The sequence below is a fragment of the Anoplolepis gracilipes genome, chromosome 5, assembly GCF_047496725.1.
Source record: "Anoplolepis gracilipes chromosome 5, ASM4749672v1, whole genome shotgun sequence".
In the NCBI taxonomy this organism is placed as follows: Eukaryota; Metazoa; Arthropoda; class Insecta; order Hymenoptera; family Formicidae; genus Anoplolepis; species Anoplolepis gracilipes.
The window spans coordinates 784,983-915,000 of NC_132974.1; the positions used below are offsets into that span (position 1 = coordinate 784,983).

Consider the following 130,018-nt stretch of genomic DNA (forward strand, 5'->3'; position numbering starts at 1 on the left):
CGGGATAAACTGCAAGTCTCCGCATACCAACGGCGAGTCGCCTATTCGCCACCGCCGTCGCCGCTTCAATTGCGTCTAATTAGCCGCTTGGCCGCGCGCGGAATTGAATTTCAATCGTTGTAATTCGCCGATTCGCTCCGTGCGTGCGTGCGTGCGTGCGTGCAACGCGCGCCACACAAAAGTACCGCGCGCGGAGCAAGAGATAAGGAAGGAAGGATGAAGGAAGGACGGAGAAGAAGCGATGATTCTCGTCATCGTTGCCTCGCCGGCCTTTTACGGTTCCCCCTTCGGCATGGTGGGTCGTTAGAGTCGCGATTGCGATTGCGCCGCGGGACAGCAAGCAGAGGCTTGCGAGCGAGCGCGCCCCGGCCCGGCCCGTAATCGCGAGCTTCGCTTAATTAAACGTCGACGAGCGATTGTTAACGATCCGCCGCGCCTCGTCGTTAAAAGATCGCGCTGCAATCCTTTGGTAGCGTGTCACGGCTGCCACGCCGTCGCGACGTCCGACCCACACGTTTTCAAGCACCCTCGTAACCGCGTGCGCCATATATTATATTATGCGCTAAACGCGCCAAAATTGCAATGTGATATTAATTCGATGCGGATATGACCTTGTTGTATGTCACGAGATTTCGAAATTGATAAAAAAAAAGCAGCTTGAGGGGGATGCTGGAGAACACAGGTCGCCGGACCGGACGACGCGCGTGGAACGCAAACCTAATCTCGGTAACAACAGTAACAGAGACAACAAAGGGCAACGCAGAGGCCAGGGATAGATGGTCCCGGCGACGCAACGAGTTCGTGGATGGATTTATTTAAGGGCGTGTATTCAGCGGAAGATACAATAGCGAAACGACACGACATTGTATGTAGAGGGAAAGGCCAAAGGGATGATGAGATAGAGAGAGAGAGAGAGAGGTAGGGGAGGGGGTAGGAAACTACGTGTACAAGGGGACGGTGGAGCATTGGATCGTGTCCGTGCGTGAAGGTTTATAGCCGACATCTGCGGCCAGTTTTGACCCCCCGTTGGCGTGACGAAACGCCGAACGGCACAGAGTAAGGGCGATTTAAGGGCACTAACTGGCTGTGGGGTGAGCGTCGCGCTGTCGCCGTCGCCCTTAGCTGCTGCTGAAGAGTTGGAGAGGATACAGCAGTGGCGTGGCGACCCACACGGGAGAGCTACGCGGCAAATCGACCGTTAAAAACCTTCCATCTCCGAGTATAATTCTGTTAGTCGTTCAACTCCCTTCTCCCTGCTTCGTTCAGCCGCAGCGCGACGACCGTGACGATCGTGACTGCCGTGACGAAATCGCCCTCTTCGCCGTCACCACGTCGTCGTTCTCGTCGTCGTCGTCGTCGTCGTCGTCGTCGTCGTCGTCGTCGTCGTCGTCGTCGTCGTCGTCGTGCTCGCTTGTTTCTTTCGACTCGAGTGTGTATATAAACGACCCGACTGCCCATTTGTTTTCCGCGCGAAACCAGACTTCCTCTCTGGTAACATAACTAACTTAGCTTTCAGTGTACATTGAAATTTTGAGGATATACGCAAAGTTCTCTAGTTGACAAGTTTTCTAAGGATGTCTACTCAATCTCATGTAAAAAAATTCCTCCAAAGTTCTCTAATCTGCCAGATATTTTTGTACAAAATTCCAGGTAGAAAGAATATTTCTCTAAAATAAATATTTTTAAATTGTACGCATTTTTTTATGTTTTTTATTCATACGAAAAAAAATCAGAACCTGTTAAATATTGAAAAACTGAATAATAATAATATCTTTCATAAGATAAGTATTTTTCACTTGAATAAAATTTGCATTTTTTTATCATTAAAAATTACAAAGAATATGCACCTACTGTATATTCAATATTTTTTTAAGACATTAAATATATTATAAATATATATATATATATATATATTTATAATATATTTTAAACGCATAATTTGCTTGGCTTATTTATTGATTGTTTACAATAATATGAGATACAAAATTATTAAAGAGAGAATTTTTTTAAATCCCCTGAATCTCAATAAATTTTAATGACACTTTCTTGATATTTCCAGGTGCAAAAGAAATCCCTAAGAATATCAAGTTTTCGAAAACAACGATTTGTTTGAATAATTTGTTTGGATTTATTTATTTCATTCAAACAACATTATGTCATATGAAACATTATTTTTATTAACTGAAAAAAAGTATTATTTCGTCGAATTAAGCAATATTATATGATACACGTTATTTTAAAAATCCAATAATCTTATTAGTTTCTTGAAATAAATAGCTCTTTTCGACTATTTCAAGCATAAATTTTATTAAATCTAACGAAATTTTTCTCTCTGTGTGCTTGTGTAAAAATATCTTAAATTCAATGAATCCATAAATATAAGTTGATTTGTCAGAAATAGCTCGATATCCCTGAAGCTATCAATAATCATATTTGATACAATAAGAGCGTTGCAACATTGACATTAATGTTAGAAACTGATTGTGAGACACTATTCGCGGAAAAATCGATTGCTACTGTTTAACAATGTACAGTAAACTCGATATAGCAGCTTATGTATCTTAGCGGAGAATCTTAAATTATCTCTCGGCACTAATATCTCGTTAGTTAATTTAACCTCTCGCAACTGACCTAAAATCGAATTTCAAGCCAAGCCGCGACGTCCATTTTAATTAATTAAGTTTCGCTCCAATTTAAACGAGTTCTATTACGTGTTTAGCCACGGACGCCTCAGTCGCGGCTATAATGATGCTTTTTTCGCGCTGACATTAATATCGCGCTCTGTAATTTCTTCTTCCTGCCGCTATTAAAGTTAAAATGACGACGAAATTTTTATTTTTCTGCTCCTTTTCCTTTTGCTTTCTCCCTCTCTTTTTTATACGGTTACCGAGGACACACTTTGTTCCTCTAGAAAAGGTTTCAATTAAAGAAGTTACTCGGCGCGGTGAAAAATGTCTAGTCGCGGTTGCGCGTGCAGCTTTACAAATGTGCATTACGCGTGGTACGCGGCTGCACTCCGCGAGTGCATGGCAAATGCACACCGGCGATGCACACTGAGACCACTATATTCGAGCACGCGTTACACGCTGCGAGTACACGTGTATCACGTCCTGTACGCGGTGGGATGTGGGCCAATGGCGTCGGGCACAAGGGCGATGTTATTTGATTATCGCGCCCTCGGCGTTGCCCGCTCCGCGCCATACTCGGCGCTAAACAAAGGACACGAGGAGAACGACGAGAAATCATTACCGAGAACAAACTCATGTCCAAGGTAGCCGTCCTTGTAACGCCGAAGTAAAATGCATTCCCGGCGCGTCGCGCGCGCGCGTTGCAAAGTGCACGACGTTTGCATCGGCAAGCAACCTTCCGTCCGCGTATTGAATTTCTCACCGCGAAGAAGAGGAAATAAAAACGCGATCGATAGCTCATTGGATCATATTAGACGTCCCAAGTTCTATTACGTGAACCTATTATGGCCTCGATCAAGAATGAAAATTAATGGGCCAAGTTTGCTCGGCAAATTTCGCCGCTTCTTGAGGTAATCGAGCAAAGAAGAGACATTCCCACGCCAGTGCGCCGAGCGCTGTAAAGCAGGTAATAATGCCTGGCTTGTCCAGTCTCATTAATTAATCCTCCACCATGGAGGAGGAAAAAGAAACATCGACGAGAGGCGAGGCGAACAGACGGAGGGAAAAGAGCGAGAAAAAGAGAGAGAGAGAACGATCTGCCTGCTTCCTCGGGATATCTGGTCGGGCCTGATCCATAAATACACTTCGCCGTGTTAATTCCGTGTGCCGACCAAGGGGCCGAGCAACTACCGGTATTAACCGAGTCCACGACACGCGGTTACCCCACGAAGAGTAGTTGGAAGATGCGCGGTGGCGGCCGGGGGGAAACAGCGGTGAGAGAGGGGGAGGGGGGGATAATCTCGAGCTCGGTCGTCCCACGTTGGCTGCAATTTGTCTTCGGGCGTTGGATAAAACGTCAACGGCGGTGTGTTATTTGTAATTTGGATAACGGTACACCGCGCTGCCAGAATCGCGGAAGGCATTTGTCAGCCGCAGCTAGAGTCGCAGCTTCGAGGCGAGACACACACACACACACATACACACACACACACACACACACACACACACATACATACATACACGCACGAAATCTAATATTTCGCCAAAAACGCCGCCGCTGTCGACTCGTCCCTTCCACTTTTTTGCCATCCGTGAGGTATTAATCAAAGGTTGCTCGCTTCTGCTTCTATATCGACCGTGTTAACGCCACTTGATGGAGTTGGCGAGAGTCGCTTAACAATTCGATTAAGGAATATAATAACGTAGCTTTTCACTATCTTGTGCGAGAAACGACAAGGCGGGAGGGAGGAGGGGAGGGGAGGGGGGAGGAAATATTATATATTTGAGTCGTGACATTGAGGGGGAACTATCTCGCCATCTCGAGAGAAAATGATTGCAGCAGAGACACGCGTGACAAATTTTTTTTACATTTCAACATAGCATATTGATAATTTCGGTAATCAATTAAGTATACAGTAATGATTCATTGGTTTTTATGTAAATTTTTTTTTTTTTTTTTTTAATATCAACATATACGATCTGTTAATTATTCCGTTGCAACGATAATTAAAATTGATTCTTGGATGTGTATCGCGGAGAGAAGTAGTTGTTTGGTACATTTGAATAATGGAAAAGTGTCCGAGCAATAAAATTCCACATTCCATTTAAGCTTCGTATGCGTGAGCGCGGTTAGTAGCGATGGTGATTCGGCATTTAGTTATTTTCAATCTGGCCGTGTGTGCGCGCGCGCGCGCGTGCGTGCTCGCCGACGTCCAAGAGTAAAAATATTAACGAGAGTGCTCTCACACAGAACGCCCCGTCATCCTTGCAAATCTCTACGTTGGCAAGACTCGTAAGTCTCGTTCTCGCGCACAAGTCGTCTCGCGGGCTTTCTTTCAGTCTCTTTATCCTCCCTCTCTCTCTCTCTCTCTCTCTTCCGGGACGAATAAAACAGACGCTGATCGCGAAGAGGCTCTCGGCCGATAACGATTAATTAAAGTAACATCCGTGCGGCGCGTATAATGGTAAGTGATGATGCTTGCTTGGTGGAGATGGCTATGTTGGCGCGAATTATCTCTGGCCCGATGTGCGAGAGAAGAAACTCGAGCGGAGAAATGATCTGGTTTTTATCCTGGCGGATTCGACAGATTTTCGCGCAGATGTAAAGCGAAAGGTTGGGAAGGAGGGAATTCTCGTGATGAGCGTAATTTGGCGAATCTATCGGGCCGTTTTGAAAAGGGATATACAGGAAGCCGGTATAGCTAGCTGCTGTGGCTCTGTGACCGTCGCGGTCGCCGCGGGTTGAGAGCACCGGCGCGGTTAACCGCGGCAACCGCAGCGACCGGTTCGGAGCCGCCTGCCGGCGCAGCGCGGCGCGGCGCGGCGCGGCACGACGTGGCGTCTCGCTCGTCGGCGCTTTTCGCGGTATATCTGCCTCTCCCTCTCGCGCCGCTCGCATTCCTACGTCTCTGTCGCTCTCTCGCTCGCGTATAAAGCGTAGCTCTATGCTCTCTCATCGCGTTTCCTTCCTTCCAATTCTCTCGCCGGGGCCGTTCGGTGAGCACCGAAGCCGAGCCGGGCCGGGGCCGGGGCCGGGGCCGGGGCCGGGGCCGGAGCCGGGGCCGGGGCAAAGCGGCGTCGAGGACACGTACAAGTATCCACGTTGCGAGCGAACACGCAAACCGCCGGACTGGCGAAGCGAGACGAGGGGAGACAAGGAGGCGGGCGGGGGGAGGGGGAGGGGGAGGCGAGGCAGGTTCGCGTAAACCGCAACCGACCAAGCGCGACCGACAGCTTCGCCAACACTCCGCGGCACTGCCTTATATTCCTTCTCGCCCCGTGAAAACAAGATAAAGAGCTGGCCGGCGAGCTGACGGTATACGAAAGAGCGCGCGATCGTAGAGAAGCGAGGGGAGATTTACAGAGTCGCCCCGCGCGTACCCGTGTACTCGCCCCGCGTGTACCGCGTTGAATCGCGCAAAAAGCGTACGGTCAACGCTTGCGATAAAACGGAACCCGCGATCGTGACGTACGTGCGCGTGCGCGCGCTTCATCGGGTATTTATTATATTTCATTAGGGGAATCTATCTCTCTTTCCCCCTCTCTCTCTCTCTCTCTCTCTCTCTCTCTCTCTCTCTCTCTCTCTCTCTGGCCCTTTCTCGTACGCGCCAGAGGCAACGGAGGGATGGAACGTCGCGCATACGCGTACGTGTATTATCCATCCCGCGTCCCGCGAAGCATGACAATGGGCTTTTCTAATCCTCCTTTGGATTAAGGGTCGAAAGTGGGTTGCGTTGCACGGTTGTGGGAGAGACGAGGGAGACGAGAAAGAAAGACAGATAGACAGGCAGGCAGGCAGGCAGGCAGAAAAGAGAGGGAGAGAACTCCAGATAATGGGATCGACGTTTCGTTATGTTACTTTTCCATTCTCATCCTCGGCCTCTATACTCTAGTCCTCCCGGCCTCCTTTCCCGACTCATCCCACGCAACCCCGACTGCACCCAGCCTTCGGTGTCTCGGTTCGTAGGATCCATCCTACAGCGCCCTCAACCTCTTCCTCCTTCCTCCTTCCTCCTTCCTCCTTCCTCTTTCCTCCTTCCTCCCTCGGGTCCGTGTTTTTCCTCGTGTGGCCCCCTATTTTTCATGTTTCGCTGCGGCTTCGCGTAGCACCTTTATTCAGTATAGGTACGTTCTCGTGAGGCTCGGGGACGAGCGACGAGCGACGAGCGACGAGCGACGAGCGAGCGAGCGACTCCGCGCGGACTCGACGCGCGCCCGTCATCTGAAAAAGTCACCGCGCCATTGGCCGAGGTCGCGCTTTCATTCGACTCTTTGCCGTCGCCGAGTCGATCGGGCGCGCCAGACGCGCCGCGATTGGCCAAGTGTCGGCTGGCGCGACGCGGATTGGTCGAGGCGCGCGGCGCGGTCCGCGTGGAGTAAGCGCCTTTACGAGGCGAGCGGACGATAGCGGCAATCAAGTAGGAAACTGCTTGGGACTGTGTGCCGCGCGATATTCACATAGGGGCACCCCCTTAGCACACACAATCGCGCGTACAGGATGGTACTCGCTATACACTTGCATACACAAGCGCACGCACGGATATGTATCTCGCCTGTATACATGTACACATGTATACATGTATGTATATGTCGTACGTGTGCGCAAGCACGTACGTATGTAGGTGTTGGTGTATATCCTCCCCCTCTCTCGCTCGCTCTGTCGCTTTATGCAGCTACGTTGTATAGGGGTTGGGAAAACGGGTGGAGGCGCCATATTTGTGGTAGTGTGGGAAGTGAGGGAAATCACGAGTGGCGAGAGAGGCAGTCGGTCGACAAGCGGGGAAACGAGGCACGGGGAAAAGCGAGGCGTGGGGAGGGGGAGGGGAGGGCGAGGGCGAGGGGGAGTTTACGCGGACATCCGTGTCAGCCCGGTGACGGCCATTTTGCGAAAAACTTTCGATTTGTTTGCACACGCCGTAGCGAACCCGGAGGAACGACTAATACCGACGCGTATGCCCGGCATGCCTCATCTTCCTCTCTCTCTTTCTCTCCTCTCGCGGAAGTCCATCCTCGTTCGTTTTCTACCGTCCGTCGTATTCGTCAACGAGCGAAAACTTTTCGGTATCCGATGGACCGGAGCGTTTCTCCGACTCTCGAGACTCGCAAAAATTTCAACCCGAGTTGGAACACGACGAAAGTACTCGTATACCAGCGCGAATAATGACGCGGCGAGCTGTAAGTTTTTAGAGTTACCGTCTCTCTTTTTCTCTCTCTCTCTCTTTCTCTCTCTCTCTCTCTCTCTCTCTGCCTTGAGATTGATACGCGAAATTGTTCAAATTCCAAAGAGGATCGAGCGCAAATATTATTTGCACGCAATTTTGTTGTTTGACGCTGTTTGTCACTGTCGGTATCGAGGCGATAATGCCTTCGGCGTAATGGAAAAAAACGGACGGTAATCAACGTCGATAAACTGCTGATGAGCGAGAGAGAAAGAATGTCGAGTCACTTTTTTTACGTATATACTTATATTACTCGCGCAAAGGACAAATCGGGAGCACGACGTTGCGTTTCGTAACGTAACGTCGTTGTAAAGTCAAAGTGCCGTCGCGCGAAATGTCGGTCAGCGAGACGATAAAATCGAGACGCCCGGCCGCTTAATGACGATATAATTTCCATTTTGTCGGAATTGCCATTCATCGCGGGTGAGCCAGCGACGCGTAAAGTCGATCGTAAAGACGTGCGTAGACGATCGAAAATCATGACGGACATATCTCGTTGCGAGTTGCGAGGCTCGATAAAACGCATCGAGCGTACGTAACAATAGTGGTAGACGAGTGAAAGAGAAAGAGAGATAGAGCGAGAGAGAGAGAGAGAGAGAGAGAGAGAGAGAGAGAGAGAGAGAGAGAGAGAGGTGGATTTGGTAAGAGGAACACGTAGAGCAACGTTTTAACGAGCCGTGATTTTCGTGCTCGCCTTTTCAAGATCCTTACGTAACGCGACTTAATTGCGAAGGAGCTATCGCGCCGGTTAATACGAGCGTGGAGGAGACGAGAGACATTCGAGGGGGATGCTTGGCGGCTTTAAACGCAGAGTAGCGGGTAGCGGGGCCGCGAGCGACGAGGGGAACGATGACGAGAGAGAGGTAGAGGGGCGAGAGGGGGGAAGCAGTATTGGAGAAGGGACCGGCGCAGCGCGGCGCGCGGCGGCAAGGGGGCGCAGAGAGAGGGGATCCCGCGATCTCTCCCCTCCAACAGTTTATCCGTCCGCCGTCCGTCGTTCGCCAGTCGCTTCGTAGCCGCTGTCGCGGCTGGTTCGTATGTCCGTTTGCCGTCTGCGCGTGCGTTTCGCGACGCTCGTCAAATTTCTCGCGTTACCGTTCGCAAAACTCTCCGTCTAGTGAAATCGACCTGCCGCCGTAGTTTTCGTTCGAGGTATAAAAAGGACCGTATTTATTAAACGCACGCGAGCGTCCGTCTCGAGCATTTTCGGAGCGACTTGGAAACCATCTGCGCGCGCGCGCGCGCGCGCCGTCTCGCGTTTTGAGTAAACAACGAAGAGTGTGTACAGTGTGCCAGTGTGACGTATCCCCCCCCCCCCCCAATCTGCCCCAGTGTGTTCGCGACACCACCGAGAGGAAGCTACGAGTTTGAAGTAAATATAGATCGTAATAAAGCGGAGGAACGTGTGTGCTCGCGCCGGCGGAGAAGTGGGTAGAAAATAATCTCGGCCGGTGATTTTCCGGCACGAGAAGAGCTATCTACGAGTATATATCTCTACGTGAACGCGGCGACGGTGGCGGTCGCAATTTTTCCTGCCTTACCGACCGAAAAAAAAGGGCACGCCGGCGTCGCTCTCACGGACACAAAGAGACGCGACGAAGGCCGAAGGCCGTCGACAAGATCGTTGCTCCTCGTCGCGTCCCGTCGCGTCCCGTCGCTCATCGTGCGCGTCGTGCGTGACTACCCGAATGAGCGCCGTAACGGCCACCCGCGTCTAACCCGACGACCCGGGAGATCATCCTCGATTATCCGCGCGTGAGGATAGCTGCGCACGTTCGAGAGAGCGACCGATGGGACGGTAGTGACGAATGGATTGGATACCGCCGATGGATTTTCGGCGAAGAGGAAACCGGGTGTTGCCGATCACGTTCACGATCGCGTCGCGCCGGAACGCACGTCGCGGCACGACACGTCATCGCCGGTCGGCCTCGTAGCGGCCACAATCCCCCGGCTGTAATCCGACAGTTTTTCCCGTCATCGTCATTTTTTTCTGTTACCGGTTGTTACTGTTGTGTTGTTTGTTATTGTTGTTGTTGTTGAGAGAGAGAGAGAGAGAGGCGTATCACGCACTCGTCGCGACATAGGAAATAGTGTATCGCGTGACATGACGCGTCTTCGCGCGTTTTGAAAAGTGGGCGCACATCGCCCCGCAGTGTGTGTGATATATATATATATATATATATACATATTTATTACATAGAGATATATACATATAAAAAGTTGTTTCCGTGAAAAAGCGGGAAATCACGCAGGAAGGATGTATCCTAGCGCCGGAATCAACGCAGCCGCCGTGGCCGCCGCTGCTGCCAGGCATCCGGTGAGTAGTGATTGCTCAATTATCAATAACAATAATAATAGCCTGTTTATTTATTCCCCGGTATCAACAATGGCATTCGGCGGATAAACTGCGTAACCGCAGTTGTGTGTGTGCGTAACCATTAAACAGCTATATCGAATTTAATCGACGTGAATTTTCAGATGCAATAAATAATATTACATCGCGTCGCGTCCCTCTCCGTCGAATGTGACTGATAACGTGTGTCGATGACGAGGCGGATATTTCGCGGAGCGATTGGCGATCGTATCTTGCACGCCAGCGACGCGCTCGCCTCGATTTTGACCAGAGTTGTAAAGTTTACGCGACGTCGAGATATCGCGGACGTTGATGTATACCTAGTGGCTCAAACTCGTCCAACGCTTTTGTTCGCTCCGCGAAATGGCCGCTTCGATCACGCGGCATTCTTCCTCTTTTTCTTTCTTTTTTTTTCTATTTTTCTTCTTTTTTTTCAAGACCTACGAACCTCCGGTCTATTTTACAGCACGTTGCATACTTAATGTACCGCTGCGTCGCGACGCGCCTGCGCGTCAGAGCCGCGCGCGCGACGATCTGATTTACGTTCGTAATTTACATCGTTGTTAACCCTGTTTAACCTCGTCCTTGATCGCGCGCCGCGTTTCCGATGTAGGCCCTGCCGGTCGTGTGAATCGTTATTTTTTTTTTTTTTTTTTTTTTACTTTTTCAAGACAAAAAATAATTACGTTTGTAACGATGACGTGCTTGCGCTTAAGCAAGGATGCTTTTTCCCCGCAAACTCGGGAGAGCGGACGAGTTTTTTCGACGCGCTGTCTCGCGCTTCATTGCTCTCCCGTTACTCGCAACCAAGGCGATTTGCACCTCGTAACACGATCCGTCGTCGACTCTTCGGTCGAAACTTCTCGAGTTTCCGTTTGTCGAGGACGCGTTAATATGCGATTCCGATCAGCAGAAACGCTCGCCTGTATCGGATTTCGCGCGCTAAAATTTCATCGATGCATCGTGCGAAGAAAATTGTCACGTCGCATCTGCGGTAATACGGCCACGTGCATCGCGGTCGCACGTGTTTACCAGACGCTTTTGCGACATTGAGCTATCAATAAGTAAAAGTACCGTAAAAGTATCGGGTTGGCCAAAAAGTAATGTCGGATTTCTACAGTAGACGTTTTGTGTTTTTAAATCAGGATGTTTATTCCCTGGAAAAGCATTGAAAACTTGGAATTTCTCCCAGGGATTTCTTTTGTACTTGGAAAAATAAAAAAAAAAGGATCCTTATGGAATTTTAATGGGATTCGAGGAATTTTTTTTAAATTTTATATTTTTCGAATGTGCAATGTATACATAGATACATACATTGTACATGTTCAAGCACGCATACTAATTTTAGAGACGATTTTAACGAACGTGAGTTCAAGTTGTCAGGATGGCCGAGCGGTCTAAGGCGCCAGACTCAAGGTTCACACCTTCTCGGTCAAGACCGAGTTTTTACGGGCTTTCTGGTCCTCTCTGAGGGCGTGGGTTCGAATCCCACTTCTGACAAATTTTTTTGCACGTACCAATATTACAAATAAATCAGTGTTAATAATTTTTGATCATTTTGCTCGTTTATTGTAAACAATTAGCAAGCCAAGCAAATTGTGCGTTTAAAATATAAATATGTATCTATTTTTGTTTATAGATTCAATGTTTTAATAAAATATTGAATATATGCAGTGCACATTCTTTGTAATTTTTAATGATAAAAATATGAAAATTTTTATGCAATTGAAAAATGCTTATTTTATGAAAGTTATTCAGTTTTTTTCCAGAATATTTATAAGTCTTGCACTTGAAACTCGAGAGGCTTAGAATTTTTCTTTCATCTAACAATAAGTGAAAAACATTTAGAAAACACACGTAATAAAGAAATTTGTTTTAGAGAGACAAAGTTGTATCAAAAAATCTTGAAAAGATTTTTTTGAAAAATGTTCTCCTTATCTGGAATTTTGAAGAAAAATACCTAGAAGATTAGAAAATTTTCGAGAAATTTTTTACAAGATTGAAATAGATACTCAATACAAGGCGTATTATTTCCGTAAACTATTATAGAATATATTTTGAAAGAGAGAGAAAGCCACTATATGCGTGTTTAAAAAAAAAAAAAAAAATAATTACGTTTAGTTAAAATTTCTTGAATTGACCTTGTTTTAAAAATGAATAACGAGAAGGTGTACTTTCGAGCAATTATGCTTTTTTTATTTCCGCAAAGAAAAAAACGTACTACAAACAATGAAAAATATTTTCTACCGCGATTTATATTGTGTTTTTTTTCTTTGCAGAAACAAAAGAGCATAATTGCTCGAAAGTACACCATTTCATTACTCATTTCCAGAGTTATGCTCAATGCAAGAAAATTTAATGAACCGTAATAATTTTGTTTAAACCACGCATTGAAATCAGTCAACTTTCAGAATATGTATCTATTTTATAGTTTAGGAACGATGCTCTCTTTGGTGTTGAAAACCGTGAAAACATCATCTATTGCAGAAATTCGATACTCTTTTTTTGGTCAAGCCAATATTTTGCATTTGCACATTAAACGTAATGAATAACGCGCTTCGCGTGGCTTCGCGAAAATCCACGAAAATCCACGAAAAATTCGAAATTTGGCCATACGACGGCGCGGAACAATCGCATTTGCCATCGTCCGACATTAGCTTTGCGGCCGTGCGAGAAGGCATTTCGCCACGGTATGTCGGAGTCGTTGATCCATGAATCGAGCGAGAGCAAAGCTGTCCGGACTTGGCGTTCGCGTCTGCATTTAATGGCCTGGTCGAGATAATGGCGACTTAGTCGTCGGTCGCGCACGACTCATCATCCACCGCGAGACTCTGTCGGCAATCGTTGCGTAGTCCCGTCACGTTCGCCGTTTCTCGGTTCTCTTTCTCACTCTCTCCACTCTGTCGAATAACGTTTCGCCGACCATTACACAAGATATTAACGCCTTTTTTTTTCCATCCCGCGACGCGATTCTCTCGTGCTGAAAACTCGTAACGACGCCCGGCACAGAGAATGCCACGGACAAACAATTTTTTCGCCACTCGCGCGCTAATCGAGCCGAGTTACGAACGCTCGCGAAACGTGGCTCGTAGAAAAAGAAACGTCGTATTTATCGGTCATTGTAAGCGATAATCGCGCTGTGACGTGCGACAGCAAAAGTCAAACGTCGTCTTATTCGGTGTCGTTAGACCAACAACAAGCTCAACTCTGGCAAAATATAAGAGCTCCAAAGAAAGAACTCAACGCTGAACCCCCTAATAATAATAATATTAATAATCGTTTCCCCCGGATGTGGTCAGGTAGCTTGGTAGCACGTGAAAGAAAGACCCAAAAATGGAAAAGCCTCTGAAAAGATCGCCTACAGTCTGTCATGCTTATGCGGAGTGTCCTGTAATTATATTTAACACGTACGGTACATATTGACATTTTTCTTTAGATTAATTTCTCCATGTATACATTTTAAATTGATAAACTTTGACACTGACGTCGATTATGCTTCTCGCGTATATTCAAATCACGCGTATTTAATTTTATGTATTTTACTAAACATTTATACTCACATTGTAATTTTCACAAGTTTTTCTTTTTTTCTATTCCACATTTTGGAAATTTGGATCTATTTTTAAGATAATTCGCGCAATGTAGGGTGTACTTTCTAGAAAAACACGATGAAAAACTTGAAATTATTAAGCAATTACTTTGAAATTTTATTTTTAGACGCAGGGAAAAATTTTTTTGATAATTTTGCTCTTATATATATATATATCTTTATTTATATATTCAATGTCTTGACAAAATATTGAATATGCAATACATATTCTTTATTTTAATTTTTAGCGATAAAAAATAAAAATTGCAGGAAAAATTAAAAGTTGAAAATTTGTATCTTAATTATTTATTCAATTTTTTAAATACACTTGTAAATCTAGCACTTGAAACTTAAGTGACTTTGTGTTTTTCCTTCGTATGAGTGAAAAGTACTAGAAAATGTGTACGATAAAAAATTGATTTTCGAAAATTGAGTAAAAATAGTTGGAAGGTGAGGGAATTTTGCAGGAAATTTTTTTTACAGGATAGGAGTAGACACCCTGTAATCTGCAATATTATAAGGGTTAAGAGTAAGTAGGTATAGGAACGATGGGGCGATACGTAACTAGCGGGAAAGGACGGACGGTGCGAAGCGCTGACGTTAGTTAGTAGGGTACACGTTGCGAATGTCAACGGGCGGGTGAACGGCGCGGCGTTACACGCGTACACACGCGCGCATTAGACCGAACCTCGTCGTCCGTCGGGTTTACTACCTCCTGTAAACTGCACGGCGCACGTTTGCGCAGGACCCCCGATTCGGTAAATATTGATACTTTTAATCGGTCTGTTTGCTCCGACACGCTGTTCAAATGCGTCTGAATGTGCGCAGCTGAAAAAACTCGCCTGTGCGCTCGCGTCAGCCCGTAAACCGGTCGTAGACTCGCTCCTTCTTTGCATCTTCCTCATTTTTTTTTTTTTTTTTTTTTTTTTTAATTTATTCTCTCGTACGACGTGACGCGCCGATATATACTGCTTAATTAGTGATATGTTAATCTTGGATTGTGCACAGGCTGGCGGTGCTTCTATCTCACGGCACGTATGAAGAGAAGACGTGTGTAATACAGGAAGCTCTAGTATTCCTCGTCTAACGATCGTGCTACTCGTGTTGGCCAGATGCTCGAAAAATTCCCAAAGTGCTAAGAGTCACGCGCGCAATTTTAAATACCATCTCTCGTGAAAAATTCAGATTCTTCCTCGCTGTACCGTGACGGAGTTAATTGAATTGGAATCCCGGCGTATATCGGCGATATCCGGTGATATATGCAATGTTGAAATTCGACTCGGCGAAATTACAGGCCGAAACCGCGCGCGATAAATGCACGGATGCGATACGAATATTCGATGGGACGGGACGGGACGGGGGATCTCGGGGGCGATCCGGTCCATCCTGTATACACCGTCCCGTCTCGGTAATTGCCCGTATTAAAATCCGAGATCTAAACTGACGCGGACGCATATATACATATATATATATATATATATACACACGCGGTGCTAGATGGTCGCGTTACGCTTCGGTGCGTCAAACGCGCGCGCTCGCTCGCTCGCGGAGCGCTCGGAAATATGGAATCACGGTGATATCTTGAGCGTCACGTCGTCCATTATGCCGATGCGGCCAGTAAATTTCACGCATTATACTCCCATTATACGTTTCCTGGCCGAGCCGGATCGCGATCTCGTGCTCTCGCCCGACGTAATTACACGGTGCCGCGCCGCCGAATGGATGGAGAGGAACTCTGCGGCGGGATGTACGTACGTGCGCGTTCCTATGTCCCCTTACGTCAGTGTACGTGTGTGTGTGTGTGTGTGTGTGTGTGTAGGTGTGTAATGGTATGTGTAAGTGGTGCGGTGAGCAGCGACGGTTTTAATTTCCACTTTCCTTACCCTGCGCGCTTTCTCTTTTCCCGCTGTGGCGGTCTTATCGCGCAATAGCGGCGCATCTGCCGATGCTAACGCGTAACGCGCGTTACGAGGCGTTTACCGATTTTATCGCCTTTACCGATTTTATCGCGCGTCTGTATTTACCTTTAGATACAATTACACGTTAATGTGCGGTGACCGCGTAGGAAGCGGTTTCGCGTGATACACGCAATCGATGATAGGCCGGGCGTGATGCCTGCCTTTCTCCCTCCCCCTCCTTTCTTTCTCTCTCTCTCGCCGCGATCAACACGCTCGATACGACGAACGAATTATCCCATGTCGCACCGTCTCTTTGCTCAACGACACGCTTTACGACGTAATAAATAATAATCGCTGATGCGCGATCGGAAAAAGAAGGAAAAATACACGCGTCATGATGATTAAATATTTCGTTAGACCATGTAATTATTCAATCGCCGGTTGTTGTTACCGTCGTTAGGAAATTTTAAGCGCGATTATTTCGCAGGTAAACACGTAAAGGAATGAATGAATGATCTCTCTTTCCTTCCTGCCTGTCGAAATAATCTCCCTAATACTTACTACAACAGTCAGACTCGAGAGAGTTCTCGAGTTTCTAAGATTTTTCCTGAAACTCTCAAGGTCAAATTAGTCTACTGAAAGACCGTAATATAGGAGGATCCGGTTAAGAGTTTTAACCGATTGACCGTCGTGATATTTCTGATTTAGTTTTCCTGCTGGCTACCTTTTTTCCTGAATACGGTTAGATAGTTTTTTACCCAAGCTCAAAATCCAGGTCTTGTCTCCTTGTTGTATTTTCTCATGAAGATATCATTTTACACCTAATTATCGTGACTTTTTTTTTTTTTTTTTTTTTTTTTCGAAACTGAAAACGTATCATAAAAGGTTCTTGTTAAAGAAAAGTCAATGTCACATTTGTCACCATGAAACAGTGCCTATTGCGGTTTTGCGGATATCCTGTATACGCATAAAGCAGTAAATACGACTCTGGGCGTATCTGTAGGTAGTAGAAGGTGAAAAGAAGTCTGAGAGAAGCTAACCTTGTCGAGAGGTCCCTTCGGACCTCTTGGACCCATTCGTACGAGGGAATGGCACTAATTGGCCTTAGACTTGGCAGTTTGTCGTGTTTTTCCCTCATCTCATCTCTTTCTTTTCCCGTCTCCCGCTGTTTTTTTTTTTTTTTTTTTTTTTTTTTTTTTTTACGTTGTATAGCATATCGATGAGTGTCTCGTGTTCAAGATTTTGTGACCACATGCTTCTCTTTTTTTCTTTCTTGTCTTCATTGGTGATGAAAAAAATTGGCTCCACTAGTTTTAGATTTGATTGTTGACTGAAAGATTAGATAATGGAGTCTTACAATTAGTAGACTTTATATATTTAGTAATTGAGAATTAATGTACGAGTACTAATCTATATTAAACAATATCTATTTCTTTTTTTTTTTTTTTTTAATATCACTCTTGTATTATATCATGGCCTTGTGACTATGTTGGCATAATTAATACACATTAAATAGTGTTGTAAAAATGTAAACTAGAGTCTTTTACATCGATACTTTATGTAAATTGTCGATTTACGTTTGGATATTTGTAATTTTAAATCTACTTTTTCTCAAGACATTCATCGACGAAAGTTATCATTTATGCAATTTTTAAATTTTCAACGATAATACATTTTCTATAAATAAGTCTTGAATTCAAATTTTATCACGAGCAAAATCTACTTGAGATTAACTAAAAAATATAATTTCATTTATTTGTTTTTCTAAGTTTAATTTTCAAAAATCCTCTATTTTTATAATTGTTTATAATTAAAGAGCTACAAGTGTCCCGAGGCATGATTTTGCAGAGAAAATTTGGACTCGGAATTAATCAAAGAATCCGCAGGAATAAAAGGAGGGGAAAGGATACCCTGTACAGAGAGACTGACGCGTTCTATCGACAGCTATTGCAGTTATTCCATGTTATCCACTACCGTGTGTCTTTTGATCTCTCGGTTCGATTTTTCAACGAGCGGGAATATAAGAGCGAGCAAGAGGGAGCGGAAGAGGTCGTGACCGTGCGACGACACCGTCCCCTCTGCCCTGCGGCCAATCATCTTACAGTCCAGACGAATGGGGAATTGACACGTAAACGCCAACGGAATTATTCACCGCTAATGGGAAGATGAATGCTATAGATAAATTTGCGACCGAGTATTACTACCCGACCATTAGACGCTTGCTATGGATTATGTCGGAATAATCGAATTTGTTAGTAGCGTATCTCTCTCTCTCTCTCTCTCTCTCTCTGTCTCTCTGTTTCTTTTTCTTTCTCTATATATCTCTACTTAACTATCTATCGATCGTTGTCGACGCAACACTTTTTTGATTCGAACCACATCGAATGGTGGAGGGAATTGAAAACTGTCAACTGGGAAAGAATTTTATTGGCTAGAAATAAATGGTAGAATTTTTAAATACTGTTTGCGATTCTAAAAGTTTAAAATTGAAAAACAAACTAGCGTCGAGTCGTAGTGGTTTCATGCGGGAAATTAGCGGCACCGGGGGACGTTAACGCGAAACTCGCACGAAAAGGCGCAAATTGCATCGAGCGTATAACGTTAGAAACATTTATATCCCACCAACAGTCGAGCGACCCTTACGTTTCTGCTCGTGTCTCTTCTCCCCAGTATCGTAACACACACGAGTGGACAAACATCCCTATTATTTTCCACGAGATCGTCCGTGACCACCCCAGTCGTCGTAGACTCCCTCTTCGTGATCGTCTGTAATTTTTCGGCCAGGCGAGACGAAGCGAGACGCTCGTCTCGTCCCCTCGAGGGCTTCTGGGCGTTAAGCCGAATTAACATAAGAGAGTGTGTGCAAACACGGAGAGTCGGTAGAGCGAGGTGGAAGGTAGCGGGAGAGACATATACCGGGTGAGAAGACAGAGAGGAGGAGAGGTGGGAGCGAGAGACAAACGGAAGGAGAAGGAGAGGGAACACGATGGGAACACGTGTCCCACACGGAGATAGTTAATTACTCGTTTGTGCTGCGCCGAGTCGGAGTCATCTGCAAGCGAGACGGGGCGAGTATCGCGTGGGACGGACAGAGATGCAAGATATATCGAGGGAAACGCGCGCGCACGAGAGTAGGAGAGCGAGACGCGACGCGGGTGAGAGAGCAAGACGGCACATTCCTGTTTCATCGGACCCGTTGAGACCCATGCTTGTCACGAAGGTAGGGTGGGGGTGGTCGCGGGGACTGTGTGCGCGCGCGCGCACGAAAGAGAGAGAGAGAGAGAGAGACGAAAAACGAGGATGAGGATGAGGTTAATGATATACACGCCGGCTACCGTATACTACCGTCTCGAGCTCGTCCGCGGCTACCATCCAGCATCCTTTCGTCGTTTCCTTTTTTTCTCTCTCGTCGTCCTCGCGCCTTCTCCGTTATTCGCTTTCTCCATTTAGTTTCTCACAGATATTCCACGAATTTTTCTATTTTTTATTTATATCTTGTATTTTATGTAGACAATGCTATATATGTATATAGCACAAACATTTTTGAATAAAAAAAAAAAAAAAAAAAGGATAGATACTGCGCATAGTTTCGTATAGTGTGAAAGTTGTTCCCTGTTTTTATAAAGTAAAGCATTCTTCTTGCTGTAAAGAGATTGACTTTTTCCTTTGAAATACGAGAAGCTACAAAATGGAGGAAGCGGTATCCTTGTGTAGAGTTCTGTTCCAGGTATTACGAAGTTGGCCCGCGGGTATGTAGTGATAGAAATAAAAAAAAAAAAGAGGGATAAAGTTGAGTCGCACAGTCGGGATCTACATTAGCTATAGCTTGTTCGCAGATAAAGGTCGACTACGCTCTTAAAAACGCTCAGTCGACCGTCGAGAGATAGCTTCGATAATGGCTCGACAACCCGGAGACATCAGGGAGACATTCTTTTCTTCTCCCTCCGCTCCATCGCTCCGCGTTCGTTTCGTTTTTCGACTTGTATTCTCTCTTTCTCTCCTTCCTTCGCTAAGCTGGCCTGATTGTGTGAGCACAGAAAAACGATTAATGCGAAAACGAAGCTTTCGGAGCGCATCGAATTGAACGCAGTTGACTCGTGTGAGTTGGGGCCCCGTCGCGTGATGGACAAAAAATTATTTTACTTCTTACGATCGTGATGCGACATATGGTCTTGTAGCTCTCTTCTTGCGTCTTTATTTTTTTTTTTTTTTTTTCCTAATTTAATAGAATGTATATAAATGTATCGCTGTAAAATTCTCTTTTTTCGCTCTCTTCTTTCTTTATTAATTTTTTTTTCTCTTACGCCTAATCGAGAGTACTTTCAAGAACGCCTTTTTTTTTTTTTTTCCTTTTCTTTCGTTGAGAATCATCGATTGTCATTTTCAATTCGACCGGGGTGCGCGTTATGACTCAGCGTGATCGCGCATTTATGATGTACGATACACAGACAGTTGGGGGTGCTGCTCGCAAGAGCGGCGATTAGAATCGCAATTTAGATGCTCTCGAGAGATGTGGCCGCGTGCTCGGATTTCATTGCCTCGACGTACACACTCCCTCGTCGCACGAGGGTGACAGACAACAACAAGGAGGGGTGCCGTTCGCCCTTCATCCTCGGTTGTCGGCGTGGGTAACGAGATTATCGTGAAAAGGGAGCGGTAAGAGAGTTGGCGGTCGTCCTCGTCCTTAGAAATTTCATTTTGACGTTACTGGCTGCGATGCGCGGGATGTCGTAAAAAAGAGAGGGGAAAAAGAGCCGGTAGTATCGGACCCCGGGAGATTGGAAAGGGGGGGGGGCAGCATTGTCGCAAGTGTCGAAAGCGAAAGAGGGTGGGTAGGTAGGTAGATACGATCCCATCTTCCCCTTCCTCTCTTTTCTCGCCTGACTCCTGCTCCGGCGTTCAGTTTGGCGGTAATTATAACATATTCCCGCGATCTCTCCCCTCGGTCCCGAGGGAGACGACCCTCGTGTTACAGATTCCCCGTCGAGTATCCGCGCGACGCCCTCAAGGACCGTTGATATTACGAGAGGCGCGATGCTCTATCGAAAGAGGGAAAAAAAAAAAAAAGAACATCGTTTGACTATCGTGAAATATTAAAAATTCACACAACAGCTGCGGCGCCAAGTTTGATGTTAATTCGATTTATTCGCGCGCGCATCTATAAGATGACTGTTTCGTTGACAATGCGGAATGAATGCCCCGCCGATAGAATCAATCTGCAAAAAAATTCTGGAACGCGCGAGAGAAAGAGAGAGAGAGAGAGAGAGAGAGAGAGAGAGAGAGAGAGAGAGAGAGAGAGAGAGAGAGAGAGAATGACGAGCGTTTTACGTAAGGGTGAATCGTTCTCGGGGAGAGCAGCTCGTAAAAGGGCGGTACCGGAACGGGCAGGGGATAGAGAGGAGGGCGAGAACGGGGTTTATGACTGTAACAGATTAGGTGGCCGAACTGCCAGGGTGGCTCCCGCCGTGCTTCCTATTATCGCCGGAGCTTTTGTAGCGCCGTCGCTTTTGTCAAAGTCCCCTTCCCTTCCCTTTCTTCTTCTCCTCCTGCTCACGTTCCTACCGGCAACCGAGCGTACCAGACGATGAAAGGGAGACGAGGAGAGCAAACGGTTGTTCCGGAGAGTTGGGAGAGGAGGCAACAGCAGCAGCAGCAGCAGCAGCGGGGCACGACAGTTGGCCGATATTTGAGCTCCCTTTGTGTCGTTAAAGTACCACGCGCGGCTCATTCGCGCAGTCCGACGGAGTTTTCTCGTGGCGCTTTTATCTACCGTCGTAGTTTTTCTTCTCTCACCCGGGAGAGAGTCTTGTCTCTCTTTCTCTCCATTTCTGTCTCATTCTCTCGCCTTCAACGAGGTCGAGAGAGCCGGTCGAGGATGGGAAGCGCGCGCGCGGAGGAAAAAGACTCTCTCCCCGAGGTTCAACTAGTAATTACCTGGTCTACTCAGAACGGCCGAATCATAGCTCTCGGGTCCTTTGTTTGCCCGCGGCTTCTGTTCGCTTAATCTTTATTCCTCCCTTTTTTCGTATGCTCTTTTTTTTCCCCACCTTCCCCTCCCCCCTCCCTCCGCGGTTGTTCCCGGCTCTCTCTCGCTCTGTTATCTCGTGTTTCACCTCGAGTCTGTCACGTTTAACATTTCCTTTTACGGCGCGCCCGATGTAATATCCGCAAAATACAACAGGATACAACAAAAAGGGGTTCGTAACCTTTTGATTTCTGTATTATATATATCTTCATTATCACGTTGACAAATCCACGTAAGGGTATAATGACTTTGATAATTTCTTTTTCTATTTCCGCAGATTTTTACTCTTTTTTTTTTTTTTTCTCTCTCTTTCGTCGAAATGCATAAAATAATTTTTGGCGCAATCGTGTTTTCAAAGGAGAATGTCAGGTTCGATAGAGAGCAGTCATGCCAACATTTGCCAACGGCAAAACGGAGTGTATAAACGTCAGCATCCGTGTGTTATTAAGTTAAGTCTCCTGTGCAACGATCTCTGGCGTGCACAGCTGGTTGTCATCGTTGTCGTCGTCGTGGTCGTGGTTGTCGCGTCGTGCGCACGCGAGACGCCATGCAAAGCATTCGAGTGTAAATACATGAGCGTTTGAGAGAGAAAGAGAGAGAGAGAGAGAGAGAGAGGGGGGGGGGAGAAGAGAGAGGGTGGCACTTATTCACGTATCCAGCGCCGTGTCGGTGTGACGTTATTTCGCGAGAGCGCCGATCGTATCGTCTTAATTGCTCGGCGGGTTAAACTACCGCGGTCGCCTCTTATCGAGCGATCTGCACGAGTGCCTACCCATGTCGGGACAGAGAATCGCGCGTATGTATATTCGCGTCAGGTGTTTGCAACTCGCTTGGCGTCATCGCGGGCTACGCGACCGGTTAGATTGACGCATGTAAAAGAACGTATTATAGATACATTGCTGGCACAGATTACCGCCTTCTCCCGTGAAATAGCATCTTGCGCCACAATGCTTTTATTAACCACGCTCTGTATACGCCGACTCTGTACCCCCTGCGCTTCTCGTAAATTTAAGTAGAGACGGTTTAGCGAGAATTATGCGGGACTGCACGAGTCTCAATTTAACAATAGAAACGCTCGTTTCTTCTTCAGATTTTCCTTATTTTTATTTCTCTCTTCTGATACGTTAATCCCCTTCAATGTGAGAGCTTATTCATAAAAAATATGCAGGATAAACTGTTTTACAAATTTACAAAATAATGGCACGTTATAGTTTTTGAGGATACTAGATAAAAAATTGTAGTCAAATTTTCCAAATTTTAAATGGTAGTACATCTTATATAATTTTCAAAAATGTTGAATAAGAAATTGTATTAAATTTTTAAAGTTTAAAAATAGTAGATTCAATACAGCGAACAAAAAAGTAAAAAGTATATGAAAAAATGAAGTTTTGGTTTATTTCTCCTTTGAGAATAAGAATTTCTTATCGTATTTTCCAAATTCAAAATAGGTAATTAAGTAAAAATCAACATTGATAGCGTTGTTGCCCTGTCGACAGTTGGCTGATAAAATAATTTTATAAAATATTATACGATCCCGAAAATATAATAAAAATACAATTTTATTAATGACGCATGCATGCGTCAACTATGCAGAAAAAAAGACCATTCTAAGAATATTTTTATTCTGATATTTGAATCTTGAAATAAAATGATATAGCGTTAAACGAGTATACAAATTGCTAGTTCAAAGACATTTAATATAATTCTACCAAGAAAAATATATTCTTATTATGCAAGAATAATTTTGAATAGAGAAAAGAAAAGTATTGGATTGACAAATAGTATATTGAAAGAAAAAAATTATTATAAAATTAAAATAATAATATTATATTCTTAAGACAATTACAATATTACGATATTCAAATAAATTGTAATGCAATATTGTTTATAGACAGAGAAAAAGTAAGTGTCAAATCAAAACTTATATATTTATATGAACGCGTTCACTGTTTCATATATACGCAACAATTTATAATCTTCTTGAGAGAATTTAAAAATCTTAAATTTTAACAATATTATTATCTTATTTCAATACTATAATTGTCATTTCAAGAATAAAATAATTATTTTAACTCTAAGAAAATTATAATCTTTGATTTAAACATATGTGTTATTTTCTATCCAACATTTTTCTTGATTGAACTAAATAAAATGTCTTGATCCAAGCAAATTTTCTTTGTTTAACGCAATATAATCTCATTTCAAGATTTACATTTTCAAACTAAAGATATTGTCAAAATAAGAACATTCTTTTTTTCACTGTGTACATATATTCCCGAAAGAATGATCGCTAAAGTATACGAGTTTTAATTTGATACTAATGTGTGTTTTTTTCCGCGCACGCTGAAAGCCCATCTTCCTCGTGACGCATGTACGCGTCAACTACACTGAAAATAAAATTAAGATTTTTTTTTCCCTTTTTTTTTTTTATACACTTGAGAAATTTCGATTCGCATTTTTGCGCGGTGGAGCGCGTACGGCGAGATTTATCGCGACGCGCGCGTGTACGAAGATTGCGCGAATCACATGACGGGTGACGGGATATATAGCGCGCGCCGGTAATGGTTAACGAGAGTAGAACGAAATGCATGCGCCGCGGCACCGGCGGCGCACCGCAATTTCAGCATACCGAAGAATTACGTGCGCGAAAATCGTCTCGTTTCGCGATAGAGACTCGCTTTCGCGCGCGATGCGGGATGCGCGTCGCGTCGCGCCGCGTCGCGCCGCGCCGCGCGCTATCATTATTCTATGCATTATTTATGTCATTCCCCGTGTGCCGAGTACAATGTGGGTCTACGAATCAAAATGCATTGCTTATGCAAATAGCGGTCGTGCCCCGCAGTCTCGGGGCGAATTCGCAGTCTGCTACGGGGAATAATCATAATGATCAATAAGATACAACCGCTCGGTACGTCCGTCGCCCCTCGCCCCTCGCTTCTCGCTTCTCGCCCCTCGCCTCAACCCCGCTCTTCTCGTGTATTCTCACTCCGCACCTCATGCAAATCTTGAGGCGTATTGTCTGACGATATTACAGGAATTGTTATCGCGTTGCATAATTTCAGTGTTCGATCGTGCTCGGGTTTGCCGAGCTCTCTCGCGCGCTTGCCTGGCAATCGATTTGTATGTAGAGCCAGCGTTTCGATTTCCCTATCGTTTTTCGGTCAATTTTATATCGCGGAAATTGTAAAAATTATCTAAATTAGAGCTCATTATAATATCGTGGATTGCGGTTGATTATGTTGCGCGCGATAGCTCAGATTATTGCCAGGAAATTCAGATTACGGTACTTAAACCGTTACGATGAGATGAAGCTTGTGTTGTATCGCGATATCTAGTCTACGCTGTGCGCGCGTTATTTCGACGATATTTCGCGACCAGTGGCTCTCTCACGGAATAACGGAAGGTGGTAGAGGGAGAGGAGGTTCGCTTATAGGGCGAACGCGGTCGGTTCTGGTCGCCGGGGTGGTTTTGGAATCCGCGCCACGAGTCGGTGGTTTTGCGGTACGGCGGAAACCGCCGACCCTCTCGAAGCTCTTCCCGTCCGTTCTCCCTGTGTTTGCGTCGTCCTTTTGCGTAATCCCGCCATGGCTTAGCGAGTTTCTCACGAGAGAGTCTCTAAGTAAAGCGGGCGGACGAGTACACCCGGCCACCAACTCTCAGGACTACCATCTCTTTGATTAGCGTGGTACATCAGATACTGCCGGTGATACAAATGGCTGCTTCTCTCGAATCTTACACACGTTGTAAAATTAACTAATCAAATTCTTCATTATCTTCTTTTAGAAATAAATTACAGTGACGCATTGTTAACAGTAGCTTTTTGTGTGTATACAGTTTGACGTATAATTTTTTCAATAAAACAAGAGTCGATATACATATAAATTGAATATTTAGAAATCTATATAGAGAGATTTTTCATATTCTACATTACAAATGGGCCCCATGACAAGAGGAAATTTCAACATTTCAAATAATAGACACATGTTCTGATTAATCCAGCAGCGTTTCAATTTGCATTAGACATACTAATGCAAGTCCGTTTAGCGTACCTCGAGATGAGCAAATGTTCTTGGCACTTGAGCGCGCGCGCGTGCCTGGTGTTTGGTTACGGATTTGATCTCACAGGCGGGGGACACCGTAGAGAGCAGTTAACCTGTCCGATAATACGTGCCGATAATCAAGCATCTAGTGGATGACGGACGGCGCGATCGATGGAGGTAACGTAATTAGACGCGGCGATACGCGCCACTTAAGCGTACTTGAGTGGCTGCAAACGCAACCGATTGGGTCTAGTTGCTATTAGCGTGGCTCTCTCTCTCTCTCTCTTTGTATGTGTCGCCGGTTGCCGGTCGCCGGTCGCAGGGGCAGCCGCGGTGTCCATAAACGGCGACGTCGCCCGTCGTCGGCTTTAACCAACGTCCATTGAACGGCCTCCTCGCTCCATTGAGCCGTTCGCGATAATATATTGCGAAACGGCAATCCCCGCTATCATGTCCAGCCCTCGATGTATTAAATGTCGCGCAAGACTGGAAAACCAATAAAAGCGCGATCGTTGCGCTTTAATGCCAATTCTTGTTCGCCCGTTTATCCGGACCGGGCTATCGTTTTCACGCTCTTGTCACGACGATAACGTGCGCGCGCGCGCGCGCGCGCGCTCGCGTCGGCTCTTGATATCGCGCGAAAGATAAAAAAAAAAAAAAAAAATACGCGGCGCGTGTGGGAAGAGGGACGGGAATGATGATGCGAGAGGGAGGAGGCTATCGGATAATTAAATCGGCCGCGACACGTAAAGGACACTGATTGACGTGCGCGACGGCTACGTTCTCTCATTATTCGTCGAAACGACATAATTCGCGCGCTTCGCTTTTCGACGGACGCTAAACCGCGCCGGTGTTGCTTTCCCTCGTCCCGTGCGCGAAAGGCCATCGGTCGCTAGCCTCATTCGATTAAAACGTATAAAAACGATAAATGTTTCACAAACAATTCCCGAGAAAGAGAGAGAGAGAGAGAGAGAGAGAGAAATATCTCCTTTTTTTGTCTCTGTCAACAAGCCATCTCGTTGCTCTTTCGACATTTGTATACATTATAATATTAAAGATATTACTTTTTTATTATACGTGTTGCCATTTAACAAGGCTTGATTTATAAGAATTATTTAAAAGAATATAATTAATTGACAAATTTTTATTTTACAATTTTCAACGTATGTGATATATTTGGCTCCTCCTCATTATAAAAATGATTCTACAGTTCTCTATCAATTTTAGAAATAGCTTCATCGTTTGAAGCACCGAAAGTAGCGGTATGTTGAAGGCGGTATAACTTTTTTTAGAAATCTTGGAGGGACGGCAATCAGAACTCTAATAATTTCTTAAAATTTTTGATAATGGAAAAACTTAACTTTACGACACACGTCGATTCTTAATATTCTGACAGAGTTACATTCTTGTCGTATCGATCTGTTAACGAGCTGTACCGGAAAATGACAAACAGCACTTGGTAATCTGACGCCCGTTTCTCCGTTCCGCAAGAGCGAAAGCTGATAAATTAATTGGATTGACCGTCGTGACTTGTCGCATACAAATTGGATCAATGATTTAGCTCTGTGCGATCAGCTGTTCGCCAATTCGCATTAACTTTGCTCTTGCGTTCGTTAACGTTCGATAAATGAGAGAGAATTTCTGCTCTTGTGATGTTGCGTTTATAAAAGTCGCTTACGGAGAACATGTACCAACGTGCGTGCGTGCGTTCGCAAGCAGACACGCACGTAAGCGTATGAGCTGCACAATATTGTCTGCTACGGCTTCACCCATTCCGGGTTTGAGCCGTTTAAAGATATTGCACGCCTGCCGCGCAAATCCTCGGCCTAATTAGAACGTACATGTACGATAATGCACAAGTCGAGAGAAGCCCGACTTGAAGCCGTGAAGATTAATAAAACACGTTGCGGTGACTATAGATGTACAAGTAGCAAGAGGTATACACGACCTTCTCTAAAAGGGCTACTATACATTAAGATACGTCGACGATACGCGTACGATTTTACGTCGTACCATTTCTACTGGCTTTTTAATAAGTATAGAAACAGAAGAAAGAAAGAAATACTATACACAGAAATTAAAAATGTTTGTGTAATAGAAGATAATGCGTATAATAAATCATTTTTTACGTATATAGTAAAAGTAATGCGAGAGAAATTTATAACACGTATACGTAAACAAGAAGAATATCGATTTGTTGAACATTTATATTTATTTCTATTATTATGTTGGGACTATATCGCGTGAACTGACCGATGTCACGTACAAGTCATTAGCGCAATAATGCGTCCAAGAGTTGATTTTTATTTTACGAGTTTTGGCACGATTTTCATTACGCGGTCGCGATCGTCGGCGAATCGTTAGCGAGTTCCTGCACGAAACACCGCGATTCCGGCATTCTTTGGCCGCCGTGGAATCTAGATCGTGTGACGCGGGAGAACGATCGGGCGAGGGAAAGGGAGAAAGGGAGAGGGGGAACTATTCCGGCTTTTACGAGGCCATAGTGGCGTATCCGTTTTGCGGGGCACGACGTGCAAAACGATCGATAACACGCTCGTAACGTTATTACTAACAGGTATACGGAGGTGGGTAGCACCGGTAATAATGTGGCTTTTACGCTCGTGGGCGCTGATACAGCAGCCACCAAAGTCAGTTGACATTTGCTACAGCATACTCTGTGACAGAAAGAGATAACACATCTTGCAATATTGTTTTATAATTGAGATAAATATAAATAATTAACTTTGTGAAACATACACTTTAATACGGGTGGGAAACGTCAGAGAAAGTTTAAAATTGCTGCTGTATTCCGTGATTAATTCTAGTATTCCAAATTCTTTTTTTTATTGCTTATTTAAAACTAATATATATTTAAATATTTTTTTTTTAAATAATGTGATGAACCAATCTGTGCCAAGCCGTAACAATTATCAAAGTGTAAGATTAAAAAATAATATTTATGATATGACATGCTGCGTTTAAATAATTACTAAGCTAGCTTTTTATTCAGATCGTAATTGAGCACAAGTCTAATTTCTACATTCAAACGTAAATAATAGCAAAGTCGTTGGTTTGTATAATAGTTTTAAAAGTTTTCCTCCCTTTCAGAAATCATTGAGCTCTAACAATAAGAAACAAGTTTTACGTTATCGCTACATTTATGTTGTAAATACACAATGCGATATATAAAGAATAATTATGTACAAATAGAAACGTAGTGTAAATAAGATACAAAAAGTATCGCTCGAAAAATTACCAGAGAAATTAAGATTTATAATATATGAAATTGGTAATATTATGTATTAAAGTTTTTCTACGAAAAATATCCAAAGTTATTGTCTGGCAAAAATCTGCAAACATCAATTCTGTTAATACCAGAACAGAAATAGCGATAGCGACACAATAAAAATAAAAAAAAAAAAAAATGTATTATAGATTAAAATTAAAGAAAAAAAAGAAAGTATTAATTCTTTTTGGGATACTGTTTTTTTTTTTTTTTTTTTTTTTATCGAAACATACGTCCAAGTGGCAACATTTTTTTTACCCGACCCAGTATATCGATTTCAAGTTACCTGGGAGTCCTCGGGACACTAAAGTCTCTCAGATAAATCTTGGGGTATTATGGGCTTTAATGGCATTAAGGGAATGCGGTACACTGATACATTTAATGATGTTTTTGTGTTGCAGGGTCCACCGCAGCCTGGGCAGCCGTTCAAATTTTCTGTCGGCGAGTCCTGCGATCGTATCAAGGAGGAGTTTAATTTCTTGCAGGCTCAATACCATAGGTATCCCTCTTTTCTTAATATTCACAATTTTGTAAACTCAATACAATTAATCTCGGGGATGTACGTAATATTTCAACTTTATTTAAAAATAAAACGAGATAAAGCTAATTTATTACAAACTACTCAATTTTTATAATTCTTATTCAATATGATAATAATAAACGTACGTCTCCGTTATCTGGAACAGTCTTTACCGACGTAAATTTTCCTACAATTTTTTTCTTACATATAGATTACGCGACGATATATATTTTATTGCGATTAATTGATTGATGTAACAATTGCGATACTTTAGAGTCGAGATATCGACGCAACTTTTATCTTAAAATTTACGCCGGTCTTATTTTTAAGTAAAATTTCCGGACTTCCCGTTTTCTCAGCGAAACTACACATTTTCCCAACGGATAATTGAGCGCGATGTATACTCTGCCCGGTGGTTAGTAGTTTGTCGAACGGAGCAAACGGGTTCGCGCCCATAGACATCGCGCAGGGCCGTATCCATTAGACGTGCGTGCAAATACCGCGTGGGCGCACACGCGAAACGTACGGACCGACGGACCGACGTACGGACGACGGACGACGGGCGTAGGCAGATAATTGTTTGTCCGACCGGAAGCTGTGTACATCAAAGTATGTGCACGGCCTGGAGAAGGACCGCGTTTGGATAGTGCGCCTGTGTACTGTGCAAGCGTGCACGTGTCTGCAATCGCAGAACGGCAATGGTTTCCTCGTGAAACGTCGCGTCATTGCTCTTTAGTAGATTTGCCCAAAGCTCGTTACATAATTATAATTCCTTCGATCGTTGAATTTTCGCTTCTAATCATTGGTGCAGTCGAGTCAGGGTGTCTACGCCCTGGAAAAACACGCAAAACCTGGAATTTTCAAGGATTTCTTGGAAAAATCTGAAAATTCATGTGAAATTTTATTGGGATTCTTAGGTAATTAAAAAAAAAAAAAAATTCTCTGATTTTACTCTATCGTAAACGAGCCATGCAACTATGCGTTTAAAATATTATTATAAACATATATTTATTTTTACTTATATTCAATGTTTTGACAAAATATATTGAATACATATCTTTTGTAATTTTTAATAATAAAAAAATTAAAATTTCAAGCAAGCTAAAAATGTTTTTTTCCACTAGGTACATTTAAAAACCTAGCACAATAATATTTACAAATTATTTCAAGATATGTTAATGCCTTTATATGAGTCAAAAACATTAAAAAACGTATAATAAAAAAAATGTATTTTAAAAAGTTGTATAAAAAAATCTTTAAAGAAATATTCTTTTTACTTAGAATTTTGAATAAAAATATTTGGAAGTTGAAGGAATTTCAGAGAATTTTTTACAACATTTGAGTAGACACCCTGCGTGTATATCGAGAAAAAAAATTGATTTCCATTTTACGAAGATTGAATGTGTAAAGTGTCTAAAATGGAAAAAGAAAAATCATTAAAATAGTGCTATTAGTAGTTTGTCTAAATTGCAATAAATTTTCTATGTACTGCGGGAATAATATACATAAATTTCGCAGATTGCGATATTAATCACAGAAAGGTAAAAAAAAACGTGTCCGACTGCGTGAAACTGCGAAAGCCTATCTCGGTCGTGCGTAGTAATCGCGCGTTTAAGCGCGCAACGCGATTCCCGATAAATCGTCCCGTAAATCGTTGGTATGGTGTCAATCTGAAATAATTAATTGACTCTCCGACTGTGCGAGTATTGCTGCTTGCGTAACGATAGTTGCCGCTCGCAAGCACGATCGTTAATATTGTGCTAATTTATCGCCTTATAAATGAGATTGCGTCGCGTGTAGCGTACTTTGATTCGGCTTTATATACGAATATATTAAACAAGCGTCCGTTCTATTTTTTCTTTGAATTAAATTAAATGACCTCGCATCCGGTATTACGTGGCTTCTGAATTTTTTCCTACAAGAGAAAAAAAAAAATTAAAAGAATTTTTTTTAACATTATTAAATTTTTGCATCGACTTGGTAATGAAATCGGTAAAAACTATCTTTATTCCGTTTTTTCTTTCTTTTCTCGCCGAACCTTTTATGCAGCTGTTATTGTAAGACCTCCTTTTTTTGCGATACATATACGGCGTGTTATTAAAAAAAAGGCGCGTTTTTAACTTAATGTCGCGATGAAGAATGACGCACGGAGAGACAATGGCTCCGACGATTTCGAGGGCTGCTGGATATTAATGCTCTATTCTTGTTCTTCTTACACAGCCTTAAATTGGAGTGCGAGAAACTGGCCAGTGAAAAAATAGAGATACAGAGGCATTACGTGATGGTAAGCCGGGAGAAGGATGAAAGAACGTAGAAAGGGGCAGCGCGTTAACACACATACATACATACGCAACACACATACCCATAGAATCATATAAATCACCTTGCCGTTGTTCCCGGATTAAAATGCATTCGTTTTCGTCGCGCGTGAATTTGAAAACGATATCGCTCGGTCGCGGTCGAGCTATTTCAATTTTCGCAAACCAATTGCAAAGAAGCTAAAAGACAGGCGAAATTATAAAAATAAAACCGATTTGACTTTGCCAGAATTAATTTTCCGATAGTATAATGGGAGCGTATACTTTTGTAACGTTTTTTTTTTTTTTTTTTTTTTTATCGTACTTGGAGCGCAATTGGGATAAAAATGACATGGATCCGCAAAATAATGTTAGAGGGGTTATATAATTCCGGGGGTGCGGGGGTATAGAGAGAAGCAAAACGCGAAAACCGGTAAAATTATCATCGCGACCCGAGCGCGCCGAAAATACTGGGAACACGGAGGGCAACATGGATCATACAGAGGATGACGCACCCACACTCGCGTTATCGTTAGGTATATATATATATATATATATATATATATATATATATATATATATATATATATATATATATATACAGTCACGGAGCAGCAGCAGCAACATCAGCAGCAGCACCAGCAGCAGCAGCGACTACGGCAGTAGCAGTAGCCCGATGCACTCGAGCGTTACAGGCACATACGAACGCATTCATTTGCCGCGGTACACAAGCGGTTTTGTCGGCCGTCGTCACCGCGAGATTATTTCCCTTGCACCGGAATGCCGGGCTAAACAAAAATACGGCGCGGGCTTGTCGTCGTTAAAAAAGTTATCGCCAGCACCGCGGACGGGGTCTTTGTCTGCCGCTGCGATGTCGCCGGGTAACGTGGTGGTCTCGACCAAGTGAATATTAATATGCGCTTTAACGCGTCGGAGAAAAGCGCGACGCGACGCGACGCGACGCGACGAGACGAGACGAAACGAGGATTAACTTCTTAATGAACCTGCGCACTGTCGATTCTCGTATTGATTTCGTATTAACTTTCTTAACTCTCCGGACGGGAGAAGTGAATTAAGTGGGCGAATTTTTTCTCGCGATTACATCTCTTTCGCAAAATTATTAATTACCGCTCGACGGGGATAATATTTTCGTCGTAACAAAACAACTATCTAGCGCGCGCGCGCGCGCGTTTGTATTTACATACGGCTTCGTTGTTAATCGAACGCGATGTAAATTCGACGAATGCGTTTTTATGAATTATTCGCTCGCAATCGCGACGCTTGCAATATTTTCCACGATCAACTTTGATAAACATGAAATTCAAACATATTCAAACACACACACACACACACACACACACACACACACACACACACGCATATAATATATAAATATATATAAATACACACACACAAAACATGTATACACAATGGCCAGTATATAACAATTATAATCAATGTTTGTTGCGGCTGCACTAATTGTGTGTTTTTAATGGCTTGGCTGTGCACCACCCCTTCGCAATATCCCTCAATTTGGGGGCGTGGAAGGAACAAATCGGTTCGGAAGGTTTAAAAGAAACACGTGCGAAAAAATCTGGGGCAGATTAAATCGTTGTATCATCGAACAACGCGTTTCAAACATGATATCGGGTCCCTCATTCGCCACGGAACCCAAGTCAGACCCTCGACTCGTTGATGTCACGATAATCCCTCGTTTAATTCGACATTATATTTCTCTATTGTGGCCGAAATGTGCCACAAGACTCCCCCGATGCAAAGCGAAAGATATAGAGGCTCCCCTATGCTCTCCTTTATTTTGCCTCCACAGCTTTTGAATGTCGCCTGCACTTACTAATGTTTAGCTTACACGTGTGATTTCCTGCTTGTTCTGTCCAGTATTAAGTTGGAGCTGGAGAAACTCGCCCAGGAGAAGACGGAGATGCAGCGCCACTACGTCATGGTGAGTCCACAAGCTTACAGAACCTATCGCAGAAACAAAGCGACAGTAAATCGTATTTGTTGCAAAAAAAGAAAAAAAAAAAAGAAAAAAAAGGATTGAACGGCGCGATGTTTTATTCTCGTTTCACGCCTCGAGATGAATCCTTAGAAAGCCTATTTTATCTCTTGGGTGAAACAAACTACGAATTATAGGAAATATTCTATATCTAGCTTGCTCGTTAAATTTGTGCCACGATGCGATACTGCAATATATCAAAACGTAATTGTTATATAGATTTATATTTATCCGGAGTGTCTCTCTTACTCTTTGGAAAAACATAAAAAACATTCTCATTCTTCACTTTCTTTGGTATTTGGAAAAATCAGAAAAATCTCAAACAAGTTTAATTAGGATTCAGAGAATTTTTTTGAAAATTCTTGTTTGATAATTTTGCTATCATATTGTAAATTGAACAAGTTAAGCAAGCTATGTGTTTATAAAATATGTATTATAAATATATCTCTATTTTTGTTTATATATTTTTAACAAAATATTGAATAGTACACTCTTTGTAATTTGTAAATGAAAATTTTATGCAAATGAAAAATGTTTACTTTATGAAAGTTATTATATTCAGTATATCTATACAAATCTAGCACTTAAGAGGCTCTGCGTTCTTCCTTTGTATGAGTGAAAAAACATGAAAAAATGCACGCGATAAAAAATTTATTTGCCAAAGTAGATAAGTAGAAATCTTTAAAATGTTTTCTCTCTTTGGAATTTTGAACGCAAAAATATCTGCAGGATCAATTTGTTTATAAGATTTAAATTAGAGATTGTAGACATCCTGCTCTCTCTTTTTTTAAATACTTGAACATATTTAAATTACACGCCTGAAAAACTTGATACATATGTATACATATGTATATCTTTCAATATTTAATTCGTGATTAAAAAAATATTTATCCCGCGGTATAAGACAAGTAATTTAGGGATTACATCGTGCGCGTGCCACGTTGTTTCTTCGCCATCGTGGCTCTTCTTCTGGCTTTGTTTTTCGGCTTTGTCCCGCGAGGGTATATACATATACACACGTAGACGCCGGTAGAATCGCGGCTTGCTTTCGCTCGTAGATCTTCGTTATCGCGATACACCGTCGCCGTGTATGCGTCTTCATTAGCTGCGTGAAGCGTGAAGAGGTGCGCCACTTTCTTCGCGGGAGGTCGAAGAGTACCGCTTTTAATTTCACGCCAGTTGTGCCGACATCCTCGCGGCATCTACATTTTTTTCCCATCTATCATTTGGGAAAAGAAAAATTTACAGATGTGCATTCACAGTGTGTTTATCTTGATATGTACTTTGTATAACGCCTCGTATAATATTCAAGTTATATCGCTTAATGTCCACGGGACAGCACAAATCTAGATCTTTTCTAAAGATTAAAATATAACATATATATATATATATAGATAGATAGATAGATAGATAGATAGATATAGATTTTTTGGTCAACTTATAATGAAAACATTTATCGTTTCGGTCGATTGTTTTCTCCGGAGAAATAATGATGGAAGCACGCATCTGTTCGCGGTCGCAACCCAAGTTTACGATCCGGAATTTGTTGGCCAAAGCTCGCGAAGCGTGCATTATAGCTGAGCGATAATTTATAGGCCGTAGTGTACGCGCGTTCCATGCAAATAACTTCATATAAAATGCGCGGCGCTCGCTCTCGCGTGGACGTGGCACTTCCGCCGATTCACGCCGACACGAAGATTAATCGTGCGATCGTCTCACGTACGTACATACGTAGCGTGTACGTCGTATAAGAGCTGCGTTACCCAGGTATGCGCTCTCGCTTCCCCCATCGATCGATCCATCTTCAACGTCCTCTCAGTACATAGGATCCTTTTATCCCGCGCCTATCGATCGATCGAATCCCGCGATTCACACGCGCGAGCGTGACAGCCTTTAAATGTATACATATCACACTTTATCCCACTTTCGTTCATACACACACACATATATATATATATATATATATATATATATATATATATATATAGCGCGCACGCTTATTGTTCTGTTCACCGCGTGGTAACGAACGTCGACGCGAAACATAGCGAAACCACGGAATGCACTTAATCAAATTTCGATTGACGAGCACACGAAAGCATATTTATTGCGCTATCGTTCTATCGCGCCGTTTTATCATTGATGATTGATTACCGACGTAGCAAGAATTTATCGTAGTATCGAGTTTAGGGCCGGCGTTAACTAGCAACAGGTATGTACGTACATACGTACGTACTCGCGTCAGTCGCGGCTAAACGGCTTTGCGTCGCGCGAATCATCGATTCCTGCGGGTACAATCGTAGCGCGTCCGTCGTCGACCATCGCCGACATTCGGTCAAAGTATCGCGTATTTGCTTTCGGTGCATCGAGCATGTAAGAGAAAGAAAACAAAATAAACTGTCCTTTCGCTCGTTAAACATTACGATGATTTTTCTCAATCATTATCTCGCGTATAAAGTAGCGATGGGCGATCTCGATTCGATTTTCAGAAAATTCATCTTTCTCCTCAAAAAATCGATTTTTTGAAATCGATTCTTTTTGTAGAAAATCGAATTTCGATCTGTTGATATGCCAATTGATTTAAAACATTATCTTAATCAGCCAATTATTGGGTTACACGAGGATCCAATTGGTTTATTGGCTTCACGGGGAGACACTGTATCCATCTCTTCATCTTATTGCAAGGAAATATTTATCAATCGTTGCTACGTCCGTACCAGCTGACCGTTTGTTCTCTAAGACTGAGAATATTATTACTGAGAAAAGAAACAAATTATCTCCTCAACATTTACAATGTATATTATTTTTAAATTCCCTATCTGCGCACGAATGGAAAATTGAATAAATATATTAAAAAAAAGAAATATTTTAAAATATTTTTGAGTGTCTCCGAAACTAATGTGAAATAATTTTATAAATCAAATTATTTTAAAGTAAAACATAATTTACTATAATTATACAAATATAATCCATCTGACAAAATTTTGACTTTTTAATTTTTGTTGTGTAATTTTGATTTTTTAGATCAATTTTTAGGAAATCGATCTCAGTTACTTCGATTCAAGATCAATTACAAAATCGATTCTTTGTAAAAAAAATCGCCCATCACTAGTGTAAAGCCATTCTCCCCTCGAATTTTTCTCGCGACGTCGCGACGCGCGTTTTCAGCCGCGACCAGCGGCTGCGTGCGAGACGAAGGATGCTCTTCGGTTACCTACACACCGAGTCGTTACACAATACCTAGGACGGCAACAGAGAGCATTACGCCTTTACGACTCTTTCATGTAATTGTCGAGCTCGTGGACTTTTACGAGCACGCGAATCGCGAGCGCGACGGGAGGCCGCCGGCCACGAAGCACTTTGCCCGACGGCGCTCTCGCTCGATACCACCCGATACATTAGTATGAGTACGTCCTTCGTTTCGTGTTTCCGCTCGCCAAGTGCAAGCACTAACCGCGCCAGTCGCCAGTCGAGTGACTCTCTGAGCGTCTCCATTAGATATAAAAATAACATTAGGTATATACGAAAAGAATACCGTGCGTGTGCTGAGGCTGAGAGAGGATTAAAAGCCCTCTGCGATGCGTCCTGTTGAATTGATCGAATCGTTTCGTAGTAGCATGAATACGCGAGCGTAAACAGTTATCGTGCCCGCGTGTATATATATATATATATATATATATATATATATATATATATATATATATATAGGTATATATACGTGGTACGCCATGTTTTTCTTGATTAAATCAAAGCTTCGAATCGACGGCGGAATCGGGGTTACATCGAGGACGAAATTTGCAAGTCGTATGCGGTCAGAGTCAGATGTCGGCATCGGCTAAAGTGTGTTGGTAACAGGAACGATTTCCATCGAGGGACAACGGAGAACACGGTATAAAGATCTCTCTTCGCTAGAGGGATCGGTAGATACCGATCGTGATCGATATCGTTTGGATGCCCAAGAATTGAAAAGATATCGCGGGAATCGTTTTTTCGCAATCAAATCGGAAACGAGTACCAATCGAGTAAGTTTTCAGCTATAATAATGGAATCTTTTCTCAATACACCGCTTTCTGAGTGGAAGAGAATTCAGCGGATGAAAATTCAGTTGAATGTGAAGGCTCGATTTATCTTCAACTTTAAGAGCAGAGATGAAAAGACACCCCGGGAATAAAAAAAAAAAAAAAAAAAAAAAAAATACACCGAGATGCTTTCCTCTCGACTGCTGGCATAAAAAAAGATTGCGCGATGAAATGCATATAAATGTCGAGAATATCGATAATATCTACTTCGGTAAATATTTCTAGTTGCCGTTATCGAGTTTATACGTCTTCACAACTTCCATTATCGTAGCTGACTGTCGCTGTTTACGCTGTTCCTCTACTCGTGTTAGATGTCTCTACCGCGGAAATAACGTTTCCAGTCTCGTGATAATTAAGATCCTGACCTTCCCACAGTTGCGTCTCCTCGGCGAAGTCTATTAATTAAAAGCCAATTACTTCATTGGAACAGACTGGTTGCGAGACAATCTCCGTGCAACTCTGCACTTTTTTATCACTTTTTCCCCTCTCTCTCTCTCTCTCTCTCTCTCTCTCTCTCTCTCTCTCTCTCTCTCTCTTTCTGTAAATCCGCCAAAATGCGGAACACAAGAAAGAGAAAAGCCAAGTTATATAATTTCAGACATTAAGTACGAAAAAAACAATTTATTAAAAAAAAAAAAAAAAAAAAAAAATACAAGATTTCCTTAATGCATAACGCAGAACAATGCAATGACGAGAAACAGAAATATTGTTAGTAGTAGATTTTTTAATCGCTTTTCCCTTTTATTTGTCCTCGCGGCATTTTAACAAAATCGCGATAAATTTAAATATATAATTACGTTATACTATAGCGTATACGCTAACGTAGGTTACAAGCTTTTAGTGAAATTATTATTTTCGCAAGAACAGGACCGATTGAAATATACATTTCGCAATTTATTGATAATGCTTGTGAGCGCGAATGGAATAAAAATATGGGCGAATTAATTTATATTTAAAAGCAAAGCGTACACGCGGCCAAATTTCTCTCTACATTTGTATTTTCTATATATACAATGTAGCGCTCACAATTTACAAAATAATCGTAATTTCGAAGATAAACCGCGTCGAATGAATATCGAATTATTAAAACAAACGGGTTTAATTAATCGCAGCCCCCTGTCCGAAGCAGGCTCGTAAAATATTCATTCAGACGAATTTGCTCACGTTTAAAGTATTAACGATAACTCCACCGCACTTGCGCGAAATAGATATATTACCGGTGTCGCTAAAATCGTAACGTCGACAACATTTGCGTTCTCGATATAGCGTGAGACCGTCTTCGACCGCGTTTATTACATTTACCCGAGTTTCCTCCCCCTCCCCCTCCCCCTACCCCTCCCCCCACCCTCGTGTACCTCCGCGAGAAAAACTCTAAACCGACTGTGTCGTGTAGCTCTAGCCGATATATTAAAACGCGGTTTAGTGCGCTCTTTACGACCCCGCGGGCAATAAAGTCCGTTTCACAACGGTCGTTGATTCTGCCGGGAATAATGCGGCGACTATATTCAAGACGCGCTCGTTAAAATCGGGGAGGGGGAGGAGGGGGGCGGGGGGTTGGCGCGCAAACTGCCGGATTTTTTTCCTTTCCTCCTCCACGACGATTGTCGTTACACACGCCTTCCCCCCTCCCCCTCTGGCGCGTGACCGCATCGATGTAGGACGATACGCGTTCGCGAAGAGTACCAACGACAAAATAATTAGGTACCGCTAAGTACGCGTGAACCGTCGCGTTGTTCCGTCGCGTCGCGCGAATCTTTACGATCGGAAATGTCATGCGTGCGAAATGAGAACCGCTGCGCACGGTGAGCGAATTAGTTAAAGCCAGCCCCGGCTGAGTCTTGTACACACGATGTAGAAACGATGTTACGAGAAACCGGTCTTTGCTCGACACTCACACGCACACGTGTACTCTGCGCGCGCGCGCGCATACAAGGCTTCTCTCTCTCTCGCTCTCTTTCTCTCTCTCTCTCTCTCTCTCTCGAGGAGAAGAAGGCGGCGAGAGAGCTGCTCCTTTCTCGTCTTCCTTTTTCTCATTTTCTCTCGACGCGCTTATCCCTCTTACCGACTGGCTGCGGTCTCGCATTACGGCTCAATTTGGTCCGCTTTTCGTAATCTCGTAATCTCATTTGATCAATATAATCTCAACCCTGCAATCGCAAAGGGGCTCTTAAAGGATCCTCGGCGAGGCGTTCTTCCCGCGGCCGTCATTATGGATTCAAGCAACATCTTGGTGTACGAAACTCGATAATCCGATTAATCATACGGAGAGAGCGGCTTTTTATTTTATGTATATTTATACAATATTTATTCGTTAATTTTGACAATTATTTGCATCCGAATCGCGCTACAGATATAGCGATTACGTGCGGAATAGAATGGTAGTAAATGTAAAATAAAAGGAAAAAAAACAATATTTGTCATTTTCATTCTATGCGTACGTACAGTATATCTATGACGTTGCAAAGATTCGTGGCATAAATTTATTCGAATATTCTTGGCTGATTAACGGAAAATTTGCGTACAATCGGTTTCATAAAGGATAAAGTGACAAAGCTATAATATATAAATGCGTGAAATGGGTTCCGTGTAAGCAACCTTCCGGCAAAGTTCAGCTTTTGCATGAAAAGACCGCGTTACGCAGTTTATGCACGCATCACCTTACGCTTAACGTCGACGTCGCTTTAACGAAACGCATATAACGTTGTATTCAGCTACACAATTATGCTTATACTAATTACGTGTAATATCGATATAACTTGTGTAATTATCTTCTAATCTCTTTGTTTCGTTTACTTTTGCAGTATTACGAGATGTCGTACGGGCTTAATGTGGAGATGCACAAACAGGTAAGAGGTTCAATTACCCTCACATTATTTTAAGTATCATGTTTTATTGAAATCAAGAAGAATTATATCGTCAATGATCGATATGGGCTCGCGGTGATTTATTAATCGCTCAGTTGGCACATTGTGCGCACAGGCTTTAATCCGAAATTAAAAGGTCGAGTGAAGAGAAAGGTCCGATTACAGGGTATTTGCTCCCCTCTGGGATCTTGGCTATTGAATAAATATGTAAACAAGGTAATAACATGCAAATAGCGCGACCGAGGTTCCCGGGGTTGCTTCTTGCGCAATGAAAAGAAGAAAACAACTAGATTTACAGAAGGAACTTTTATTAGAAACTATTGAGATTACCGTGTTTTCGCGAAACACTCGAAGTGAATCGTGGAGTTTTTTACATTGCCCGATCAAATCAAGGTTTTTGTTGCCGTTTTTTTTTTTTTTTTTTTTTTTTTTTTTTTTTTTTTTTTTTTTTTGCATACAGACTGGCGTCAAATTCTATGTATTATTCTTGAGTAAAGATTCATTTCGAAAATCTGCATTACAAAGATTTCGTAGTCAAGTTCCTTTTGCATTGTATCCATATTCATTCTACCGAACGGCCGATTTGAATTTTTTATTTTCTCGCACGTATGTATTCGTTGACGACAACCACCGCGAAACGTTGATTTCATCTTCTTTCGAAGCGGATCCTGCTTCTCTCTCTTTTTTTTTTTTTTTTTCGGCGACGAGAGAAAGGTGGTGCTCAATGGAATAATTTAAAGTCGAGGCGGCTCGCGAAGGCAAAAGAAGAAACGCGTTAATCGATCGGCAAGGAGATTCAATCTCTTAATTATAGGACACGTCGGTTTCGAAGTCAAATGGCTCGGAGCAAGAATATCGGCTCCGTAATCTTCAATTAATTATATACATAAATCTTGTAAACAAGTTGCACATTTTTTTTTTTTTTTTTTTTTTTTTTGTAATTGTTAATAGCTTTTTGATTCGTCGTGGGCGAGAGAGATTTGAGAGGTACGTATCTGGTTTTGAAGCCGACGTAGAAATGGATTCATCGAATTATCGACAAGCCAGCAATATCGACGGCGTAGCTTCCGAGTGTCCTAGAGAAGGCATTCTGTACACGCTATTGAACAAGAATCTCGATTACGTAGAATGAATGGTGATCCTTCTTCTCTTCGTCTGCTTTGATATTCTCTCGCCCCCTCATCTACGTCTCCTTCATAATCTATCTTTGGCGTAGGCGTGCAGCGACGTGTAATGCTCACGTTTATTGAATATTTAGCAGCTGTGTGAGCCCGTTATTTTCTCCGCTCCCGTCGCGGCACGTCCGCTTTGTGCCTCGCCCATTCTTTTCATCTCCTCTCCTTTTTTCCGGCAGGATGCGTCCCTCAAATCATGAATAAGACCTCACGACAGGTCTAAACAAAACTAGCAGTAGCGACGCAAGTCAGGTAGCAGGTTGCTTATCTCTTCTCCTCCACGAGAACATGCTCGAGCGACGTGAATGACGCGGCATCGACGCGTTCACGCAAATATCTGAGATAGATTGAACGGTGTGATTGAAAAATGTGTCTAAATTATTGGCTCGATAAAATGTACATATCGTAACATTTATATATTTCGAAATTAGATAATAAAGAAGGGCAATGGTGTATGGAAAAATATTAGTATAAAAATATATATTGAAGGAGAAAAAGGGGAGAATAATATTTTCGCCGAGAAGGAATGGCAATTTTTTTACATCTATGGTCGAGACGCGCGGATTTCCGCTAGTAAGTCTACTGCGTCGCAGTAAAAGTTACATACATATTAAGGTTGAATGAGGAGCATAACTCTTTCAGGACTTTCTCCACGCGAGTATTCGTATACGTTACGTGGAGCAGGTTACAAGATATATATCGTGTGAAATGTGGTATCGGAGCGATGGAATATAAATTCCGATAGGAAATCGCAATACGCTCGCTCGCGATCGTGTCGTATTCGTCGTTTTATGCCCCTGATATCTTCGAGGTAAGCACTCGAGACGACGCTCTATGAAATACGATGCTGATGGTGTCACGTATTTTCCTGAATTGGGAGAGACGATGATTATTATCGCCGTTATAATTTTAATTCGGTTGGGATTTATCGCTTCTGCTAGAGAGCCGCGGACGGACGGAGATTTATTATTATCAGACGATATTATCGCGTGTGCGCGCGCGATTTACAAGCTCGTGTATACGATATCTTTCTCTCTCTCTCTCTCTCTCTCTCTCTCGCTGTGTGCGCGCGTGTGTATCCGGTCTCATATTTATAAAATCGAAATGCCGTACCGTCGCCTCGTCGACACGCTCGCTCCTGCCACGCGGTGCCGCGATTAATAGCCCGCGCGTTTATGACGAGGCCGGGCGTTGTCGTTCGCGGGCGCGCGATGAAAATAAAACAAAAAAAAAAAAAAAAAAAGGGACGAGAGAGAGAGAGAGAGAGAACGGGCGGGAATGAATAACGGATCCGACGATGCGAAAGAGCAAAATAACGCGGGCGCGCTGGGGATTTATCGGGGTGTTACATTAACGCGCCGAACCAGCCCGGTAAGTGTCCGCGCATCGAGCAAACGCGTCCGTGTTCTCTTTCTCTCTCTCTCTCTCTCTCTCTCTCTCTCTCTCTCTCTCTCTTCCACCCGCCTGGAGGGGGTTATTAACGTCGCTAATTCTCGGCAATTACTGTCATCATCGTCAGCCGTCTGACCGCAACCGAGCTGTTACGTTTTCCTGTTACACCTGTACGATAATCATTGTCAGCCGGAATCACACGATTGCCGGATAGTTTATGGATACGTGCATGCATGTACAACGCACATCTGCGTTGATCGGTCAAGTTTTTCGATCGGTTGTAGTGCGATTATTAAAAAAAAAAAAATCGGTCTTACATATCGGGGGAAAAAAATTCTTACATGTAAAATATTTACAATACAAATGTCGAGGAAATTATTACGACTATTTCGAAATTGATCGAAAGAGAGAGAGAGAGAGAGAGAGAGAGAGAACAGGTAACGCAATTACTTTCGTGTAATATTGGACATTATGAATATCGACTATGGTGATTGTTGAAAAATTGATGCGAAAAATATTTATGCGACGGAAAAATAAAATATCAATGCCTTATCCGCGTATCTATCTTTTTTTTTTTTTTATTTTTATCTTTTTTTTTTCCCCGCATCGATGGAGAATCGAAAATGTCGCGTCATAGGATGGATATCGTTTGATTTTGACCCGTTTCGTCGTGTGTCATCGGCCGATGATGATGACCACGCGGTCGCGCTTTGTTGCGCTGGATGGCGATCACGCGCGCCGCCCCACGTTTTTATTTGCAGGAAGCGATGCGTATTGTAAACGCTTTCAGGCATTACTCTCGATTTTACTAACGCTATTACCGGCGATTCCGCAGCTGCAGTACGTGTCGGGGCAGTTGGAAAATTCACGCATGAAAAGTACGGGCGGCCACCACGAGTGATTCGATTTCGTTGTTTTGTTCGATTCGCTGCTTCACGTCCCTCACCCTCGTTTACCCCTTCCTGCCCGCGCTTCCCTTTCTCTATCGCGTGCGTTTCTCCCCTCCCCCCCCGCCTCCCCTGCCGTCGCTTGTCCCCCCGCTCCCCCTCCCCCTTCCCACGGTTGTCTCTCCATATCCATCCCATATACAGTGCGCTCATTATTCATTTATCGGTTTAACGAGCATGTCCGCGATAAAGCGTCGCGAAATATCGATATCGGGATGGTCAATACCCGTTCGGCTCGCGGTCCCTTGTTGGCGCGTGCTCCATCTTTCGCTCGGGGGGTGGGAAAAAAAAAAAAAAAAAAAAAAATCGACCGATCACAATTTCGCGCGCGATGTATGTATGTATATCCGAAACGAATTTTCGATACTCGTCATTGAGATGAACGGCGTGGAATATATAAGCAATGAAACGTGAAGGAAATCGTCGAGCGATTTCGAGATTGGTCGAATGAACGAGCCCGTAAAACCGTGTACGATTCGATATTTTTTATCGAGAGTGTTGGGCGTCGCGTCTGGAAAAGGGAGGAAAAAAAAATACGCGACGCTCGAGGAATCTCGTCGGCGCTTCATGAATAACTTCTCAAAAGCGTCCGGTATCCCGTCATCCCTTATTCGCGAGAGAGATAGAGAATAACTGCGCGAAATGTGTGCGCAGCCGCCGATTTTTTTCCCGTTTTTATTGTGTCTGCAGTGCCACTGGTTTGATCGGTCGGGCCGCGCCAGGTGGAGGCGGAGGAGCAGATGGTGATTGAGAGGAAAGCGGGTGGGACGGGGAAAGGGGGGGAGGGGAGGACCGAAGAGAGAGGTAAAGGGAGAAGGCCGCGCGGCGGGGGCGCGATCGTGGGCAGAAGGGAGAAAAAAGAGGGCGAGTCTGGGCCGTCGCGACGAGCGGAGGAACGAATGGGTCGTTGATGTCAGAGGGGAAGAGGGTAGAACAGGGTACACACCGGAAGGGGAAACCCGGGAGCCGCCGCCGGGGGCAGGGTGGCGAAGGACGAAGGGCGAAGGGTGAAGGGTGAAGGCGGCGGCAGAGGGTGAACGGATAGGTGGTCGGGTTGGGCGGCGGTGGTTGACGGTGGGGACGCGTCGGTGGCAGTGGCTCCGGCGCTTGGTTCGGGAGGGAAAAAGCGAAGAGCAAAATTTGCTATCGGAAAAATCGAGCTCTCCACGCCACCGCCGTCGACCTCTCCACGCGCTCTACTCCTCGCTTTTTCTCCCTCGACCCCGCCCAGCCACGACTCGCGCGATTCTCCCCGACCTCTCGCCGCCATCCGAAACCCAGAGGGTCCCTAGCGAGAGGTACCGTCGCGTCGGTGTGAGTTTGACATGGCGCTCGTGTATATATCGTGCAGCTTGGCGAAGAGCGGTTCGCAATATGTGCACAATAAAATATACACAGAAATGTCTACCTTCGCTCCCACTCGTGTCTACGTCCTTCTTTTCTCCAGTGTCGCTGGGAGTACATACGTGTGGGTACATATATTTATATATACATATATATATATATATATATAGAGTATATGTGCGCGCGTGTGTGCGATATGACACATACACACACACACATGACAGTCGGGTGTGCTTTCAGCGCAGAAATCCGCGATATCGACGGGGTTCCATGTACGTACCCCGATACACGTCCTCTCCATACTTGCGATCTCTCAACACGATAAGTTCTTTCAACCGCGGGCACCGCGCGCGGCTCGATCCCTTTTCTCTTCTCCCGCTCGCGCGCACAATATGTGCGCCTCCTTTGCCCCGCGGATACGAGGGATGCTGCTCTCGGAGCGGTCGCAATCTGCGGATAGTTTTATCCGTCGCAAATGGATTTTGCCGGCACCAGAGTATCGTACGCGAATCGAATCATGTTCTTTCTTTCCTTCTTTTTTTCTCGCAAACAGGAAGTCGAGTTATTTACCTCGGACTGGTCCAGGCTGTTTCAGTTCTCATTTATCTTATCGGAAATGTACAAGTTAAGTTTCAATCGTGTCTTATCTTTTTTTTCTTCTTTTCGATATACACGACTTTAATAGATTCTAGTTACCTCTAACTCGTGATACAAAAGGTCTGCATGAAATTTGCGCCGAGTACAACCGCGGGTAGTCATGAATTTTTATTACCCTCTCTTTTCCTCGCTTCGCGCTTATATCGAATTCAAGGTTCTGGGAACCTCGGGTGAAACACGGGGGATACGCTTAATTCTCGCGTCTCCGAACGGGCACTTAAATTTCTCGCAGTAAAATTCGCGGCGTTACGCGGAAAATAGCCGGGTCGTTAATTCGAGATCTTAAAGAGCGTTCGTCTTGGAGGGAAGGGAAGAAAGAAAGAGAGAGAGAGAGAGAGAGAGAGAGAGAGAGAGAGAGAGAGAAATGGTATGTGCGTGCGGTATGTGGTGCCGAGGTACTCTCGGGATTTCAGATCCATGTACACGGCTCTCGCGACCGTCCCCGAGAGAGTCGTAACTACCTAGTGGCCCTGATGTCGGTGGCGGCACCGGGATCGCTTTTATCACTCGTCTCCTTTACGACTTTTACGACTGACCCTCGTTTCTCTCGCCCTTTTTCTCTTGTCGCGCCCTTGCTTCTTCGCGTTTTGCGCGCCACGTTTTCATGCTTTTTCCATGTTGTAAGCACCGTGTATTTAAATCGCGACGTGCATACAGGTGCGGCGCGGTGGGTGGTCTGAAAAGAAAAGAGATTCCGGTTTTACTCCATTATTATCATCCCAGGCTTTATCCAGGCCTATCCTCCAGACTGTCTTTATTCAGTCGTGTATCGTTGGTGGACGTAAACTATACGTGATACAAGATCTCTATTTTGTAATTATGCTATTTTGTAATGTTCCTCATTCGCTTATCGAAAGATTACGTGGATCTTTCACTTAGATCGTTTACTAATGAAATAAAACGCGGGAAGCTTAAACATGTTAAACATGCTTGACGATTAAACATGTTTGTGGTAATTAAACATGTTTGTATGTTGAACGTTCAAACGTTCTTGATATCATTCCGTGAGTTGAGCAAAGTTACGTGAATGCAGACGAGATAAGAAGTTTTCGTCGGCCAATGTTAGTTTGAACAAAAGGAGAATATCGGTGAGCGAATCTAATGTGCGCCCGGGGATATAGATTGGCGACGTTACACTTCCTTGCGGGCATATTTACATGCTACTCTATAGTTATTCGGAAGCTAGCAACTGCCGAATTCAACCCCCGTCGACTTTATTCAGTCGAGCCCTGGCACTTTTATCGACGCAAGGACGTTGGCGTTATGTCAGCTATCAACGAGAGGGTGGAACGAATACCCTCGAGCCTTTTCGTGCCAGGGGTGTCGTTAAGAGATCACACCCTCCTTGCCTGCTTTATCATACTTTATATCGCGTTACCCTATCCACTTTTTAGATTTCTCTCTCTCTCTCTCTCTCTCTCTCTCTCTCTCTCTCTCTCTCTCTCTCTCTCTCTCTCCCCCCCCCCCCCACCGCCTTCCTTTTGTCTCTCTTTTTCTGTAAGATTTGCCACGCTTGTTTTCAACGAGTTGTAGAAAGGAAAGAAAAGAAAATGATAAACATCGTTAAGTATTATGTTCAACCTAATGCGGCAATTATCTCGCGAAACATTTCATCTTCGATAAAAGAAACGAATAATTTTTCTCTACCTTTTAGAATTTAAACAAATAAATTTCGCACAGTGTGTTAAAATTTATTTTGATTCCAAGACTTGAATTTCAAAATTCATTTATTTTCTATAATATATACATAGTGTGCATTTTATCTCAACGCAATTTATTCATTTGTGGTGTTTACACCGCGCGTTTTTTGTGGTTCTCGCAGCGCGAAGAGTCACAAGAGAAAGAGAAAGAGAGAGAGAGAGAGAGAGAAGAAAGATGAGGGTGATAAAAAATTTGGAGGGGAGGGGGGAGCGAGATATAAAGGAAACTGGCGCGCTTAATCACTGTATCATATGACTGAGTAATTGAGTCTGCGAATTGCCGGAGGCTGGTTTCACCGCACCGCTCGGTCTTCATCTCGCAATTAGCGTTAAGTTAATTGTACTTCCTGCGCGAGAGCTAACCCCACGGACGTTGGGTGGGTGGAGAAGGAAGGAAGGAAGGAAGGAAGGTAGGTAAGTAGGTAGGTAGGTAGGTAGGTGGTAGGTCTCTTGTTTTCTCCGGTATTCGCCATGCCAGCGGAGAAATTACGGGGGTCGCCGGGCGACGATAATTTTCTTGGTGTTTCGGTGGGTGGTCGTAAAGTCGAGTCGACAATGCGGATTGCCGTCGACGTCGTCGTCGTCGTCGTTGTAGTTGTCGTTGACGACGCTATGGCGAATGCGTTGAAGGCGCCCGAGCGTCACGGTAGAGAAGTGTCAAGACACTGGCTCGGTGGAATGAAGCCAAGAGGAAGGGGTGAGGAAGACTCTTAACGAGGCGTCTTAACGGCATCCGCAGGATAAGGCGAGACCCCACGCTCGCTGCCACGGCTGCACTAATTTGCTCGCTTTGCGCCGCGATGGATGTCATTCAGTCCCGTTCCCCGACTTCTCCGCGCGTTGATTATCGCAGTTGCGTTTACGTTCGAGGCGAGATGTTATGCGCCACTTGGCACGCGGTAGAGGCGCGTTCATGCGATTCGATTGTAAAGGAAATTTGACGACAATTCAATTTTGATTTGCGCGTGATTTGTCTTGTATATTTCATATGGAGGACGCGTTAATTTGTGAGAATCGAAAATCGATTGTCGATTGGACCGATCACGAAACACTTGTCAAAGATACAAAATCGCAACGAGGTAAAACGAGGGAGAGAAGGCTACACCTCGCTCTCGAAATTCACTCCGTATCAATAATAGCGAGCCGTTAGAGAGGGCATACTGTACATACAGTGAGTCTCGAAAGGGTGGAGGAGCAGGAGGTCGGTCGGCCTCGGCGGCCAGTCCGTTAATGTTTAGCGCAATCAGCGATAATGGCGGTCTATGGCGCGTTTAATCAAGGCAGTAGCCCGTTGCGGTTTGCGGTTCGAAAGCGGACTGCCCCTCGGCAGGGTGCAAAGGAAAGGGTCAGTGGCGGCGAAGGGTGAGAGAGGGAAATAAAGCAAGAGAGAAAGAGATAGATAGATAGATAGATAGATAGAGAGAGAGAGAGAGAGAGAGAGAGAGAGAGAGAGAGAGAGAGAGAGAGAGAGAGAGAGAGAGAGAGAGAGAGAGAGAGAGAGAGAGAGGTGGAGTAGTAGTCGTAGTACAGAGAGGATGAGGGACATATCAGGTGGGCTTAGCGGTCTTTACCGGCCCTACACTCTCTTCGACCAGAGAGTGACCATCGTATATACGCGCAGACAGCCACACGAATACGTTGCTGCGGTCGGGATTATCAACTGCGTCTCGTTCTCGCTCTCTCGCGGCTTTTCTCCAAGATTCGCTAGGTAAACTCGGAAACGAAACCCTGCGCAATGATGTTTGCGCGAAAAGTCAATCCACGTTCGCCCCTGTTTAAATATTAAACAGTACGTCGCTTATTCTCCGAATAAGCTGTCTGGATGCCAGCGACATAATCATAATAATAATAATAATCAAAGATTGCCGTTTTATCGTCTAGGGTAATCGCACCGCTCGATAACACACTCTTCTCGAGATGAAAAGGCTGCTGCTACGGCGATAATGGCTCTCATTGTCAGCATCTTTATAACAACCCGATTGTACATACATCCCTCTTAATAGCCGAGTCGAGGTTCGCTGCTGTTATTGGCCGACTACCGACACTATCGTGGCCGTGTTCGCCCGCGCACCGAGATGGGTATTCTGGTCGTTTAATATCCTGAGTGCCGCTAATTTGCCGACCGTAACCCACTGACACTCGTTGATCGATCGCTCTGCCAAGTCGTACGGCTGTCTGCTATATCTTGCGCGAAAAGAGGGTGAGAACGGAGAAGTCGATTAATTTGATAAGGCGCGAAGGTACAATAATAGAGAGAATTTTACCGGATATACTTTAAAGTTTCCTTCCTACTCTTGTCAATATTTATTTACGTCGAGTTGGAAAGAAGAGCTATGATGATGAGTAGCACTCGTGCATCTACTTGGGTTATTCGTCGTCAATCTGAAAAAGATTCGAGCCACCCGGTAGATGTGCAGTATCGCGCGAGCTCGGGATACTCACGAAGAGCAACGCGGACGAATGGAGGGGGAGGGGGAGGGGGATGAACGGGAAGGATGGATGGAAGCTCGAGTGCTGAGACAGCACTCCGACGTTCAAACATCCAAACATCTCGATCTTTCGGGGTCGGGCCGTCTGTGTCGGGTCTCTGCCTTGCCGAGCTGCTGCTGCGACTCGAGTACCACTTATCCTTCTCTCCCCGTCCCTTTCTTCGTCCTTCTTCCTCCGGTCCAGAGATCTCTCTAACCAGAACCTGAGATCCTTTCTGCTCTCATCCTTGTTGCCTCTATACCCTTCTCTTTCTCTCTATCCTGCCATTTCTAAGCGAGACGATGTAGCTGGTGACGGCAATACCGACTGCTAGTGGCAACAACGACTTCTCTATATCTCTCTCTCTCTCTCTCTCTCTCTCTCTCTCTCTCTCTCTCTCTCGGGTCACACGCATATACACATACATACCACACTTGTTGTTCACGTTCACGTACGCCTCGTACACACGAGCTGTAGATGTTCCCCGAATTGTGGCCACTCCGAGTCACCCCTCGCCGCCCTCGTTGCGCGACCACGACGAACCCCGAATTGATTGTAGCCTGTTTACCCTCGAACGTTCGCGTACAATGCTTTTTCTCTCTCTCTCTCTCTCTCTCTCTCTCTCTCTCTCTCTTGATCTTCTCTCGCATCTCGTCGATTGCCCTCTGTTTCTGGAAATTGGCTTGAACTATGTTCGCAGGACCATTCTTTGTCCTTAAATTTAGTTTACGGCAATTTTATCGTGATTTGTGTGTGTGTGTGGAATCGTATTTCGAGTTTTGCGATGTGTGACTAAAATATATAAATCTAATTCTGTATTCGATGAGAGAAAGTGATGGAATTGTACGAAATTGTATTAGATTTATCACAACGCGGATAACTATTACGCCGTGTTAAAGCACAGAATCAAAACTGGAAACCGCATCGCGATTGGCAATTGTATTCTTCATCTCGCGGTGCAACAACCATCCACGCAATGTATGTACAGCCGATCATCGTCATTCGTAACCCGTTCGTCCCGATAATCCGTTTAACAGCGATTTGAGTTATTCGAGTTGACCATTTTACGCGACATCGAGATTTTTTCTCTCTATGTGTTTTTTTTTTTTTTTTTTTTTTTTTTTTTTTTATTCGGGAACGAAATCACGAACGTTTCTGCGTCCGTGCGTGCATACATGCGTGCCGCATCGCGTTACAGAGCGCGGCGTGTGCAACGACGTAGAGGGACGCGCGGAGTGCATAAAATTTCATCGCGGTCTCTCGGGCGCGTCCACCGCGGAAAATTAACCGAATGAAAATGGTGAGCCTTTCAATATTTATACAAGCAATTTCAGGCGTTGCTACCGCGGCCGTTTCGTCGACGCATTCATTCCGCATCTCTCCCGGATATACATCCCCTTCCCCCTCCCCCTCCCCCCCCGCGAGTGTCGCGCATATTCGTCACGAGTGACACAGTCACCGTCGCCGAAACGACACCGCAGCGCGTGCGGGTTTCCCCCTCCCCCTCCCCCTCCACGCGCGATCTAATTGTCTCGCGATTCTGTGTGAATCCGTGCGGTCGGGATATTTTCAAATAGATATGTTATTTTCACGCACAGATATCGACGGTATTACGGATGAACCGCGCGCGCGGCAGCGCCGATTCTCTCATTTAGCTGCCGTATCGAATTTCTGCCGTTACAGCGTTTGACCTATTTGTCAGTTATGTATGTATGTATGTATGTATGTATGTAGGAACGCGCGCGATAGAGACAAGACAAAAGACACGGTGCATTATCGATTCTTTTCACGTGTCGGTCGCGGCGGGAAAGGAGAGCCGGCTGGATATATAGAGCCTGGCTGATTTTCAGACGCGAGGTAAAAATTAGCACGACGCGAGAGAAGACAGAAAATTGATTTAATCTAACTTTTGGTCTATGTAACATGAGACGAAACATATACGAAACAAGGGCGGACAACGAGCTTTCCGCCCTCGCCCGGTCGTATGCCTTAACGGGCGACTCTCCCTCTCTCTCTCTCTCTATTCTACTCTCGTCCTGGACCAATCCACCCGCGCTCTTGCACACAGTGGTGGTCCAGCCGTGTGTACACAGATGCGCGCGCGTACACACGGTTACATCCGGTATTCTCCGCAAGCCGCGGGATATTGCAATCACGCGGACGTTAGCCGGGCTTTACAGGCCGAGCGAGCGAGCGAGAACCGCCGCCGGTGTGCAGGGGCTTACCAGAAACCAGGGAGTTAGCCGAACACGCCAGTTTATTTGCTCGCGCAGCATAATACCACCAAAGTCCGACGAGCAGCCGTTGGTTTACTCGTTAGCGCAAGTAACGGCTTCCGCTTGGTCGGCAGAGGTTGGCGTCGAGCGTGGCTTTGTTGCCGCAAACTCTCTCTCTCTCTCTCTCTCTCTTTCGCCCTCTAGTAATACTAAATGCTCCGGCTCTTCGATTAAATATTTTCCGACGGCGTGAAGATTCTTATTAAAAATGGGAGGAGGCAGAGTCGCGAACTGGGAAATAAGAAGTCGCGCTTCGATATTCGATAACATGGTGTGTATATATATCTATATATATATATACAGACGCAGCCGGATTCGGAAGAGGTAGAAGCAGCCCACTCTACCTTCTCTCTCGAAGCAGCTTCGAGTATCGGATTATCGGCAATATCGAGAGCGCCAGGCCGGGGGTGGTGAAAGAGCATTCGGTTCACGTCACCGTTTTACAGGCGGGGAATTTTATCGACGGCACTCGGGTGCTTTGCATTTTCATGCCGTGAATGTTGCTGCCTGCTTTTAGACATACGCTATAGTGTTTATTTATATATATACATATATATATATATATATATATATATATATATATATATATATATATATGGGAGAGCATCTCTCGAGAGAGTGCCTGATTCCTTTGAGATGCGCGTGTTCTTGTAACTGTGTGTTTGCGTATGTATGTATTTGCGTGACACAAAAGCGATGTCGTATGTATATGTAAGCAGGAGGATAGCACTTTGCGAGAGTTTCTTGCGGTTTTCGCGATATTACGAGCCGGGGCATCTGCGTCTTCCGTTTTGGCATGCCAGGGCTGCTTGTACCGTCAGAAAGAAGGCAGCTGTTCGAGTAATAAAAAAACAAAAAAAAAAAAAAAAAAAAAAGAAAAAAGACAAAAAAATGGCTGGAAAAGATTTTAGGATCTTCTGGGAAGGTATTTTCTACATGTATCACGATTCATCCTAGATTTCGCGTCGTCGCTGAAATCTCGAGTTATTCCCGATATACACCGATAACAACACCCGCCTCGCAAGTGCTATTTTAAGAAAAAAGCCATTCGCGTCGCGAGAGACTCCGCTTCGCGAGTGGAGTAGAGTAATCTTCGTTGGTCCAATTTGGCACAACTGGAGAGAAAAATTCATTCTCGCGGGGCGAGGTTTTCATCTCACCCCCCGTGTGAAATCCAGGCCAACGAGAGCATCGCGGCCAAAACTCGGTTTCTCGTTTCTCTACTTGTGCCATTTCTCTCTCTCTCTCTCTCCTTCTCTCTCTCTATGTCTTCATTGCTGTTTCTCTCGCGACGCGAGAGAGCAGTAGCGGAGCATCCGAGCCATTCATTATTTTCTTGGTTACCTCTCACCCGGGGAAAACTTCTTGGCAACGCAATTACGTTTGCGACGTCTCCACCCCCGTTGTCGTCCCTCCCTCCCTGAAGCCGCCACCATTTCTCGCCCACAATGTTTCCCTCTCCTCCTTTCTCGGGTCTTACCACTCACTCGGAATCTTCTGCTTTTGGTATTGCAGCAAACTGCTGTATAGCGTATGTCGAGTAGATAGAACTTTACCGCACGTTACGAAATACACTCCGCGTGTTATTCTTGCCATCAACACAGGTACATTTGAGTTTCATGATAATGAGCTGTTTTCATTCGTACGTTTGAGTTTCATGATAATAAGCAAATTGTTAAACACGTTTAACGTTTCAATACGCCACTGATTCTCTGCATATAAAAAAAAGACGAAAATTAAAGTTAAATTTGTAAATCTATACGAATTCATCGATGTGTTGATTTGGCATCAAGTTTTTAAAAGCTGAATATTTTTTCTTTAGAATTTTTTTTCCATTTCTGTTTATTCACATTTTTGGATGCATACAAAAAAAATACATATATATATATATATATATATATATATATATATATATATGTACTTTTAGCATTTTAATATTCCATAAAGTTACATGTTCCGTGTGTATCGCGCATATGTATTCTACACTATGTAAACCTTGCTCTTGCATACGCAAGATATCTCGCTTGACTCATTTTCGCGTACATTATAATTAGCGGCTTAATAACCAGCACTCAGAAGACGACTCAGAGTAATTAAAACAGGTCCTCCTCTTTCCGCTCTCTCTCTCTTTTCTCTTTTTCTCTCTTTCGCTTTCCGCTCGTTCATCGAGATGTCGAGATGTGCTCTCGAGGGAGGGAAACTTGCCAAGAATTTCAGTGGCTCGGCGATATTTCAATTAGCAGGTTCCGAGGTTCGTTTAAAGCGGCGGCGCAAACGCGTTGAAGGAAGCTCTCGGGTTTAAATCAGCCGTGAGCTCACCAGGCTTATATTTTCGGGGCGTTTATGAGTCGTCGAGACGGATCGACTGCACGCAGAAACCAGCGGTTTGCTTCCCGTCTTTCGCGACGAATCGGCCGCTTCCGCTTCCGCGTCTCTCGAACGTGCGAATTCTACGCGTTGGCGGGGAAACGAGCGTCGGAGCCGCCGCTTTGTCGAGGTAATTAAGTGATTTCATTTTCTCGACGAAAGCGTCGAAAATGGTCCGCGCTCCGCTCCGTTCCGTGCGCTGCCTGTTGATTCCGCGATAATTAAATGGAGTTTCGCGCGCTGCGATGTTGCGCCGTGTGAATTATTATGCCGTGAGTTATCCAACTCACAGGCGCATAGATCTGTGCGTGATTATCCAATGACGGTACTTTGTTGTATTCAGAGTAGTGATGGGCGATTATATAGAAAGAATCGATCTTGAATCAAAGTAACTGAGATCGATTTACTAAAAATCGATCTAAAAAATCAAAACTACAAATAACAAAAATTAAAGTCATAATTTTTTAAGATGGATTATATTTGCATAATTATAGTAAATTATGTTTTACTTTAAAATAATTTGATTTATAAAATTATTTGACATTAGTTTCGGAAAAAGAATAAAAATATATTTTAAAATATTTCTTTTTTTTAAATATATTTATTCAATTTTCCATTCGTGCGCAGATAGGCAATTTAAAAATAATATACATTGTAAATGTTGAGGAGATAATTTGTTTCTTTTCTTAGTAATAATATTCTTAGTCTTAGAGAACAAACGTTCAGCTGGAACGGACGTAGCCAGGATTGATAAATATTTCCTTGCAATAAGATGAAGAGATGGATACAGTGTCTTACTGCGAAGCCAATAATCAATTGGATCCTCGTGTAACCCAATAATTGGCTGATTAAGATCATTTTAAATCAGTTGGCATATCATCAGTAGTATCGGTATCGATTTTGGCACCACTAAACGTACGTATAAGGAATATCAAACATCAACAGATCGAATTTCGATTTCCTACAAAAAGAATCGAATAGAAAAAAGAATCGATTTTTTTAGGAGAAAGATGGATTTTCTGAAAATCAAATCGAGATCACCCATCGCTAATTCAGAGTGGAAGTCAGTAGATCAGAAAATGTGAAAAATATGCCGAAAGAATAATTAATTATAGAGACATAATTATATACAATTAAATACTAAATAATTGCTAAATTTTATCAACAATTTTTAGATGTATATCTATTGTTTAAAAATCTAAAATAACTCAATCATTTTCAAATTGACATAAAAACCAGCCGAGAATAGTGCATTGAAACTGCAGGGAAATTACGGTACAGCTTTGAAACATTCGAATGCCTACGCCACTGTGGCAATCTTGCTTGGATTTAATTTAATTCCCGGCAGTCTCTTCCAGCCGGAGGGCGTCGTAAACACCCTCAGTCGGTTATGCCGCACCTGTATCTTCACTCGTTTCCTTCGCGAGGGCGCGTTAAGCTAGCCCTTACCTTTCTTAACGACCCAGAACAAGCCGCCCGGGGTCCCGGGCGAAGACTCGTATAGTGTCGGATCGAACGGCTTCTTCGTCGTAACACTGGTGTTTGGTGAAGAAAAAATACACTGAGTGCCTGACAAAATATATATATTCTTTTTGTTTCTCATTTTTTTTCTTTGATTCTTAATAATATTTTAATTGAGTAAAAAAGGAAAAATACGTGATGTGTAATAGTAAAGCTAGAAAATTTGTCTCACTTGAGATACATATTATTAATATTATTATATTAATAATTTTATACGGTAAATTTTTCTTTTCAGACGGAGATAGCGAAAAGGTTGAACGCCATCATCGTACAGATCCTGCCGTTTCTCTCGCAGGAGCATCAGCAGCAAGTCGCCACGGCGGTCGACAGAGCCAAACAAGTGACCATGACCGAGCTGAACACGATTATCGGGGTAAGTGCAATGATATCCCTCATTTCAAAGGCGGACCTTTCAGGGCCCCGTTGTTGTCGGGTATTATCGTCGGATCGCGCTCGCGGCATTCTCGTCCGGATGCGTGGCAGCCCCCGCGATGATATGCGGTGCGTTTCAGCGTGAAAAGCATTCGCGGCGAGATGGAGAACCCCTGCGGGTGTACGCCACGTTGGAAGCCAATGCACGTCCGAGGAATCCAAAAGCGGACGGGACGGATACGATCCTGGCGAATCCCGAATCCTCCTCAATATTGCTCGAGCACTCAATTTCCTCCCTATTAAGCCACCGGCTTCTCTTCCTCCGCTCCGTTCCGGCTCTTTCTCCCCGTCTCCTTCTCGATCTCTCGCCCCCTCACCCCTCATCCCTCACCCCTCACCCCTCACCCCGATCGCATCCGCTCTCTCGCCACCTATATACAGCCGTCTCTCCCCTGAATCTTATCCGGAGTCTTCCCGTCTGGTTTCCCAGGCCACCAGGGGTAGGTTATAGTGTTACGATGCACGAACGCCGACTAATCTGCATTCCAGCCACCCCTTCCAGCCCCTCTTTCCTCTTATCCCACGACCTCTCGTTCCCGCGCGCAGCGAAACTTGCAGGGATCTGCGACGTTGTCGGGGTACGTGCGGCAAATCCTTAGCAGGATTCCGAAATACCACTCATCTTAGTCTACTCTCTTCTCTTAAATCCTACTAGCTATGTACATCGGATGAATCGAATCGGACAAACTGCGACCGGCTCGACGCTCGCGTGTTCAATTTCACTGCGGATAGTCTATCTTCTCTTTTATGATAATCGATTGTTGCTGTAAATATTGATACGTCTTTACAGACAACGAATGGAATATCGTCATTGTAAAGCTTCGACATCACGAATGATATTGACTTATGTGCCTTCGTAATAGATACGCTTGCATAAATGCACCTTGCATCGATCGCGGTTCTTCTTGTGACGACTGTGTATTCAAAGGCGCTTATCAAGTGTCAACGATATACGCAATATAAGAAAGTCGAGACGATCCTCTCCCCCCCCTCCCCCGCTTCTCCCCTAGATCTTTCGACTGTAGCTTTGCGTCGTCTGGTCGAGTCAGCAAGTGGCGACGATGACGATAGTGAAAACTGCTGAGAACGAGTCTTGGCAGCAGGTGCCGCGAAGAAGATTCGCATAAGTATTAAGACGCAGCTCTACTTTATATCTGGAAATAAAAGAGTTGAGAACACTTTTTTTTTTTTCTTTTTTTTTTTTTAACGAAGAAATTGGACAATGACAGACAAATAAAATATCATAAGTGGCGTGTATTTTATTTTACTTTTTAAATGTAATTTTTTCCAGGGAGAGAGACTTTACCATTTTTTTTTTTTTTTTTTTTTTCGCGTATATTTTCTTGCTCGTTAGCAAAAGCTTGCAAAACGAAATTTGCACCTCGGAAACTTTCGTACAATTTGTTCGCGCCGCGAGTCAAAGCGCCGCTCTCGTCACTCGGTCGCGTTGCTATGGTATTACGAGGAAATCTCAACGCGAAGATGAGTGTGGTTTCCTGGTACGGGTAAGAGGGTAACACTTCGCGTGGAAGTTGGATCCGTGAGGATAGCAGCTTCGGGTCAGGATTATTATCGCTATCAAGAGTGGAAACTGGGAACGTTTCCTAGGGGCTTCCGACTTCCTCGAATCTCTGGCAACGGTTTCGCAAACGGCTTCGTGTGTACCGTAGAGCCGGTCTCTTCTCGTCTTTCTCTCATTTCTCTCTCTTTCTTTCCTCCTTATTTTCTTTCTCTTTATTCCTGTCTCTCTCTCTCTCTCTCTCTTTCTCTCTTTTCGACTCAATCTCCGTCTCCCAACACACAGACGCGACGTGGCACAGCAGCACCGGCTCGCTTATACACGCTTCTCTCTGTTTGTATGTTTTGCGGGTGGCTCTTTATTCAGACAGTCGACACTCGACGCGAGGTTATTATATCGTTAAGCCATTTAATTATCTCGGCAAACTACTCCCCGGAATATTCGCTCCGGCCTGCCTTAACGAGTGTACATGGTTACAGGCGGGGGTGTGAGTGTAGTATACCCTCCTCTCTTCCGACTCGCCGTCTGCGCACCCATCCTCCCTTCCTCCCTTCTCTCTCTCTCTCTCTCTCTCTCTCTCTTTCTCGCAGTTTGGAGTTTCCTACTCTCGCCTTCCCCTTCCTCCCCCGCCCATGATTCACGAACCGTTAAAACGGCGCTGAACAGGTCCACAATTTGTCTAGCGGCTTGGTCCAACTAACGAGGAAACTACGGGCGAGATACGCTTAAGATTTTCGCGAAACTTTTCGCCTGCGTTCGCTCGTCCGAGAACGCGGGAGAACGCGTAAGTCTTTCCACTTGTTTCGCAGCCTTTGATTTACCCGAGCGAGGTCGAACGCGGGGGTTACTCAAACTTACCGGAGTTTACTCGGCAATTTGTATGCTTTGCTAATGGAAAGTTGCCTCTCCGTTGACTGTAACGAAGTGTATTTTCGCGTAACGGCGGCAGCGGCTGGCGATAGCGAGAAGAAGAGAGAAATTTACAGAGAGAGAGAGAGAGAGGGAGAGGGAGAGGGAGAGGGAGAGGGAGAGGGAAGGAAAACCAGCAGAGAACGCGCGATCGTGACCGGAATTAAGCAGAGCGATTTTTCCAGCGAATTATCGTTGCGTTGCTTTTTGTTCGCTCCCTCGCTGTTTTCCTGTCTCCTCTCGCGGGAACGAAATTGTTTGATCAATTATGACGGGTGGAAAGAGAGAGAGAGAGAGCGGAGAGAAAGAGAGAAAAAGGGGAGGGACTCATCGTGCCGTGCTTTTAAATCCGCGCGCGCTCGCTCGCTCGCGCGATTTTATTTGCTTATGCATTTGTCCGCGTTGGAAACGTGAGTTCACGTTCGGCAAACAGACTCTCCTAACGAAGCTGCGGCAGCGTACACACTACACCATCGTGCTAAACCGATAGCCCGTAAAAATCATTTCCGAACTCTTCTATCGGGTTCCACTCCCCGTCTCTCTCTCTCTCTCTCTCTCTCTCTCTCTCTCTCTCTCTCTCTCTCTCTCTTTCTCTTGCGGTGCAGCCATAGCACGGCCATCGACGATAATATCGACGCGCTATTAAAGTTTTCTACCCCATCCTACCCGCCCCCTTCAATTCCAATCTGCCGCGCTCTTAGCGATGATCGCCTCGATTCCCGCGCATCGCGTTTTTTTCACGTCTCGCGGAATAATACCCGTTCGCTTTTATCTGGTAATTACAGCGGAAATACTCGAGAGGTACCGTTACGCGCTCTCGAGCCCGTTAATTGCCTCGCCACTTATTTAATCTAATCTTGGAAATTTATCGAGATCCGAGTGATATACATTCGCGCGCGCATATCTATACGTACATGCAGACGCGTAATCCTTTTTTTTTTTTTTTTTTTTTTTTTTTTTTTTACGCGATGCTTCGCGACGCGTATCGACGAGGGGCGATAGCGCGGCCGACGATGATATCCCCGGCGATATTGTATTATATATTTGCGATGATGATCGCGAGTGACTTGCGCGAAAGAGTGTGATATTATTTTTTGCACGCGAAATTTTTCTCGCGATTTGCAGCAACAGAGGCCTGATTTGCCAAGACTGCTGCAGCAAATGCACGCCCAACAATTGCCGCCTGGCGCAGCGATGGGACCACATCCGGGTATACCCGGACTTCCTGGATTGGGCCCGGGTGCCGGTATACCAGTCCCCACTTCTGCGTCCGCGGCACTTCTCGGTTTGGGCATCCCCCCGGGAGCGGGCGCCACTCCAGGAGGTACTGCCGCCCATCCACTGTCGATGCTGACGAAGCCGGATCTTCATCGAGGTCAGCCTGACGATCTCAAGCCTAACGGGGGTAAGTCATACGCAGTACATTTTTTGGCATTATTTAAATATTTTAACAATATTAAAATTTATTAAATAGAGGAAGAGAGATTTTATATTTGCCGTATATAGTTAAACTTGACAAGGTTTATAAACCTTGACCCCGAGAGTGGCAGAAACTTAAAATTTGGCGTTAAAAATTGCGAGCAAAGCAGTTGTTTGTAATTTTCGTTCTCGTATAGAATCGCTCAACGAGCGTGAGGTCAACCGTGTTAATAGAGAAGATTCGATTCGTGGAAGTCCGTTGATTCCGATGTCTCGACTGTCAGACAGCTCTCGCGCACTCAGCGAGTCGCTCGTGATTTCGCGCGCCAAACGATCATCCAACCGTCTGGTTCGTGGAACGAGTTGCCAGTATCCAGTTTCGCCTCGTGTCTCTCGCCTAACTCGGCTACCTGCTGTTCAATCGCTTATCTGCACTCTCTTTTGCGAGAATAATCCGGTAACCGATCCTCTCGTGAGACGATACGCGTTGTTTTGCCGCGCTCGTCGTCACTCGTAATCACATCGATGATTCAGCGGTATACATATAGCGACGATGAACGTATATAAACACGATTAATCCGTTGAGAGCTGTCGTCGATGTAAGGGGACGAAAACGCTCGTGAGAAGGTTTCGATAAGAGAGGGACTTACTTTGCGAGTGAGACGATCGGCCACAAGACCGAGCTCGCAAGTTATTGAAATTAAGCAGAGCATTCTCTCTCTCTCTCTCTCTCTCTCTCTCTCTCTCTCTCTCTCTCTCTCGTGCTATTTTAAATACAGTTTAAATCGGTTTCGAGCTGATGACGCAAACGACCGTGCTTAAATCCGAGAGAAGCTCCTGAAACTCTCGATCTTGACCTCGAGAATCTACTTCGAGGGTTTTAAGTCCTCGTCCTCGTCCTCTCTTTCTCTTTCTCTTTCCCTTATCTCGTTTCCTTTCCCATCTTTCTCGTTGGCACGTCACGCGAGTACGAGATCTTCGTTCGCGCTCTCGGGAGGGCCTCACGTAGCGCTGACGAAGATGCGCGCGGTGCTCTTCAGACTCGTCTCTCTCTCTCTCTCGCTCTTATTCTCGCGCGCTTCTTAGCTCCTCTCCGATGTCTCGCTCGGCATGTCTCGTTCTAACCACAACCATCTCTCAAGAGAGCACTCAGAATCTCCTCTCGACACGAGTGTACTTCCACAACCCTTCCCCTCCGCCTTCCCGCGTCCGCCGCCCTTACTCGCTGTCTCTATTCCCTGATGGCCTCTACTCTGACCCTGCCGTCCTCTCCCTTCGACTCGCTCGCACCTAACTATGTTACTCAAGCTAGATGTACCATATAGCCTCCGGCCGGTTTGCTTCGCGTGTTGTTTTGCGTTTTCCGACTATTGCCGGGCTATCGTAATGAAATATCCATCAGTCTTGGGGCAATCACTTCAACGGACGTGATTTCAGAATTGACAAGATTTTTGCAAAATATTAGATAATATATTGGACATTATATTTGGAATTTCTTTTGTCCCAATGAACTGTACTCGTTCTATAAATTTATCTTCTTTTTTTTTTTTTTTTTTTTTTTTTCATCAAAGTAAACGTGAACATACGTTTGCGCTTCGTTTGAAATGGAAAAAGAGTGAAAAAGCGCGATGAAAAAGAAGCAAATCTGGCGCGGTTCACATTGTCAACGATCGCGCAGATACTCTTTTGAAACGAGATTTCGGCGCGAACTGAGAGACGCGTGTAACGGCTCGGAATTTCTGTCGTGACAACTGAAACTTCTTCCCTTCTTTCCGGAACATTGCCCGGAGCGAATTGTTTCTACCAACGCGTAGCGCGCCCCGTTATCGTTTTGCTCTTCCCTCCGGTGGTTTTTCACGTTTCATCCTAAAACGGCTCCATCTCTCGACACATTCGCCATAATATCTGTCAACGGCTGGCTGTACACGACTTGGTATTTCTTTTCTACTCGCTCAGCGAGCTTACGAGCTGACAGTTTTTATGGTCGATTAGAATATAACGTTGACCATTGTTATAGAGTTTATAATAGCAGCGTTGATTCTCGTTCAATTTAGCAAAGTTTACATCTACTGACTCGATAAAAGTAGGACAATATTTAATATCAAAGCGGATTTTCGTTGGATGATTTAAATACTCGAAAATATACTGCTCTTTACGCGATAATTTTTCGACCAACGGGCGAGCTGTATATATATATATATATATATATATATATATATATATATATATGTATATACATACATATATACGTCCTCGGTACTTTTAGCGAGCTCGCCCCAAGATGGGAGACGAGATGCGAGTACGTGGGTCCTTAAAACGCCTCTCGGAAATACTCGACGACCTCTTCACGCTTTAGTAGAAAATTATGCGCGCTCTTCCGTGTCCGTTTACGAGCGCGCGTGCGAGAGAGAGAAGAGTAGTGGAGTGAGGGAGGAGAAAAGAGTTTCCTGGCCCGGATAGCAGGAAGGATAAAAGGGGGATGACGGGCATTAGCGAGGTCTACACTGGCGCGAAGAGAATAAGGCTACTTCTCGCTCGCTCTCGAAACTGCTCCGTTTTGCTGCACGCGTCTGCTCTCGTGGACGTGTATTGCCGGATTTTAACCCCTAATACGCCGATCCTCGAGGCCTCTTCCGCATGATATTTACGTCTGCTATTCACAACGGTATCCGGAAAAATATCAGAAATTTCTCCGGCCCAATAAGACCTTTTTCCCCGAGAACTATCATTCCCGTTATTTGATGGACTAAAAGGACTATAATAGTAAAAGCACTCGTTCGCCGCGATGTAGATGGTCGATGTAGATACTCGATAATGTCGTCCAAATGCGAGCTTAGGAATTAAGGTTTCATCGTGCGACGAAAATGCGCGTTTTATTGTGCAACTTATTTTTAAGGAGACGCCGCGCCTCAATAACGTGGATATCGAAACTCTGTCTCTTGTGCGTCAATAAAAATATTTTATTTCCGCGGTGGTTAATGTCGCGGGAGAAAAGAGAGGCAATTTATGGTGGTCCCGGTGCACCAGGAACATAAACGGCTCGTGTAATTCTTACTTCGTAGTGGGATGGGGTAACAGGAGGAAAAAGATATCGTTAAGATATTTCCTACGAGACCGAAGTGTACTAACCGAGGAGGAGGAGGAGGGAAAAGGAGAAGGGGAAGGAGAGGCTGGGGAAATCGAGCGAGGGCAAACTATGAACTCAGCTTCTCGAGGACAAAGCTTTTCCGTCTGGATTTTCTTCGCTCCCTATTCCAGCCCGTCTTTCTTTTTCTTCGTTCTCTCTCCTTCTTTCTCTCTACCGCTGTCTCGGAAATCCTCGAGAACTTTAGCTAGTCTCGCGTACTCCATCTCCCGGCTTCTTTTATCTCCTTCTTTTCGCGGAAAAAGATTCCGTCGACATATCGCCGACTCTATTCGCTTCGACGTTGTAATAATAATGAAAAACATTCCATGGCGCGTCCATTCTGTCAGGGACAGATCTGTCCACTTTGAAGGAATGATATCTGAAAAAACTTAGATGTATCTATCTGTAGTGTTAACGATGGTACGATTTTTATAACGTAACTCATACGAAATTTTTACATTGCAGGTCTCAATCCAGCTGAGGAGAGACATGTGAGTATCATTTATTTAAATATTAAGTAATTTTATTATTTATCGCGGACGAGAGAGAGAGAGAGAGAGAGAGAGAGAGAGAGAGAGAGAGAGAGAGAGAGAGAGAGAGAGAGAGACTGTCGTGTCGCTGGTACTGCCAAGTACGTAAAATTTCACCTCATAAAGCGAAATTATCCTGTCGCTTAAGCGCGACATATTATTGGATGATAGCGGAGATGGACGAACGAGAGAGAAACGAAAGAGGGAATTAGCGCGATACACGCCACGATAGCGCGGAGAAAAAGGAAAGAGAGCGAAAAGCAGAGCGGAAAGCGGATGGAAGGCGGAGATGGCGACGAAGGAGGAGGAAACGCGGAATGGACATAAAAGCCTGAACACCGGAACACAGGGCCATAAAAAGCTCGTCGTCAAAAGCACTCCCTTCCGCTTTCATCGACCATCCGATGCCCTCCCTCTCACTCTCTCTCTCTCTCTCTCTCTCTCTCCCTCCCTCTTTCTTCCTCCCTCTCACTTTCTCGACCTCTCTATTTCTCTGCGTTTCTCTCCTTCTTCGATAACATAAAGCGTCCGCTAGTTGCGGCGCGCGCGTTTATTAAAAGCGTTCCGGAGAGGAAAAAAGCTTCGAGGGCGCTCGAGGGTTTCCGCGCTCTCCGGCTCTCCGCCTCTCCCCCCTCCCTCCTCCCTCCCCCAGGTCTCTCGAGTGTCCTGCGAGATCGTCCTACCGATCGATCGGTCGATCGCTCGGCAAAAGGCTCGCGCGAAAAAGGCGAATCGATGCCGCCGCGGTCGGGAACTCCCTTCATCCTCCTATCGTTCCTACTTTCTTCTCTGTTTTTTTTTTTTTTTTTTTTTTTTTTTTTCGTTCCAGGATCGATGAATATCGATGAGCGCAGTTAGCTCGGGCGTCGATTAAACGGTCCCGCGCATCGTAACAGCGTTCCCGCATTAACCGATGCGATGCGGCGAAACGAATGGGCGATTAAGGTTTCACGCTCGTTGAAAAATTCGCATACCACTTGGCGAATCGCGAAAAACACAGTTTGATATTTGATTTCGCGAATATTTTCGCACCCGAGCTGGCGACGAATTTTTTTCGCTTTTTTTTTTTAGAGGGGATCCGGCGTGGGGGGAGGGGGAGGGGGAGTTTATTGATCCTCTTTCGGCCGCGGTGAAATTTACTACGGGAACGAGAGCGGGCCGTCGAGTTGTAACTCGTTCAATTCGATGGCGATGGCGCCCGCGGCACGTTGCCAGCCCGATAATTAGCGCCCGTTTAATATGCACAATTATTACGGATTGATAATCGGGACTGCGCGTCCATTACATTGGTATGGAGATAGATGGTAATAGGTTGCTATCGATATTAGCTCTCCTCTTTCGCCCCCTACGTTCCCCCTCTCTGTCGGTGCCTATTTTCTCTCTCTCTCTCTCTCTCTCTCTATCTATCTATCTATCTATCACTCTCTCTCTCCTCTTTGGCTCTTCCCTGTGTGAATTCTCTTCCGTTTATCTCCCCCCGTTCGTCGCTCCGACTGAGTACCTCTTCCACAGTTTCAAACTGCGACCCTGAGGGCTGTGAAATTGAAATATGAATGCTAATGGGGTTACTCGCCTCGACGTCATATAATATTACTGATTGTCGGGCAGATATAAGTCTTTTTATATTATCCTCGCTACATATTTTCCGCGTTCGTCCTTTATTATATCTTCATTCATTCCAGAAACACCTTAGACTTGGACGATCGGTTCTTGCCAAGTTTCATTAATCTTTTCCTTCTTTTGTTTCACTTAACGCGTTAATTGAAGTAATAATAAATGCTAAAGAGCTAGGATTACGCGTGTACAACCCCCTTTTAAAGCTCGCTACCTCCTTTGTTCTATCAAGATGTTTCACCGCATGTATACCGTATTGATCGACAGTCCGATCTCTCGACGCGAAGACGTCTATCGCCTTCTTTTTAACGGAAAGGGAGTTGCGAGCCATCGAACAAATTGACGCCGTACTTACCAAGTTCCGAGGAGCGAAGAATTACGTTCCCATCGATCCGCTTTTTCGCGTCACTTTGAATTTATACCTCCTCTCCACAGCAACGTGAAGAGCAGGCTGCACGATAAAACTTCTATTCCGCTCGGCGGCTCGTTACCCCAACTGCATTTTCATGTCCTTCCGTGCTCCTCCCGCCTTCATCCTCTACCGTGCAATCCGATCTCGTGATTGGATCGACGAGGAAGAACGGTGCTTGCGGAAAAGAGGCAAACCATCGTCAGAGAGGCTAGAAAAAGAGAAAAAAGAAGATTGAGAAAAAGCAGAAGAGAGAGAGAGAGAGAGAGAGAGAGAGAGAGAGAAAGGGGTTATATATGACTGTACAGGGAGAAAAAGAGTCGAGAGACTGGAAAAGAAGAGAGAGAGAGAGAGAGAGAGAGAGAGAGAGAGTTGGCGTCTCAATTCGAAAACCAGCGACAGCCGGAGAGAATGCGAGTCGTTATTATTCACGTACCAGTAAAGTCCTCTTCTTTCATTCTTGGGAGTTTTACCTTCCTCTTCCCATCTCGTTTCTCTCTCACTCTTTTTTTCTAGCGCGAGATGCGCTTTGCTTCTCCGTTTTCAGGATTTTTCACGACCCGAGAGATATTTACTCTGTGCGTTGCGGAATACCTCGGAGCTTTTCGAGGATGCGGAAAAGAAGCTACGATGCTTATAGGTCGACGTCTCGACGTTAACATCGTCATCGTCATCGCGATAAGAGGGGAAAAAAGAAAGGGGGGGACCGAATTTCTACGAGTTACTCGACAATCTTTTTTCGCCACCCTTCTTCTCATCGAGGTGTCGACTTGTAACGAATTCATAAAACACGGTAAAGCGGCTGTTTCTTGTATAAAAAAAAAAAAAAAAAAAAAAAAAAAGAGAGGCAACCGCGAAATATTTTTTTATCGCGCCGATACAGACCGAGAAGGGAGGAGAAGGCTTTCTTAATTTGCCTTCAACGTTAAGCGCGAGCTTAATTGAATTGCACGATACTTACGCGTCGTTTCGCCATCAGCCCCTACGGTAAATTATCGCGAAAGCTGGTAATCTCGATAGCGACGAGGAAGATACCCAAAGAGATCGTAACGATTGATTTCGTTGTAATGTCAAAATAATTTCCGCCAATATTGATCGTGATCAAAGTCCATTATATTGTATAGTTTTACCCTTGTGTTTTTTTTTTTTTTTTTTTTTTTTTTTTTGTTATTCGCGTATTTATTAATACGTCATTTCTAATGGGAAAACACGTGTAATTAAACAATTACAAAATATACAGCGATTAAAAGATAGCAATGACAGTCTTCTCGCGAGCACATCTGTATGGTTCAGCAAAGATAAAGAAAAAGTTTTCCTTTTCCTTTTCCTTTTCTTTCATCGCATACCTACATGTTTTTATAAAAATTAATTATTAATCTTGTACAGTGATTCCTTAAACATTGGCACAGATGTAACAATATATACACGCGTTTATAGCTTATTTCGGGGATATGATGCCGCTACGATTTGCCGAGCGTTAATTGCGATCAAATATCAATCGAGAAAAAAAATTGCCTCCCTTCTCTTCTGATGGTATTTCGTAGCCCGGAGGTCACGCAACCGCACCAACGACCCTGATATCTCGAAAACAGGAACGATTTTAAACGTTTAATCGAAATCGATTTCGTTATTTACTGTGTATAAGCTCTCGCGCTCTGTCGCGATGTTGTGGTGTTAGGGTACACGGTCGCTGTTCCGGGAATTGAAAATCGGCTACGAATCGAGACGCCGCGATATCGATTGTTCGTACCCCTACCCCCTCGTACGCTTCCTCCGCTTTTTCCTTGGTTCAGCCATTTTCCGGCAGTTCGTTCTCCATTGGTCGCGAAGCTCGCGGTCGCGCGCGCGTTACTCTTTTTTCAACTTTTACGCGACCCTCTCGCCTCTCCCCCTTCGTCTCCCTCGGTCTCTTCCATCCTATCATCCCCTACCCGCCTTTTTAATCCCATCACAGAGTCGAGCGCGCACCAACGAGGCTGTCGCCGGAGGTCGGTAAATTAAATCTCGAATAAAGTGCAAATAAACGAGCAAGGGGAGAGAGAGAGGGTGGAAGAGGAGGCGTTACCCGGGTGGTGGTCGAAAGTGTGGTACAAAAAAGCGACAGGGTGAGAGCGAAAAAAAGCTAGCGAGGAGAAAAGAGAAGAGAAGAGAAGGGTAGTGAGAAAGGGGGAGGAGGGGAACACAGAGAAAGAACGAGCGCGGATGCGGGATCGAGAGAGAATATGAAAGAGAAGGAGAGGGAGAGAAAGGGAGAAAGAGAGAGATAAAAGAGCGAACTGACGCGTGAGAGTGTAATTTATTTTAATTAGAGTGGCTGCATTATGTAAGCGGGTGAAGCGCCGATGAAAGGGTCGAGAGATCCTGACACCGAGCCCCCGACCAACATCCCCTTCCACTAACACTCTGTCTCTGCTGTCTACCCCCGGGAACAGACTAATTCGTTCTTGCCCAGGGCTGTGACGATGATAGGAGGGGCGTTTCGAAAAACTGCCGTCAAGATTCGCCATTACTCCTGTATGAATGACAAGTTCAATTTGCAGATGCGCGCTAAAAACGATACATTTTCAAACAAAATTTTACAATGTAACTGTAAAATTTAAAATAATTTTCAAACATATTAAAGAACATTAGAGAGATTTGCGAAACGTTAAAAGCTTGCATCAGTTATTTATTTAAAATTTTATTTAGTAATTTTTTTTTTTTAAATATTTGATTCCGTACCGAATTATCAAGCTATCTGGTAGTTTGTAAAAATAATTTAATCAAGACTGCTGGGTCTGAGAATATTTTAAAGTTTATCCGACGCGGGGTGCGCGAAACGCGAGTTACGCTCTTGAATTTCTCACCCCCGTTCTTTAGCGGGCAAAGTAGAGAACTAGCCAACCCTCCTGCTTTACCGACGCCTCTGATCTCGTTAGGAACGCATTAATTAATTTACAAGATGGCGGCGGTGGCGACGACGACGGTACGAGAGAGCAAGAGCCTCGTCGTACCGCGTGGCGGCGAGGGAGCAGGGGGTGGTGACTAGAGGTTGGGGCGAGGGTTACTGCACGGCACGTTTTAATTACTAATTGAAACGTTCTGCTACCACCTTCCACCACGCCGATCCCGTAATTCCGTTTCCACGTCGCTGTCACTTTCACCCTCTCCCTCCCTTTCCTCCCCTTCCCCCCCCCCTTCCACTCTTAACTCAAACGATCTTCTAGTCCCCACCAAACGGAGCGATTCTCTCTCCGACTCTGTCTTAATATCCTCTCTTCTCTCGGGGATACTTAATATTTTTAAATACTTTGCATACTTTTCCTGGTTATACCCTTCCTGTCTTTTTCCACCCTTCGCAGGGAGGGACTCTTCCCGGACTCTCGACACCGGAATTTATGAGACGGTGAATCTGCGGCTTCCGTGAATTAATTAATTAAAAACATCATGGCACCTTAATAACGCCTCGTCGCGTCCGCTTTTCGGCTTCACTTTATTCTTCCTTCTTTTTATTTCCCCCTTTTTTTTTTAAGTACCTTTCTCTTTCGCGACGCAATCGTTATGAAAATCGGAGAAGATTGGGGGAAGATTAAATTCGTCATGGGAAATGTGGGAAAAAAAAAAGCTCGTTTATCTCTTTCTATTTTATTTGCCTATTATACCGATTTTTCAAAATAAATTCTGCAACTACCTAATACAAGACGCTTTGATGAAAATACCGAGCGATAAAAAATCGCGTAATAAATATACGGGAAGATGTTTAATTATTTCAAGTATCAATTAGCGTAACGAAAGATGCGTGAAATGATAGATTATGTTTGCAAAAGAGCGACGGTAGCATAAACGCAACACGGCACTTTGTAACACGTCCTAGTTTTACAGTCGATTGGCAACAAAACGTATAACCGTCAGAAAAAAAAAAAAAAAAAAAAAAGAGACAATGATACACACACACACGCACGCAGACGTATGTGTATATACATATACATATATATAAAATGTTGCGCGTGTCGCGATCGCAATCAGAGCGCAACGGATCGGCGGTTTTATAGTCATTGCGCGTCTGCAGCGATCGATGACGATTCTGCGAAACGGAATAAAGCGTCTCCCGGTATTTATTACACCGGCATAGCACGGTACGTAGGTGCGGTTGGCAGCAATTTTAACAACAGTACCTCAACGGCGAATCGCTTCGTCGCGGTCCTTTACGATCGATTCTCTCCCGGCTCGTGTGGCTTTCGTTCCGCTTCGCGCGCGCTGATATTTACGCCCGCCGTTTGTAGCACGATATAAGCCCCGGTGTCACAATTTTTAACCAAGAAATTAACTCTAGTTTTTCGCTTCCATTCTGCTCGCGTGATTTCCCCCTCGTGATTTATTAACGGGGAGCAGAGAGCTCTTTCATTTTTCAAATTAAACATCTTTTAGAGCCTCGAACCTTTTTATTTTTGCAGAATATAAAATAAATATTAAAATATATTATATAATAATTTTTTATTGACATTTCATTAGCATGTATATATATGTGTGTGTGTGTGTGTGTGTGTGTGTATGTTTGTACGAGGTGCTTCGATATATACACGCGTAAGATCGCGTATCATGACTATTCTTGCGCACTTTTACGACTCGTGGCGCGCTTAACGGCCGACTAAGCTTTTTAATAATTCGTCGACCGGTAATTACTCCGTAATTTAATGAGGCAGCCGTAAAATGCCGTTCGTAGTAAGCAGTCGACGCAAAGATCGACCGCCGTGTAATTACGTCTCTGTGTATATTTCACAATATAATCGGCCGACTGTGCTGCGTACTGTATGCAACGCGTTTTCTACAGCGCTGTAAAAAGCTTTTTCCGCAATGGAACGGCGATGGGAACAAAAGGGAGGAGAGAGAGAGAGAGATGTACGAAAGAGAAAAAAGCAGAAGCGGAAGAGCGACGACGAGGAGAGAGAGCGGCCGCGAAAGCGTGGATTTGTTATTAAAAACGTCCCGCTGGAAATAACGGACGGCGCGCGATGGATGCAGTTTGCAAACGAGAACGCGAGATACATAGCGAAGGATCATTATTTTATTCCAACATAACGTCCGTTACATAACGTGCGCGATACGCAAATTCGCAGACAAAAAAACTAAAAAAAATTGCGAACACCCGCCGTGCTTCTTGTTAGAAATTCACGCAACGAAATAAATACGTATAGAACACGGACTACTGTACCGTATAATTTTTATTCTGCGTATTTTCAAGAAGAAATTTGGTATACTATTACAACACACACATACACACACACACACACACACACTTCTACAATTCCGATTGACTGTATTCTGCTCGGACTTTTTGGTCTTAATCACCATATGCGCACGTGCTTACTTTTTGGCGAACGTTCAAGAGGACGACGCGTCGCGGGATAATGTTTAACTCACTAATGTAGGAAGCCAATGAGGTTGCGCGTTCACGTCTTTCCGGTGGAAGATACTACCGCTATAAATCAGACGGTCGATCGGCGACGGGTGGCCAACCGGTCCTCATCTCTCTCTCTCTCTCTCTCTCTCTCTCTCTCTCTCTCTCTCTCTCTCTCTCTCTCTCTCTCTCTCTCTCTCTCTCTATTACTTCCCCATCTTCCGCTCTTCCGTCTCGCTTCCTGCCGGCAGTGAGGCTCGACGACGTCCATTAACTCTCTTTTTTGCGATGCGTAATGACCTTAAAGCGCCCATGGTTTACGAAGCCATTCGTTAAGGGCCCCTCCGCGCCGCGTTGGTAATCGCGCGAGAATGCACCTCCGCGGGCATTGTTGCGTACGACCTTTTTTTTTTGTTCTTTTTTTTTTTCTTCTCTCCTCTCACCGGCTTACCTCGACGGGCATCTGCTCGCGCCCCTCTTTTCCTTCTCGACTTTTTCTCGTCGTCCTTATTGCGACGTGCAAAAGGTGAGAACGCGCGCGCGCGCGCGCGCGTGAGAAGGAGAGAGGAGACGAGACCGGTCGGTAGAAGGGTGAGATAATAGGAGAGAAGCTCCGGTGTACCGCCGAGCGTGCGCGCGAAATAAAGCGACGATCGGGATGCACCATGGGCTTTTCAATTACCCGTAGCTCCTCCTCTCACCGCGCTTGTCCTCGTCCCCTTGCTTCGTCGACTACTTTGCTTCCTCCAACTTTTCTCTCTCTCTCTCTCTCTCTCTCTCTTGGACGGAGCGATAAAAATGTTTCTTCTCGTTCTCTTCTCCTCCCTCGTGGATAACGCGCAGGCACTTTATGGCGTAGGCTATTCTGTTTGCCCCTTATTTCTCCGACCTGCTCTCACCTCCTCGATTTCTCTGTCTTTTATCCCCTTGCATCATCCTTTGTGTGTCGTCTCGGCCTCAGCGGTACTCTCTCTCTCTCTCTCTCTCTCTCTCACTCAGGAAGCTACTGCTTCGTAAAAGACCACTTACGTGTTCCAGCCATCGGTGCTCGGGACTCGGTAGTTTCGTCGTCGACAACGCCCGCGCACGAACGAGCGCATCATCGGCGTTTTCCCCACTGAAAAATCACGCGCGCAATCAGGTCGAGTAGGTATTCACGCGGCGCTATGGCCTTGGCGGTTCGCGTCAGAACCATGTTCGTAATTAAAAACGTAATTAAAAGCAGTAATTACGAGAAGCGTGACGGTCGATCGATCGATCGTAAGGACGGGGAGCGTTGCTCGAGGGCGGTTGGCTCGTATGAAAATTTAATGAAAATTGAGCCTCGAGGCTTCGATCGGGCTGAGGTAGAGGTAGAGGGGGAGGGGGGGGGAGAAAACAACAATTTTTCAAAAATGTCATTTTTTTTTCAAGTTATATATTCATTAAAAAACGGAAATTGCCTCTGTCTTTTTTCGTTTTTTTTTTTTTTTTTTTTTTCTCGCAGTTTTTATCGCGCGAACTAAATTTGGACGAAAACGCGTTCGTAACCGCCGGTTCGTTGGCGCGATAACGATAACTGTTGCACTATCGATCACGTGATGGAAATGCCTATATATATATATATATATATATATATATACATGTATATGCGAAAGAAAGAACGAACCAGCGACGAGATGGTGTGTATACGCGGGAGCCATGGGACGCGCGTTGCCGCATAAAATTGCAGAGCCCAGCAGCGCGGCGCCGCCGAGCCGAGATAGCTGCAAACAGACGCGAGTTAATTTAAAAATGCAAATTCCACCACGGGACTCTCTGCCGCTCCGGGGGCAGACACGGGAAAAAAAAGGAGAACGATAGAGAGAGAGAGAGAGAGAGAGAGAGAGAGAGAGAGAGAGAGAGAGAAGCCAAGGGGAAAAAGCACAGCGCGAGAGTATACAACGCGAGTAACGCGCCGAGAGAAAGGGAACTTTACTATTTACGGCAGTGTCATAAATCATAGCGTTGTGAATGTCTGGTACGATTCGCGGCGTTGCGTGTGAGCTTTATTTATATGTCGTTCAATTTGAGTAAGTCCGATTGCGAGAGAACGCGTTCTTCCGTCGAAAATTTCACGGGGATAATCCGCACGCAGAATTACGGCAAGCAGTAGCCTCTGTAATGAATAAATTTTCTATCGCAAAGCGAGGGACTGTATTTATTATGAAAATATACTCCAAGTGCTGTTTAAGTAGAATCCTTTATCTGAAATTTTTATGAGATCCGATTTTTATATGTAGGAGATGCAGAACTTACTTGCTTGTTTTCCGTCGAGCAGGTATATCCTGATAACAGGGTGTATATTCCTTGGAAAAACATGGAAAACCTGGAAAATTCTTTAAAAGAGATTTCTTTGGTACTAGAAAAATCAGGGAATTCTCATGGAATTTTATGAGATTCAGAGAATTTAAAAAAAAATATTTCTTTGATAATATTGCGCTCGTGTTGTAAACAAGTCAGCAAGCCAAGCAAATTATGCATTTTTAAAATAATATATTATAAATATATTTGTTATTAAAAGAAAAATAACACTATGGATGGAAGGAGGACTTGTGGGGGATGTGGTACGGTGGTAGGGAAGCCAATAATCTGCAGTAAATGCAGCGCTGCATCGCATCCGAGCTGCATTTCTCGCACGGGTCATCCGCATCAGGGGGGGGGGGACAGATTTTTTTGGTGTGGTGGTGCTGAGAACTCGAAACATCCCTGGCAGATGGGTAGGGTTATCAGGTCACGTTTTACAAGATTAAGTAGAGTCCTGGATAAGACTGGATGAGAGAAAGATCGGTTCGGTTGAAACGTGCGTGGTGGGTATCTACCGCGACGATGATAAAAATTCGCGCGTGTACTAATTGCTATTGTGACGAACGCATCGATTTGATCCAGTGACATGTACGCGGTAGATTGTGCGAACCGATTACCATCGTCCCGTCTGACGGAGTCATAAAAAATTCCATGCATCCGCGATGCAAGCTGCGCGATATATATAGTCGCTGAATATTGTGCCGAAATTGCGCGAGCTTGCAGTCCAGATCCTGTCATGAATCTTGCCACCGATAGCTCGCAGACGCGATTTCGTTCGGCAATTAAATTAATCGGCCGATGCGCAGAAACGAAAATCGCGATCAAACCATTGAATACTCGGACCCTTTTTTCTATGTTCTCAAGCGAGTTTGACCGCGAGACCGCGAAACAAGTGGCAGGCAATATGTTTATCTATATTGAATAGTCAAACTTGATATTGTCATAACATATACAAAATACCTTTAGCGTAAAGGAAAAGAAAAAGTCGAAAAGTTTCGTTAGCAATACAAATATCTCGTACGGCCAATTCGGGCGACGTAAATCTTAAAGTTGATGATATACAAGGAGTCTTGTCTTCTGTTTCTGACGTGCTCGACATTCGGAGATTTACCGACATGAAATGCATTAATCGAACATCTCTCGTTGCGGCGTAAAGTCCCGCAATGTCCATCAACCATGGGTATTTGCCGCTGTCGACGATATCGCGTCGCTTTCGCGCGGAATCCCAATTTCTCCGTGTTACTCGTCCCGGCGCGTTCCTTCGAGAACGACGACGACGATGATGACAACGACGCTGCTGAGAGCCACTGGGTGCAATCTTGTACCAGCTGGGGTTTGCGGGGTCTTGAGAGACGCGACTCTGGCTCGTAACCTTCTCTCTCTCTCTCTCGAAGTCCTAGCCACGATGACGAGGATGGAGTGAGGAATAGGGAAACAGGCACCACAGGCAGGCAGGATGCGAGGATGGTTGGTCGGTAGGGTGAGAGCGCGCGAGTAAGTAGCGGCAGTAAGGGGATGAGAGAGAGAGAAAGAGAGAGAGAGAAAAGAGAAGAGGAGCGAAGGAGCCGGAGAGAGAAGGTGAGTGGGTGGGTGGTCGGTCGGTCGGTCGGTGGCTTGGGATATATCCGTAAGGTTAGGGTGGTTGAGTCGAGACGAGGCGCCGTGGCGAAGGAGTCGCTCACTCACTTACCACCCTCATGGCTGCGACCGCCAACCCCAATACTATGCACACGGCCAAAGCCGTCTCCCCTTTCCATCGCCCCCCTCCCCCCTTCTTCCCGTTCCTCCCGTTCACGTCTCACCCTCGAAAGAGCCACCCCTGACTGTACTTCGGTGCCTGCTGTTGCTTGCCAAGTTGCTTGCCTGCCTCTGCCTGCTTGCGGACCAAGTCGTCCCTAACACTACAAAGTCTATATATCTACGGTATACCCGCAGCTCCTCCTACATTCCATTGCCTCTCCCTCCTTTTCCTCGTCCTCCCCAGGGGTACCAACCCCCATATTGATCGTGGCACGAATCCTCTTTGTGGGAGAAGGTGGTATGGATAGCAGACGGGAGAGGTGTAAGTAAACTTACGTGAATGGAAGGCGGGCCGCGTGTGTATCATTTCTTCGCGGAGATATATATACTCACATCGTATATGTGTACGATGTACATATATAAATATATATGTGTACCGTATACGCGCATACACTAGCGCAACACGAGCTAGACAGTACAGAAACGGGAAACGACATTGCGAGCTATCGGCGTCGAGACGCGGAGAAGGAGAAAAAGGATGCGCTTACCTCTTCGAAAGACGAGACTTCCGGGTACATATTACTACTAGCGGTATCGACTGCGGCCAAGAGGTGGTGTACATTTTCGCATGATTTTCCTAGGAACTGAATCGCGCCGCGATTTCCTTCCGCGGAAATTTTTCATCGCGATAGTTAATAATCCATATCTATTAGAATCGTTCGTTTTACAATAATAATAATATAACAAACACATATTTAATTTATTTTATTATTTAAATATATTTTATAGCACATATTTAGAAATTTTCTACATACATTTTTTTTCTAGAAAAAGATGAATAGAAAAAAAATGTCAAGCCCACGATTCATTTAGACATGCGACACAATTCAAAGACAGACATTGCGATATACATACAAAGTTCTTTACGTTAAAAATTGCCGAGAAGGGAAATGCAATGTTATTTTTGTACCTGTAAAATCGAAAAATATTTCGGATTACTTTGACGTTTCTTACTTTCTAGGATTATCTTAAAAGCGACGCGACAATTGTCTCGTCTGCCTCAGTGGATTCCAGCTGGATAAGCTGACCGACTATTTTCAGATAACGAGAAGACTACTCTTTTTCCGCAAGAAATCGAAAGAAAAAGATCTTTCTTCTTCTTCATCTTTTTCTTCTTCTTCTTCTTCTTCTTCTCTCTGTCTCTCTTCTCTTCGGAGTTCTTTCGCCAGGAAAACTCGAAAGAGGCACGTAATACGGCTCCTGGGGAATCTTTTTCTTCCGAGAACCTTTCATGACGTGAACAGAGCGCGTGTTTGCGGGACTCACCCCCTCCTCCTGTTCACCCTCCGGCTTTTGTCTTCCCGTCACTATATCGTCGTCGCGAACGGAAGAACACGATTGCCTGATTTTTCCACGTCGCGGGATTTCATATTCGTTCTCTCGAGCGATATCTCGACGTTGTTTGACAAGACCGCGCGTACGATACCGCGCGGAATGTAATTTCGTACGTTAATCGCCTGGAGATACTCGCGAGCGTATTCGTATCTCTCTCTCTCTTTTTCTCTTTCAAGGTGCCATTTTTTATTTCTTTCGGCTCGAAGCGTCTTCGACGTCTTCTCGACCGCGAGAGGGGGATGATACCGAGGCGTCAAAGTAATGGACTGAAAGGGCGGGAGAAGCAACGGCAACGCGATAGTAGCGAATGAGAAACGAAGGGTAATTGAGAAGAGGAGATTTACTTCGACACCGACTGCCAGGGGACGCGATGGGGTGCTTTACGGGTCTGCGAGATGGGGGCGCGCAGTTATCGGAGACAGGGTACAAGGGCTCTGTCACATTTATATAAGTGTATGCATATATATATGTACATGCACACAGAGGTATGCGGATAGTGCGCGATGTTCTGTCGACGGCGAAACTGCCGCCCGTAAAACTTCTCGTCGTGCTATCTCGGACTTTGAGGGCTTTTCTCGATTGACGAGCCCTTGAGCGATTTTTGCATTTTCGAAAAATGCATCTTTCCGAATTTTATGAAAATTATCGGTCGACGATTTTCCTTTTATTTTACTTTATTATGCTGAAAACTAAAGATCTAGATAAAATATTAATAAACAATGTACACGTATATAACAACAATAATAATAATAATTTTATTTAAACGTTCGTAAAGAATTATAAATTTTATAAGTCAAATATAGTCCATCTGATTTTTATTTCATATTTGTATTAAAAATATTTCCACAATAAAACTTCAAGTAAAGTCTCTTTTTTAATTAGAATCCCTCTATTGGAGAAAAAATATCTTATTTCAACAGAGTATACAATTATATTGAAAAGATGGAATGAAATAGAAAAGAAGTAAAATTAAATGCGTAAAGAGCTCCAGACACCTAGTATATTCACCAACTTTCGCAAACGGAAATGCCAATGTTTTTCTCGCTACTCGTGCATAATAAGATAGAAAAAAAAAGAAGCAGAACTCTATTCGAACGAGATCCGTCCTATTATTCTTTGTTCATTTCGGAGCGAATGGAGGTCGAACGGGCCGAGGGATAAGTAATTCCGTCGATACCTCTTCCACCCATCGGACGGGAAAGTCGTTTTATTTAATCGCGAAAGAGGAAGGAAGGAATTTAGTCGTTCTACCCTCCATCCGTCGACCTTCCCCCTCGGCCGCAAGAAGTCGTTCGTTCCCGATACGATTTCCGTGGAAATCTATCGAGGAAGTGGAATCACACGGCCCGCAAAAAAAATCTTGGACGAATAAATCCTGCAAATCTTCGTAATCGGATTAATTGCGCGAGATGAGAGCGGATCGCCTCTCTCTCTCTCTCTCTCTCTCTCTCTCTCTCTCGTCGATAAGAGATTTTATGAAAATCGCAACGCGTTCTTGTCGAATGGCTTTGTTAAAGACTCCGCTGAATATTGATTGATCTGTGTTGCAGAGAAACTCTATATCGCCAGCTGAACGAGAGAAATACAGGCCACGCAGTACCCCCGATCCTCAGCATGAACATATTTTAGGAAAGAAGATGAAGAAGGAGCACGACAAGGACATAGGCCATGTAAGTATCTAAGATTGGTGCTCCATGATCCGTGATTCGCGATCCACTTTAATAAAGTCGCGCGTGTTCTCCCCGACAGCAAAGCGATGGTGAAAAGAGCGACCAAGACCTGGTGGTGGACGACGCGAGCGAGGGTCCGACCAGTCCGACGGCCAATGGCACAGCGTCGCCACGTGAGAACGGTCTCGACAAGCTGGGTCCTTCCTCGGTAGCTCTGAGCGGTCAGGTAAAGAAGGAAGTACCACCGCCGTCGCCTAGAAGCGGCACCAGCAGCAACGCGAGCACCCCCTCGGCCAAGAAGATGGAGGAACGCGAAAAACCGACGACACCGATCTCGAAACCGGTTACACCCACGTCCGCAGGTCGGTGTTGATTTCATTAGGAACTGTGAGGAGAGAACGTCAAGAGAAAACCAAGTTGGTTTACTGTATCGTAGGTGGTAGTAGTTCCGGTTCCGGTGGCCTGAAACCATCGAGTTCCAGCAAACCGCTGGTCTCCGCCTCAGTGGTTGGTCCTTATCCTCCGCATTATCCTCCACCGCATCATCCTCCAGCGGGACCTCACGTGGACATGCTGGGTTATCCTCCGGCGGCGCTGAACGGCTACCCTGCGAGACCACCTCTTCAACAACTTTATGATCCCCACGCCAGCATGAGAGCGCCTCTTGGTCCACTCGGCGTGCCTCCTGGCGGTAAACCGTGAGTGTTTCTCCTTTTTAACAATTTGCTGCCATTTGTCTTTGTTCGCGAACGGCCCTTACACTCACTCACTCGCGCGCGCTTATCGCTGCGCTAGCCAATCAGAGCGCGCCAACATAGCCGCCTGGCACGTCCAGCCGCAAAGCGCTGGAAAATTAAACCATCTTTTCTAAAAGAACGGTCACCCGAGAGGTGACAAACAACAACAAATAATAAGCTACTCTTACAAAGAATGACTTTGAATTTAAAGACAACAATAAAATAAGCGCCGAGAGAATTCGAGAATTTTCTCGAAGCTTTGTTGCTATAAAATCCCTCTCGCGCGACCGTTTCCTCACACTTGATCGAAAGCTTCAGTAGGGATAGTGATAATCAGTATAAAGAAAATGCGAAGAAGAACCTGCTCTCTTCTTCCGTCGGCTTAGTTCGCGGCTCAGCTCGAGACTTCGAGAATTTGTTGTAAATAGATCGCTTTTCTTTTTTATAAACGTCATCTTATTAGCATATATTTATCGTAATTTTTATGGAAAAAAAATTTTCTTTTTTCATAGCAGTGCGTACAGTTTTCACGTGTCTAGTGAAGGCCAGATGCAGCCGGTACCGTTTCCGCAGGACGCACTCATTGGCCCGGGCATACCGCGTCATGCGCGTCAAATAAACACGCTCACTCACGGCGAGGTGGTCTGCGCCGTGACAATCTCGAATCCAACCAAGTATGTTTACACCGGTGGCAAGGGTTGCGTCAAGGTGTGGGACATCAGTCAAGGCGGTAGCGGTAGCGCGAAGCCAGTCTCCCAACTCGATTGCTTGCAACGGGACAACTACATCAGGTAAAGTGATGGAGTAACACGTGTCTTCATTCGCAGTTCGTGACACACATTAACTACCTACCGCGGTCGATGTAATTAATTTTCGACTGAATTCTGGATGACATTTAGTCGTGTCCGCCGGCTGTATATCATCCGTCGAAGCAACGCGGCATCGATTTACCGCGTTTCATTTTCCGTATGCATTTATCTCCCTCCTTTCCTCCTCCCCGTTCTCGCGTATCAACGCGCGCGGGGAGGATAATAATTATTTAAAAGCATGCATAAGTGGCGGTATTTAACGGGATTAACATTAAGCGTTATAGTAATACAACGCTTGTTCGATATTAGGTCGGTGAAACTGTTACCTGACGGCAGAACGCTGATTGTGGGCGGCGAGGCGAGTAATCTTAGCATCTGGGATCTGGCGAGCCCGACACCAAGAATCAAGGCTGAATTGACCTCCTCGGCTCCGGCGTGTTACGCCCTGGCTATATCGCCGGACTCGAAGGTTTGCTTCAGCTGCTGTAGCGACGGCAACATCGCCGTGTGGGATTTGCAGAATCAAACATTGGTCAGACAATTCCAAGGTCACACGGATGGCGCCTCGTGCATCGACATCTCTGCCGATGGCTCGAAACTCTGGACAGGCGGTCTCGATAACACCGTACGTTCTTGGGATCTCCGGGAAGGCAGACAACTCCAGCAGCATGACTTTACGTCTCAAATATTCTCCTTGGGATACTGCCCGACTGGCGAATGGTTGGCCGTGGGTATGGAAAATTCGAATGTCGAGGTACTCCACGCTACAAAGCCGGACAAGTATCAGCTGCATCTGCACGAGTCTTGCGTGTTGTCGTTACGCTTTGCTTCATGTGGCAAGTGGTTCGTCTCCACCGGCAAGGACAATTTACTTAATGCGTGGCGCACGCCGTACGGGGCCTCGATTTTCCAGGTTGGTTATTGTTACGAAATTATTAATCGAAATTATTTTTTTTTTTTTTTTTTTTTTTTTCTACACTTTGCGCACGCGATCTATTATTATCTCTCATTTCACAGAGTATAATATTTTAAGCGTTTTTGTTTTACTTTTTTTTTTTTTTTTTCAGTCGAAAGAGTCATCTTCGGTGCTCAGTTGCGATATTTCTACGGATGACAAATACATCGTGACAGGATCCGGCGACAAGAAAGCCACCGTCTATGAAGTGATATATTGAACTACACATTGATTCGACGATACGTTTAAACACTTACGCAACATCGATTAAAGTTTCTTGTGACACTCAGTGTGATTTATGACGGAGGAATTGAGAAAAGAAAATGAATTTCTTGTACGCAAAATGTGACTGGTACTTGAAGAAGCTGTACGGCAAATTAATTATTGAATTAATTTGATAAGAATTGACAAGACTTGGTCGATGTACTATGGTCGCTATATTTGACAAGAATACGAGTTAAATGCCACATTTCTGGTAACGAGCTCTCAAATCGGTTAAATTACCAGGGAATAGTATGTAAAATATTATGGAGACATATAATTATATAAAAGATACAGTATCAAACTGTATACAATTGTATAGAGTCTATGATCGTAAGTAGAATGAAGCGAATGAAATATGAAAGAAACAAATGCGTGTAAGTACCCTCCGACTATACTTAACGTGGGAGGCGATATGAAATCGCTTGTGTAATATGTTACTGATGTAATATAGAGTCATTACAATTAGGTTCTTTTGTGCGTGCGCGATTGCGAGGGGAAATGGAGCGAGGAATCGAGTGCGTTATCAAATGAAATCGTTCTCGACTTAACGATGAGATGTATGTACACCGCGATGAAATACCTGAATACGTATGGAATGCTGATCTAGTGTTGTAGACTTGTCAAAGTAGGGATGTGTATGTTGTGTCGCAGAATTATATATAATATATTGAGCACACATGTAGACAGAATGTTTACGTCATGTAGCGGAGGAATTGTAGGGCTATGAGAAATCGATAAGTGTCGATCACGCAAACAGTGTTGAACGGATGATCAACGCGCATGTTCATCGGCATCGAAGCCAACAATGTGATCTTTGACATTTCTACCACCGACAAGAGGAATAATTTGTACTTATTACACTTTCAGTTTTAAATAACGATTCTTTCATAATTATATGGCACTGTTGTGCCTGCCGTTAAGACTTTATTGTAATTGAGATTTTATAAACGTGTCGCGCGGAGAAAGACAGTGATAAAACGAAAAAAAAAAAAAAATAATAAAAAATAAAAACGGCGAAAGATACTTTTTTGGTGATCTTTTGCGGTAATTACGCGTATTAATTAGGAACTGGCTTTCATACGGCTATCACAAGCGGTATCGAATATAAATAGAAACTCTATAAGTTGCGCCGTATGCGCGTGGATTCTTGATATAATGTACATTGTCTTGACTGCCATAATAGGCATATACATACATACCACGCACACGCATATGTGCGTAAATAAATATACACACTCCCACACAATACATGCATTTACACACACACACACACACGAGCGAGCGGACCACGTTCGTGGGCGGATTTTGCAGAATATTCGATAAAGTATTTTTGTGACTATTCATCATGGACCCTAGGCTTAACCATCTCTGATCGAGCGCGATCGACCACGCGCCCGTCTACAACGACTGCAACGACGAGGCGGCATAAAAAAAAAAAAAAAAAAAAAACGAGGCGAGAGACACTTGAGCAACTCTTACACTACTCTTCGGTGCAGTTTACAATGCCAGAAGTGCGTCTGGATTTAGGGTACTAGCTAGCGCATTATTATTATTCGGAAACCGTATGGTGAAAGCGGGTGATGCGTAATGGAGATTTATATTTTGTTACAGGAAGGCACATAACATGTTGACACCGCTGTGATCGTCCGAAATTCAATTCCGTTAATAATAATAATACTGCCGCGATAAAACGATAATAGATGAATAAAGAAAAGAAAAGAAAAGAAAAGAAAGAAAAAGAAAAAAAAAAAAAACTTTGCAAAGGACACGATAACGTTTCACACGTGCCGTTTTACGATACGCAGACTGACAGATCGATGAACGAGATTCGATTTTGGACGAGCACAGCTCCGATCATATAGACCAATAGAAACAACGATACCTCAAGAAGACTCAATAGTTAATTATCTCTAACTCATTGACTTGTACAGAATTGATATTCTTTTACAGTTGAGAATAACACACGCACTGTGGGAAAAAAAAAAAAAAAAGAAGCATTACGCGAGACAAAGAAATCGCATAGCCGCGATAATGATTGTGCCCCTCCCTTCCCCCTTTCTTCCCCACACCCCCCTTTTCGTATCGTATACACATATATATACACATATATATATGTTGAATTGCGTCTCCGTGCTCGCATTTTGCACTCCGTGAAAAGCGTACGAAAGCCGCCGTGGGAGAAAAACAAAATATACGTTCGTAATAAACGGAAGACAAAGAGCGTTAATCTTTTTCCAAGCACTGTTCAAGTTGTTCCTATAGCTACGCGAAAATTGTTTCTTTCGACAATTAAATCCTCTATATCTATATATATATATAATATATACACACGGATTGACATCATTATGTTCGCCGATTCCCATTCCATCGATCCTATCATCAATCGAATGCTTTATGATTCGAGACATTCCGAAAAGAAAGTTACAGCTGTATTTCATTTTAAAAATTTAATTTTTTATTTTCCAAACAATCAATGATAAAAATTTCGCAATCGATGATTTTCACCCGGACAAAAAATTAATTTTAATTGAAAGCTTTGATCAAGGTATACATTGATGTAATTTAACAATATGTTGGAAAAAGTTTAAGAGCGTTGTATTTTCAAAGATGGAATCATTTAGAATTTAGACCGATCGAGAAAAGTATCTACAATTTTACTAATAACGTGATCTTTATGATCTGTCAAGAAAAAGAAATCGAATTCAAGGATGCTTCCGAGGTCCAAAATGAAATTTGCTCGAGAGGATTTTCAACAAAATGTTAGGATGAAATATTTTGCTTCACAAAATCAAATTTGCTTCGCAAACAAAATATATAAACTATATATAATCATTCATTGAATTCACATGCAAAGTATAAACACACGTGCGTAGCATGACAGCATGCATTGCACGTGTATCGTGCATACATATATATATATATATATAAATTCTTTTATTGACAACTTTTGGGTTGATCGAAATCTGTTCGATGAAAAACATTATTGAGATTTGAATTATTGAAATGATCGGGATGAAAATGTTCTTTTTGCTCTGATGATTAATTAAATGTTACTTTACCTTACGAGAGTAAATTTCCCGTAGAATTTCCAAACGCACTCGCTCGATGGCGCTGCAGTCGCGCGCTTCAATATGGCTGCCAGCAAAGGCACAGGCACAGAAAACACAACATATAAATAAACTTGGAATTGTATTAAATTTTCGCAAGTAAGTACACGGTAAAGTGACGAAGATTCGCCACGATGAATATGTCCGTGGAGAAAAAGAAATATCCCTCGGCGTTGCCGATCAATTGGCACGCGCGAGAGGAACCGTCGAGGAAGAGCCAGAATCAGTTGACCTCTACGGGGAAGGATTATTATTACGGGTAGGTTGAATGAAATTATTTGCCAAAGAAACTTTATTCGATCTTATGTGAAACTATGACTCGCAGATTCTTGAATGTTTGTAAAACTGAAGAGATTCCTGCGCGAATACCGTTTGAGATGTAAGGGATCCTAACCCTCCTCCGAGATGACAGCTACCTTCTGTAAACTGACACAATTTTTTCTTTTTCCAGCCGGGCTAGAAATGACTCGTCATTGGTACCACCGATCAGACAGACAGCGTCGATTTTTAAGCAACCGGTGACGATTTACAAGACACAGGAAGGAAAAGTGAAAGATGGAATTAAACATAGCATTCAGGAGAAACCAAAACAGGTTAGTTTATACAGTGATTGCAGAATTATACGCTAATTGAACTGTGGATCAGTGTGATGTATCAACAAGTCAGTCTTTTATTGTAATAGATTGTAAGAGATGTATCACTCATCACCTATTTAAATGTACGAGCTACTCATTTTTTTATGTATGGAAAGTTTTTTAATTCTTGTATCACGCTTGCAAAATACACTTTGTCTGCTTACGTCCATTTGCTTGCAATATTCTTTGTAAACTATCCTTGTAAATTTACATGATGCAACTGTCAAATCATTGTTTTAGGAAGGAACCGATAAAACTGACGGCAAATATGGCTCCCAAGATAAGCCTAAGCAGGTAACTCGGACCATGCAATCATGAAATTGTTAATAATTTCCTTTTTTTATTATATTTTTAATGCTAAATGTATTTTAAATGTTTTATTAAATTTTTCCAATAATAATATTGACAACAATTTTCTTAATATGTCAGAGAAAATAAAAGGAGGTTTTTCTTTCTTTGAATTTAAATTGGATAAATTAATTGGTATTTAATAAATATCTATGATATATGACCTATATGACAAAAACACGATAATCTAGTTTTATAAAATTTTCATATACTGGGAATATTTGTTTTTATAGCTCTTGTGTTATTTTATTAATATAATAGTGTGTTGCGTAAAAGAGTGGATTTATTAATCATAGATAATCAAAATTTCTGCCTTTCAGCTTTTCTGGGAAAAACGTTTAGAAGGTTTGCGCGCTTGCGATTCTGATGGTTATGAATTTGACGGGATGGATCTGCCAAAGAACTTAAAACCAGTAGGACCATATATCACGGAAGAAACTTTGCTTCAAAGTGTGGCTACTGCATTACACGTATCTACTCAGCCAGTCACGGGACAAACGGGATCGAAAATGGCTTTGGAGAAGAATCCTGGAGTGTTTCTCAATCCTGATCAACCACTTGTACAGGTAAAATGAATAATAAGATGCTATAAGTGTATTTTAAAATATTAATGGTAAATTTGCATCAATATATAAACGACAGATCTTTATAAAAAGTTTTATTAATACTTATCAATAAATTAATTATCTTTTGTATTGAAGGCGGTGTCGATAGCGGATGAGGACATAAAGAGGCAAGAAGACCGAGTGGCTATTGCGAGAAAAAAGTTACAAGACGCCTTACGTGCTATTCCAACTTAAATTATAAAAGATTTATGTGTATCATTTGCTCATCTGCTAATTTTAAGTTCGTTATAAATTATATCATTGCCATTTTTGTAAAATAAATGTTTTTGTAGGAAAAAAAAAAAAAAAAAAAAAAAAAAAAAAAAGAACAGGAAAGACAAAAGGTATAAATTCGGTGAATATTTAAAGCATGAGATTGACTGATTTTCTGGACATATATTTAACAAAACTTTTTAAAATGAAATAAAACGGAGAGAATGAGAGAATCGGTCATGCAGCTGAATCTCTTGTAAAAGCCAACTTGGTGTGTTAATTCTCCATTATAACTCGAAAATAATTTGTTTCGTGACGCTCTAAATGGCTTGGATCGTGCAATCTGCCTAATATTTCCTGTGACATGCAGGAAATTCATCAAATTAGTAATGGTCACGGAAATAGCATTTCTCGGATTTAAGTTTGACAGATGGCAAAAGTGTCGTATTTGATTTTCGATGTCAAACGGAAATGAATCAGAATTAGGGTAGCATACTCTATATACAATTTAAAGAAATTACATTAAACCTCACTTTTCAATCCAATAATTAAATATTCTGTATAGCAGGCTTAATCCAGACGTAACTATTTATGCAAATCAGCTTGCCAAATCATCCATATTAATTATGCAAATAGCTGCACTTTTAGTCTAGCCTGTGAAGGTCATTCAGGAATTGACCATTCTTGAAATATCTCTTCGAATTGTGAGCGCGGCATGTCGTCTTGTGAAAGAAAAGAAAACTATAGTCTGTGCAATAAAACCTTGTTTCCTGTGTAAGTAATATATAGTTGACAAGGATGAGAATAATAATACAAAAAAGGGGACAATTTTTGAAAAGCAGTCATAAAAAAAATTAGTTTAAAAAGTCTCTGACAGAAAATAAATTTTTCGGTTCTATTCTTAATATTTTTAGAACCTTTAAGCATAAAAATTCCATCAGTACCTTAACAAATAAAGAATTAACAAAGAATAATAATCTTGGCAAAAATGCAAATTTCGAATTTCCTTTAGAATGTCTTTTACGATAATTCTTAAAATTTTTTTGTTTCCCAAACATTTTGTTGTTGGGAAAATTATTTTTTCGGATTATATAAATACATCAGTCACATTATTAGAACCTTCGAGTCGCATATTGTGCCGAATATAGTTGTGTATCGAATGCTACCATGGCTGTCCTCTGGGAATGGATACGTGCCGAGGGCATCGTACAAAAGAATGCCCAGGCAGGTATACATACAGGCAGGCATCGGTTTTCAGGTAAGCATAAGCTGGGTACCAGGTGGTAACCTCTTTTTTTCTCCTTGCCTGGTACTTCTCCACCTCCGACCAACAGCTGTTTCCCTCCTCGGCAAGGGTCGCTCTCCCTTATTGTCAACCAGACGGAGAGCCGTTCTTTCGCCCCACCGTCATCATCGGGCACATGTCCCAGTTTAAATCGTTATAACTCGTCGAACACATGACTCGCCCGACGATCCATCCGGTGCGGATATCGTATCTTGGGCGAAGATGTTGGGCGTATCGTCGATCCGACGAAATTTTACCATCGAATCGATGCTACCTCTGCATCCTGACTCGGTCTGCATCTCAGTCGAGCGATCAATAGCGCGCTATCGCGTATTCTTGCAATAATTTATGCGCACGGAGGCGACATCCGATTCGCAAAAGAAATGCTAAAAAAAATACAGAAAAAAGATAATAATAGAAGAATTGCATTTGTAAAGATAATTAATTATTAATCGTGGAAAGTTACAATTTTCCACTAACATCCCGAAATAAGAATCTAACGCGACTATTAAATAGTTTAAGTAATTAATATATAATATTTACAATATATTTATTATACATATATACATACATATACATATAGATAGATTTATATTAATATATATGGGACTTATTTCATGACACAATATAATTATTGTGTTGTCAATTAAGTCTCATCTCTACACATAGAGAAAAAGAATATTCTTGCTTTGACAATATCTTTAGTTTGAAAATGTAAATCTTGAAATGAGATTATATTGCGTTAAATAAAGAAAATTTGCTTGGATCAAGATATTTTATATAGTTCAACTAAAAAATAACATATATTCTTGTTATTTAAAAATAATTTTCTTGAATGGAGAAGAAAAAATATTGGATAGAAAATAACGCACGTTCAAATCGAAGAATATAGTTTTATTAGAGTTGAAATAAGATTATAATATTGTTGAAATTTAAGATTTTAAAATTCTTCTAAGAAGATTATAAACAATGAACGCGTTCATATGAGTATATAAGTTTTGATTTGACACTTACTTTTTTTCTGTGTAGGAGAAAATTTGAGATACCTTTATGGATTTCAGAGATTCAGGCTCACATGCAATTGAACTCCCACCGGAATTTCGTATGTATAATAAATGACGCTTATGAATATAAATGCGGATATCATCCAACGAATGAGGAATTGAAATCGCCATGGGACACGTCCAAAATAATCTCACCTACGTTCCGCGTGCGCGTGCATAATTTACGGAATTACGAAAATTTTTGCGTCGCGTTTGACCATGTTTTAGCCCCTGTCGATATCGATACCGCGCACATTTAATGCGGCATTTAATTCCATACCGTCAAAACGTGCCGCGCCCGTGCAATTATCTCTCGGCAGAGATTTTTAATCGGCTCTCTTTCTCTCTCTCTCTCTCTTTTAATGCACAACGGTCGATTCATATAAACGACAGCCGCGGCATCGCGTGTAAAGACCTTATCTGGAGCACATCGAAGATTACATCCCCCGCTGTCTTAGATGTAATATAGCCGACATATAAATAGACGCTCCTCTACGGTGTGTTATCGATCTTCGCGCAGACAGTATATTCGACCATCGGAAGTTGACCGACTTGACTATACTATTCGTATCGGGGTTACTGGCCGCGAAGTATTTCGGATTTATCTTCATGGAAGAGAGAGGAGAGAGATGCGGGATTTTAACATTCGCGATTTAACATAACTCGTGCAAAATTGTCGTCGTGACGCAGCGAAAGTCGTAGGAAACGACGTCGGCAGTGCCGGCAAAGAGGTCTCTGTGAGAGGAGGAGGCGTTGGTCCATCGCACGGAAGAGAACAGCTGCGGGACCTTCGACTCCCAACGACGACTGTTATACGTAATCGATGTCGACAGACTTTCTCTCTCGTGGACCCACGAGAGGAGAGGAGAGAGGACGTGCCTAATAACCATCTCGTCGTGCGATCGTGCTTTTTCCATTTTCACCGAGTCTCGATGTCGCGAACAGAAAATAACTCTTCTTCGCGTTTCCACTTTTAATGCGCACCGTTGGCACAAAAGACAGAATAAAGGATATAAATACAATACAAATTACATAAAGGATATAAATAAGTTGTCGTGAAAAAGAAGAAAAAAATATTTTTACCTCATTTCTGATTTAAAGTACGATTTCAATTTTCATCGATTGTGTGAGCGTAATCGAGTCTTCCTTTATTTGTTATTTAAAGCGACTTTAGCAAGATGCGTTTTCTAAAGTGTTTAAGAGAATTATATATAATACTTATATATTATATAATATAGTCACGTATATTAGAGTATAAAAAATTTCTTAAAGGAAAATTATTTAATTACCTTTTTTTTTTTTTTTTCTTTTTTATAAATGTCAAACGTGGTCCGATATTTTGTGACACTCGTTAGCCGAAATTTTTCAATCTTTGTTCGTGTTTATTCGTAAAGATGCGGGTAGGCCTTTCAACCTGGCCTATGGTTTCGGTCCAGTTTATTGTTCGTTTCGCAGAACAAAAATATAGGAAAAAGGAAAGATCCGTACGAAATCTATTGAACGGAAATCTATTCAAAAAAGAGTTTTTCAATAGACACCCGCATTTTTCCTTTACTTTTCTATTTTCTTGGTTTTTTTTTTAGTTTTACGTGAATGATACACCATGTAAATCCGTATATCCTGTTGTTTTGTTTTCGGATACGTCAGTGGAATCACGCGGACAATAATTATCAAAATAATACAACACCTAGTTCGCAGGAAGATTAATTCAGATTTTTACACATGTAACTATTTTATTTTATACATGTAACTATTTTTATCTATTAATGTATGTGTATCTTTTATTTTATTCTATTTTAGGAAAACAAATACGACAAAAATTGGGTGAGAAAAAGGCAGATATACGGGTAAGAAAATATTTATAGACATTTAATCGATATCATTATATAAGTAAGAATAATAATAATTTTATTGAACGAAACAGAATGCATAAGTATATATGTATACATATAAAGTGAAAAGTTATATCAATAGAAATAAGAAAGAAATATTACTCCAAAAATCGAGCAAAAAAACATACTGTTCCCAAGTTTAATTTAAATAAAAAAAAAAAAAAAAATACAAATAATTATATAATTACACAATAAAAAATATCTTTATAGTATGTAAATCTGTTTAAATAATAAATCCGAGAATTCTATACCTGTTTCTTAAAGATTTATGCATTTAAAATACTCAAAATACCAGTTGTCACAGCAAGGAACGTTAAACCGTCCGCGAAAACTTTCTTCAATAATGAAAAATTCCACTTATTGTTAGGTTTTTTTAGAACTTAAACTTTACGGAAATTTTTATTGTATTGTATTTTCAAATAGCCGAAGCTTTACTATTTCTTACATCTTTTTGCATACCTTCTGTCACGAGGAGGAGGGGGGTATGTTTAGAAAAGAGCTACATTTTATCCGCGTTATCACCAGTTAACCACGTTATTTGTGTTTTTGCCGTTGTGAAACCATCTTACGGTATCGCAGCGGTTTCGGTAGCCACAGAGAGATCTCTTACCTTTTGCGTGCGAGCGTGTGGGCGACTGCCCGCGCGATTTTGTGGATAACCAGACATTAGACGGCCAATCAATATCGAGCGCATTGCGAGATAATTCGATGCCGGTATATCGTATTAGTTCTCTCGGATCGCCTAGAGGAACGTGAAAGCGGAATAGCGTTTATAGTTACTTGATCCACGAAAGATTTATATAATTATATTGCTGCGTCATAATTGCAATTTTAGCAAACTCTCGTCTCGATCAAATAATAGAATATTACAATTTCACTTGATACCAAGTTTATTTATATGCAGTCAAAGCTCCTTATTCGTGGGAATCTTAGAAATATTTTTAATCACTCTCTTTATTCGCGACGAAGGATATTTGTGATTTGATTAAAATTTCAATACTATTTTATTGTAATATCTACTACATTATCTATTAAGAAATAAATAAATAAATTCGGTCGGCTTGTGAATCGCAAATTGACTAAAAGATTGGAGAAGAGTCTGATTGAAAAAAAGAAAAAAGAAAAAAAGAAAAAGCAAAAGACCGAATATAAGCTTGAGTTCAAGAGCTCGTCATGAAACAAGAAAAAATTATCAAATTTTTTTAAATCAATTTCTGATCAATCATTCAATAATAGTTGAGTAATTTGTTGCAATTTAATAATGTATGAATTTCATAAAATATTAGCCAATCATATTGAATATTAGTTGTGTGTTTGATTGTCGATTTGAAGTTAAAAAAAACCACCCTTTTTAATAATTTTTCTAAAATTTTTAATTTTCTTGAGACGCATTTCTTATACTTTTGCATTTACATTTACATTTTATCATCCCATATTGGTGTTTTCCAAATTTTAGGGGAATCTATATTTTCTGCGAATGAGAATTTTTGATTGTATTCGCAATTTTAGCGATTTCTTCGATCAAACAATAAACTGTTGCAATTTTACTTGCTAATACGGGTTACTTATATATATATATATATATATATCGAATAAAAAGTGTTTTTTTTGTCCGCGAATGTCTCCACAACCAAGTGCCGAGGTGATTCGCGGTTTCGACGTCGTCGTCGACGTCGACTCAGAGGCTAGCAATGCGGTTCTCCGGCGATCGAAATCGAAAAAAAGTATCCTCTCCACGAACCCCCGCTTTGCGTACATACTTTTATATATATATACATACGCGGATATACGCGTACGTAGGTACGTAGGTACAGATCGCGATGCGTCTATCCCGCGTGTATATCGGTGAGGACGCGCGAGGTGCACCACGGGAGTCGCCAAAGCAACGACAATGATCGCAACCGGTTGCGCGCCGTAAAAATACGACGAGCGACGCGGAACAGAAGAGGAGTTTGTTTAATGCGTCGGCTGGCCAGAAAAGCGCCGCAAAACGCATGCTTTCAGCCCCGGTGGACTGGGACGTGGGACGTGGGATCTGGGACCTGGGACCTGAGACCAGTCGCGATCCTTCGGCGACGTCTGAGTGTCGAAACAGCCTTCTTTCAATGTGCAGGCTCAGAAAATTCCTAGCAGAATCCTGAAACAAGAAAGGATTACGGTATTACAAGAAAATACTCTGCCGTTTCCATCTTTCCCTTTGAATTCTTTCGCTCTAACTTTTCTACGATATTTTACACATTTTTTTTCAATTTTTTTTATAAACACGTATTTAGCAGGAGTAGAATGAAATTGAGTGCATTTAATTTTACGATTTTGAAATAATCATCCTCGAATTTCGGTGGGCGCAACCAGTACATCGATCATCTGCGCTTTTCCTGAATTAATCGACGATTAATAATCGACGGCGATTAGTAATGGAGCGTGACACGTTGGCGCGAATAATCCAGGCTGTCGGTCCGATCGCGTTTCGCGGCGAGGATAGAGACGACAGTTTTGTAAAACTATGCGTGCGATAACACCGAGGTATTTACGAGCGAGTCGAGAGCACGAGCAGTCGGCAGGTGCTTGTGGCACAAGGTGGTTGGTGTGTCTCGAGACAACCTTGAAGGCAGAGAAAGAGAGATCGGCAGGAGAGAAGTGCACGGGTCGTTGCTTTCGGCATGCGATGAGAAACAAAATTAGTCGCTCACACCTCCGAGCGAATTCAGGTAGGCTTTTACCGAAAGTCTTGGCGAGGCCTCGTCTCGCTTTCTCAGGGGGAGAACGCTTCTCTTTTTCTCTCTCCTCTCTCATCCTTTTATCGCGCGATTACACGATTGCATCGACCAAGCAAGCGTTCGTCGTACGCTTTAACGAGCCGAACGTTGGCTCATCCGATGCATGGAAAACAATGAATCGCGGATCGTCCCGTCTCTGTCCTCGAAAATGGGGGACACGGGCCCGATCTGGCGTAGGCCTCCCCGAATAAAAATCGAGCAATCGGCCAGAATGCTCGGTCGGAGAGAGGACGAAGGGTCGTCGGCAGAGAACAATGGGATCACGCTTGCGTCTCGGTTCAAGGTCCGCGCTCGCGTTCCTTCTCGCGTCTAGAGATTCGATTTTTAGAGAGGAGACGGAATTCTCTCTTTTCGCTCTTACTTAACGAAACCGCTAGTCGGCCAGGTGGTCCGTCTGGGCCCGGTTGTGTGATTCGCGAATTAGAGGGGGGCCACCGACTATCGGGCCGACGAGCATTCGCTCGACCTTGTTCACGTCAGCATGGATTAGCTATGTCAAGTGTATCTATATATATATATATATATATATATATAGATTGTGGGAGTTTATCCGAGAAATTCCGAGATTACTCATAGTTAAAAATTTGACGTATCGATTATCATTTATCCTTGAGAAACCTAATATGTAAAAGAAATATATAATAAATACAAGAAATGATAATTTATATAGAATGTATAGGACTTGTACAGATTTATTTATTTATTTTTTTTATCAATTGTCATAAATAGATGGATTGTAAAAAGCGGAGATATGTAGTACCTAGTACACGATATCATTGCCAAGTTTGCAGGGTCAATAATGAGATGATATCTGAGATTCTCTTTGCTAAACAGAAACTAAATCGTAATATTGGTCGCGCAAACGCTCAACGACAATTCTCCCGGTATAGCCGGAGGTAACACGTTACAATCATCGGTTACCAAGGTTCAAGGACGATAATCGCAGGAACTTATCACGACAGGTCGTTAAGAGAGATTCCTCTCGTTCCTCTGCGGAAGATTCAATTAAGTAAATCGCGAGAGCGATAAATGTATGGATTTTCTCCACTAGGTTTACTCCGGGAATAGATTTGTTGTAATATTTAATTTACAACGCGCGACGGATCGCCACGGTAATTCAAGTATGCGTTTTACGATCTAAAGGACGAGTCGCCGCTATTATTCGCTCCGGATTTATAAAGGTCTTTTCTTTTGCGTTTATCTTGCCGTTAAAATGGAGAGATAACCGCGCGGGCAAAGTGTTGGTGCACCTCGTGCACGGATGTACGCGCAAAGCATGTGACAGCTACGGGAGAAGAGGAGAAAGAGCGTTATACGATCCACCTAGGTCGGTGCACTTTGACCCGTTGGCGAGGAAAATCATACATGGTCGCGGATATTTATTTCACTGGGAGAGCTTGCATCTAACTTTGTGTACGTTAGAAAAACGAGATGGTGTTCCCTAGGTAAAATTTCTCAAGCAGCGTTACGCAATCCTGATTGCAAAATTTATTAATATATACATATTAGGATGGTTGGACGCGAATTTCGAAGGCGGTCTGAAGCGACAGGTCCGAAAACAGGGTGACATTTTTCGAGCTTGAGGAGCTTCAAAAGGTTTGTCGTTTTGGAAAATTGCTATAGAGTAAATGGTGCGGCGGCGTTTCCATAGGGAAACTTGGCGAAGGCTCCAACGGATACACGAACGGAGGGGGTTGCGTGAAGTAGAATCGGGGACGGGAGTGCATGCATCCGTAGCGTTGAAGAAGCCGAGGAGAACGAACGCGCTATGTCGCTCGCTCGTTGATTCGTTCGCTCGCTCACGTTGCGGTGCCGCTCCGCCGGGCCGGTAGGTGCGCTAGCGCCTGTGTCCGTGCGCCGAGTGGGGAGGGGTGGCGCGTACCACGTGACGCGGGCGACCAATCGGACGGCGGCATAGCCGGCGTCCGGCACATGGCGGCGCGCCGGCTTCGACGACCGCAGTCGCAGTACGTCGCAGTCAGTCGCAGTGGTAACACGAGCGAGAGGGTAGTTGCACGCGCCTGCCTTCGAAAGGAAAGATCGCGGTGAAGAGAGGTGAGTGAGAGAGCGTGGGACAGACAGACGGAGGGAGCGAGGAAGAGAGGATCACAAGCGGGAAAGGGAAAGAAGGGAGCGGAAACAGAGCGAACGAGCGAGCGAGCAAGCGAGCGCGCGCCCCTTGCCTCAGTTTTCAGTGTTTCGGTCTCGCGCGACGACTCAACCTCTCGTTCTCGTACGGTCAAGTCAGTCGGCCGGTTACGAGGCAGCCGAACAACGCGATACGAACGAGTCGTCGTTATACGTCGTTCGGTCTTCGGGTGGAGAGAGAGAGAGAGAGAGAGAGAGAGAGAGAGAGAGAAGAGCGAGAAGGAAACGAACGAACGAAAGCATCGGTCGAAACTATATACGCAACTATATAACGCGCGAGAGAGGAGCGGTTATACGGACGCTCTTGGAACAGACGAACCGTACGCATCCGATAGAGAGACCAGAGAGCAGTGGGGGATATCGAGAAGGCCATTTTCGTCGCCGGTTCGCGGGTTACGTACGAGACATAGCCTAACACAACCGGCGTGTTTCTCCGGCGCGAGAAGGAAGAAGGAGCGACTGATACAGCTACTACACCGCCTACATCGTCGCGCGTCAACATTCACCACCAGAGGAAAGCGGTGTTATACGCTACGAACGGAAGAGGTAACGCGATCGTCGAAATCGAACCGACCATTCAATTATCACTCTCGCGCGGTGCGGTGTTGTTTGAATCTCCGTTTTTTTTTACGCGTACACAACATAATCGTCGAACGTGAAATATTACGTTGTCGCAGCTATAGTCATCGGTACCGGTGCAAGTTACGTCCTACGATCGTCGCCATCGACAAGGTACGAACCGTTCCGCCTCGTTTGTTCGATAAAGAAGAGAGACGAAGAGAAGTGAGGTCGACGACAGCGTTATATACACGGTGAACAGCAGCGTGGACTCTAGTGCGAGGAGTTTTCAACGAGCGTCGTCTCCAACGTCTTGACCGGTGTTACACGAAGATTAACGAAAGAAATAATACATTAGTATAGAACGAAATGCCGACGAGTTTGTTCAGCGAGATGGACCGCAGCTCGAACGGCGGCGGCCCCGGCGCCTCCTTCGAGGATCAGCGTGCCTTCGCGCTCGCCTTCGAGCTGTCGATGCTCGGTTTGGAGGGCTCGTCCGGGTGCCCCGGCACCGGCAACGGCAACGGCACCACCAACGATCCGGATCCGCTGCAGACCACGCCGGCCGTCTTCGAGGAGGCGCGTTCCAAGAAGAGCCAGAACATGACCGAGTGCGTGCCGGTGCCCAGCAGCGAACACGTGGCAGAGATTGTCGGCCGACAGGGTAAGTTTATTACTTTCAAAATTTTACATCTTCCTTTCTCCACCATCTCGACCTTTTCATCTCATCCTCTCGCCACGTGAGTCGTTTCCAATCGGTTTTTATACGTGTGTTAACTCGCTCGTGTAGAACAAACATGAAATTCTCAAGAGAATTCGCTCGGCGTATAATAACAAAATAAGTTGAAATCACGTTGAAATTATCGCTCGAGAATATAAATGAATTCGAATTTTTATTCATATCAATATATCATAATCTTTGGCATCCGCTAGATAAACGGGCAAACGCGCCTTTGTCGTCGTCGCTGGGGGACGGACGGACGTTAGTTACTCTCTGGTGCTTTTCTGAAACCGCGTCGCGATGCCAAATAGCGTCGCGTTGTTTCTCTTTCTCTCTTTCTCTCCCCCGCTTTTACACGTCCCCGCTGGTTGGCTGGTCGGCGGAGTCGCGCGCGAGTATAGCGTCACTGACAGTTCATTGGCACGGCTGTAAACGCGAACGCACACCGCGAGAAACTTGATACCGGGTGCGATGGAGCAATTAAAGCAATTTACATTCGAATTTTGTTTCACGCGCGCGCGCGCGCGCGCGCGACAGGACGAAGGCGGGAGGGAGAGGGAGAATTCCCCCGCCCCTCACTCTTTTCGAACCTGTCGTAGGTCGCGGTCGTTATGGCTTCCTGGTTCTTTTTTTTTATATTTCTTATATCTGTCTCGACAGCGGTGGCGTCTCTTGGAAAAGTGTTTACGATTCCATCGCACGATGCGACACGATACAAACTTGCGCGTGCGCTACTCATAAATAAAGACGCGTTATGTTCTGCATTGCCCGAGACCGATGACTCTCTCTCTCTCTCTCTCTCTCTCTTCGGTCTCAACCTTGAAGACTGGTCATCGTTCTACGAAAAGGCAATTGGTCTCGCCGCTCCTTTGGCCATGCCGACGATAACGCATCCCGCGTTTTTGTCTCACCATGTAACTTTCCGTGTAAGATGCTCGAAATATGTAGCTGTATTTTGTAGCGATATTATTTAACATTTAGATGAGCAGAAAGGTAACGTACCATCATTAGGAATGATCGTTAGATGTAATCATTACACTGGGAAAAAAAAATTGTACGGACGAAATTTTTATAGTTGTTTCATCATACATTAGTCGCCATGTCTACTAGATAAATGTTGCGTTATACGTTAAATTTATTCTTTGTTTTTATTTTATTTTTTTATATACCATACTTTATTTTGCCTGCTCTTGGCACTTGATTTATTGGCCAAGTGCTAAGGAAAAAAATCGTTTCGAAGGAAAATTAATATTCTGCGAGATCATATATCACGTAGAGTTAATTATTTAATTGCAATTAAAAAAGTTTAGCCTTACGTACCTTTTTTTATTATACCTTTTTTAGTGCAACTAAATAATTGTTGACAAATTTAACTCGTACACAATCTTTTTCTCACAAGCAGTTTAGAATTAATCATTAAGACTATGTCATTTTCGTTTCAATGGCATATTATTATATATCATTAGCTAAATTTCCGGAGCACTTTGGATCTTCGATATGATTATCGGGCAATTTGTTTCGAAACGTAATAGCTCTATAATATTTATCGCTCATCGTGTTTACGCAATGTAGTCGAAGCTAGGACGTGTGTCGTAAGGCATTTACCGCAAAATACAAGTATTTTTATTAACTGGGAAGGTATACTCTTATCTATCTTTCAATCGTGCAACGGGCAGAGATAACGATCGTTGCATTTATTAAACAATGGTTTTCAATGTTACATTGCCAAACAATGTATCGTCACACGTCATGGCGCGTTCGTGCGCGTCTCGCTCGTGTCTCGTGTCTTCGTGAAATGTTTAGAAATTCAAATAACGGCGCGGCACGTGGCCTTGCCATTTAAATTTTAATGTCTGTCAACGGCAATTGTGCGCCGCTGAATAATCGGCGGCGATCAATATCGTTCGCAGAGAATTCTCGAACGTTGTGTATTCATGCATACCTTGATACATCTATGCGCGACTTTCTTAAATCGCGAGCAAGATCGAGCCGCGAAATATCGATCGGTCGATTTGGCGCCGAAACGCGCCGCGCCGGCCACCGTAATCGGAACCGTGCATCTCTCTCCCTCCCTCCCCCGCCCTCGCCCCCGCCGCTACGCGATAGGAAGGGAAACTCAGGAAGGAAACCGTACGGCTTCGCGGTCGTCGTCACGACCGCAGCTGCTAATACTGGCCACGGCGATATAACATTAGGCTCCGAGCACTTAGAACGCTGTTGGGCCGCGGTTACTCGCGTTTGAAATTCCGCACCTCGTCCCGAGTACGTGCCCATTCCTCCCTTCCGTTTGGCTTTCGCGCGTGCTTTTTAATCGACTCGTATCTCGTCGTGTGTGAGAACCGCAACGCGACGGTAAATGTAGTCATTCATTATGAAAGCGGTGCTGTAATATACGCCTAGCTTTGTCGAGATATTAATTTGACTCGTATCTAAATTGATGTGTCCATCATTTCTGTGTACATGATATGTAATTGCGTCGTGATACGAGACGATCGGTTAGTACGTTTGATTATACAGGACGTACTTTTTGGAAAAACTTGATTTTTTTTTTTTTTTTTTTTTTTTTGGAGATATTATTATATGTGGAAAATGATAAAATTTTATCGACATTCAGGGAATTTGGAAAATTTTGCTCTTATATTATAAATAGTTGGCGAGCTAAATAAATGATTTAAAATATAACATATGTATCTATTTTTGTTTACGTATGTTGAGGAAGTTTTTAAAATATTTGAATAGACATCCTGTTATATAAATATAAAAATTAATGAATCTATTCTTGTCAAGAATTTTTTTTATTTTTTTTATTTTTTAGAAAATTGTACGTTAAAGTCTTTCACGTCTAAATATTAAGAGTATTATGTTATCTATGCATTTCCTGGCCTGGTTTCTCTGTTACTAGATGCATTGTGTCTCGTAGATAGAGCTACGATTAGCTTTTTCGACCAACCGCCCTGTACGAAACCAGTTTGACGTGCCTGGCATGAATCATTGCTGCCGTAATGCGAGAGTTCTCGTACTTGTTTAGCTCGCCGATTCTATTCCACGACGGTTTTCTCTCGTTCGTTGCCTCGTGGCGAGAGATCGCGATTTTCTGCGGAACGTAATAGTGTCGATTCGCAATGATGACGTCTAATGAGTTTGATACGCCGTTCCATTATGAGGATGTGGCTATTTGTTGAGCATTTTCGCTCGCCTCTCGTACCTCTCGTCGCCCCTCTCTCTCTCTCTCTCTCTCTCTCTCTCTCTCTCTCTCTCTCTCTCTCTCTCTCCTTCTCTCTCCTTCTCTCTCCTTCTCTCTCCTTCTCCCTCCTTCTCCCCTTCTCTCCACTCTTCTTCTCTCGTTCTCGTATTATCTCTCTCTCTTGGTTTCTCTTTCCCTCGCGATTCGCCGTTGTTGTTGGTTCTCTTTCTCTCAGTCTTCGTCACTCTATTATATACGCTTCTCTCTTTCTCGTTTGCGACTCTCCTGGACCGGAAGTTGTAATGAGTGCTTCTGTCGCCAGGCCCGTCGCCTCGCGTCGCATCGTGGCCAACGATGACGTTACTTTGGAAATATCATGGCCGGTTATCCAGGTCGTTAGCTTGTGCACCGCGTGACTTCGAGAGGGAACTCGACTTGCGAGAGGAATGAAAAAAATATGTAATTGCAGCTTCCAAGAATTGTGAGAGCGCGAGGAGTGACCGTGCGCTATCTCTACGTATAGAATTGTCTACGATTATTTTTTTTTTTCTTTCTGCCGCTTATCTTGTTTTTCAAGACTGTAACTTTTTCTTTTCAGTTAGAATAAATAATAATATTTTAAAAGAAAATTTTTCAAAAAGTACGTGTACCTACTTCCTTTTAATTTATTATTAAAATCATGTATCACTTTAGAATTAAAAAAAAAAAAATTAATATTGAAAGATTAAACTTAAAAATATTCCTATATTTTGTGATACTTTTATTCATGATATTTTCTGCATATTTTTCATGCAGATTTAATTTCACTTATGCAGTCATTTTGTAGGATGTGTAAAGTTAGCAGCCCGAAATGCAAGTATTTAAAATACACCCCATTTTGTAATAAATTTTACGTTATGCGGTTATAAGAGATTATTTGAGAATGGTAAATTTAAGCAATAAAACATATCGAAAAATATAAGTACGCCCGGTGTATGGATAACATCTTTCGTAGAAAGTCGTAGAAATTCAAACAAAACTTGAGAGAGAGAGAGAGAGAGAGAGAGAGGCGCGTGTTTTCACAGTATTGTCCACGTGCCACGAATCGTCTCGCGATCCTGTGCCACACGCCAGGATTTTTCTACAGAAACATAAGATTTGTGTCACCGATGAAATCATGTTAATGGGTCCTGCGTCGTCGTTAACCTCGTGAAAAGGGCAGGAAAAAAGAAGTCCCGGCAGTAGGAGAAAGAGAGAGAACCAAATTTTTCGTATGTTTTTCACGACTTGTTTCGTAGACACGTCGCCGAAGACGTCGGGCAAGACATATACGAGACGATTTTATCTCTCGCTCCACGAGTTTAAATTTTGACCTGCATGTTGATTAGAATTTATTTTTTCTCAAGCGAAACGTTTCATTCTATCAACGGAAAAATATTTATCTCAACGATGATAGTTAGTTACCCTCTATTCTCTTTTAATCATATTGAGAAATTTTTTTCTGAATCATGTTATCGTTACGTTAATGTGCATCCTGATTGTGAGTAAATTTCTTTCTCACGTATATTATCAATGCTTACAAGCGACTAACGAGATAAGATTTAATAATATTTAGTACAAAAGTATTCTTTCTCTTATCCGATATTTAGTCGGCAAATGTATTTTTAAGCACGCGGCTTCTCCTCTCTTCTTTCTTCCGAGTGAAAAGGGAACTTTCTTACATTTTTTAGATAATCGCGCGACTAACGGCCAAGAACATTGCAAAACTCGTTTGCATTAATGAAAAGCGCCGGCGAGTGTATATATATATATATGCATGTATGGTATGTGGCCGCGTTCCGATTTCTTCGATCATTTATTTTTGAATAGCAAAAGCGTTTCGCCACGTTACTGACACGTTTACGCTGCCGAGAACGGCGTTGGAGAATCCGCGTTAATTTGAATTAATTATTAGCGTTTAATCGGAATTAATGACTTTTTGATACGATGTTTCACGCGAGAAGGGGGGGGGGGAGAAGGTGAAACCTTCGTTTGCACATACACGTACGTACACACGCGCAAGAAAATGTATGCACCGCAACACGTGACTGTGCTGCGTTGCAGCAGTTAGTTTCAAAAGCCGGGCGGCCGCAAAAATGATGCGTTTCCGGCGGCCATGAAAGCAGCAAAGTCTGTTACAGGGAGAAACAGCTGGATTACGCGAATATTACGCGCCGTTTTCGTCCGAACGGACATGGATACTTTGTTACGCGCGGGTTCGATTGTCCGAAAACACACCACCCGTCTTTCTCTTTCGCGTTGGGCTTTATTTACGGAGAACATGCCATGGCCATCCGTTACGCATCCGTCTGTTCGATTCGCCTTCTCTCGTTCGCTTCGTTCTTTCCAGTTTAATTTGCGGGCGAAGATGTCGAAACTTCCCGCACTTTCTCCGCCGAAACTTTATGCCGACCTGCTTCTTCTCTTCGGAAGACAATCCGAAAATTTGCCACGCCATCGTGCAAATAATCCTACAGCTGCTGCTTCGATCAGTTAAGTTAATTGATGGATTATCGATCGTGAGACATGAATTACTTTATATCATTACACAAAATAGCCTCGATAAAATACTAATAACATGTAGAAATTGACAATATAGAATTCGTTAAATCTTGACATTTGGTATAAAGCCTTTTTAATTTTTCGTTTAATCGCGACTAAGGAGAATTAATTGTTTAAGGATATTCGAGCGATTATTACGTATTGCAGTCAGATGTATGTATGTATATAGCGTGATAGAAAATCGGCGTCGGGATTTCGAGAGTAACTTTTGGGATCATGCACGGCCGATGTCGAAGCGCGTACACACAACAGCGGCCTGAAATTCTTTTTTTCACCGCGGGCCCGGTCTCTCCGCGTCTCTCGCACAAAAAGATCGGTCGAACGCGCAAGCAACGCCACAGCACATTTCGAGAATGGAAGTCCTTCGGAAGAAAAAACGAGAAATTGCTCGGCGGAGCGATGGCCAGGGTGATGGTGGTGTGCTGCTGGTGCCGCCGCTGCGACGGTGGTGTTGGTGGTGGTGGTGGTGGTGGTGGTGGTTGTGGTGGTGGTAGTGGTGGTGGTGGTTGTTGATGCCTTTGTTGGTCTCCAAAGCAGCTGCCGACCCACACCGGGCCTTTCCGTTCTCATGCTCGAAACTCGATCGACCCGCAGGAACAAGCGAGAGAAAGAAAAAGAAAAAGGGAGAGAGAGAGAGAGAGAGAGAGAGAGAGAGAGAGAGAGAGAGAAGGAGGAATACGGTAGGTAGGGCGAGGAGGAAGCGCCGGTTGCATGCGGTGATGAGAGAGATCGGAATCAAGCTCGAGAGAGTTAAAGTATAGCAGAAAGAGAGGAGAGGGAGAGAGAGAGAAGCACCGACTGCGCTACCAGCGCGAATTGTTTGAGAGTCGCTGAGGGCCTCGACGTGTTGCCCCCGTCTAGCAGATGTTTATGGCGCGTTGCCTGAAATGAGCGGTTTTTCTCGTTTTCTATTTATTTTGTCTGCCATGTGCGCGGACTACCCTCCGGACTTACCGACCAGAGGTCCTCTCTCTCGTCTGTCCAACTTCTCTCACAGAATCTGTCCTCGATTACTTTTCTTCTCATTCGTTCTCGCGAGGGAAACTTGCGTGAGTTAGCTTCGCAGTAATAGACTGATGGGGTAACAGATGACACTCATCGATTATACGTTTGCATCGATCATACAGTCGCGATATTACATCGAATGACAGATATATGTCACAAATGTATTGTAACAAATTACTAACAATAAGAAAAAAAAAAAAAAAGCGAATCTAGGCGAAACGATGAGGTAAAGAAATTGTTATTGCTCTCAATTATGCAGTCCGTATAATAATATATGATTGTGAAAAATTTGATCGACGCGAGTACATCACGTCAGAGAGACGTTATATATATTTCTGTATAAAGGGGAGAGAGAAAAGAGAATATAGCCGGCCATATAAAATATGCACGTTTGCCCCGCCGCAACAATCGTGTTCTTGTGCATCTGTTTGAAAGCGAGCGCGCCGACCTTGAATTAAAATTATGCTGCACGCGACTTTTATTACATATTCATTCAAACGGCATCCGCTAATACGGGCGTTAAACTGCGCTCCATAGGTCAGCCGACTTGTATGCGCACTTATCATCTGTAATAATTTGGAACGGCGAGAAAGAGGGGGAGAGAATTCGACCTTCAATAATAATGGCATATCCCTAAAACCAACGATGCGCTTTGAAAAAGTACGAAGGTCCAAATTCTTCAGCGCAACGATGAATTTGCATTCTTGACAAACGCGAAATGAAGGAGCATCGAGAATTATTTTCAAATCGCGACATATAATATATATATATGTATATATAAAATATTTTTACTCCATTTTGTCGGCCAATTTTTACCGAATCGATATAATATATGTCTCTTTCGCGAAAGACAGGATAATATTGAATTTCGTTTCACACACGAGACGCGCGAGAGCGGCTCGTTCATCGGAAGTGGATGGCGACGTCTTTGTTTGTTGCACGCTGCCAGACGTTGTGTGTGGGACAGTATTCGAGGATACACGAGGGGATATTGAATATCCGAGAGAGCGACGAACACACGACTGGCCGACCGAGAGAGACTTCACCTAAGAACCTTCCTCGCTTTTCAGCTTCGCTGCCGCCTTCGTCCTTCCTCTGCCGGGCTCCTCCGCTCCTTTGTCAGACCTCGGTCCCGGTCTCTCCCCGTCGTTTCCTTTTCCTCTCTTTATCACGCGGGACATACAGCCTGCATCCAGGATGGTGCACCCGCGGGCGTTGCATATCGACCTGCGAAGCTCGCTCGGCGCGATTCTACAATTCACAGGGCTTGTAACAAAGTAATTCTGAATTATCAATGTGAAACTTCCACATGATATAACACAATGAGAGGTATACACGCGATATGAATATGTAAAGGAATATTTCAAAACAAAATTTCAGAAAAAAATTGCAAATTTTTTTTTCTTTTTTTTTTTTTTTTTTTTTTTTTTATCTTATATATATTTTTTTAGCATAAAAAAAGTCATTTTTAATGGAAATTTTTATTTTTCATGTCAGAGTCCCTAGTAGTATACACACACATATATATATATGTATATTGTGAATGTGGAATTGAGCGATAATTTTGTATGATTCTACGAAAAAGTTATGGTTTGCTTAAAATTGAACGCTGCATCGCGCAAAAACTGCAACAAAGTTCGGAGCCGCCTATTTCTGCTGCAGTTTGTACATCGCGGGAACGGGTTTGGACACGGGTTCGTGTGTGAAAAAAAGTGTCGTTCGAACGTTAAGGCAATTCTTTTCTTTCTCACAACGGTGTACATCCTTTCCGTGGCACGCACGAGTATCCGATTATTCCGAAGACCGCGCGTACCAAGAGGAAGTGGTCCACCCACCTCTGCCCCCCTCTCTCTCTCTCTCTCTCTCTCTCACTCCCGTACGCATATGTATACACATGAATCCATACGCACACGAGGCCACGATGAAGGCGTGATCGTGTATTATGCACGGACGTGCCAGGCGGTCGAGGCAGTCTCTCTCGCTCCATTTGGCCAATCCGCGTCCCGTGCACGCTCCGCTCGCAACAATGCGCTCGACGTGGCACTTCCGTCCGGACGAGGAAAAGCGCCAAGAGCCTCTGTAGAACGCGCACCTCGTTTCTCCCGAGATTCTGTTCAATGCATAAATAATTGCGCTCAGCTCGGAAAAAATTATATCACTTGTAGTATAAAAGCAATATTTTCTTACGTAGCTATTGCACGAAATTATCATTCTTTCTCTTCCCCATCTCCCGGAAGATACAAGGGTACGATTAAAAGCTTAGTAAATGTTTCTTTTTAATCTACATCAAGTCCATTCATGAGCGCGGATTGGCAAAAGGTATAGGGACGGGAGCGCGAATTTTCAACTCGTGTCTGCTCGAGCGCATTTTTCCGAGTCTCAAGGAAAAACCTCGACCTCGCATGTCGTCGGTTGACCTTTCTCCGTCTCTCCTGGTCGAGAATCGAGTATGAATGTCGACCAAGCGAAGCACGTAAGAGAGAGAGAGAGCCTTCGTAGTACGTCGAACTGTGACGTAGTCGGCGGTGCGTGTCCTAGGTCAAGATTCAAGACTGTCTACTGTTGGCCGAGCGCTTCTTTCTAGCCGAGGTTGGCTGTGGCTGACTGGCTGGCTTCATCCTTTCGCCGCTCTCGGCTTCTCAACTCGGGCTTGATTCGATCCTCCACGTGTATGCGTGTGCAAAGTACACTCGTACGCATCCTCGTGCGCGCCTGCGTGCATACGTGCAGTAAGAAACGAGACTCCCACACATGCACACACTCGTTCTATTTCTCTCTCGCTCTATATCTCCTATATAACGATGCGTTCTCTGTCCTTCTTCTCTTCTTCCTCTTCTTCGTAGCTTCGACGTCTCCCACTCGTGACTCGATCGGTCCTTGTCGCACAGTCATCCGTTCACTCTCGATCTCAAGAGAAGGCCGATCGGCTGTTCCAAACCTTTTTTTTTTTTTTTTTTTTTCGCGCCTTTTTTTCCGTCCTAGTTAATGAAATCATACGAGCAGTGACATGAAATCGAATCCGTTTTCGAAGGTCAACGCGGGAAAGTACCCACAAAGTGCTTTGTACAAAGAACCGTTTCAGGTTCTTATCTTATAGCATTTATTTGTCATTTTACGTTTCTTTATTTATACCAAAAATTTTTCAATTGCTGAATAATTATGACCCATTGTCAAATGTACGCAACTATATTTATCGAAAGCAAATAGATATAAGAAAGAACGTTTGCCATGTATCATACGTGATTAGATATGAGACATGTAGCGAAAAGATTATGTCCTTTGTTCCCGAATAGCGTAAGAAAGTTGTCGCGGTACTCGCGTGCATGGCACGTGCTGCAAAGCGATACCTTAGCTACTATGTTAGCCAGGCTTTAAGGCTTTTGTCACCGTTACGTAATCGTAAAAGCCGCGGAAAGGGAAAGCGACGACGACGACGACGACGACGACATTCTGGCCGCTCCAACGAGATACGCACAGGTCTCGACGAGAAAAAGAGAAAGAGAGAGAGTGAGTGTGTAAGAGAGAGATACAAAAATGTATGTAGAAGATGACGAATCGCCGGCACTGACCCACTTCCGCCCCCTTGCCCCCTCCCCCTCTCCACGTATCTTCTTCATTTTTCATTCGTTCCAAATAGACGAGCCCTTAATAGTGCTTTTGCACGAAGCAGTCGACGCTAAGCTATTGGGCTCTACTTTTGTCGACAAATACTCGAATAGGGACCGTTTACGTTATTGTAAACATCGCGATAATCAACAAATAGGTAATAAATCGTTTACAAAAGTTATTATTACGAAATTACGAAAAATATGTACTGCACATTCAATATTTTGCTGAAATTGAATATATAAACAATATATAAACAAATATACCTATATATATATATATATATATAAGCAATATATTGAATATGCAGTATTTTTTTGTAATATTTATTGATTATGAAAATGAAAATTTGCAAATAAAAAATGCTTATTTAGTATGACAGTTATTTAGATTTTTTTTCAGTATATTTACAAATTTAACACTAGAAACTTAAGAGCTCTTTGTTTTTCTTTTGTATGAATGAAAAACATTCGCATGCCAGAAAAAAATTTATATTTTAGAGAAAATTGTATGTAAAAAAATTAAATACACTTTTTACTGGAATTTTGAATAAAAATACTTGGTAGATGAGAGAATTTTCAAGAATTTTTTTTACAATTTTCGAGTAGACGCTCTCATGGATAATTGTTCTCTTGATGGAAATAAATGCGGGATACTAGAATAGAAAAGGCGTAATGTCAATCTGCATTAGACTCGAAAAATTCTTTTTGCATCGCCCTTTTGTCGTCAACAACGTTACATTCTGCGCTTTTTCACATTATTAGATAATGTAGGAGCGCGGCCATATATAATGGTTTTTTTTTTTTCCGCGTGTTTCGACGACGACGAGTCGATTACGGTGACCACCGCGTGCAATATACGCACATGTATATATTATGCGGTCGACGATAAGCGCGATTGTAAAGCCGTGCCTCGTGTTCCATTTATTCAGAGAGAAACTTTCGCTCTCGCGATATTATTGGGACATGTAATGCGATCGTTATTAAGTTGCCTTTATGCCCGACATAACATTTTGTTCTCAACGAGCGCGAAAAATGACCCGTCCTTATTTCTTTTTTATGCGACGATTATTCTCAACGACTCGTCGACGATATAGAGATAATATACCGTAATAACCAAAAAATGAGAAGATCTTGTTGCTTGGTTCGAAATATCGGTCACGTTTGTGGACATCTCTATTGCTAAATGTTCCTAATGAATAATGCTTGCCGACATCGTTGTTCATTAACGCGAAGATAAAAGACTCGCGCGGCGAGTCAGAAAAAAGAGCTAACCCCGATTCATCGCTAATTATTAGTGAGACACTAACGACATTAGAACGACTCATGGTTGCGCCACGTGTTTCATAGCACACGTGCCATTCTCGACAGTTGGGTCAGGAGGGATCGTTATTCAAATTCGAGTTTCAATGCTCTTCCGAATGAGTGCGACGTATATATTATATATAACGCAATGGAAATCGAAACTCATTACAGTCGTTGTAATTATCGACAGCTTGAATGATAAACTTGTTCGTTTTCAAAGTACATGAAAAAGTCATATATATATATATATATATAAAATATAGCGACGTGAAATAATAAGTTGATGATTGTCTTTTGCAACATGTGAATATTTATGACTTCAAGCATCGGTAAAAATATTTGTTGTTGTTTTCTTTCCGAGATAGATATAGATTTTTAAATAACAGCAAAGTATTTCGTCTCCGTTTCTCTATTCATATAATTCTGCTTGGAAGTTAACTCAACTTAACGAAGGAGATTATTTACGTAAACGGCGGTATCGAATATCTTTCCATTCCCTGAATATCCGTGCGATATTTCGCGAATCGACGTCGGTGACCTGAAATTCAATCGCGGCAAGAACTCGAGAGAAATATCGTGTCGAAATTCACGACCACACATACACTTTTTGACGAAAGGAAGACAGACTCTTTGCGACGATCTCTCTCGCGGAGATCGCGCGAACGGGAATGATAAAACGGGGCGCCCCAATAGTTCTCGAGATACACAGATCTCGTAGACAACAAAGAGTCCGAGAGGTTCTCAACCTCCGGAGCGTGCGACGACCGCCACGACGATGAAACACGTCGTGGTTCCCGCCCGTGGGCCTCGCGCCTCTCGCATACCCGTTCCTTTGTCCAGTCTCTCTCTTTTGAAGAGCCGCCGCGAAGGAGAGCAGCTCGCCTTGAGACAAAAGCGCGTGCACCTACCGACGCAGAAGCGCGTGTATGGTGTGTGCGCTACCTTTACCCGCACCCTCTCTCCCTCTTTCTGCCTCTCGCGTGCCCCGTCTCTTGGAGCCCCTCCCTCCCTTCCTTTCTGTCTCTCCCGCGTCGGCTGTCTCCTCATTCTCTATTATTATGTTTTTGCGATTTATTTGTGTCTGCATCGCGCGTCCGATTTTCAAGTTTTTTTCCCCTCCCCCCCTCCTTTTCCTCCCCGCCTACCTTTCTCCGCCTTCTTCTTCGAGAGCAGAAGTCGTCGGCCTCGTGTCCTCCCGCGCACACGAATCCGCAGGTGCATCGTTCTTCATGAACTTTGGTTCTACAAGCAAATGAACGAACGAGAGAGAGGGGGAGGGAGAGAGAAAGAGAGAGATAACGGCGCATCGCAGCTGCACGCGCGTGCCCATCTTTTGTCAACGTCATTCGCGCCGAAAAGCGGCACGCCGCGCCGGTTAATCGGCTGCGTTAAGAGGAGACAAGGTGTACGAACGCACGTGCCGCCGCTTCCTTGGGACAACGTGGCCAGACAGGTGCCCGATATAATTAAGCCGACGACCTGGCTGGTTGGTTTGTCCTGCGCCGTCGCGTTCCTCCGCGACTCCGGTGGCAGCGCGCGCATTTCGCTTCAGCGCCCCCGAAATATTTTATTCCGCTTCGACGCACCTGCTCCTCGAGATTTTTCCTCGACACGTCGCGCCGGGCGTTCTTTTAAAAGCACCTTCTCGAAATCAATATCATTTCGGCGCTGTAAACACGGCGGCAAGAGTCGCCGCGTTTATTTCATCTTGACAAAAGCAATTAAATATGAATTTATTTTACATCGACGGGAATTAAATTTGCCAAGATTCTATTTTAATAATTTTATTTGATTTATTCATTTAGAAAACGGGAGAAATTTCTTTGGTACAGAGCGAATGGATAATTACATGATTAATGCGATAATACAAGGAAAAGAAAATTAAAAAGAGAATTACAAATAGAAATGGGGGAAAAAAAGTACGGAAATTTTTGGTCGGTTAAAAACCGTTATGTCCACGTCGTATTTCTATCTCGAAAGAGAAAGCGATGAATAGGATAATAGTTTAGCTACATTCGTCCGTCCTCGTCAGGTAGCCGTCGTAGGTGGTGCGCGTCCTTCCGTGGAGGCAGGACGGCAATTTTCGGGTACTATTGTGTGCGCGCCGAGGATATATTCCACGGTCCGTGTCCTTCCGGACCTGACCTCGTCCTCTCTCTCTCTCTCTCTCCATCGGGATTGCACGTTTGTAATACCTGTCTTTCAACGGAGAGCTATATACCTGCGTTTCACGAAGCTTCTCGTGTACCCTTCGTGCGGAACGTTTCACGTCGAACGATAATGGCCCGTGTCTAACAGCCGAGGCGGGCAAAAAGTACTTTGACGGAATTTTCTTCCAGCCGCTCTCGTCATCACGCGTCTGTAAAATTTCTTACGCAACATATTTTACGACATTTCGCATTGATTTTTAAACAGTTTCCGAATTAGTTTAGGGCGGGACGGCGGCGGGGGGGGGGGGAAAGAAACAAATATGTACGTATTTCTGAGAAGAGAAAGCGGAAATTGTGAAGGACATCCAATCAGAGTACGGCAGGGGTCCACGACGACGACGACGACGACGACGACGACGACGACACACTGTCAACGTCAAACAGCGCGCTGTCGGGATACAAACGTGATATATCGCAGGATAAAAAAACATCTTGGTGGCGAGGTGAGGCGACATTGTCGGCGGACTCTCCTACTTCCTGTCGATGACCGAGGAGGCTAGAAAGTACGGGGGGGGAGGAGGAGGGGGAGGGGGGGGGAATTGGATGGCGTATTCGTCATGACGAGCGCGCTGATGGCGACGGCGGCCATGCTAGACGAGGCAGAACGAAGGAACGGAAGGTGCCCGGATCGTGCCTTGAATCCGAAAAGCTCGCCTTCGGTTCGTGTACCTTCCTCCTCGATCGAGCGACTATTTCCGAGAATGGGTGGATTGATTTACAAGGAGCGCGTCTCGATTCGTCCGCTCAGTCGCTTGATCCGTACAATTAATAAAAAAAACGTCCAATCAGGAAAGTTTAGGTTCCCCGAAAATGAAGTTAAATACCGAAGGTGCGAAGGGAGGAGAGGGGATTCTGGCGCCTCTCTCGCGGTATCTTTTATGTGAAGCAGCATAGCGGGTTCTCTGTCAAATTTCTAGAGATATCTTTATGTCTCTTTCGCTTAAAAAAAGGAAATGCGTTGCGTTTCGAGCTAGCAAACAAGCCGCTACACAAAGCAGATTACGAGCCTCTTCATTTATGTCTAGTCGGTGTGGGTGGTACGAGAGGAAGGATGGAGAGACGTCGAAGGGAAAGAAAGCGAAAATGCGACCTGACCGGCCGACCAGCCAGTCGCGTTTATCCGTGCCACCTTATCTCGTTCAAACAATCCTGTTATCAGAAGTCTGCCGGCTTGGCGTATCGCGTTCCGCGACCGGTTCGTCTCGGCTTCGTCACTTCTCGTCCTTTTCTTCGCAACGTGGTCCGGCGCTCTCGCATTGAGCACCACTGACGCCTCGAATCGTTGAACCACGGAGTGGTTCAGTGGCTCCAAGGCCGGCGGAAACCACGGGTGGGATGTGCGGGGCAGAACGGCCCTTCTTCGACTGGAATCGTTTCTCTCTCTCGGATGGCGCGAAGCGCGCCTTCCTCCGTCGACCTCTGCGCTTCTTCGTGCTCTCGCGAGGAAGGAAGAAGTAGAATAAGACAAAACGAAGATGACAACGACCAAGACAAAGAAGCGAACGATACACAGGCAGGAGGGAGGGGAAGGTTCTCGCGGGCGATAAAAATGTCCCGCGTGTGGTTCCGTCTCGACGCCCGGCGTCGATCCTGTTTTCAAATCGCTCGCGGCGGACGCGTGTTTCGTTCGTGGAAAGTGCAACGCGCTCTCCCACGTGTTTGACATTTTTACGCCGTGACCGCGATTGAAAATTCTCACGCTCTACATCATCGATAACGAAACTTTTATTATTAAAACAGTGCCGTTTAATCCATCACTCGATAGCGTTTAATGACAAGTTTAATTATTGAAAGGTTGCTGATTGTTATTCACAAAATAGTTTTTTTTTTTTTTTTTTTTTTTTTTTTAAATTAACTTAACAGCGAGAGGATCTAGGAAACAATGTTGACTTTTTCATTATTTCAATGTCAAAGGCGTGTGCCTCTCAGTTTACTTTATTGGAAATGTTATATTACACAGCTTTATATGAATGTAATAATAGAGTTGTCCTGGGAAAGAGTTCTGTTAGAATCGCGATTAGAGTTTAAGTAAATGTAACGAGACCGGCGTGATTTGCGTTTCGCATTGCATATTGATGCGAGTCATTCGAAAGTTACATCGTACGGGTTATATTTCACTCATTTACAGTGAGTCGCATTTCTTTGTACATCGCCTGACAAGCGCGCGCCATCGTCGACGTGCTGGTCGAATCCAGTCCGTTTAGTTTTCTTACCAATCTCCTCTCTCTCTCTCTCTCTCTCTCTCTCTCTTTCTCTCTTTCTTTCTTGGAACGTTCTAGACCCATTTTAGGACTGAAATTTGCGAGATTATCAAGCCCACCCCGACTGCACCACTTTCGTCGAACAGAATTCGCAGAATTCCAAAGACGACGTGTGCAAGCATAACCGCAAACTTTTCTCAGGAAAGCTTAATTTGATAGGAACACTGGCCGGATTTCTCAAGATTCGCGATATCGTTTTCTCGACATCTTATTCTCGCCGCGAAGAAACACCGTTTATTAACATTTATTCTTATCTTTTGAGATGGTGCAAATTTCCCAGGAAATTCCGATAATCATGCGGAATTTTATATATCCCGGCGCGGCGTTTCAAACAGTCATGATTAATTTTAATTTATTAACATTATAAATTTGTACGCACGATGCATACATTGATTACATTGACTAAGAATCTGTGCGCGTTGACAAGTTGAAAGCGGTTTGATTTAAGTCGAAAGCGATTACGAACGTTAGGCACGCAATTAGAAATCGTTGCGTTGACTAACGCGTGTTATTACTGAATACCTTTTAACTTATTGTGCAACTTGTGCCATTTGATGACGCATGTCACATATAAAGCGCCTTTATGCAAGATGAGTGAAATCAAATTTCTGGAGATGCTATCTCTCACTCCTTCGCTCAGTTGTTTTAGGATTCACCGAGCAAAAATGTTGAAAAGTTCTATTGTGCGATCCTTTTTATTTGAGAGACTTGTCGTAAAACGTGACTAATTTTACGGGAGGTAAAACGTCATGTTTCGGAGTCTCGGTATTTTTGGACGTTCTATTTTTTTTTTTTTTTTTTTTTTTGGTCCTTTCACCGAGACTCCAGGAGGCATTGCAAGCTTTTGGAGAGCATATTCTTGCTGGGAGTTTGCAAGAAAACTTTCCGAAAGCGAATGTCCATTGATTGCTCGCGCTCGATCAAATTTGAGACGAGTATTAGAATAGAAATTTTTGAAAAATCTAGTCTTTCGCTTTCAATCCCGATACATAGTTCGGTATGGTATTTTCTGTTTATCTAGCGATTGATATTCGCGCAACATTAAATATATTTGATTTATATTACGATCGTGACATGATGAATCGTGAGATTAGCCGTATGCTTTTGACAAAAGATTTCAATTGCACTTGATCGTGCAAATAACGCGATTTCGTAAATAATATTTGCGACTTTGTTGCACGCGGCCAGCAGTAAGTCTATCTCTCTCTCTCTCTCTCTCTCTCTCTCTTTCTCGCTTGTCTGTCATAGATAAACTATCGATCAACGCCTTTATGCGAATAGTCAGCTTGCATCGCTCGCTGACGCGAGGAGACAATCGATAGATGTGATATAAATATCGGGGCAGTAGAGTCCACGTAGTAACAATTATTTTTACTTTGTAAAGATGCGGCTGTAGAAACGGCTCGTGGCGGCTCATGGCGATCTTTTTTATACTTGAAATATCGATTTCTCCGATGCAGACGTGTAAGTGCAAGGAACCACGCAGTTGCGTGGCGTGTGTTTACGTTCAGTTCGCGGCTGACGGTGTGCCGTAGTGAATTTCGCAATAAATTCAAGGATGTATGACTCTTCAAGGCTTCGTCTGCGCGATGTCTGCCACTGTGCGAGGCCTTTCGCGATATTTGCGTGTCGGATTCGTAGCCATAATGATCGTAAAAACATGACTACTAAAATATATATATATATATATATGTATATATATTAATTTAAACAAGATTTAGTAATTATATTATATTAACGTGATTAAATAAATAAATCATGTATACAGAGAACGGCCTCTGCGACAATTTTCAATAAAGCCGATAATATGTATTGTTTACGTGCAATGAGAAACAAATCGCAAAAACGTTTCGAGAAAACGTTGAAATTTATTTATCAAGAGTCACGTATCAAATACGAGATACACTATGGCACTTGAGCTTTTTTAGTTAACATCAATGTTTACCGTACAAAGTTTTGACAATATTGACGAAATTTTAATGCTTTCTCTCTCTCTCCCTCTCTCTCTCTCTCGGTTTCTCGTAAAATTTGTTATTGTTTGTATATCTGGTACGCACATATTCTTGTCGCTTGTAGAACTTTGCAATAGTGGAAGAATACCTACGTATACGCATACATATATCGTGATGCCGTAGGGTACAGGAAATGTCGTCATTGTCAAAGTATGCATTCGCCTAGGATCACATTACAGCTTACTGAAGTAGTATTTTGCAAGAATTGAGACTCGGTTGGTCGAGAAAAATTCGCGCCCGTGAACGTGCATGCGTGTTGGTCGACTATCGCGCACGGCCGTGATATAAGGAAGCGCTTATCTCGGTATCGTGTAAATTCGCAATTTTCTTCGAGAGAAAATATAAGAGATAGCGTCGCGCGGAGACGAGATTTCTATAAGCATCTACTTTTTGTAGATATCGCATTTATTATATTTACCATTAACGTGCGGCGTAAATCGCGATTATAAGAACCTCTCTCAAAGATAACGCCACCGGTACATCCGAGGAAGAACTGTCAGATTTTCTCGCTCGCGTTTAGGATGAGGGACAAGAAGGGAAGCAGCGTAAACGAAATCGACGAAGCGACTTACATATATTCGACGAATTTCCCACATCGCCGTGTATTGTCAGATCTAGTGGGTCGAACGATTTCCGTTTTCAGGTAGCATCGAAAGTCGATTGTATTTGTCGAGTAACCCGAGAGATCCGGCTGATTTCGGTTAAGCGAATGTCTCTGTTTTCTTTGTAACCATCGTGGCTTATGGGAAAAAATTTGAAGAAATATTTAAAGATATATATATATATATCTCTTTGCGGTCTCTCTTTCTCTTTCCGTTTAACGGTAAAGAGCTTCGAGATATTTACAAAACGCACGCGCGACGCTTTCTTTCGCTCGTCTTTCGTCGTCGTGATGGCCCCGGAGCCTCTGCTTCTCTGCCGACGCAATTTTCTCTTTAGGAAACGTAAATGGCACGGATTGGTCCGGACTCAGGTCTCTGTTCCTGAATAAGTTCCCATGGAAACCATTGGCGTAGCCGGCTACTAATCTTTTCTACAGCCATCGGCACACACCACGAGCATGCACACGTAGCTACATATCGATCGTGCGTTTCGAGGGTGAGAGAAAGAGAACCCTACGGAAAATCTACCCTCGTACTAGAAGAAAACGTCGAGGTTGTACATACATATAACTCGCGCGGACACCTCGGCGCGAAATTATATCAACGACCTTCTCGCGAAATCAAACGTGCGCTTGTGTATTATATATATTTTCCTCTCGTTGATTTGAGAGGAAGAGGTCGCGTCCTCTCAGGAGAAGATAAACGATCGAGCGCCTTTCTAGCGACTTTTCACCACTCAATGAGTGACAATGAAAACAGTGCGTCACACAGTGCGCTTATCGCACGTGCGAGATACCGCGCGAATAATCGATGAATTATTGACCACAATGAGACGACCGATTGATTTAATCGGCCGAATCTTACATCCAAATGTGAGATATGCTTGTTATTTGCAAATATTCGTGCGTTCCATCGAACATATATATATATATATATATATATATATATATATATATATATATATATATATATATATATATTACATAATGATCACACCGCGGTGTAGTATGGTCGCGGATGATTCACTGTTAGGTCAATATCTCAGGCTGGAAACACCGGTCGGGCCTGTTACACGACGAGGGCTGTTTCTGCGAGTGATCGATAAGCCACGCGTGTCTCGTCGGGAGCGAATGTGCGTGCGTGTATCGTGTCGTGGAGGGATCGTCGGTTAGGGTAGACGATAATAAAGAAGGTTAGACGACGCGGGATGATAACCCCGGGGTGCGTATACACGAATAATCAATTTAATTTTCGGGCATTCGCATCGATGTGATATTCACAATCGAATGCGTTTTCGAAGAGTTGCGAGCGCAAAAATGCCTCGACAGTTTTTTTCAAAATAATTTTGTATCCAAGAGATATTGAAGAAGGATACGGTTTATCGAGGGCGCATAACGACAATTATTTTTTTTTTTTTTTTAAATAATTGTACATGCCATTAAGCTCTCGATAAGTCCGTATTACCGTTATCGCGGTCGGAATTATCACATTCTCGTCCTTAGTACGATAAATAATTTTGTAGCGAGACATCCGAGCGCGGAAAATAAGCGCGACGTTGCGCTATCATATCGCGCTGAATAAAAATATTTTTCCAATATTCCGTCTCTTTATTCCATATATATATATATATATATTTTACTTTACAATTTCCACTCGTTTATTTTGAAAAAGACACGAATTATATTTCTCGGATAAATTGAGTGGACAGTGATTCTCAATACTTTAAATCTCCATTTAATAACTGTTTCGTCATTTTATTATTACGTTAGCAATGCTTTAATCAAACAATTGTAATTTAGATTTTTTTTTATAAAAGTTAATCAAGAAACATATTATAAATATTTCTTTATATAGAAGAGACGCATTTCTATTACTGCGTCGCTTTTAATCGTGTTCGTCCACCCCAAGGTTTCCTCGTTGCGTCTTTTTATATGAGTCATGATGATAACGCTAACAAAAGGGAATGAAGTAACGAAACTATATACATATATATACACACACACACACATATATTCATACACTTGTATATATATATATCGACGGCAGGTATTCTCGACACCCTATACACTGCACTTTGCAATATGTGCGTTCCACAAGCATGCACTACGCTCGGATCCCGGTGACGTAAAGCCCGACGAGTCAGTCGCGTATTATTAATATTGCGCTGGTAACGATACGCCACGATTCGTTGTATAAAGACGCTAATTAATGCAGTCCAGCCATTGCCCAATATCGATCCTCTTCGCAAGCGGGAAGGTCGAGAGTGAAAAACGTTTCGCTGGCGACAGCGTCGCACAAAATAAAATAAAGAACAGTGTAATACATCGCAGATTGCAGGAATAAAAATACAGACATTTATCCTAGATATCGATATCTTTATTCATGCCGCGAATTGTTCGACTAAACACCTTGGGGTATCGTCCTAGTATTAAAAAATTTATCAATTGTGTGAATCAAAAATTTCCTCGATAACAGATTAAAATTAATTGGATGACAGAAGAATGTGTATTATGAAAGTGTGTACTTTATTGGATAAAGCGTCAGCTTTAATTGCATATTATTCACAGCAAATTGATAATTTAATAATATCTGTGGATATTGTAATTGCGATTTGAAAAAAGGGAGCGTTTTTAGAAAAAAAATTCAAAATAAGAGGAGACAGATCGTCAGTTAGATCGGCAAATCTTTGTCAACGAAGCTTCTTTCTCGTTCTTCGCTTTGCTCTATGCTCTCTGCAGTTCGATGAATGGACGTACTATTCGCTTGTAAGGCATTTATGCAGCGTACGTAACGCTTGCGCGGGTCGAGAACGAGACTGAGAGAGAGAGAGAGAGAGACAGAGAAAGAGAGATACGCGACGCGACGGCGTGGGCTGACCGGCGCGCGTTTTGACATTAAATTGGTTCACCCACGCGTAACTTTCTAACGTAGCGAGCCTTGTTTCCCAATTCGCAATTCTTATCGCGCGATTGCACGAGTGTATTTGATATACCTCTTTTCGGTTGTACTATCGCGCGTGTCACGCGTCCTTCTTCAAACATATATTTATATTTCTGTCGTTGTTAACAATCGTAAAAATTAATCACGAAAATTTTACTATGCTTTTTTAGATAATATTATCTAACGTATAAAGAATATTTTTTAACGATAAATTATCAAATTTTATTTATAAATGTGTATTACATTTTGGACAAAGCTGATTCTTATGTAAAAATTACTTGACATTAATTTTGATTTATTTATTAATTTATCTCTTGATATCGTTGAAGGAGTTTTCTTTGTTGACAGTCATAATTATTCGCAATTTTAACTTGCATTTCCTAAAAATTAAACTTTAAAAAAACTGTAAAAAATATTACCTAAAAATTCAGACACATTTTTGTCTGAATTCTCAGATCTCTGGGTGTCTGTTAGTAATTTTAAACAATCTCTCTGTTATTCACCAGTAATTTTTCTGAAATTTTAGAAGAATGTCTGTATTTTCAGAAGAGTGTCCGACAATTCAGAAAATATGTCTGTACGAAAACCTCAGACACTTTGTCTGCAGTTATTTTCTACAGTATTTCCAACGTGTGCTGTTTTTCGAATGACCAATGTATTCTTGGAGGCGTTTGTCTCTTCGAGCCGAAAGTAAAAATGAATGAACGATATACATAACATTCGCCGACTGACCGACATGTTGGAATACTCGATCGTGTTTTACAGTTTAGGATTCTAAATTATCCAGAGATTTCTCTTCTCTTTTCTCGCTGTTCTCTTCTCCTTCCACCTCTCTCTCTCTCTCTCTCTCTCTCTTTTCCTCCTCATCGATACTCGCTTATGATAATCGTTTGCGTGTGCGTTGATCTACCTGCGTTCATGTAGAAGGCAGGCGTTAAAAATCGCGAAATGAATTTGCAATGGCCTTCCTCACAACGCTCTTGACGACATTGATCTCCGTTTGATGAGACTTCTTTCGTTGCCTTCAAGAGATCAACCCATCTCACGTATTGCATAATCGCGTATCGTGACCCTGTTCCTTCAACGAAGTAACCACACGTGGTTGTGTTCGTTTCACGCTTTCATCGAGATAAATCTCGCATTCAGTAGCGAGATCGACACGTCAATGTCGCGGTAGATCGCGAGGGAGATGAAATACATTTACGCGTTCAAATGTGGATCTAGATTATATATATATATATATATCTTTAAGATTCTTCGATCGACCTCGCGCGCGATTTCTCCAAGGCAGGATTCTATTCTGTTTTCTCCCGGTAAAAGTAAAGTAGGCGAATCTAACTAACGGTCGCACTGCAGACAGATCGCTCCCAAAGTTTCGCAATCGATTCGCGTCATGCGCATTATTCGCGCTTTGGGTCAAGTGATTCGCTCCGCACGCGTACCGGCAGACATCTATACAAGCATCTTCTCGCGCGTTTAAATACGAATACGTAGTCACGGCAACTGTGACCTCGTGATTATTTCTCGAATATTATTTATATCGATTTGAAAATTTAAAACTCCAGCGGACTCAGACACGACAGAATAAAAACCAGCGTGTGACACATATGCATACATCTCGGGGTTGTTCGTGAAAACAGGGAAGCCGGGAGGACATGAATTAGTAGAGAGTTTTCTACCGATTGGTGGTCGAAAACAGGAAATGCTAGTCGTGCCGCTAGAAGCCCAGGCGGACCGCTCGGGGCGTTAAATTATTCTTTTAGAACTATTATTTATGGGCCCGGTGTAAAACCGTCGGTCCCGCTGCCCCGCGCGTGCGTTTTCGCGCCGACTCGAGAGGATCGTTCCCTCGTCGCACTTTTACGCCCCGCTAATTTCCGCTTGCGGCGCGCGGTATCCCGCGTGCACGTGCACGTGTGCGTACAGGCACGCAGGAATGTGCGTTTTCGTCCAATCGGTCAGTTTCCACTGCGGAGATATAAATTCCGCGTATATATACGGGCAGTTATCGCTGCGCGAAGCGAGCCGCCGGAGGCGGACGAGAGACTGTAATAATCTGGCGGCACGTTGGCCGCCAAGATGAAGAAAGAGACGAGAGTACGAAAAATCGGGAGGAGATATTGAGAGAAGCGTGAGAGAGGGAGGGAGAGAGAAGAACTCGCGACGAGAATCGAATTGAAGAGAGAAGGAAAGAAAGAAGGCGTTCAATGACCTGCTGAATGAAATTTTTTGTTGAAAGAGAGGAAAAATCGATTTTCAATATTTCTCTTTCGTTTCAAAAAATTTACTATTGCCTTATATATGGTAAAAACCGATGGAACTCGCAGTAAAAGGCAGGTGCGACAAATCTAGAGGAACACCTTAAACGTCGTCTTTTATTCTTCGGAACGATTGGTCACATCTGGCGCGCTAAAACTGCGTAACCAACGAGAGACCGAAGGTTCTTTCCTCGGCGATCCTGGCCGAAGCACAGTTTTCCCGGGCATTGTTTCCGCTCTCCCTCGCTCGATGAGTTTGAGGTAGGTCGATCGACGAATGACTCACCCTGCGAACTCTCGACCAGGCGAGAGAGGGACTTCTGGGTGGAGTAGCTTCGATGGTGGGCAACGCGTCCCATTACATCCACTGCGGCTCGTTAATATCATGACATCCAATATCGCGTAATTATAACCGTACTGTTCCGCCACATAAGTCCTGAACGACGGGGCTCTCGTAAACTGATAATGAATCATCGATGAGAGTGAATGCATCTCGTCGTTTGCTACGCTTCTTCCCCCATAATAGTACCGAATAAAGTCGTGTGAAATGTTTATTTTACAGCGGGAGTAAAAATTTTTAACTTTACAATATATAGTATATAGATTTCGTATAAAGGAGGAATTATTTCGATTGGTCGATACGCTTCCGGGGACAGCCAACGATCGAAGACTCGAGGGGATGCTCTTACCATCTTTTCAAGGACCATCGTTCCGCTGCATTTCCATAGAAGATTAACGGCTTGGCATAATCTACATTTTCCATCGTGGGATCTCGATGGAACCTTCTCGTCGTAGAATCTTCTCGTACGAATGGTATTATCACGAGGATTGCTGTTTGCGTACGGAGTTAAAGAGTGCGAGGCGTGTGGTCAGAAAGAGAAGCGGAAGACAGAGAGGAAAGGAAAGAGCGAAAGAGTAGGAAAAGAGTAGGAGGAGAATGAACGCTGTTGGGCCGCAGTGTCAGTGGAGTTCAATCTTAATATAGTATGACCTCCACTGCTATTCGAGACAGTGTCGGACGCGACGGCGGTTGCAACTGCGAAGGAACGGGCGAGAGGAAAGGGAGAAACGAGGCTCGACCGAGAGAGCGAGAGTGATTAAAGAAGAAGAACGGAGAGAGTAGGACGCAAAAAGAAGCTGAGGGGAGGGGAGCGGGAGAGGTGCTAGAGAGGAGAGGAAGATACACGAACGACGACTGAGGAAAGAGAGTGTTGGTGAACAGATGCGTGCGTTGCACCTTATTCCCCAGTCCGATGACTGAGCCTTGCCTCGGTTATTTCAGAGACATCAGCTCCTCTACGAGACTAAGAGGGAAGAGAGAAGAAAGAGAGAGAAAGAGAGAAATGGTGCGTGCATGCGTGCGTACGCTTAGTCGACGAGAGTGTCATCGATCTATTTCGAGAGGAGGCTGGAATTTCTGGCCTTCGCGAGGGGTCAGTAAAAGAGAAAGAAAGAGAGAGAGAGGAAATCTCGCGTGTAGAGGGAGAAAATGAAGGAAAGGAAAGGAAAGAGGAGGAGATGACGATGGACGGACGGGTCGTTACCACACCTGCGCGCGCACTCGCCGATCTCGACTGCCCGATGGTCAACGCACGAATGACCGCGTGTTCCTACGTCTTCTTTGGTCGTGCTGGCGAGAGAAAGAGAGAGAGAGAGAAAGAAAATCCCTCGCCTCGATGCTCTATAACGTGAGGGCATAACTTCATTCACGCACCGCTGGAACTTGTTCCTCGTTAGTTTTTCGATAATAGAATTATAAAGCATTAACTGTCGAGGAATTTGTTGAGGATTGTTGATTTCATATGCGCTGGAAAAAGATATTTTTAAATTGTGTACATTTAATGTTTTTGATAATTAGATTTTTACTTTTGATTATTGCGGGCTGCCCGAGTTTGGGAAACTTGCCAGGTGTGCGCTGCGAAAAATGATGGAAACCGAGGGGAAGATTAATCGTTTGCAGCGCGATAAGTCTACTTTGCGAGGGTGTATTTGTACAAAGGCGGCGTCGACGGCAGAAACGAGTTATCGGCAAGTTATTGGAGTTTTCTCCACTATATCGTTCGCGCGCGTGTCGAGTGGGGTTACGTTAGAAGGGGCCGAGGAGGAAAGGGATGGTAGGCACGCGGGAGGAAGAGGCGGAGGATCTAACGATATGGTGGGGGAGAGCGACGGTGGTGCTCGGCCGTTGCATTGTGGGGGTGTTGGCCTTCAACTTGACGGCGCAGTTTCACTGACCTGCCTGAGAAACTCGTGATACCAGCTCCGTGCGCGGACCTACGGACGCATCCACGACGCCAAAAGGTCCCGCTACTTAAGGGCCCACCAGGCCCTAAACAAACCCTGCCGTCCGATTGAGGAAACTACGCAGTTTCTGTAATCTTAAACTCTGTAGCTTCTCTCTCTCTCTCTATGCGTGACAACTCGCACTCGTGAAAAAGCGAGTTTATTCTCTTACATTTATTAAAAAAAAAAAAAAAAATCAGTTACAAGGTTGATTCTTTATAATAATTTCGTTTAAAATATACAATTTTTCCAACATAAAATTATTTCAAAGTAAAGTAAAATATTTCTTTTTATAATAAAAAGAAATTATATATATATATATATATATATATATATATATATATATATATATATATATATATTATTGTCCACATTTTATTTTATACAACAATTTACAAATTTAGAACATTTTTTATATTTCGGTGATCAAGTTTTTGCATAAAGACCTCGCTTTTCTCATTTCTACTTTTTCAAGAATTTTTTTGTTGAAGCCTCAAGTAACAAAGTCTCTTCGTTGGGGTATTTGTTGGATGTAATTAAAGCAAAGATGAGCAGATGGCCCACGAGAGTGTCTTTCTTATATCTTTTTCGTCGAAACATGCTACTTTGATCTTTCTAAGAAGTACAGTAGTTATAAACGTTATTTGAAATTTTTGCTTGAAAAAAAAAAAAAAAAAAAAAATCTATTCCAAAAATTCGTCTTTAATATAAAATAATCTCATTAAAATAACCTTTTATTAATTTAAATAATTAATTAAAGTAACCTTGTTAAAAATAATCTTTCACGATGATTTTAAAATAATCCGAATAAAGATTAATAAACAAGAAGTAATATTTAGCGGAGACAAATTTAGAAGCAGCACAGCTTATATTCGACGCCCTATGCATTCGAGTTACACGGAGCGTCTATAATGCAGCCATGGGCCGTCAGTGGAAGCCTGTAACTATTGATCCTGCAGCCTTTGGGGAGCCGCCGCTGCTGCTGCTGCTGCTGCAGATTTTAGCAACGTCATTCTAGCGCGTGATGTATCGTGGGAATGGAGAAACATAGGCTCCATCGAGAATGGCTTTCGCTCATCATTGTACTTGCACTTGGGGAACGTACCACGTGCGCATCAGTCAGTATGAATGACAAACTGTCTGCGGCAGACAGAAAGAGAGTAATAAATTTATAATTGCTTTGCATATTCCGCGACAAATTCTCCTCAAGTCCTTCTTGAGTTAAATCCCTGTCGCGATTATATCTAACTGGGTCGAAGAGCACTTCAATCATTGCTCGAGTGCACTCTGCGCACTCGAACCTACCGGAGCCCGGATTCGAATTCGAATTCGCTCATCTACGTTTCCGTAGTACGAAAGAAGCGCGAAGGATCGGAGGAAGACTCGTTCCATTCGATCCTCTCTCGTCCCTTAGACGAGGCGAACAAAGCAAGGGTCCCCTCCCCTCCCTCCCTCCCCGAGCAGCAACGTGCTCTTCGATGGACGGGGCCTTCTTTCTTTTTCCCCTCTTTCTCTCTCTCTTTCTCTTCCCTACCTTTTCGTCTCGCCTCACCTTAGCCGCGGCCCTTCAACTGTCTATGACCCACGCCCCACCTTCTCCTCTTTCTCCGTTTGTACCACCACCATCGTCGCCACCTTTCTCGAGGTTCTACGAGCGCGGCGAACCTTCTTCTTCTTCTTCTTCTTCTTCTTCTTCTTGGCGAGTCTTCACTCTCCTCTTCGTATACCTGTGCACAAGTTCGTCTTTCGCGCGCGCGCGCGCGCCTGCACAGTATTCTCCGATCCACCTCTTCCACCTGCTTCTACCTCTCCACATGGAGTTATTTAGCCGCATCAAAGCCGCTCCGATTTGCCTTAGGCGAATTTCCGGAATAAAGGAGTGAGAATGTTGGAGAAGCGGAAACTCGGCTGGACGTGCGCGCGCGCGCGCACGCACGCACGCACGCACGCTGCGATCCAGCAAACGTGCGTTTTCAATGCTCACTTGCACGCAAGCAAGGTCTTTGAGTTACTCTCCTCTCTATACTTAAGAATATAAAAATTTTCTCCTATATAATACCTCTGCAACTAGGGGGATTATTTCCAAACAAAATTTATTTTGTTTTTCTAACAAATGATGAATATATATAATGTACATCTGATCCCCCGTAGGCTAATATTCTAATTTCGATGGATTGCAACGTTTTTTTTTTAAATACATAATTGAATAGTAGTCATTTCCTTAAAACGATTTCTTGGCATTCTTATATATTTTTTTTCTTACCGACAGACGGACAGTTGGTCTCTTGGCAGGTTTGCGTGTCGTTAATCGTTTGTCTTGCTTAGTATTGATGTTGCAACGCGCGTTCCCGAAGAAGCAGAAACGTCCATGACATTGCAAGACTTATGCAAGGCTATACCTTAGGCAAGGGCATTCTACGCCCAGTCGACGCGAATTCCCAAGCGCATATTCTCTCTTCGCTCGTGGCCAAAGTAATTCTGGAATTTATTCGCGGCCTTGCTCTCGTCCCCACGCTCTTTCGCCCTGAATTCTGCCTCGTGTCCTTTCGCTTTCGTATGTCGCGTCCGGAAAATGTAAAATTTAATCGCAAAAGAATGACGCGAGAGGAAAGATGACGACGTAGCGCGCGTGCGCGCGCGCGCGGATCGGGAGGGAAACGAAAAAGCTGCCTGGTATGCGATGCAACGCGTGTCGCGTTCTCTCCTTCCATCGCGACGAAGGAGAGAGTGAACTGAATGAAAGGGAGGTCCGGGAGGAAAGACAGAGAAGGAGAAGAACGGGAGATTCTCAGGACGAGCGCGAGAAGGAGATGCGAGGAAGAAGCGAGCGAGAGAGAGAGAGAGAGAGAGAGAGAGAGAGAGAGAGAGAGAGCGAAAGAAGGAAGGAGGGAGGAGTGGTTCACCTGCATTGCTAGCATTGCGCTGGCTCAAGGCCAAAGAGTCTGCGAGACCGAGGACCAGACCGGGTCGGGACCTCCTTCCTTCCAGTTTCCTGCGCCCTGCTCTCTCTCACCGCGCTCTATTGCCGCTCTCTTGCTTCGCGCGGCATCTTGCGAGTCTTTCCTTTCTTTTCCGTTCTTCTCGCTCAGCGATACGCAAACAATTGCATCATGCACGCGCGCTACCACTTTGAAAGCTCATTACGTGTGTGGGCGGTTTTTTTTTTTTTTTTTTTTTTTTTTTTTTTATGCAGGACGGTGACGCGAAAAAAATAAATAACAACAATTTCAATCGATTTTCTCTTATGCGTGTGTTTTTTTTATCAATCATTTATATTTGTATGATCAAGTTTATTTAAAAGTTTAAACAATAAAATGATAAGCGTCGATAGTATTAGCAATAACATTATTCATACATATGTGTGTTTGTGTGTGTGTGTGTAACGTTTCTCTCTTGATTTGATTGCAGGTTGCAAGATCAAAGCGCTTCGAGCAAAAACGAATACCTACATCAAGACGCCCGTGCGCGGTGAGGAACCTGTGTTTGTCGTGACAGGTCGCAAGGAAGACGTGGCCCGCGCGAAGCGCGAGATTCTCTCCGCCGCGGAGCACTTTTCGCAGATTCGCGCTTCGCGCAAGAGCTCGTTGGGCGCCCTCCTTGGCGCACCACCCGGGCCACCCGCGACCGTGCCTGGTCACGTGACGATCCAGGTACGAGTGCCCTACAGAGTGGTAGGTCTGGTCGTTGGGCCAAAGGGTGCGACCATCAAGCGAATTCAGCATCAGACGCATACCTACATCGTGACGCCCAGTCGCGACAAGGAGCCAGTATTCGAGGTAACAGGTCTGCCGGATAGCGTAGAGGCCGCCAGACGCGAGATCCAAGCGCACATCACTTTGCGAACCGGCGCCGCGCCCGGCATCGTCGGCGACGAGACTGATCTGCTAGGCGCTCTCTGTCGCGGCGGACTCGGCTCAGTCCTCGGTATTCAAGGTATCGATCAACCTGGGTCCAATAGCTCCACCAGTTCGAACGGCGCATTTTCGAGCAGCGGCAGCGGCAGCTGCAGCAGTTCGTCCAGCAGTACTGGCGCAATCGGGCTGAACGACCTCGTCGCCATTTGGGGCTCCGGATTGGAAAGAGACGAGGGACTGGGCGAGTCGCCGTCGTTTGAATCGCAGCCGACTTCGACATCGTCCATCTGGTCGTTCCCGAGCGTCACGCTACCCTCGAGGCCGTCACCACCGGCGACGGCGAGTCCAGCGTCGCCCACGGACTCGCTCCTGGGCGGCGCACGGCGCGAGTGCGTCGTATGCGGCGACAAAGAAGTTACCGCGGCATTGGTACCCTGCGGACACAATCACTTTTGCATGGACTGCGGCAACCGGGTCTGCGACAGCCAGGATCCAAGCTGCCCGGTCTGCTCCAGACGCGTTCTGCAGGTGCTCCGTATTTTCTCCTAAGAGGGACCCCGTCGAGCCGCCGCCCGTCAGTCTCCCGTAATATGACACCGCTGGTGCACGCAGCGGCTACATCAGCAACTTATCTTCTACCGCTCCTCGAGCACCACGGTCGGCTAATAACTGGCTCCAGCACGAGCGACGACAAGAGTGGATCACAACGTGTTGGCGACTACTACTACTACTACTACTACTACGGCGATGTCTGCGCGACGATTCTCTCGGCGTCTTCGGGATCGACCTCTCTCGTCTTTGCTGTCGTCATCGTCGTCGTCGTCGTCGTCATCATCTTTGTCATCGTTTTACCATGCTGGTGTGACGCCGTCGTCGTCAGGGGACCGAACGCGCACAATGTCTCAATTCCACGGCTGCCAATAATCTCTTTTACGCGACGGGAATTCGCCTCGACGAATTGCTCATTTCGGGTCGATCGTCGTCGAGTCTGTCGAATTCCCGCTGACCGGATACAACGAAGCCAGCTTTTAAGTTCTACGACATATATATTTAAAGAAAGAAAGAGAGAGAGAGAGAGACAGAGAGAGAGACAGAGACAGGGATGAATACACACACCCACCGTATCATCGATCCCCCACCTACACCCCTCCTGTATTCCACTCGCCTGTTCCCCGTCTCTTGACGTTTGCATAGATTGGGCTCGCGGCTCGTCGAGTACTCTAATAAGCCTCGAGGTATGAGAGACGGTACGAGGGTACAAATACTATCATCGTACCGTCCGGACTGACGTGTGAGAAAGAGCCTCTCTATCGCCCGCAAAAGATCGACTGCTGCGATATTCTGCGACTGATATTATTAGTAGCGAGACTGATGGTTACCGAGACGCTACTTTCTGTTTTCTTTTCATCGCGGAGGCTACGGTCCGAACATGGGTCGATCGAGTCGCGGACCGACCGGCCTCATCGCCGACCTCTTGACGCTTAACACCGCCAGTGGTTTGCTGTTTTTAAAAACTCTGCTCGTGTTCCTGTAATCTCTTTGAGTCGAACTTTGCTGGGAATGGAGACTGCTTGCTTAGCATGATGGATCTTAGAGCTTTCTCAATTTCCTTTTTTTTTTTTTTTTTTTTTTTATTTTTTTTAATAACTGTGACTGAATAATGAATCACATTCAAATCATATCCAAAGAACTTTTGATTTTTTGATTGCTTTTAAGCTTATACATACATACGTATGTATATATTTATATATGTGTATATATATTAAATATTTTATATATATTATATTATATTATATATATGTGTATATATATATATATATATATATATGTATATAAAATATTTGATGAAAGCATGCTTATACACTCGTATCTTCAACTGTTAATTATTCTAATCGATGATAAATTGAAAAAGATACGTATATTTAACATTTTATTTGTCTAACCTGCGATGTTTGATTTTGTGCCAAAAAGGCTAGACAAAAAGCATACTATCTCGATAATTTCACGATAATTGCGCACTGGGCAACCTTCCTTAGATTCTCTTATTCACGTATTTTCTTTTCATTCTTTCCGAAGAAAGGAAGCACACGATAGTCCTTGATCTCAGCGTTCGCTCGAAACGCGCGTAGAAAGCATTAAGTTCTTATCATCGATCCGAAAAGGGGTTTTCCATTGCCGAGTGTACAATTACGAACTCGACGAACCTGCGAGCTGTGGTCGCGAGTGCGACAGTGAAGATTACCGAGAATTACCCACATGTACACAAATCATAAGACACATACACACACACACACACACACACATACGTACGTACACTCTGTGGATACACTCTGATAAATGATCTCGCACTGACATCCTACACGTGAAAAAGAGAAGGAAAAGAAGAGAGGGTCACGGGCCCCTCGATTCGCCATGAAATCACGTAGCGAATATATAGCGGACGGCGCGTTCGTTCCACCCGGCTTCCCCTCGCTCTATAGAGTATTATCTTAAAATATCTTTATATAAATAAAGTAATTATTGAATTAATAATAGCTCTAATAATATATACATTTATATATTTATATATTTATATTATGTTTGTATGAATATGAATATAAATATATACAATATATATATACTATATAGTCGGGAAATCTGACAGCGCGAAAGTGAACGAGAATATGAAAGAATGTAAATGTGAATGAAAGAGATGACGAA

General features: G+C 43.7%; 3 protein-coding genes and 1 non-coding gene across 11 annotated transcripts in view; all 4 read left to right on the forward strand.

Moving 5' to 3' along the window:
* Positions 1-8,836: 8,836 nt before the first annotated feature.
* Positions 8,837-82,339, forward strand: LOC140666094 (protein groucho-like). Of its 7 annotated transcripts, none has more exons than XM_072892886.1 (13): positions 8,837-10,163; positions 29,439-29,536; positions 31,778-31,841; positions 40,746-40,790; positions 56,892-57,029; positions 60,642-60,921; positions 64,528-64,553; positions 79,003-79,122; positions 79,202-79,484; positions 79,559-79,820; positions 80,372-80,650; positions 80,978-81,581; positions 81,736-82,339. In XM_072892886.1, the coding sequence occupies exons 1-13, from the start codon at positions 10,104-10,106 to the stop codon at positions 81,841-81,843; spliced, it is 2,367 nt and encodes a 788-aa protein (XP_072748987.1). In that variant the 5' UTR covers positions 8,837-10,103; the 3' UTR covers positions 81,844-82,339. The 7 variants fall into 7 exon arrangements, with proteins under 7 accessions (XP_072748987.1, XP_072748992.1, XP_072748986.1 ...); XM_072892891.1 differs by having other exon boundaries at positions 80,375-80,650; XM_072892885.1 differs by lacking the exon at positions 31,778-31,841 and adding an exon at positions 33,751-33,814.
* On the forward strand, positions 11,578-11,699 carry Trnal-caa (transfer RNA leucine (anticodon CAA)). Its single transcript has 2 exons — positions 11,578-11,615; positions 11,655-11,699. It is a non-coding gene; the product is annotated as a tRNA-Leu (tRNA).
* Positions 82,340-84,346: 2,007 nt separating the features above from the next.
* Positions 84,347-87,062, forward strand: Mbd-like (methyl-CpG-binding domain protein 3). Of its 2 annotated transcripts, XM_072892894.1 has the most exons (6): positions 84,347-85,253; positions 85,320-85,373; positions 85,446-85,587; positions 85,870-85,923; positions 86,298-86,543; positions 86,679-87,062. In XM_072892894.1, exons 1-6 carry the CDS (start codon positions 85,129-85,131, stop codon positions 86,775-86,777), a joined length of 720 nt encoding a protein of 239 aa, XP_072748995.1. In that variant the 5' UTR covers positions 84,347-85,128; the 3' UTR covers positions 86,778-87,062. The 2 variants fall into 2 exon arrangements, with proteins under 2 accessions (XP_072748995.1, XP_072748996.1); XM_072892895.1 differs by lacking the exon at positions 85,320-85,373.
* Positions 87,063-96,867: 9,805 nt separating this feature from the next.
* Positions 96,868-130,018, forward strand: part of LOC140666413 (RNA-binding protein MEX3B-like) — a 42,440-nt gene continuing 9,289 nt past the window's right edge. Inside the window, exons 1-2 of the mRNA XM_072893578.1 lie at positions 96,868-97,162; positions 126,873-130,018. The exon at positions 126,873-130,018 is cut by the window's right edge and continues 9,289 nt beyond it. Of these exons, the coding sequence (XP_072749679.1) occupies positions 96,868-97,162; positions 126,873-127,867 (1,290 nt within the window). The 3' untranslated portion in view covers positions 127,868-130,018. The remainder of the gene's footprint in view (positions 97,163-126,872) is intronic.

Bases quoted from the DNA above. Each gene is read 5' to 3' on its own strand.
- LOC140666094 (XM_072892886.1), top strand. From the start codon at position 10,104: ATGTATCCTAGCGCCGGAATCAACGCAGCCGCCGTGGCCGCCGCTGCT. The intron at 31,842-40,745 runs GTAAGCCGGGAG...TTACTTTTGCAG, and splicing joins TACAGAGGCATTACGTGATG to TATTACGAGATGTCGTACGG. The intron at 79,485-79,558 runs GTCGGTGTTGAT...ACTGTATCGTAG, and splicing joins GGTTACACCCACGTCCGCAG to GTGGTAGTAGTTCCGGTTCC.
- Mbd-like (XM_072892894.1), top strand. From the start codon at position 85,129: ATGAATATGTCCGTGGAGAAAAAGAAATATCCCTCGGCGTTGCCGATC. The intron at 85,374-85,445 runs GTAAGGGATCCT...TTCTTTTTCCAG, and splicing joins GCGCGAATACCGTTTGAGAT to CCGGGCTAGAAATGACTCGT. The intron at 85,588-85,869 runs GTTAGTTTATAC...TCATTGTTTTAG, and splicing joins TTCAGGAGAAACCAAAACAG to GAAGGAACCGATAAAACTGA.